This window comes from Salvelinus alpinus, chromosome 4 (genome assembly GCF_045679555.1).
Source record: "Salvelinus alpinus chromosome 4, SLU_Salpinus.1, whole genome shotgun sequence".
Classification (NCBI taxonomy): Eukaryota; Metazoa; Chordata; class Actinopteri; order Salmoniformes; family Salmonidae; genus Salvelinus; species Salvelinus alpinus.
In genome coordinates this window covers 102,294,029-102,434,328 of record NC_092089.1, presented here as the reverse complement: position 1 = coordinate 102,434,328, position 140,300 = coordinate 102,294,029, and the positions used below count along the sequence as shown (strand labels likewise).

Sequence of the window (140,300 nt, the reverse complement as noted above, 5' to 3'; positions counted from 1 at the left end):
TGGATCCCCATTAGTTCCTGTCAAGGCAGCAGCTACTCTTCCTGGGGTTTATTATGGATCCCCATTAGTTCCTGTCAAGGCAGCAGCTACTCTTCCTGGGGTTTATTATGGATCCCCATTAGTTCCTGCCAAGGCAGCAGCTACTCTTCCTGGGGTTTATTATGGATCCCCATTAGTTCCTGCCAAGGCAGCAGCTACTCTTCCTGGGGTTTATTATGGATCCCCATTAGTTCCTGTCAAGGCAGCAGCTACTCTTCCTGGGGTTTATTATGGATCCCCATTAGTTCCTGTCAAGGCAGCAGCTACTCTTCCTGGGGTTTATTATGGATCCCCATTAGTTCCTGTCAAGGCAGCAGCTACTCTTCCTGGGGTTTATTATGGATCCCCAGTAGTTCCTGCCAAGGCAGCAGCTACTCTTCCTGGGGTTTATTATGGATCCCCATTAGTTCCTGCCAAGGCAGCAGCTACTCTTCCTGGGGTTTATTATGGATCCCCATTAGTTCCTGCCAAGGCAGCAGCTACTCTTCCTGGGGTTTATTATGGATCCCCATTAGTTCCTGCCAAGGCAGCAGCTACTCTTCCTGGGGTTTATTATGGATCCCCATTAGTTCCTTCCAAGGCAGCAGCTACTCTTCCTGGGGTTTATTATGGATCCCCATTAGTTCCTGCCAAGGCAGCAGCTACTCTTCCTGGGGTTTATTATGGATCCCCATTAGTTCTTGCCAAGGCAGCAGCTACTCTTCCTGGGGTTTATTATGGATCCCCATTAGTTCTTGCCAAGGCAGCAGCTACTCTTCCTGGGGTTTATTATGGATCCCCATTAGTTCTTGCCAAGGCAGCAGCTACTCTTCCTGGTGTTATTATGGATCCCCATTAGTTCCTGCCAAGGCAGCAGCTACTCTTCCTGGGGTTTATTATGCATCCCCATTAGTTCCTGACAAGGCAGCAGCTACTCTTCCTGGTGTTATTATGGATCCCCATTAGTTCCTGTCAAGGCAGCAGCTACTCTTCCTGGGGTTTATTATGGATCCCTAATAGTTCCTGCCAAGGCAGCAGCTACTCTTCCTGGGGTTTATTATGGATCCCCATTAGTTCCTGACAAGGCAGCAGCTACTCTTCCTGGGGTTTATTATGGATCCCCATTAGTTCTTGCCGTGGTTGCAGCTAAAATGTGGCAAAGAAATTAACTTTTTGTCCTGATTACAAAGCATTATGTTTGAGGCACATCCAACACAGAGTACCACTCTTAATACTTTCAAAGATGGTGGTGGCTGCATCATGTTATGGATATGCTCGTCATCAGCAAGGACGGGAGTTTCTTTTAGGGCAATATTAAGACCGAGGCCTGATGGATGGATGGGCAAGACGAACAGGAAGTTAAGACCAGGGCCTGATGGATGGGCAAGACGAACAGGAAGTTAAGACCAGGGCCTGATGGATGGGCAAGACGAACAGGAAGTTAAGACCAGGGCCTGATGGATGGGCAAGACGAACAGGAAGTTAAGACCGAGGCCTGATGGATGGGCAAGACGAACAGGAAGTTAAGACCGAGGCCTGATGGATGGGCAAGACGAACAGGAAGTTAAGACCAGGGCCTGATGGATGGGCAAGACGAACAGGAAGTTAAGACCAGGGCCTGATGGATGGGCAAGACGAACAGGAAGTTAAGACCAGGGCCTGATGGATGGGCAAGACGAACAGGAAGTTAAGACCAGGGCCTGATGGATGGGCAAGACGAACAGGAAGTTAAGACCGAGGCCTGATGGATGGGCAAGACGAACAGGAAGTTAAGACCAGGGCCTGATGGATGGGCAAGACGAACAGGAAGTTAAGACCAGGGCCTGATGGATGGGCAAGACGAACAGGAAGTTAAGACCAGGGCCTGATGGATGGGCAAGACGAACAGGAAGTTAAGACCAGGGCCTGATGGATGGGCAAGACGAACAGGAAGTTAAGGCCGAGGCCTGATGGATGGATGGGCAGGAAGAACAGGAAGTTAAGACCAGGGCCTGATGGATGGGCAAGACGAACAGGAAGTTAAGACCAGGGCCTGATGGATGGGCAAGACGAACAGGAAGTTAAGACCGAGGCCTGATGGATGGATGGGCAGGAAGAACAGGAAGTTAAGACCAGGGCCTGATGGATGGGCAAGACGAACAGGAAGTTAAGGCCGAGGCCTGATGGATGGATGGGCAGGAAGAACAGGAAGTTAAGACCGAGGCCTGATGGATGGATGGGCAGGAAGAACAGGAAGTTAAGACCAGGGCCTGATGGATGGGCAAGACGAACAGGAAGTTAAGGCCGAGGCCTGATGGATGGATGGGCAGGACGAACAGGAAGTTAAGACCGAGGCCGGATGGATGGGCAAGACGAACAGGAAGTTAAGACCAGGGCCTGATGGATGGGCAAGACGAACAGGAAGTTAAGACCAGGGCCTGATGGATGGGCAAGACGAACAGGAAGTTAAGACCAGGGCCTGATGGATGGGCAAGACGAACAGGAAGTTAAGACCAGGGCCTGATGGATGGGCAAGACGAACAGGAAGTTAAGACCGTGGCCTGATGGATGGATGGGCAGGAAGAACAGGAAGTTAAGGCCGAGGCCTGATGGATGGATGGGCAGGAAGAACAGGAAGTTAAGACCAGGGCCTGATGGATGGGCAAGACGAACAGGAAGTTAAGACCAGGGCCTGATGGATGGGCAAGACGAACAGGAAGTTAAGACCAGGGCCTGATGGATTGGCAAGACGAACAGGAAGTTAAGACCAGGGCCTGATGGATGGGCAAGACGAACAGGAAGTTAAGACCAGGGCCTGATGGATGGGCAAGACGAACAGGAAGTTAAGACCAGGGCCTGATGGATGGGCAAGACGAACAGGAAGTTAAGACCAGGGCCTGATGGATGGGCAAGACGAACAGGAAGTTAAGACCAGGGCCTGATGGATGGGCAAGACGAACAGGAAGTTAAGACCAGGGCCTGATGGATGGGCAAGACGAACAGGAAGTTAAGACCAGGGCCTGATGGATGGGCAAGACGAACAGGAAGTTAAGACCAGGGCCTGATGGATGGGCAAGACGAACAGGAAGTTAAGACCAGGGCCTGATGGATGGGCAAGACGAACAGGAAGTTAAGACCAGGGCCTGATGGATGGGCAAGACGAACAGGAAGTTAAGACCAGGGCCTGATGGATGGGCACTTGGCTGTGGAAACTACCATGGTCAGAACAGCAGAAAATGTTTAGACAACCCATGTTTTATCCAAAGTAGAATAATTAACCTCTCAGTAAAAGTGATCAATAGATAAATCATTGATTATGCAGTCTGTGTTCAGTAGTAGTAGTAGTAGTATAAGGTGAATGCACCAATTTGTAAGTCGCTCTGGATAAGAGCGTCTGCTAAATGACTTAAATGTAAATGTATACTCAGAATGTACCTTAAAGGTGATGACCTCCATGCCCAGGACAGAGGAGTAGAAGGTGCAGGTGGCTGGAACACTCTTCACGGTCAACACCAGGTAGTCCAGGTGACTCACCTGTACAGGAGCTCTTATATCTCCGTACCCCCACCGACACCACAGGTAGCCCCCGTACCCCCAACACAGGCAGCCCACAGGACCTGGGCTGTAGCTGGGACATGGCCAGAGACCATGTAAGTGTGCAAAAAAATCATGCATGTAAAATAAACTACTCACATGAACGTGTAGACAGCGTCCCAACGTGGTCAAATTAAGTAGTACTACGATCAACATCGGCGGTACACTGTATTCGGGTAATTCGGTAACCAGAAACCAATGTAGCGGTGTCATTTTCTCCATTTATAAAATACGATATTAATTAGTGAAGATACAGGTTAATAGTTTATAATTTAATACAGAAGTTATACTGTAGACGACTACACATGCCCCTCGTTAATAAAAGTGTTTTCTGAAGACAAGGAACTTTTCCGTAGCTCCGTTTTAAGGACAGCTGACATTCGTTCTACAGGTCTTTCATGGCGGTAAATCCCTTGACAACGCACCAAATGACAACCTAAAGTCCGGAGCAACATCGTTCCTTTGTAGTTGAAAACTAATGGAGGAAACTTCAGCCTTCACTTCCTTATTCCCACATACTTAACTTGACCATAATACCATAATTGCTGGAGTATTTTGCCTACCACATTATGGGCAGCTTGATGTATCAACACAATATTCGTGTAAAAACATGGGGTGAAATCATATCCGTTTCATCTGAACATAATTCTTACTCTGATATAGATTTTATTGTCCATGTTTGCCACTCTAAATTGATAGTGATCCATGGAGGTTTTGATGCACATATCTTTATTGTAATATATACCGAACAAAAATATAAACGCAACATGCAACAATTTCAATGATTTTACAGTTCATATAAGGAAATCAGTCCATTAAAATAAATGAGACCCTAATCTATGGATTTCAGATGACGACAGGTGTGGGAGGGCATAGGCCCACACACTTGGCAGACAGGCCCAGTCAATCAGAATACGTTTTTCCCAACAAAATGGATTTATTACAGAAATAAATACTCCTCAGCACCCCCTAGCAGTGGCCATTTGCCCATGGCACAAGGTGCACCTTTGTAAGGATCTTGCTGTTTATTAAGCAGCTTCTTGATATGCCACACCTGTCAGGTGGATGGATTATATTGCCAAAGGAGAAATCTTCACTAACAGGGATGTAAACAAATTTGCGTACAACATGAGAGAAATAAGCTTTTTGTGCATATGGAACATTTCTGGAATCTTTTATTTCAGCTCATGAAACCAGCACTTTACATGTTGCGTTTATATTTTTGTTCAGTATATATATAAAACATTCAGGCTCTGTGAGGCCAGGTGGTCAGATACACAGTTCCACATTGGAGCCGAGACTGATGTACAAATCACCTTCTATCATAAATAACTACTCAATATTATTTGCAGATTTGTCAGTCAGTCAGAATTTACCCATGACAGGCTACATCAGTTTTGATGCTCTCAAACACTGTCACTGCTCAGGTGTGGAACTCTTAAGGCAGGGTTTCCCTGGACGATGCAGGAGTTCCCTGGACGATGGATGCAGGATTTCCCTGGATGATGCAGCTTGCTGGCCATTAGCCAATCGGCGTTTCTCAACGAGATCATATCACGCGGCCGCATCCAACTGGTAATTACCACCTTCCCACTTGGTTCTTAACTCTGATCAACCCTATTGATCATGTCTGTAGCGGTGCACCACCTGTGAGTTAAAACAGCTTATGGATTGATTAACTCTGATCAACCCTATTGATCATGTCTGTAGAAGTGCTCCACCTGAGTTAAAACAGCTTACTGATTTGCTATACCTCCGACATCAAGTGGTCACACCTCCCTTGGAGAAGCCTGGTTCACGACGAGGCTAGTTGTAACAACGTGGCCCTCTCAACATCACCCCCTGTGTACTGAAATACCCACATCTTCTGCATGGATCATCAATTATAAAATATATCCTCTGAAAGGCCAAACAACAAGTAGAGACGGCAGAATATATTTCATGATAAAGAGGGGTGCCCTTGATGAACACGGGGATATTAAACCACAGGACTGGTCTGGCTCCCTATTCCCTTTATAGTGCATATAGGGAGCCATTTGGGACCCATGCAACATAGTGCAGTAGGAGGCCATGATGAAGACAGCCAGGCTAGTAGGGAAGCACTGTCAGAAAGACACAATACAGTTCATTTACAACTAGTCATTATCAACAATAACAGAGCTTCAACCACCCAAAACTTTATTTATACAGGGAGGAGGTAACGACGGCAACCGTGAGAACACATGGACCCTATAGAATAATGTGATGTCATCATGGCATGGAACACTCCGTCTGTGTGTACAGCCAACGTACAGCATCCTACAGGCCCACCGCTCGCCAGGGGATAGTGCTATCAGAATGTACAGAAAGAACCCAGCTCTAGAAAATAAAAAGCTTAACACATTTTTAAAAGGGAACAAGTCTTCATTTTAACTGTGAATATTCAGTCTACAATATTTTAGAAATAATATACAAGTTTAGAATATTACGTTTAGTTTTTCCTGTTTTTTCTCAGTTTTCCCACTTTGTAGTTATTGCACTGGTGTTCCAGATATGAAGACATCTCTTGGTGGTAGAAGTTCTTGGCCAAAACACAGGACAGAGACAGCAGCCTGGCCTGGCCCTAACCTGGCCCTGGCCTGGCTCTAACCTGGGTCTAACCTGGCCCTGGCCTGGCTCTAACCAACACATGGAACTCATAATAAACGTGATTCCCAAATGTCACTATTCCCTATATAGAGCAGTACTTCTGACCAGAGTCCTATGGGTAGTGCACTATATAGAGATAGGGTGGTGGAGACGGAGCCATAATGCAGCCCTCTGTTCACTTCCTGGTCATATGGTAGCAGAACCAACAGGTTGTCATGGTGACATCACAAGGTTAGGAACACGAGGAGGTTGTCGTTATCATTCAGGGCCCGTATCCACAAAGTGTCCCAGAGTAGGAGTGGTGATCTAGGATCAGTTGGGCTTCTTAGGTTTAATGAATAAGATAAGGACTGATCCTAGATCACCACTGATCCTAGATCACTACTCCTACTCTGAGATGTCGTGATGAAACACTGTCAGAGGGCAGAAATAGAAAATGCTTCATGGTGATGGGCTAGAGTTAGACTACATACTAGCATCAGTTAACAGATACCTACATCCCATCTCAACACAATTCATAATCAGTACCATTGATTCCGATGTCATGAATATGATGCAATACGATTCCAAATAAACTGATAGCTAAGAATTCCAAACGGAATCCAAGTCCGTCACATCTTGTTCTCCCCATTAAAGCCTGTACAACATTCTACAGTTTTAACTTAAAAACTAAATCAGCAAGCTTTGACACACTGACAGTCTGTGAGCCGTTCCAGAGTACTGATAAATTCAGTTCATCTTTCAGGTGGAGAGCAGGGTGAGGTGGGGACAGTGGAGTCCCTCTTGGGGTAAGACAGGTTAGGGAGAGTGGGGTCTGTTGGTCCTCTCAGGGTAAGTAAGGGAGAGTGGGGTCTGTTGGTCCTCTCAGGGTAGGTAAGGGAGAGTGGGGTCTGTTGGTCCTCTCAGGGTAAGTAAGGGAGAGTGGGGTCTGTTGGTCCTCTCAGGGTAAGTAAGGGAGAGTGGGGTCTGTTGGTCCTCTCAGGGTAAGTAAGGGAGAGTGGGATCTGTTGGTCCTCTCAGGGTAAGTAAGGGAGAGTGGGATCTGTTGGTCCTCTCAGGGTAAGTAAGGGAGAGTGGGATCTGTTGGTCCTCTCAGGGTAAGTAAGGGAGAGTGGGGTCTGTTGGTCCTCTCAGGGTAAGTAAGGGAGAGTGGGGTCTGTTGGTCCTCTCAGGGTAAGTAAGGGAGAGTGGGGTCTGTTGGTCCTCTCAGGGTAGGTAAGGGAGAGTGGGGTCTGTTGGTCCTCTCAGGGTAAGTAAGGGAGAGTGGGGTCTGTTGGTCCTCTCAGGGTAGGTAAGGGAGAGTGGGGTCTGTTGGTCCTCTCAGGGTAGGTAAGGGAGAGTGGGGTCTGTTGGTCCTCTCAGGGTAAGTAAGGGAGAGTGGGGTCTGTTGGTCCTCTCAGGGTAGGTAAGGGAGAGTGGGGTCTGTTGGTCCTCTCAGGGTAAGTAAGGGAGAGTGGGGTCTGTTGGTCCTCTCAGGGTAGGTAAGGGAGAGTGGGGTCTGTTGGTCCTCTCAGGGTAAGTAAGGGAGAGTGGGGTCTGTTGGTCCTCTCAGGGTAAGTAAGGGAGAGTGGGGTCTGTTGGTCCTCTCAGGGTAAGTAAGGGAGAGTGGGGTCTGTTGGTCCTCTCAGGGTAAGTAAGGGAGAGTGGGGTCTGTTGGTCCTCTCAGGGTAAGTAAGGGAGAGTGGGGTCTGTTGGTCCTCTCAGGGTAGGTAAGGGAGAGTGGGGTCTGTTGGTCCTCTCAGGGTAAGTAAGGGAGAGTGGGGTCTGTTGGTCCTCTCAGGGTAAGTAAGGGAGAGTGGGGTCTGTTGGTCCTCTCAGGGTAGGTAAGGGAGAGTGGGGTCTGTTGGTCCTCTCAGGGTAAGTAAGGGAGAGTGGGGTCTGTTGGTCCTCTCAGGGTAAGTAAGGGAGAGTGGGGTCTGTTGGTCCTCTCAGGGTAAGTAAGGGAGAGTGGGGTCTGTTGGTCCTCTCAGGGTAAGTAAGGGAGAGTGGGGTCTGTTGGTCCTCTCAGGGTAAGTAAGGGAGAGTGGGGTCTGTTGGTCCTCTCAGGGTAGGTAAGGGAGAGTGGGGTCTGTTGGTCCTCTCAGGGTAAGTAAGGGAGAGTGGGGTCTGTTGGTCCTCTCAGGGTAAGTAAGGGAGAGTGGGGTCTGTTGGTCCTCTCAGGGTAGGTAAGGGAGAGTGGGGTCTGTTGGCCAATGGGACAGTGGCATCTCTCATGTCTCTTACTACACTATGAAGACACCACCTTCCTGTCTGTCTCTCTCTCTCTGGTCCGTCCGTCTGTCTCTCCAAACACCGGCATGTCAGTTGGATAAAAGTCAGTAATGGCTTAAGAATGAAAACATGAACAATGTATATGGTCTGACTAGGAGAAAGGCCTGCAGAACTGACACGGTGTTATATAGTGGAGCTGTCTGCCTGGAGCACCGCTGACCCCTGACATCCAGCTCTCCAGGTTAGACCACACTCTCCCGGTTAGCAGACACCAGCACGGCCCTGCGGCAGATAGGACAGGTGGAGTTCTCAGACAGCCAGCGGTCGATACAGTGAACATGGTACTCATGAGAACAGGGCAACTTCCTCAACTTGTTCCCCTCAGCATACTCTGTGATACACACACTGCAGGTCTTCAGAGCATCACTCTCCCCAAAGTTCCTGGTGGAGAGGTTGTCGATCTGCTCCTTGGTGAGTCCTCTGGGCTGTTCCTCATCCTCATCATTCAGGAGGAAGAAGTGAGCAAGGCGGAGGAAGGGTAGTGACCCTGGTTCCTCCAAACTGATGGGGGCACGGGGCCGAGCTCGCCCCTCCCTGGGGGTGCCCCCCACCCCTAAACCTATCCCTGGGGCCAGACCTACACCAACCCCTTCTTCCCCCTCCTCTGTCCTTGCCTCCCCGGCTCCTCCCACACTAGGCCCACCCACTGAGACAGGAGGCTCCGCCCCCTCCGCCATACCGGCTACTCCCCCGTCGGGAGTGTTGAGCGCCTCGGCCAGGTCGGCAGCGCCAGTGGGGTTACCACCGCCACGGTTTGAGTCCGAGGAGTCAGAGTCTGAGTCCATGAAGTAGCTGAGCTCTCCGAAGCCGGTCATGATCTGTCGTATCATGGTCTGCAGAGCCATGGAGGTGGCCTCTCCCAACCCTGCGTCACTGATCCTCCTGATGGGGATCCTGATGGTGCTGACGTACGTCCTCACACCCGCACGCTCGGACCGGGAGAAGGTCCTGCGGAATCCCCCCCTCTCACTCTCGTACAGGAAGGTGTTGTTGGAGTTCTGGGAGCGTGAGCGGGTTCTGTTAGCAATGCTGTCCCTCTGGCGGTACTCACCTGGACGAACACGACGCACCTGCAGGTCCAGCATGATGGTGGGGGGACGTCGTCCTGCTGCTCCCTCCGTGCCCGCAGCCTCTCCCTCCTGGGGTGGGGTGGTAACGGGCTCTGGGGCGGTCTCAGACCCTGTTCCGGCTGACTGGACCTCGTACTCTGCAGTGCTCTGCCGGGACAGAACATGCTGTCGAGTCCGTGAGCTTCCCTCTGCGGGGGCCTGGGGGGGCAGGGTGGGGGGGCTGTGTGAAGGGGCGGCGTTGGGCACGTGGCGGGGGAGGCCGTCCAGTCGGTCCAGGGTGAGAGGGGAACGGCTCCGTGTGGTGCGAGCCCTGGTCCGGCGCTGCTCGGGGCTACGGCTGCGGGCTCGTCTCTGGCCACGCCGCGGAGGCTCCTCAGGGGGAGGGCTGGGAGGGGCAGGGGCCGGGGTGGCTGGAGGGGCCTGCACCAGGGGACTGGCTGGTCTGGAGACAGGAGGGGTGGTGGTGACAGGGCTGGGCGGCTGTGGGACTACCTCTACTACTAACTCTGGGACCATCTCTGCTTCTACTTCTGGCTCAGCTTCTACTTCAGCCTCTGGCTCCATCTCCACTTCTGGTTCCACTATGACAGCCAGCTCCTCCACAACTGGTTCCTCCAGCACCTCTCCTGTCTCCATGGGCACCTCAGTCCCTGCCTCAGTCCCTGCCTCAGTCCCTGCCTCAGTCCCTGCCTCAGTCCCTGCCTCAGTCCCTGCCTCAGTCCCTGCCTCAGTCCCTGCCTGGACCTCCACTCCGACCACTGCCTCAGTCCCTGCCTGGACCTCCACTCCGACCACTGCCTCAGTCCCTGCCTGGACCTCCACTCCGACCACTCCCTCAGTCCCTGCCTGGACCTCCACTCCGACCACTGCCTCAGTCCCTGCCTGGACCTCCACTCCGACCACTCCCTCAGTCCCTGCCTGGACCTCCACTCCGACCACTGCCTCAGTCCCTGCCTGGACCTCCACTCCGACCACTGCCTCAGTCCCTGCCTGGACCTCCACTCCGACCACTGCCTCAGTCCCTGCCTGGACCTCCACTCCGACCACTGCCTCAGTCCCTGCCTCAGTCCCTGCCTGGACCTCCACTCCGACCACTGCCTCCACCCCATCGCCAGGTGCTTCTGCTGGGGCTTCCTCCTGAGCCTCCCCCTCCCCCACATCGGCGCGGGCCTGCTGCTCAGCCAGGTTACGGTTAACGTTGATCTCCAGACTGAACCGGAAGTCTCCACTGTTTGGGTTGGTCCGGCTCACCGCCCGCCACGACTGGTTGCCTCGGTGACCACTGCGGGTGGTGTTGCCTGTCCGCCTGACGGTGTTCAGCCAATCCAAGAGGGTGTCGCCATTAGACGGGTCCTCTGGACCTTCCACCGGTTCTGTCGGTTCTAAACGGAACAGAGAGAACGCGTCAACATTCTAAACGGAACAGAGAGAACGCGTCAACATTCTAAACGGAACAGAGAGAACGCGTCAACATTCTAAACGGAACAGAGAGAACGCGGCAACATTCTAAACGGAACAGAGAGAACGCGTCAACATTCTAAACGGAACAGAGAGAACGCGTCAACATTCTAAACGGAACAGAGAGAACGCGTCAACATTCTAAACGGAACAGAGAGAACGCGGCAACATTCTAAACGGAACAGAGAGAACGCGGCAACATTCTAAACGGAACAGAGAGAACGCGGCAACATTCTAAACGGAACAGAGAGAACGCGGCAACATTCTAAACGGAACAGAGAGAACGCGGCAACATTCTAAACGGAACAGAGAGAACGCGGCAACATTCTAATGGAGAAAAAAACCTGTTTGTTGTTTGCAGTGACCGTTGTTCTGGCAATTTCACCATTAAAGAGTTTATTTTTTTTAAGTAGCCAACTTTGAATTTCTGCATGAAAGACATAATGAAAAGTACAGAGGAGCCTTACCTCCTGTAGCTTCTCCTGTCTCACTGGTGTTGATGCTAGGCTGCTGCTGCTCTGGTCCATCCTTAATCTGCTGCAGCCGACTCAACAACTCCTCTGCTGTGATCTCACCTAGGAGGGGTGAAACTACAACTCAGTACACCGACACTGGCTCTAACTGCCTTCATTTACTACCGGCAATTCACCAGTATTTGCCTATAAAGCTGTAGTCTGTCTCCTGGTTACACAGGACAGTACTGAGACAGGACAGTACTGAGACAGGACAGTACTGAGACAGGACAGTACTGAGAGCCACCAGACTTACCAGGACAGGCCCTGTCCTCTCACTGCTCTCCACGGGAAAGACGCTCCACCAAACATACTGCCCACCTCCCACTCCACTGGCCTGACGTGGTATCTTCAGTTGTCCGCAGGCTTTGGTTTTCCAGCACATCATGATAAGAAAAACTCAAACCTGAGACAACCACCTTAGATAGCCAATCTAAAAACCTGACTGAAAAAGGCATTCAACCCACAGTCTGCAATAGAAAAATAAGGATACATGAAACAGAGTGAAGACTAACTTTTCTATGAGATTGAAAATCCATCTCTACACTGCTCTGTTAACCCTCTGAGATATGCATTACAGGTGTGAGAGTCAGTTACCCGGGGTACCCAGCAGGTTGTTGTCTAATGAGGTGTGTTACAGGTTTATAACAGGTGTTACTACAGGTGTATTAAAGGAGAGTCAGTTACCCGGGGTACCCAGCAGGTTGTTGTCTAATGAGGTGTGTTACAGGTTTATAACAGGTGTTACTACAGGTGTATTAAAGGAGAGTCAGTTACCCGGGGTACCCAGCAGGTTGTTGTCTAATGAGGTGTGTTACAGGTTTATAACAGGTGTTACTACAGGTGTATTAAAGGAAAGCCAGTTACCTGGGGTACCCAGCAGGTTGTTGTCTCTCATCAGCCGGTAGTCTGCCTCACTCAGGTTGTTGACAAACTGGTAGAAGGCCTCCTCCCGGTCTAGCCGGTCCCGTTGCCGTCTGCGCTGGGCCTCTGGTTGGTCACTGGCGCCCGGCTCGGAACTGTCGGAGCCCTCCATCAGGTGTCGAAGGGAGAGAAGACGGAGATAAACGCTGTCTGTCGCTGAGTCCCCACGATCCAGCTGCTAGGGATAATCAAATATATTTTTACATTAGCAATTGTCCAAAAAGTTTTTACAGTAGCCCAGCCTAGACACCAAAGCACAATTAAGGCAGAAGCAAGAGCACAAGAGCCAGGAAAACGTCCCTAGAAGGAAGAAACCTCGAGAGGAAGCATCCTCTTCTCGCCCAGCTGCATCTTTAACACACTGACACAGCAAAGGGTCAGCAGAGCAAACACACGTGCTGGGTAGTACTGGGGAAGGCCACAGACAGGAGACTGTCAGCAGAGCTAACAAACTGGCTGGGTAGTGGTGGGGAAGGCCACAGACAGGAGACTGTCAGCAGAGCTAACAAACTGGCTGGGTAGTGGTGGGGAAGGCCACAGACAGGAGACTGTCAGCAGAGCTAACAGACTGGCTGGGTAGTGGTGGGGAAGGCCACAGACAGGAGACTGTCAGCAGAGCTAACAAACTGGCTGGGTAGTGGTGGGGAAGGCCACAGACAGGAGACTGTCAGCAGAGCTAACAGACTGGCTGGGTAGTGGTGGGGAAGGCCACAGACAGGAGACTGTCAGCAGAGCTAACACACTGGCTGGGTAGTGGTGGGGAAGGCCACAGACAGGAGACTGTCAGCAGAGCTAACAAACTGGCTGGGTAGTGGTGGGGAAGGCCACAGACAGGAGACTGTCAGCAGAGCTAACAGACTGGCTGGGTAGTGGTGGGGAAGGCCACAGACAGGAGACTGTCAGCAGAGCTAACACACTGGCTGGGTAGTGGTGGGGAAGGCCACAGACAGGAGACTGTCAGCAGATTCTAACATTGAATATTTTTGATGTTATTGTTGTACAAGGCAAAAAAAACAGCTAGTCACCCCTACATTACATTCATCAACAAATAGAATTAGACCGATTACCTTATTAGCTACCAAGTTAGCTAGCGTTCAGTAAACTGCTGTTAACGTAATGAGGACATTTCAGACATCAAGGAAAATGATTGTTCGCTTGGTGGTCATCCTTTACTCTGACGCACCAACATGTCACATCCTTTATAAGTCTCATCTAAACGGAGTCCCTTGTTTTGATTACAAATCAGCAGCTAGCCAGTCAGACCAAAGTCGACAAAAACAAAATGGAATCATCTGGCGAGTTAACAATTAGCATGCTAACTAGCTTAGCAGAAAATTGCATCGAAAAAGATGGACAAACAACTCCGTTAGCTAGTTACATCTCAACATTTACCGTTTCAAAGCCAAAACTAGGTAACAATATACTAACAATATTATTATTTTATGATTTCAAGTTGTGACCATAGCAAACATTTCAAGTTGGCAAGACTAAATAGCTAGTTAACTCAAGATAAACATTTGGCTAGCTAGCAGAACTGCTAACGTTGGCTAGCAGGCTAACGACAAACTTTTACATTGCAGTCATTTGTGGAATGAGCAAGCTAACGTTAGCTAGCTTTTGTGGTGTATTTTGTGTTACACCAAAAATTATGAATATACTATCCGCTATAGGAAAAACACTTGACGTTTGTGTCGTTTGTAGCTGGCGCAACTGTGACAAACGGGCTAGTTAAGTTAGCTAGTAAGTAAATAAATGAAGACCTCGAAAAAATGCTAACTGCCGTTAGCTACATGACATCAGGAATAAGGAAGACTGACATATTTCACCAACACGAAACTAAGCCAGTAAGGTTCGAATAACGTTGGCTGTCTCGCTAGTTAACATGGTATCTTTCGAAATAGATGTTTTTGACGTCGTTAGCTAACTAACTATAATCAACACCAATTACTTCGTCAGCTAGTTGATTAAGCAATCTAGTCAGCTAGCGAACACCTTCCGAAGCCGCTACGACAGTTACTGTTAGATAGCTGCTAGCTGACCGCTAAAGTTAGCGAACTAACAGGTTAGCACAATTTAACGACCCACTTTATATTTCAAAAGACGAGTTAACAAAATCTAAATATGTCATCCTTTCACAGTACCTGTGTTGTATTTGTGTCGTTATTCCTTATTTTGGACTTTCGTAGTTTTATTCTAACAAATTCGCTCAACTATTTGGGTACGGCCTCAGGAGTCCATTTTCTCAGGGATATTCCCGGAAACTGGGGGAGCATGAGACGGAAAAAGGATGTTTGTTTTAGGTCTGTACTTTGACTGCAGCGCCACGCAGTGGTGAGAGGTGGAATTCACAAAAACAGATACATTATTACATTCAACATGTTTTTTTTATTTCATTTTATTTAACCTTTATTTACCTAGGTCAAGCAAGTTAAGAACGAATTCTTATTTACAATGACGGCCTACCAAAAGGCAAAAGGCCTCCTGCGGGGACGGGGGCCTGAGAGACAACACAACACTACATAAAGAGAGACCTAAGACAACAACATAGCATTGTTCCCTGTATACTACCAAGGTCCTATGGGCCCTGGTCAAATGGTACCCTGTTCCCTGTATACTACCAAGGTCCTATGGGCCCTGGTCAAATGGTACCCTGTTCCCTGTATACTACCAAGGTCCTATGGGCCCTGGTGAAATGGCACCCTGTTCCCTGTATACTACCAAGGTCCTATGGGCCCTGGTCAAATGGTGCCCTGTTCCCTGTTTACTACCAAGGTCCTATGGGCCCTGGTCAAATGGCACCCTGTTCCCTGTTTACTACCAAGGTCCTATGGGCCCTGGTCAAATGGTTCCCTGTTCCCTGTTTACTACCAAGGTCCTATGGGCCCTGGTCAAATGGTTCCCTGTTCCCTGTTTACTACCAAGGTCCTATGGGCCCTGGTCAAATGGTTCCCTGTTCCCTGTTTACTACCAAGGTCCTATGGGCCCTGGTCAAATGGCACCCTGTTCCCTGTATACTACCAAGGTCCTATGGGCCCTGGTCAGAAGTAGTGCACTATAGAGAACAGGCTGAGGGCCATTTGTGCCGTACCCACCCAGAGAGAGAAACTGGACAGAGCTTCCTCTGTCCGTGTTCATAACAGTGTCATTAAATGATCCAACCTGATAATGTGATCACTGTGACAGGAAGTGATCTGATCTCACTACTAACAGACTCAGCAAAGCATAGAGCTCATATGTGAGAAATAAATCCCATCTCTCTCTTGCATAGCGGCAGGTAGCCTAGTGGTTAAAGCGTTGGGCCTGTAACCGAAAGGTTGATCGATCGAACCCCTGAACTGACAAAGTAAAAATCAGTTGTTCTGCCCCTGAACAAGGCAGTTAACCCACTGTTCCCTGGTAGACCGTCATTGTAAATAAGAATTTGTTCTAAACTGACTTGCCTGGTTGAAAATATACACTTTTTTTTTTTAATCGCACATAGCATCGCTGTTCAATGAGTGAAAACCTCTTATCTCCAAAACATAAACTTTTCAGGAAAGGAAAACCCTTCCATATTTGGCCATTAACAAAAACACAATTATGGAACTTCAGAATCTATTTAAATAATAATCTTGGTCCTGCAGTTGTGAAATGTTCAGAGCACATTGAGGGGAGTTACTGCTTTCAATGCCTGTACACAAATAAAATGGAGTGCCAAGGTTTTCATCCGACAACGATGAAAATATGACGTACTACAGAGCCATGGACGTGGAGGGTACTGCTAGATATGTGATTTATACGTCCCAAATTACACCCTATTCCATATATAGTGCAATACTTTTGACCGGGGCACATAGGGTTCACTATATAGTGCACTACTTTTGACCAGGGGACATAGAGTTCACTATATAGGGAATATAGTGTCATTTGGGACTCATGCAGTGTCTGAGATATCATTGTTTTGATAGAGAACGTTAAAGAGTCAAATGCAACGTTGTGTAATACATTGTAGAATGAAGTGGAGCTGACCCCCTTTAAAATCTCACATGGAATGGTAGAATGAAGTGGAGCTGACCCCCTTTAACATCTCACATGGAATGGTAGAATGAAGTGGAGCTGACCCCCTTTAACATCTCACATGGAATGGTAGAATGAGGTGGAGCTGACCCCCTTTAACATCTCACATGGAATGGTAGAATGAAGTGGTGCTGACCCCCTTTAACATCTCACATGGAATGGTAGAATGAAGTGGAGCTGACCCCCTTTAACATCTCACATGGAATGGCAGAATGAGGTGGAGCTGACCCCCTTTAACATCTCACATGGAATGGCAGAATGAGGTGGAGCTGACCCCCTTTAACATCTCACATGGAATGGCAGAATGAAGTGGAGCTGACCCCCTTTAACATCTCACATGGAATGGTAGAATGAAGTGGTGCTGACCCCCTTTAACATCTCACATGGAATGGCAGAATGAAGTGGTGCTGACCTCCTTTAACATCTCACATGGAATGGTAGAATGAAGTGGTGCTGACCCCCTTTAACATCTCACATGGAATGGTAGAATGAAGTGGACCCCCTTTAACATCTCATATGGAATGGTAGAATGAAGTGGTGCTGACCCCCTTTAACATCTCACATGGAATGGTAGAATGAAGTGGAGCTGACCCCCTTTAACATCTCACATGGAATGGTAGAATGAAGTGGTGCTGACCCCCTTTAACATATCATATGGAATGGCAGAATGAAGTGGAGCTGACCCCCTTTAACATCTCACATGGAATGGCAGAATGAAGTGGAGCTGACCCCCTTTAACATCTCACATGGAATGGTAGAATGAAGTGGAGCTGACCCCCTTTAACATCTCACATGGAATGGTAGAATGAGGTGGAGCTGACCCCCTTTAACATCTCACATGGAATGGCAGAATGAAGTGGAGCTGACCCCCTTTAACATCTCACATGGAATGGCAGAATGAAGTGGTGCTGACCCCCTTTAACATCTCACATGGAATGGTAGAATGAAGTGGAGCTGACCCCCTTTAACATCTCACATGGAATGGCAGAATGAAGTGGTGCTGACCCCCTTTAACATCTCACATGGAATGGCAGAATGAAGTGGTGCTGACCCCCTTTAACATCTCACATGGAATGGTAGAATGAAGTGGAGCTGACCCCCTTTAACATCTCATATGGAATGGTAGAATGAAGTGGAGCTGACCCCCTTTAACATCTCACATGGAATGGCAGAATGAAGTGGTGCTGACCCCCTTTAACATCTCACATGGAATGGTAGAATGAAGTGGTGCAGACCCCCTTTAACATCTCACATGGAATGGTAGAATGAAGTGGAGCTGACCCCCTTTAACATCTCATATGGAATGGTAGAATGAAGTGGAGCTGACCCCCTTTAACATCTCACATGGAATGGCAGAATGAAGTGGTGCTGACCCCCTTTAACATCTCACATGGAATGGTAGAATGAAGTGGTGCTGACCCCCTTTAACATCTCACATGGAATGGTAGAATGAAGTGGAGCTGACCCCCTTTAACATCTCATATGGAATGGTAGAATGAAGTGGAGCTGACCCCCTTTAACATCTCACATGGAATGGTAGAATGAAGTGGAGCTGACCCCCTTTAACATCTCACATGGAATGGCAGAATGAAGTGGTGCTGACCCCCTTTAACATCTCACATGGAATGGCAGAATGAAGTGGTGCTGACCCCCTTTAACATCTCACATGGAATGGTAGAATGAAGTGGAGCTGACCCCCTTTAACATCTCATATGGAATGGTAGAATGAAGTGGAGCTGACCCCCTTTAACATCTCACATGGAATGGCAGAATGAAGTGGTGCTGACCCCCTTTAACATCTCACATGGAATGGTAGAATGAAGTGGTGCAGACCCCCTTTAACATCTCACATGGAATGGTAGAATGAAGTGGAGCTGACCCCCTTTAACATCTCATATGGAATGGTAGAATGAAGTGGAGCTGACCCCCTTTAACATCTCACATGGAATGGCAGAATGAAGTGGTGCTGACCCCCTTTAACATCTCACATGGAATGGTAGAATGAAGTGGTGCTGACCCCCTTTAACATCTCACATGGAATGGTAGAATGAAGTGGAGCTGACCCCCTTTAACATCTCATATGGAATGGTAGAATGAAGTGGAGCTGACCCCCTTTAACATCTCACATGGAATGGTAGAATGAAGTGGAGCTGACCCCCTTTAACATCTCACATGGAATGGTAGAATGAAGTGGAGCTGACCCCCTTTAACATCTCACATGGAATGGTAGAATGAAGTGGAGCTGACCCCCTTTAACATCTCACATGGAATGGCAGAATGAAGTGGAGCTGACCCCCTTTAACATCTCACATGGAATGGTAGAATGAAGTGGTGCTGACCCCCTTTAACATCTCACATGGAATGGTAGAATGAAGTGGAGCTGACCCCCTTTAACATCTCACATGGAATGGTAGAATGAGGTGGTGCTGACCCCCTTTAACATCTCACATGGAATGGTAGAATGAAGTGGAGCTGACCCCCTTTAACATCTCACATGGAATGGTAGAATGAAGTGGAGCTGACCCCCTTTAACATCTCACATGGAATGGCAGAATGAGGTGGAGCTGACCCCCTTTAACATCTCATGGAATGGTAGAATGAAGTGGTGCTGACCCCCTTTAACATCTCACATGGAATGGTAGAATGAAGTGGACCCCCTTTAACATCTCATATGGAATGGTAGAATGAAGTGGAGCTGACCCCCTTTAACATCTCACATGGAATGGTAGAATGAAGTGGTGCTGACCCCCTTTAACATCTCACATGGAATGGCAGAATGAGGTGGAGCTGACCCCCTTTAACATCTCACATGGAATGGCAGAATGAGGTGGAGCTGACCCCCTTTAACATCTCACATGGAATGGCAGAATGAAGTGGAGCTGACCCCCTTTAACATCTCACATGGAATGGCAGAATGAGGTGGTGCTGACCCCCTTTAACATCTCACATGGAATGGTAGAATGAAGTGGTGCAGACCCCCTTTAACATCTCACAGGCAGGGGGGGTGTGGTATATGGCCCATCAAGGGCTGTTGTTAGGCACATCGTAACGCGGAGTGCCTGGAATACAGCCCTTAGCCGTGGTATAATGGCAATATACCACAAACCTCCGAGGTGCCTTATTGCTATTATAATTACAAATTACAAATATTATTTGTCATCACCGTGGTATACGGTCTGATATACCTCGGCTGTCAGCCAATCAACATTCAGGGCTCGAACCAACCAGTTTATAACATTAGTTATAGCACGGTATTGTTGAATAGTTGTTTCTGATTGGCAAGAAGGGCATTCTAGAATGGACATTAAAACCAGATAACGGAACAGTTACAAGAGATATCTGGACACCTCATGACGCAATAAAGCTAAACCAACACAAACTAAAATTGGATACATTTGTAAACGCGGGTCCAACGAGGAAAAAAATCGTAGCTAGCTAGCATTGATATTTATTTGCTGAGACTTATTTTTTTGGCAAAGGGTAAAGATTACAAAACGTAGTTTGTTACAGATTCTAGTTTAGGAAACAGAAAACAGTATTGAGATTAAATGTTTCATCAAGGAGAAAATGATCAGAATGTCGGTCAAAATCCATCTCGCTCCATCTTCTCCCACTGCCGGCCACTGGGTTTCCGCTCAGCACCATATTTGGTAGTGAGAGGAAACGCCAACCGGATGCTTCACATTTATACATCTGGTGTGGAACATCTGGCTCATTGTTATATCTGTGGTTATACAGTCTAACGTTAATTATTACATAGTTGTTTTACAGTCTAATATTAATTAACGTTAGTTATTGCATACACTACGTGACCAACAGTATGTGGACACCTGCTCTTCCAACATCTCATTCCCAAATCATGGGCATTAATATGTAGTTGTTTCCCCCTTTGCTGCTACAACAGCCTCCACTCTTCAGGGAAGGCTTTCCACTAGATGTTGGAACATTGCTGCTATAACAGCCTCCACTCTTCTGGGAAGGCTTTCCACTAGATGTTGGAACATTGCTGCAGGGACTTGCTTCCATTCAGCCACAAGAGTATTAGTGAGGTCGGCAATGATGTTGGGCGATTAGGCCTGGTTCACAGTCGGCGTTCCAATTCATCCCAAAGGTGTTAGATGAGGTTGAGGTCAGGGCTCTGTGCAGGCCAGTCAAGTTCTTCCACACCGATCTCGACAAACCAGTTCTGTATGGACCTGCACGGGGGCATTGTCACGCTGAAACAGGAAAGGGCTTTCCCCAAACTGTTGCCACAAAGTTGGAAGCACAGAATTGTCTAGAATGTCATTGTATGCTGTAGCGTTAAGATTTCCCTTCACTGGAACTAAGGGGTCTAGCCCGAACCATGAAAAACAGCCCCAGACCATTATTCCTCCTCCACCAAGCTTTACAGTTGGCACTATGCATTGGGGCAGGTACCGTTCTCCTGGCATCCGCCAAACCCACATTCGTCCGTCAGAGTGCCAGATGGTGAAGCGTGATTCATTTATTTATTTATTTTATTTAACCAGTTAGGCTAGTTGAGAATAAGTTCTCATTTACAACTGCGACCTGGCCAAGATAAAGCAAAGTAGTTTGATGCACACAACAACACAGAGTTACACATGGAATAAACAAACATACAGTCAATAACACAATAGAGAAAAAAGAAAGACAGAGTAGAAAAAGTCTATATACAGTGAGTGCAAATGAGGTAAGATAAGGGAGGTAAGGCAATAAATAGGCCATGGTGGCAAAGTAATTACAATATAGCAATTAAACACTGGAGTGATAGATGTGCAGAAGATGAGTGTGCAAGGGATACTGGGGTGCAAAGGAGCAAAAATAAGATAATAATAACAGTATGGGGATGAGGTAGTTGGATGGGCTATTTACAGATGGGCTATGTACAGGTGCAATGATCTGTGAGCTGCTCTGACAGCTGGTGCTTAAAGCTAGTGAGGGAGATATGACCCTCCAGCTTCAGTGATTTTTGCAGTTTGTTCCAGTCATTGGCAGCAGAGAACTGGAAGGAAAGGCGGCCAAAGGAGGAATTGGCTTTGGGGGTGACCAGTGAGATATACCTGCTGGAGCACATGCTGCGGGTGGGTGCTGCTATGGTGACCAGTGAGCTGAGATAAGGCGGGGCTTTACCTAGCAAAGACTTGTAGCTGACCTGGGGCCAGTGGGTTTGGCGACGAGTATGAAGCGAGGGCCAGCCAACGAGAGCGTACAGCTCGCAGTGGTGGGTAGTATATGGGGCTTTGGTGACAAAACGGATGGCACTGTGATAGACTGCATCCAATTTGTTGAGTAGAGTGTTGGAGGTTATTTTGTAAATGACATCGCCAAAGTCGAGGATCAGTAGGATAGTCAGTTTTACGAGGGTATGTTTGGCAGCATGAGTGAAGGAGGCTTTGTTGCGAAATAGGAAGGTGATTCTAGATTTCATTTTGGATTGGAGATGCTTAATGTGAGTCTGGAAGGAGAGTTTACAGTCTAACCAGACACCCAGGTATTTGTAGTTGTCCACATATTCTAGGTCAGAGCCGTCCAGAGTAGTGATGTTGGACAGGCGGGCAGGTGCAGGCAGCGATCGGTTGAAGAGCATGCATTTAGTTTTACTTGCATTTAAGAGCAGTTGGAGAACACGGAAGGAGAGTTGTATGGCATTGAAGCTTGTCTGGAGGTTAGTTAGCACAGTGTCCAAAGAAGGGCCAGAAGTATACAGAATGGTGTCGTCTGCGTAGAGGTGGATCAGAGAATCACTAACAGCAAGAGCGACATCATTGATGTATACAGAGAAAAGAGTCAGCTCGAGAATTGTACCCTGTGGCACCCCCATAGAGACGGCCAGAGGCCCGGACAACAGGCCCTCCGATTTGACACACTGAACTCTGCCTGAAAAGTATTTGGTGAACCAGGCGAGGCAGTCATTTGAGAAACCAAGGCTGTTGAGTCTGCAGATAAGAATGTGGTGATTGACAGAGTCAAAAGCCTTAGCCAGGTCGATGAATACGGCTGCACAGTACTGTCTCTTATCGATGGCAGTTATGATATCGTTTAGGACCTTGAGCGTGGCTGAGGTGCACCCATGACCAGCTCGGAAACCAGATTGCATAGCGGAGAAGGTACGGTGGGATTCGAAATGGTCGGTGATCTGTTTGTTAACTTGGCTTTCGAAGACCTTAGAAAGGCAGGGTAGGATAGATATAGGTCTGTAGCAGTTTGGGTCTAGAGTATCCCCCCCTTTGAAGAGGAGGATGACCGCGGCAGCTTTCCAATCTTTGGGAATCTCAGACGATACGAAAGAGAGGTTGAACAGGCTAGTAATAGGGGTTGCAACAATTGTGGCGTATAATTCTAGAAAGAGAGGGTCCAGATTGTCTAGCCCGGCTGATTTGTAGGGGTCCAGATTTTGCAGCTCTTTCAGAACATCAGCTATCTGGATTTGAGGAGAAATGGGGAGGCTTGGGCAAGTTGCTGTGGGGGGTGCGGGGCAGTTGACCGGGGTAGGTGTAGCCAGGTGAAAAGCATGGCCAGCAGTAGAAAAATGCTTTTCTCAATTATCGTGGATTTATCGGTGGTGACAGTGTTTCCTAGCCTCAGTGCAGTGGGCAGCTGGGAGGAGGTGCTCTTATTCTCCATGGACTTTAGTGTCCCAGAACCTTTTGGAGTTTGTGCTACAGGATGCAAATTTCTGTTTGAAAAAACTAGCCTTTGCTTTCCTAACTGCTTGTGTATATTGGTTCCTAACTTCCCTGAAAAGTTGCATATCATGTGGGATATATTTGATGCTAATGCAGTACGCCACAGGATGTTTTTGTGCTGGTCAAGGGCAGTCAAGTCTGGGGTCAACCAAGGGCTATATCTATTCTTAGTTATACATTTTTTGAATGGGTCATGCTTATTTAAGATGGAGGAAAGCCCTTTTATATAACAACCAGGCATCCTCTACTGACGGGATGAGGTCAAGCCAGGTTGATTAGAAAGGCCTGCTCGCTGAAGTATTTTAGGGAGCGTTTGACAGTGACGAGGGGTGGTCGTTTGACAGAGGGCCCATTACGGACGCAGGCAATGAGTTACTGATCGCTGAGATCCTGGTTGAAGACTGCAGAGGTGTATTTAGAGGGCAGGTTGGTCAGGATGATATCTATGAGGGTGCCCGTGTTTACGGATTTGGGGTTGTACCTGGTGGGTTCATTGATAATTTGTGTGAGATTGAGGGCATCTAGCTTAGATTGTAGGACAGCCGGGGTGTTAAGCATGTCCCAGTTTAGGTCACCTAACAGTACAATCTCTGAAGATAGATGGGGGGCAATCAATTCACATATGGTGTTCAAGGCACAGCTGGGGGCAGTAGGTGGTCTATAGCAAGCGGCAACGGTGAGAGACTTGTTTCTGGAAAGGTGGATTTTTAAAAGTAGAAGCTCAAATTGTTTGGGCACAGACCTGGATAGTAAGACAGAACTCTGCAGGCCATCTCTGCATTAGATTGCAACTCTGCCCCTTTTGGCAGTTCTATCTTGTCGGAAAATGTTATAATTAGGGATGGACATTTCAGGGTTTTTGGTGGTCTTCCTGAGCCAGGATTCAGACACGGCTAGGACATCCGGGTTGGCAGAGTGTGCTAAGGCAGTGAATAAAACAAACTTAGGGGGAGGATTCTAATGTTAACATGCATGAAACCAAGGCTTTTACGGTTACAGAAGTCAACAAATGAGAGCTCCTGGGGAATGGGAGTGGAGCTAGGCACTGCAGGGCTTGGATTAACCTCTACATCACCAGAGGAACAGAGGAGGAGTAGGATAAGGGTACGGCTAAAGGCTATAAGAACTGGTCGTCTAGTACGTTCAGAACAGAGTAAAAGGAGCAGGTTTCTGGGCACGGTAGAATAGATTCAAGTCATAATGTACAGACAAAGGTATGGTAGGATGTGAATACAGTGGAGGTAAACCTAGGCATTGAGTGATGATGGTAGGATGTGAATACAGTGGAGGTAAACCTAGGCATTGAGTGACGATGAGAGAGATATCGTCTCTAGAAACATCATTTAAAACAGGTTGAGGTCACCGCATCTGTGGGAGGTGGAACTAAAGGGTTAAGCTAACATCTATTATTCAGAGACTATGAACTGGGGAGACTATGAACTATAAACTGAGGAGAATATTGGGACGAACATTTAACATAAACTGAGGGCTATCAAATCAGGAACATTGGACGGAGGAAGGATCTAGCTTCCCCGTGGCATCACCAAGTAAACTAGACTGGTAGAGAGAAAGGATCTAGCTGCCCCGTGGCATCACCAAGTAAACTAGACTGGTAGAGAGGAAGGATCTAGCTTCCCCGTGGCATCACCAAGTAAACTAGACTGGTAGAGAGGAAGGATCTAGCTTCCCCGTGGCATCACCAAGTAAACTAGACTGGTAGAGAGGAAGGATCTAGCTTCCCCGTGGCATCACCAAGTAAACTAGACTGGTAGAGAGGAAGGATCTAGCTTCCCCGTGGCATCACCAAGTAAACTAGACTGGTAGAGAGGAAGGATCTAGCTTCCCCGTGGCATCACCAAGTAAACTAGACTGGTAGAGAGGAAGGATCTAGCTTCCCCGTGGCATCACCAAGTAAACTAGACTGGTAGAGAGGAAGGATCTAGCTTCCCCGTGGCATCACCAAGTAAACTAGACTGGTAGAGAGGAAGGATCTAGCTTCCCCGTGGCATCACCAAGTAAACTAGACTGGTAGAGAGGAAGGATCTAGCTTCCCCGTGGCATCACCAAGTAAACTAGACTGGTAGAGAGAAAGGATCTAGCTTCCCCGTGGCATCACCAAGTAAACTAGACTGGTAGAGAGGAAGGATCTAGCTTCCCCGTGGCATCACCAAGTAAACTAGACTGGTAGAGAGGAAGGATCTAGCTTCCCCGTGGCATCACCAAGTAAACTAGACTGGTAGAGAGGAAGGATCTAGCTTCCCCGTGGCATCACCAAGTAAACTAGACTGGTAGAGAGGAAGGATCTAGCTTCCCCGTGGCATCACCAAGTAAACTAGACTGGTAGAGAGAAGGAACCATACAGAATGGCTGGTGTGTTATCCATAGAAGACCCAATGAATAATGAACTAGTCCCCTCAAACTCAACTCTAGACCTCCAAGCCAGTTCCACTGCGTTTTTCATTGTTCTCCTCTGATCAGGGACTGATTTAGACCTGGGACACCAGGTGTGTGATTCCCCTCTGATCAGGGACTGATTTAGACCTGGGACACCAGGTGTGTGATTCCCCTCTGATCAGGGACTGATTTAGACCTGGGACACCAGGTGGGTGATTCCCCTCTGATCAGGGACTGATTTAGACCTGGGACACCAGGTGTGTGATTCCCCTCTGATCAGGGACCGATTTAGACCTGGGACACCAGGTGTGTGATTCCCCTCTGATCAGGGACTGATTTAGACCTGTGACACCAGGTGGGTGATTCCCCTCTGAACAGGGACTGATTTAGACCTGGGACACCAGGTGGGTGATTCCCCTCTAGTCAGGGACTGATTTAGACCTGGGACACCAGGTGGGTGATTCCCCTCTGAACAGGGACTGATTTAGACCTGGGACACCAGGTGGGTGATTCCCCTCTGATCAGGGACTGATTTAGACCTGGGACACCAGGTGGGTGATTCCCCTCTGATCAGGGACTGATTTAGACCTGGGACACCAGGTGGGTGATTCCCCTCTGATCAGGGACTGATTTAGACCTGGGACACCAGGTGGGTGATTCCCCTCTGATCAGGGACTGATTTAGACCTGGGACACCAGGTGGGTGATTCCTCTCTAATCAGGGGCTGGTTTAGACCTGGGACACCAGGTGTGTGATTCCCCTCTGATCAGGGACTGATTTAGACCTGGGACACCAGGTGGGTGATTCCCCTCTGATCAGGGACCGATTTAGACCTGGGACACCAGGTGGGTGATTCCCCTCTGATCAGGGACCGATTTAGACCTGGGACACCAGGTGTGTGCAAATAATTATCAGGTAGAATAGAAAACCAGCAGCAGGCTCCGGACCTCGTAAGGTCAGAGTTGAATACCCCTGGTCTATATGGTGGTTAGCTAGATCCCCCAATGATCACCCAGCAGGGGACAGGGAGGGTTAGCGTTTGTGGGGGTTACAAACCTCAGCCTGACCTTTCACCTCACAGTTAAGAGTTAATTCAGGGACAGAACATTGGGGGCATGATGTCACCTGATCAAACAGATTAAAATAACAGCCATTTATTTCAAGGGAAAATCCTACATTGACCCAAATTGTCTTGAATGATCAGTCACACAAATAGACAACATTAAGAAAGACGTCCCCTTCATTGACTGACAGATCATAGGAACAATATACTATAGGCACTGCTCTTTATTCAGGTTATCACACAAAAAGTCCAATGTCTTTCTCCAGTGCTTTTATAGAATTATACATATTACATTACTGCTGTACAACAAGCCCAACTAGTATTCTGTTCTAACAAACTGTACATGACGACATCACGCAACATGGGCACTGATCTGACCAAAAAGCTCTCCTCAAATAACAAGGCAATACCTAACCCATGTGAATATCAGACCATTGTCAGACAATTGTTAATCGAGAACATTAGTTGTTAGACAATCCAAAAGATACCATAATAAGTGTGCATTTAAGTAAAAGGTAGAAATTAATTAATTGTGAATAGTATGTCCTCAGCTTCTTCAGACTAGCTTTATTCAAAACTCAAAGGCTGTGATCGATGTAGTATTATACAACGGGTGGGTCTAATCCTAAATTAAAACCAGATTACAGCCGGTGTCTATTCCACAAGTTACCACCGTCTAAATCTATGACGTTGAAATGCCTATTTACTCTGTTCCATCTGACTGCGCAATCCACTGTCTCTTCAGCCCAGCCAGGCAATTTATAAACTTGATCGCCACTATAAAAAGCATCTAGACATATTTCTTTTAGACTAAAATTTTGTTTTCAACAGTGGACATTTCAGATTGGATCTCCATCTGTCCCATAGTAACGAACGTGTCGGGAGTCGGGATGAGACAGGCAGACAGGCAGGCAGCGTTTCTCAGCCAGTCGAAATCATGAATCGGCATCATTTTTATTTATACAAAGAAATGTAAATTGAAAAAAGGTAAAATGAAATGCAGCTGGTTTTCAGTCTTTCCAGCTTCAGTTTGAAGTGATTGTGTTGTTGGCTGTGTTGTTGGCTGTGTTGTTGACTGTGTTGTTGGCTGTGTTGTGCTGTGTTGTTGGCTGTGTTGTTGGCTGTGTTGTTGGCTGTGTTGTTGACTGTGTTGTTGGCTGTGTTGTTGGCTGTGTTGTTGGCTAGCTCCTCTGAACAACAGTGTCCTGATGAGAGAGCACAGGGTGAAATCACGCCTCATTAGCTCATTGTTATGAATGTATCCAAATAAAAGTCTCTAGAAAACAGCTGAAACAAATGCAGCTGTTATTCTGTCTGCACTGTTTGACGTGACAGTGAGTTAGCTGTAGTTGGCTAGCCAGCTGTTATTCTGTCTGCACTGTTTGACGTGACAGTGAGTTAGCTGTAGTTGGCTAGCCAGCTGTTATTCTGTCTGCACTGTTTGACGTGACAGTGAGTTAGCTGTAGTTGGCTAGCCAGCTGTTATTCTGTCTGCACTGTTTGACGTGACAGTGAGTTAGCTGTAGTTGGCTAGCCAGCTGTTATTCTGTCTGCACTGTTTGACGTGACTGTAAGTTAGCTGTAGTTGGCTAGCAAGCTGTTATTCTGTCTGCACTGTTTGACGTGACTGTAAGTTAGCTGTAGTTGGCTAGCAAGCTGTTATTCTGTCTGCACTGTTTGACGTGACTGTAAGTTAGCTGTAGTTGGCTAGCAAGCTGTTATTCTGTCTGCACTGTTTGACGTGACAGTAAGTTAGCTGTAGTTGGCTAGCCAGCTGTTATTCTGTCTGCACTGTTTGACGTGACAGTAAGTTAGCTGTAGTTGGCTAGCAAGCAAGGGATAAGAACCAATGACCAGCCGGCTTGGGTAGCAACCCTAGATTTGTGTCGGGACTATATCTTATGGAAGGATGAAATTGTATGAATGAATTTATCAAAATATTATTTTTTTGAATGAAAATATGTCAATCGTTATTTCAATAGGTTGGTAACCCGTTGTATAAAAGTGATAATGCCCCGGAAGCCGGATTATTGGCTAATGGCCTACCAACACGCGTACCAATATACCCTCCATTAAAACAGATAGGACTCTTCAGTCACTATAGCCAGCCAGTCTTCACCATACTACATGTTCCTGACAAGTCTCTGATAAAGATCAAAGAACAGGGCTGTTAAGGATGAAGCCTAATATTCATTATTTGTAATACATGATCTTTAGGTAGGCGTGTGTTTCCTGTTCTTGGTGAAACCTTCTAAATGATTGAACCCCCCCCCCCCCCAAGTAAAGATTATTTTGAGAAAAGGTCATTTTATAGCGATAGATATACCTGGACAATGTGTGTCTAGTTTTTAGTCATAGAGATATTTACAAATCCTTAATATAAAACACAGACCTACACTTCCCAACAATATGGAAGAACTAGTTAAAAACACACATCAAGGCACCCCTCTTCCTACAGGAGAACGCTGTCAGAAATACCTCATCCAAATACCTCCGGTTTCATCCCAAATGGCACCCTATTCCCTCTATAGTGCACTACATTTGACCAGGGTCCATAGGGTGTAGGTCCCAAATGGCACCCTATTCCCTATATAGTGCACTACATTTGACCAGAGTCCATGGGGTGTAGGTCCCAAATGGCACCCTATTCCCTCTATAGTGCACTACATTTGACCAGGGCCCATGGGGAATAGGGTGGCATTTGGAACAGATCTTCAGAATGAAACAGACTCCTCACGTTGATCAGTAATGTTCTTACATGATGTCATCCTATACGACGTGATGTCATCCTATACGACGTGATGTCATCCTATACAACGTGACGTCATCCTATACAACGTGACGTCATCCTATACAACGTGATGTCATCCTATACAACGTGACGTCATCCTATACAACATGATGTCATCCTGTACATGTCATCCTATACAACATGATGTCATCCTATACAACATGATGTCATCCTGTACAACATGATGTCATCCTGTACAACATGATGTCATCCTGTACAACATGATGTCATCCTGTACAACATGATGTCATCCTGTACAACATGATGTCATCCTGTACAACATGATGTCATCCTGTACAACGTGATGTCATCCTATACAACATGATGTCATCCTGTACAACGTGATGTCATCCTATACAACATGATGTCATCCTATACAAGGTCTTTTATGTGTTGTTTGAGCTGAGGATTGGCAGACGAACGTTGCCTCTCTGTAGACATTAGCCAATGGCAGACAGCCTTGCTCCTCAGTCTCCTCTTCGGGCACCAATCGCCTTCTCAGGAGGAGCAGGGGGAGGGGCTTGGCGTGGCGTGGTGAGCTGGAGAGGTGTAAATTAAAGTACTGAGCGCAGGCTGGCAGTGGATGAAGGAGGAAGGACAGGTATTGAGGGAGGTATTGAGGGAGGACCTCCTGTCCCGGTCTCTCCTCAACAGGAGCAGTTCCCACAGCCCTTGACACTGTTCATGATCTCCTCCTGTAGTTTCTTCCTCTCCTCCTCCTTCTGGCTGAGTCTCTCTGGCTGCAGCTCCACTGGGCTGTTCTTACGGTTCAGTATCTTGCTGTTCTGAGTGTTCCACAGGTCAGCGTACAGAGAGCCTGGAGTAGCCAGGAGAGAGTGGTGGTCCCCTCGCTCTGCTATCTTACCCTGGAGACAGAGGGGGACAGAGGATTCAACTATTATAAAATCTAGGTCAGACTAAAGTCCCATGTAAAAAGGACTTTGACACAGAATTAAGTATTGAATGGGAGACATCCAGAATGTTAATATCAAGTCTACAGTGAAGAACAGAGTCTACTCTCCCTACCAAACGCCTCGCGCTACGGTTACTGTTCCCTACTGACAAGCACGCGCTCACACACACACCAACAGCACACCCCCTTCCCTCCCTCCCCCCAGTAGTAAAAGCATCCCCCCCTCCCAGTAGTAAAAGCATCCCACCCCCCCCCCTCCTCCCTTTCCAGTCCCCAGTCCTCTCCCCTTTCCAGTCCCCAGTCTTCTCCCCTTTCCAGTCCCCAGTCTTCTCCCCTTTCCAGTCCCCAGTCTTCTCCCCTTTCCAGTCCCCAGTCTTCTCCCCTTTCCAGTCCCCAGTCTTCTCCCCTTTCCAGTCCCCAGTCCTCGCCCCTTTCCAGTCCCCAGTCTTCTCCCCTTTCCAGTCCCCAGTCTTCTCCCCTTTCCAGTCCCCAGTCTTCTCCCCTTTCCAGTCCCCAGTCCTCTCCCCTTTCCAGTCCCCAGTCCTCTCCCCTTTCCAGTCCCCAGTCTTCTCCCCTTTCCAGTCCCCAGTCTTCTCCCCTTTCCAGTCCCCAGTCTTCTCCCCTTTCCAGTCCCCAGTCTTCTCCCCTTTCCAGTCCCCAGTCTTCTCCCCTTTCCAGTCCCCAGTCTTCTCCCCTTTCCAGTCCCCAGTCTTCTCCCCTTTCCAGTCCCCAGTCCTCGCCCCTTTCCAGTCCCCAGTCTTCTCCCCTTTCCAGTCCCCAGTCTTCTCCCCTTTCCAGTCCCCAGTCTTCTCCCCTTTCCAGTCCCCAGTCCTCTCCCCTTTCCAGTCCCCAGTCCTCTCCCCTTTCCAGTCCCCAGTCTTCTCCCCTTTCCAGTCCCCAGTCTTCTCCCCTTTCCAGTCCCCAGTCTTCTCCCCTTTCCAGTCCCCAGTCTTCTCCCCTTTCCAGTCCCCAGTCTTCTCCCCTTTCCAGTCCCCAGTCTTCTCCCCTTTCCAGTCCCCAGTCTTCTCCCCTTTCCAGTCCCCAGTCCTCGCCCCTTTCCAGTCCCCAGTCTCTCCCCTTTCCAGTCCCCAGTCTCTCCCCTTTCCAGTCCCCAGTCTCTCCCCTTTCCAGTCCCCAGTCCTCTCCCCTTTCCAGTCCCCAGTCCTCTCCCCTTTCCAGTCCCCAGTCCTCTCCCCTTTCCAGTCCCCAGTCTCTCCCCTTTCCAGTCCCCAGTCTCTCCCCTTTCCAGTCCCCAGTCCTCTCCCCTTTCCAGTCCCCAGTCCTCTCCCCTTTCCAGTCCCCAGTCCTCTCCCCTTTCCAGTCCCCAGTCCTCGCCCCTTTCCAGTCCCCAGTCCTCGCCCCTTTCCAGTCCCCAGTCTCTCCCCTTTCCAGTCCCCAGTCCTCTCCCCTTTCCAGTCCCCAGTCCTCTCCCCTTTCCAGTCCCCAGTCCTCTCCCCTTTCCAGTCCCCAGTCTCTCCCCACTTTCCAGTCCCCAGTCTCTCCCCTTTCCAGTCCCCAGTCCTCTCCCCTTTCCAGTCCCCAGTCTCTCCCCTTTCCAGTCCCCAGTCCTCTCCCCTTTCCAGTCCCCAGTCCTCTCCCCTTTCCAGTCCCCAGTCCTCTCCCCTTTCCAGTCCCCAGTCTCTCCCCACTTTCCAGTCCCCAGTCTCTCCCCTTTCCAGTCCCCAGTCCTCTCCCCTTTCCAGTCCCCAGTCTCTCCCCTTTCCAGTCCCCAGTCCTCTCCCCTTTCCAGTCCCCAGTCTCTCCCCTTTCCAGTCCCCAGTCTCTCGAGTCCCCAGTCTCTCCAGTCCCCAGTCTCTCCTCTAAATAATATTGAAGCAGCGTATTCTAATGCTTGGCCTATCCTATAAATAATATTGAGGCAGCTTATTGTAATGTTTGGCCTATCCTATAAGTACGCACTAAATCATTGTGCACATGTTACACATCATGAAATATATTGAGGCAAAAATTACAGAAACTAGTCTACAATTAGCAAAATAGACTTGTTGAATATAAAATGTATTTCAATATGATTTAAATGTAGCCTATATTTCAGTCATCCTGCAGTCATCTTTCCAATTGAAGCAGATTTTATTCCTTCGCTTGTTTGTAACTACCGCAAAGACATTGGACTTTGTATGTAGGTCTATTTTGTAGTCAACTTTGTTCTGAAGATTTCAGTGGTCACATTGAGACAGATAAACATCTTGATTATGTGTGTAACAGATGTTCTGTGTGTAAAGCGAATCGAAAGGGCAAAAAAATAAAATAATCTAATGACACACTTAGCTATTCTAGTGGTCTGAGGCAATCGGTAAATAACGAGTGTTTTCAAGTGTAACTTTCCTAACGAAGGTTTTAACGATGGTCCTGCGAAGGTTCTAAAGATGAACATAGGGTTAAGATGCTTTTGGGAAAACACTATGTGGTGTTCCTTCCTGTGAAACACTATGTGGTGTTCCTTCCTGTGAAACACTATGTGGTGTTCCTTCCTGTGAAACACTATGTGGTGTTCCTTCCTGTGAAACACTATGTGGTGTTCCTTCCTGTGAAACACTATGTGGTGTTCCTTCCTGTGAAACACTATGTGGTGTTCCTTCCTGTGAAACACTATGTGGTGTTCCTTCCTGTGAAACACTATGTGGTGTTCCTTCCTGTGAAACACTATGTGGTGTTCCTTCCTGTGAAACACTATGTGGTGTTCCTTCCTGTGAAACACTATGTGGTGTTCCTTCCTGTGAAACACTATGTGGTGTTCCTTCCTGTGAAACACTATGTGGTGTTCCTTCCTGTGAAACACTATGTGGTGTTCCTTCCTGTGAAACACTATGTGGTGTTCCTTCCTGTGAAACACTATGTGGTGTTCCTTCCTGTGAAACACTATGTGGTGTTCCTTCCTGTGAAACACTATGTGGTGTTCCTTCCTGTGAAACACTATGTGGTGTTCCTTCCTGTGAAACACTATGTGGTGTTCCTTCCTGTGAAACACTATGTGGTGTTCCTTCCTGTGAAACACTATGTGGTGTTCCTTCCTGTGAAACACTATGTGGTGTTCCTTCCTGTGAAACACTATGTGGTGTTCCTTCCTGTGAAACACTATGTGGTGTTCCTTCCTGTGTCTCAGGCTCTGTTCTGGTGTGTGTGTGTGTTGCAGGTTGTTCTGGTGAATGGAAATTTAGCTAGCGCGCTAACCAAATGCACCAAGACAGGGAAATGTTGGCAAAGGCCCAGATTTGGGACCTGAATGATATTCGAGGTAGAAGAAATCGTGGTCTACTAGCCAAAATCCTTAAAACACATCCTCCAGTGATTTCTGAACTTTTCCTGTTGAAAAATGATATCCCAAGTATGGAATTACAGGAAAGTACTACTCCTTGAAGTTCGCAGTTTATCTAAAAAATAAATAATACACCCAATTTCGACACCATTTTTTTTTTACCCTTTAGCATGTGTACTTTACTGTATTTATACTTGGGATATTGCTTTTCAACAGGAAAAGTATTTATAATTTTTTTAAGTAGAAGAACGCTGGAGGATGTCTTTAAGCTCCCTCTCTGGACGTATCACTATGAGAAGGTCTTCTTACCTTGTTGAGTACGATGATCTCGTCTGCGTCTACGATGGTGGACAGTCTGTGAGCGATGAACACCGACGTCCGGTCCTGGACCAGACCCTTCATGGAATTAAGAATGTTCTAGAAGAAGTACACAGAAACACCATGAAGTATTAGAAATGGTTCTAGAAGGTTCCAGAACAGAGGAACATCAAATATTAGAAATGGTTCTAGAAGGTTCCAGAACAGAGGAACATCAAATATTAGAAATGGTTCTAGAAGGTTCCAGAACAGAGGAAGATCAAATATTAGAAATAATTCTAGAAGGTTCCAGAACAGAGGAACATCAAATATTAGAAATGGTTCTAGAAGGTTCCAGAACAGAGGAAGATCAAATATTAGAAATAATTCTAGAATGCTTAAGAGAAACACAGGAAAATCAAGTATAGATGCTGTTAAGGAGTTAAATGGAACACAGATATTCCATTGACCAGATTGGCGCACAGTCAACAAATCTGACCAAACAAAGTGGATATTTGTCAAATCCTTAATGATTTATGTACAGTACCAGTCAAAAGTTGACACCTACTCATTCAAGGGGTTTTCTTTATTTGTACTATTTTCTACATTGTAGAATAATAGAAGACATCAAAACTATGAAATAACACATATGGAATCATGTAGTAACCCAAAAAAAGTGTTAAACAAATCAAAATATATTTTATATTTGAGATTATTCTAAAGTAGCCACCCTTTGCCTTGATGACAGCTTTGGACACTCTTGGCATCTGGTTTGCGCTTAGTGGGACTACTTTTGGTTACTACATGATTCCATATGTGTTATTTCATAGTTTTGATGTCTGCACTATCATTTTACAGTGTATAAAATAGTAAAAATAAAGAAAAATCCTTGATATATTTGGCTGTTTCCACTGCATAACATGTAGAAGTTGTCACTTTTCAGGTTTTGAAGAAGTGACTGCTAAATGCTAACTCCCATTCGTATAAGGTGGTTAGCATAGCTAGCATACAGAAATCGTTCGGTGGTAGTCAGATTGGTAACGACGGCTGAACATGTGTTGGGGTTGACATCCATACAAGCATTATACTCCGATTTGGACTTCAACATAGTGTGAAACACACACATAAATAGCCTAATTTTGCTGGGGGGGCAATGAGGAGATTCAGGACCTTTTCCCCCCCACACGTTTCCATGGAAATTCCATTGTTTTGGTCGAGTTCCATTGACCTCCTTACTGCATCTATTATAAATAGTTCTAGAATGTTGTAGAGAAACAGGAAGTATAAAAACGTACACGTAATTCAGTATGAAACTATAATACGACATGTGGCCAATTCTCTCCAACTTCAGTGGACTCTTTCAATCCCCTAACATCTACGGAGCTGATTGGTACACTGAGTTGAGCTGCAGAAGAGACAACAGGTGAAGTGTGTGGGTTACCTCCTCAGTGATAGAGTCCAGTGAGGACGTAGCTTCATCATACAGCAGGATAGGAGGGTTCTTCAGAATGGCCCTGGCTATGGCCACACGTTGCTTCTCCCCACCTGAAACACACAGCAAGTCAATAATGCTGTCTTCACACACACGGGAACAGAGACAGGACAGGAAGTCAATAATGCTGTCTTCACACACGGGAACAGAGACAGGACAGGAAGTTAATAATGCTGTCTTCACACACACGGGAACAGAGACAGGACAGGAAGTTAATAATGCTGTCTTCACACACACGGGAACAGAGACAGGACAGCAAGTCAATAATGCTGTCTTCACACACACGGGAACAGAGACAGGACAGGAAGTTAATAATGCTGTCTTCACACACAGGGGAACAGAGACAGGACAGGAAGTCAATAATGCTGTCTTCACACACAGGGGAACAGAGACAGGACAGCAAGTCAATAATGCTGTCTTCACACACAGGGGAACAGAGACAGGACAGGAAGTCAATAATGCTGTCTTCACACACAGGGGAACAGAGACAGGACAGGAAGTCAATAATGCAGTCTTCACACACGGCAACAGACAGGACAGGAAGTCAATAATGCTGTCTTGACACACACGGCAACAGACAGGACAGGAAGTCAATAATGCTGTCTTGACACACACGGCAACAGACAGGACAGGAAGTCAATAATGCTGTCTTGACACACACGGCAACAGACAGGACAGGAAGTCAATAATGCTGTCTTGACACACACGGGAACAGTCAAAGCAGTAGGAGCTACACCAGTCAGACTGGTAGATATAGAAAGCCCCAGTAGTAACAGTAGGAGCTACACCAGTCAGACTGGTAGATATAGAAAGCCCCAGTAGTAACAGTAGGAGTTACACCAGTCAGACTGGTAGATATAGAAAGCCCCAGTAGTAACAGTAGGAGTTACACCAGTCAGACTGGTAGATATAGAAAGCCCCAGTAGTAACAGTAGGAGTTACACCAGTCAGACTGGTAGATATAGAAAGCCCCAGTAGTAACAGTAGGAGATACACCAGTCAGACTGGTAGATATAGAAAGCCCCAGTAGTAACAGTAGGAGATACACCAGTCAGACTGGTAGATATAGAAAGCCCCAGTAGTAACAGTAGGAGATACACCAGTCAGACTGGTAGATATAGAAAGCCCCAGTAGTAACAGTAGGAGATACACCAGTCAGACTGGTAGATATAGAAAGCCCCAGTAGTAACAGTAGGAGATACACCAGTCAGACTGGTAGATATAGAAAGCCCCAGTAGTAACAGTAGGAGCTACACCAGTCAGACTGGTAGATATAGAAAGCCCCAGTAGTAACAGTAGGAGATACACCAGTCAGACTGGTAGATATAGAAAGCCCCAGTACTAACACAACTAGCTTCACAACACTAGATACCAGGCTGGAGCCCTCTCCTGGTCCCTCTCCACTAGACAACTAGCTTCACAACACTAGATACCAGGCTGGAGCCCTCTCCTGGTCCCTCTCCACTAGACAACTAGCTTCACAACACTAGATACCAGGCTGGAGCCCTCTCCTGGTCCCTCTCCACTAGACAACTAGCTTCACAACACTAGATACCAGGCTGGAGCCCTCTCCACTAGACAACTAGCTTCACAACACTAGATACCAGGCTGGAGCCCTCTCCTGGTCCCTCTCCACTAGACAACTAGCTTCACAACACTAGATACCAGGCTGGAGCCCTCTCCTGGTCCCTCTCCACTAGACAACTAGCTTCACAACACTAGATACCAGGCTGGAGCCCTCTCCTGGTCCCTCTCCACTAGACAACTAGCTACACAACACTAGATACCAGGCTGGAGCCCTCTCCTGGTCCCTCTCCACTAGACAACTAGCTACACAACACTAGATACCAGACTGGAGCCCTCTCCTGGTCCCTCTCCACTAGACAACTAGCTTCACAACACTAGATACCAGGCTGGAGCCCTCTCCTGGTCCCTCTCCACTAGACAACTAGCTACACAACACTAGATACCAGGCTGGAGCCCTCTCCTGGTCCCTCTCCACTAGACAACTAGCTTCACAACACTAGATACCAGGCTGGAGCCCTCTCCTGGTCCCTCTCCACTAGACAACTAGCTTCACAACACTAGATACCAGGCTGGAGCCCTCTCCTGGTCCCTCTCCACTAGACAACTAGCTTCACAACACTAGATACCAGGCTGGAGCCCTCTCCTGGTCCCTCTCCACTAGACAACTAGCTTCACAACACTAGATACCAGGCTGGAGCCCTCTCCACTAGACAACTAGCTTCACAACACTAGATACCAGGCTGGAGCCCTCTCCTGGTCCCTCTCCACTAGACAACTAGCTTCACAACACTAGATACCAGGCTGGAGCCCTCTCCTGGTCCCTCTCCACTAGACAACTAGCTTCACAACACTAGATACCAGGCTGGAGCCCTCTCCTGGTCCCTCTCCACTAGACAACTAGCTTCACAACACTAGATACCAGGCTGGAGCCCTCTCCACTAGACAACTAGCTACACAACACTAGATACCAGGCTGGAGCCCTCTCCTGGTCCCTCTCCACTAGACAACTAGCTTCACAACACTAGATACCAGACTGGAGCCCTCTCCTGGTCCCTCTCCACTAGACAACTAGCTACACAACACTAGATACCAGGCTGGAACCCTCTCCTGGTCCCTCTCCACTAGACAACTAGCTACACAACACTAGATACCAGGCTGGAACCCTCTCCTGGTCCCTCTCCACTAGACAACTAGCTTCACAACACTAGATACCAGGCTGGAGCCCTCTCCTGGTCCCTCTCCACTAGACAACTAGCTACACAACACTAGATACCAGGCTGGAGCCCTCTCCTGGTCCCTCTCCACTAGACAACTAGCTTCACAACACTAGATACCAGACTGGAGCCCTCTCCTGGTCCCTCTCCACTAGACAACTAGCTACACAACACTAGATACCAGGCTGGAGCCCTCTCCTGGTCCCTCTCCACTAGACAACTAGCTACACAACACTAGATACCAGGCTGGAGCCCTCTCCTGGTCCCTCTCCACTAGACAACTAGCTTCACAACACTAGATACCAGGCTGGAGCCCTCTCCTGGTCCCTCTCCACTAGACAACTAGCTTCACAACACTAGATACCAGGCTGGAGCCCTCTCCTGGTCCCTCTCCACTAGACAACTAGCTACACAACACTAGATACCAGGCTGGAGCCCTCTCCTGGTCCCTCTCCACTAGACAACTAGCTTCACAACACTAGATACCAGGCTGGAGCCCTCTCCTGGTCCCTCTCCACTAGACAACTAGCTTCACAACACTAGATACCAGGCTGGAGCCCTCTCCTGGTCCCTCTCCACTAGACAACTAGCTACACAACACTAGATACCAGGCTGGAGCCCTCTCCTGGTCCCTCTCCACTAGACAACTAGCTTCACAACACTAGATACCAGACTGGAGCCCTCTCCTGGTCCCTCTCCACTAGACAACTAGCTACACAACACTAGATACCAGGCTGGAGCCCTCTCCTGGTCCCTCTCCACTAGACAACTAGCTACACAACACTAGATACCAGGCTGGAGCCCTCTCCTGGTCCCTCTCCACTAGACAACTAGCTTCACAACACTAGATACCAGGCTGGAGCCCTCTCCTGGTCCCTCTCCACTAGACAACTAGCTTCACAACACTAGATACCAGGCTGGAGCCCTCTCCTGGTCCCTCTCCACTAGACAACTAGCTTCACAACACTAGATACCAGGCTGGAGCCCTCTCCTGGTCCCTTTCCACTAGACAACTAGCTTCACAACACTAGATACCAGGCTGGAGCCCTCTCCTGGTCCCTCTCCACTAGACAACTAGCTTCACAACACTAGATACCAGGCTGGAGCCCTCTCCTGGTCCCTCTCCACTAGACAACTAGCTTCACAACACTAGATACCAGGCTGGAGCCCTCTCCTGGTCCCTCTCCACTAGACAACTAGCTTCACAACACTAGATACCAGGCTGGAGCCCTCTCCTGGTCCCTCTCCACTAGACAAACAGTCAGTTAGTTTTCTCTAAAGCACTGGCTGTAATTCGTTGTCTTTGAATGGTGTTTGGAACATTATCAAGGTTAAAGTTGAATCATTTTAAAGATTATTACGGCTTTACAAGCAGTCTATTACCATGTTACCAGTCCAAACACAGCAGTGCCAAGCATCTCTCCCGTCCCTACCTGACAGTTTGAGTCCCCTCTCCCCGACCTGAGTCTCGTATCCGTGGGGCATCCTGAGGATGGCGTCGTGGATCCCTGCCAGCCGTGCCACCTGGTACACCTCCTCTGGCGTGGCGTTGATGTTCCCGTACTGAAGGTTGTAGAAGATGGTGTTGTGGAAGAGCACTGCATCCTGGGAAGGAAGGGGTAAAGAGAGCGACAGAGCGAGAAGAGGAAACAGTACAGTCAATACCTTCAGCTCCACTTGAGAGGAAACATCAGGAGGACAAAATTAACTGATGAAACACACTGAACAAAGAAAAACTGTTCAACATCTGCTCCCTTGTTGTGGGAGATTATTGTTGTCCAATTCAACTTAATACAGGACCAATAAGTTCACCAAATGAAGGCAGTTTTACCTGTGGTACCACCCCTACGGCCCGGCGCAAACTGTCCAGTCCAACGTCTCTGATGTTCTGTCCAGCGATGTAGATGTTTCCCTTCTGGGGCTCGTAAAACCGGAACAACATACGCATGATGGTGCTCTTCCTGAAACACAGGACCATTATTACTGTGGTGCTCTTCCTGAAACAACACAGAACCATTATTACTGTGGTGCTCTTCCTGAAACAACACAGAACCATTACTACTGTGGTGCTCTTCCTGAAACACAGAACCATTATTACTGTGGTGCTCTTCCTGAAACACAGAACCATTATTACTGTGGTGCTCTTCCTGAAACAACACAGAACCATTATTACTGTGGTGCTCTTCCTGAAACAACACAGAACCATTACTACTGTGGTGCTCTTCCTGAAACACAGAACCATTATTACTGTGGTGCTCTTCCTGAAACAACACAGAACCATTATTACTGTGGTGCTCTTCCTGAAACACAGAACCATTATTACTGTGGTGCTCTTCCTGAAACACAGAACCATTATTACTGTGGTGCTCTTCCTGAAACACAGAACCATTACTACTGTGGTGCTCTTCCTGAAACACAGAACCATTATTACTGTGGTGCTCTTCCTGAAACACAGAACCATTATTACTGTGGTGCTCTTCCTGAAACAACACAGAACCATTACTACTGTGGTGCTCTTCCTGAAACACAGAACCATTACTACTGTGGTGCTCTTCCTGAAACAACACAGAACCATTATTACTGTGGTGCTCTTCCTGAAACAACACAGAACCATTACTACTGTGGTGCTCTTCCTGAAACAACACAGAACCATTATTACTGTGGTACTCTTCCTGAAACAACACAGAACCATTATTACTGTGGTGCTCTTCCTGAAACAACACGGAACCATTATTACTGTGGTGCTCTTCCTGAAACAACACAGAACCATTACTACTGTGGTGCTCTTCCCGAAACAACACATAACCATTATTACTGTGGTGCTCTTCCCGAAACAACACAGAACCATTATTACTGTGGTGCTCTTCCCGAAACAACACAGAACCATTACTACTGTGGTGCTCTTCCCGAAACAACACATAACCATTATTACTGTGGTGCTCTTCCCGAAACAACACAGAACCATTATTACTGTGGTGCTCTTCCCGAAACAACACAGAACCATTATTACTGTGGTGCTCTTCCCGAAACAACACAGAACCATTATTACTGTGGTGCTCTTCCCGAAACAACACAGAACCATTATTACTGTGGTGCTCTTCCTGAAACAACACAGAACCATTATTACTGTGGTGCTCTTCCTGAAACAACACAGAACCATTATTACTGTGGTGCTCTTCCTGAAACAACACAGAACCATTATTACTGTGGTGCTCTTCCTGAAACAACACAGAACCATTACTACTGTGGTGCTCTTCCTGAAACAACACAGAACCATTATTACTGTGGTGCTCTTCCTGAAACAACACAGAACCATTATTACTGTGGTGCTCTTCCTGAAACACAGAACCATTATTACTGTGGTACTCTTCCTGAAACAACACAGAACCATTACTACTGTGGTGCTCTTCCTGAAACAACACAGAACCATTATTACTGTGGTGCTCTTCCTGAAACAACACAGAACCATTATTACTGTGGTGCTCTTCCTGAAACAACACAGAACCATTATTACTGTGGTGCTCTTCCTGAAACAACACAGAACCATTATTACTGTGGTGCTCTTCCTGAAACAACACAGAACCATTACTACTGTGGTGCTCTTCCTGAAACAACACAGAACCATTATTACTGTGGTGCTCTTCCTGAAACAACACAGAACCATTATTACTGTGGTGCTCTTCCTGAAACACAGAACCATTATTACTGTGGTGCTCTTCCTGAAACAACACAGAACCATTATTACTGTGGTGCTCTTCCTGAAACAACACAGAACCATTATTACTGTGGTGCTCTTCCTGAAACAACACAGAACCATTATTACTGTGGTGCTCTTCCTGAAACAACACAGAACCATTACTACTGTGGTGCTCTTCCTGAAACAACACAGAACCATTATTACTGTGGTACTCTTCCTGAAACAACACAGAACCATTATTACTGTGGTGCTCTTCCTGAAACAACACGGAACCATTATTACTGTGGTGCTCTTCCTGAAACAACACAGAACCATTACTACTGTGGTGCTCTTCCTGAAACAACACAGAACCATTATTACTGTGGTGCTCTTCCCGAAACAACACAGAACCATTATTACTGTGGTGCTCTTCCTGAAACAACACAGAACCATTATTACTGTGGTGCTCTTCCTGAAACAACACAGAACCATTATTACTGTGGTGCTCTTCCTGAAACAACACAGAACCATTATTACTGTGGTGCTCTTCCTGAAACAACACAGAACCATTATTACTGTGGTGCTCTTCCTGAAACAACACAGAACCATTACTACTGTGGTGCTCTTCCTGAAACAACACAGCACCATTATTACTGTGGTGCTCTTCCTGAAACAACACAGAACCATTATTACTGTGGTGCTCTTCCTGAAACAACACAGAACCATTACTACTGTGGTGCTCTTCCTGAAACAACACAGAACCATTATTACTGTGGTGCTCTTCCTGAAACACAGAACCATTATTACTGTGGTACTCTTCCTGAAACAACACAGAACCATTACTACTGTGGTGCTCTTCCTGAAACAACACAGAACCATTATTACTGTGGTGCTCTTCCTGAAACAACACAGAACCATTATTACTGTGGTGCTCTTCCTGAAACAACACAGAACCATTATTACTGTGGTGCTCTTCCTGAAACAACACGGAACCATTATTACTGTGGTGCTCTTCCTGAAACAACACAGAACCATTATTACTGTGGTGCTCTTCCTGAAACAACACAGAACCATTATTACTGTGGTGCTCTTCCTGAAACAACACAGAACCATTATTACTGTGGTGCTCTTCCTGAAACAACACAGAACCATTATTACTGTGGTGCTCTTCCTGAAACAACACAGAACCATTATTACTGTGGTGCTCTTCCTGAAACAACACAGAACCATTACTACTGTGGTGCTCTTCCTGAAACAACACAGAACCATTATTACTGTGGTGCTCTTCCTGAAACAACACAGAAACATTATTACTGTGGTACTCTTCCTGAAACAACACAGAACCATTATTACTGTGGTGCTCTTCCTGAAACAACACGGAACCATTATTACTGTGGTGCTCTTCCTGAAACAACACAGAACCATTACTACTGTGGTGCTCTTCCCGAAACAACACAGAACCATTATTACTGTGGTGCTCTTCCCGAAACAACACAGAACCATTATTACTGTGGTGCTCTTCCCGAAACAACACAGAACCATTATTACTGTGGTGCTCTTCCTGAAACAACACAGAACCATTATTACTGTGGTGCTCTTCCTGAAACAACACAGAACCATTATTACTGTGGTGCTCTTCCTGAAACAACACAGAACCATTATTACTGTGGTGCTCTGCCTGAAACAACACAGAACCATTACTACTGTGGTGCTCTTCCTGAAACAACACAGAACCATTATTACTGTGGTGCTCTTCCTGAAACAACACAGAACCATTATTACTGTGGTGCTCTTCCTGAAACACAGAACCATTATTACTGTGGTACTCTTCCTGAAACAACACAGAACCATTATTACTGTGGTGCTCTTCCTGAAACAACACAGAACCATTATTACTGTGGTGCTCTTCCTGAAACAACACAGAACCATTATTACTGTGGTGCTCTTCCTGAAACAACACAGAACCATTATTACTGTGGTGCTCTTCCTGAAACAACACAGGACCATTATTACTGTGGTGCTCTTCCTGAAACACAGAACCATTATTACTGTGGTGCTCTTCCTGAAACAACACAGAACCATTACTACTGTGGTGCTCTTCCTGAAACAACACAGAACCATTATTACTGTGGTGCTCTTCCTGAAACACAGAACCATTATTACTGTGGTGCTCTTCCTGAAACAACACAGAACCATTATTACTGTGGTGCTCTTCCTGAAACACAGAACCATTATTACTGTGGTACTCTTCCTGAAACAACACAGAACCATTATTACTGTGGTGCTCTTCCTGAAACAACACAGAACCATTATTACTGTGGTGCTCTTCCTGAAACAACACAGAACCATTATTACTGTGGTGCTCTTCCTGAAACAACACAGGACCATTATTACTGTGGTGCTCTTCCTGAAACAACACAGGACCATTATTACTGTGGTGCTCTTCCTGAAACACAGAACCATTATTACTGTGGTGCTCTTCCTGAAACAACACAGAACCATTACTACTGTGGTGCTCTTCCTGAAACAACACAGAACCATTATTACTGTGGTGCTCTTCCTGAAACACAGAACCATTATTACTGTGGTGCTCTTCCTGAAACAACACAGAACCATTACTACTGTGGTGCTCTTCCTGAAACAACACAGAACCATTATTACTGTGGTGCTCTTCCTGAAACACAGAACCATGATTACTGTGGTGCTCTTCCTGAATGTAGAACCAATGACTTTTGGGAAATAGGACTGACATTATAAATGTAGTAGAGAGACTAAACTTGCAGAGCGAAGTTAAATAAGGGTTTAAAGGTTAAAACCACAATCCGGAGCGGATGAGTTAAATACAGGTTAGAACAATAAGAGGCACATTTCCACTTCAACACTAGAACAGACTAGTGAACCAGCCGTCCAATTACTGACCAAGTAGAGCTGGTTAAATAAGGGGTTCTACAGAGAGATTTACTGACATGTGGTAGTCCCTATTATAATGGTTAAATAAGGGGTTCTACAGAGAGATTTACTGACATGTGGTAGTCCCTATTATAATGGTTAAATAAGGGGTTCTACAGAGAGATTTACTGACATGTGGTAGTCCCTATTATAATGGTTAAATAAGGGGTTCTACAGAGAGATTTCACACCCATTGACCACATTTGCACGCACACCAATATCCCGTTATTACTGACATGTGGTAGTCCCTATTATAATTACTGACATGTGGTAGTCCCTATTATAATTACTGACATTTGGTAGTCCCTATTATAATTACAGACATGTGGTAGTCCATGTTATAATTACTGACATTTGGTAGTCCATGTTATAATTACTGACATTTGGTAGTCCATGTTATAATTACTGACATTTGGTAGTCCATATTATAATTACAGACATGTGGTAGTCCCTATTATAATTACAGACATGTGGTAGTCCCTATTATAATTACAGACATGTGGTAGTCCCTATTATAATTACAGACATGTGGTAGTCCCTATTATAATTACTGACATGTGGTAGTCCCTATTATAATTACAGACATGTGGTAGTCCCTATTATAATTACTGACATGTGGTAGTCCCTATTATAATTACTGACATGTGGTAGTCCCTATTATAATTACTGACATGTGGTAGTCCCTATTATAATTACTGACATGTGGTAGTCCCTATTATAATTACAGACATTTGGTAGTCCATGGTAGTCCCTATTATAATTACTGACATGTGGTAGTCCCTATTATAATTACTGACATGTGGTAGTCCCTATTATAATTACAGACATTTGGTAGTCCATGGTAGTCCATATTATAATTACTGACATGTGGTAGTCCCTATTATAATTACAGACATTTGGTAGTCCATATTATAATTACAGACATTTGGTAGTCCATGGTAGTCCATATTATAATTACTGACATGTGGTAGTCCCTATTATAATTACTGACATTTGGAAAAGCATATTATAATTGTATTTTTTTATTTAACTAGGCAAGTCAGTTTAAGAACAAAGGGGTAGAACGACAGATTTTTACCTTGTCAGCTCGGGGATTCGATCCAGCAACCGTTTGGTTACTGGCCCAACGCTCTAACCACTAGACTACCTGCCGCCCCAAAATAATGTCTGACGTTTGATAGACCACGTCACAATTTCAGACGTTTGGTAGACCACGTCACAATTTCTGACGTTTGGTAGACCACGTCACAATGTCTGACGTTTGGTAGACCACGTCACAATGTCTGACGTTTGGTAGACCACGTCACAATGTCTGACGTTTGGTAGGCCATTTGTTTATCAAATATAGTTAGATACATGCAGCCTCTCTCTGGTCATGCCCTATGACCCCAGATGAAGTAGTGCTCACCAGAATAACGTCTTCATTGTATCAGTGTAACACCGGTAAAGTTGTCTGTTTCATTTAGAGGCCGGGGTAGAATACGCAATAACTCCAAAACAGTGGAAATATTGGTCCTGAGAAACATGTCCAATATCATCAGATTGACCGGTTTTAAGGAAATGAAAAGCCGAGAAAACTATGAAATGTTTTCTGACCAGAGCACTTCAATATGACCATTTCAGACAGGTCTAGGCCTTTCTAAACGAGTACCTACCCTGATCCGCTCCCTCCTACGATGGCCACCTTCTTCCCAGCCGGCACCTGGAAGGAGACGCCCTCTAGAATCTTCTGGCATTCCAGGTACTCAAAGTAGACATCCTCAAACCTGATGGTGGCTTCTTGAGGGGTGATGGAGAGAGGAGGGGCCAGATCTGTCTCCTAGAGTAGAGAGAGTTAGGAAAGACTAGTTACTATAGACTAAGCCTGACCTTTAACCCTCATGGGGGGGGGGGGGGGGGTCACAAGGAGGACAGGGGCCAACTCATTTGCCTCTAGACACGAGAGGAACTAGCACTGGACTATAAGTATAGAACCTAACCCTTAGGAATACTGTGTGTAGCTGGTGAGTAATTCCAGTGTTCTAGATAGATCTTAGCTCTAGCCCAGCACAAGGTGGGCTATGAGTCAAAAGAAGTGCACTACATAGGGAATAGGGTGCAATTGGTGTGTGTTACCTTGATCTTGGTGTCAACACTGAGCAGTGTGAAGAGTGTATTCATGTCGATCAGGGCCTGGCGTGTCTCTCTGTACACGGTGCCCAGGAAGTTAAGAGGCATAGAGAGCTGGAACAGCAGACCATTCACCATCACTAGGTCTCCTACTGTCATAGAGCCTGTCAACAACAACAGGAAGTTAAGAGACGGAGAGAGCTGGAACAGCAGACCCTTCACCATCACTAGGTCTCCTACTGTCATATAGCCTGTCAACAACAACAGGAAGTTAAGAGACGGAGAGAGCTGGAACAGCAGACCCTTCACCATCACCAGGTCTCCTCCTGTCAACATCAACACACGGTCAAACTTCCACAGCTACTTAAAGGAGGAATCTGCAGGAATGGTATGTTGATTTTGTAATGTCAATTGATTTGGACCAATCACAGCACTGATTAAAGGGTTGTCTATCATTCTATTAGGGTTAGACTAACCTGTCATGATGCCCTTGGTAGCCATCACCGTTAGTTACGGTTAGTTACAGTCGGAGGTTACCGTACACTTAGGTTGGAGTCATTAAAACTCGTTTTTCAACCACTCCACTCATTTCTTGTTAACAAACTATAGTCGGTTAGGACATCTACTTTGTGTATGACACAAGTCATTTTTGCAACAATTGTTTACAGACAGATTATTTCACTTATAATTCACTGCATCACAATTCCAGTGGGTCAGAAGTTTACATACAGTAAGTTGAATGTGCCTTTAAACAGCTTGGAAAATTCCAGAAAATTATGTCAATTAGCCTATCAGAAGCTTCTAAAGACATGACATAATTTTAGTCAATTAAAGGTGTATTTGTGGATGTATTTCATGGCCTACCTTCAAACTCAGTGCCTCTTTGCTTGACATTATAGGAAAATCAAAAGAAATTAGCCAAGACCTCAGAAAAAAATTGTGGACCTCCACAAGTCTGGTTCATCCTCGGGAGCAATTTCCAAACGCCTGAAGGTACCACGTTATTCTGTACAAACAATAGTACGCAAGTATAAACAACATGGGACCACGCAGCAGTCATACCGCTCAGGAAGGAGACGCGTTCTGTCTCCTAGAGATGAACGTACTTTGGTGCGAAAAGTTCAAATCAATCCCAGAACAACAGCAAAGACCTTGTGAAGATGCTGGAGGAAACAGGTACAAAAGTATCTATATCCACAGTAAAACAAGTCCTATATCGACATAACCTGAAAGGCTGCTCAGTAAGGAAGAAGCCACTGCTCCAAAACCGCCATGGGGACGCCATGCACATGGGGACAAAGATGGTACTTTTTGGAGAAATGTCCTCTGGTCTGATGAAACAAAAATAGAACTGTTTGGCCATAATGACCATCGTTATGTTTGGAGGAAAAAGGGGGAGGCTTGCAAGCCAAAGAACACCATCCCAACCGTGAAGCACGGGGGTGGCAGCATCATGTTGTGGGGGTGCTTTGCTGCAGGAGGGCCTGGTGCACTTCACAAAATAGATGGCATCATGAGGGAGGAAAATTATGTGGATATATTGAAGTAACATCTCAAGACATCAGTCAGGAAGTTAAAGCTTGGTCGCAAATGGGTCTTCCAAATAGACAATGACCCCAAGCATTCTTCCAAAGTTGTGGAAAAATGGCTTACGGACAACAAAGTTAAGGTATTGGAGTGGCCATCACAAAGCCCTGACCTCAATCCCATAGAAAATGTGTGGGCAGAACTGAAAAAGCGTGAGCGAGCCAGGAGGTCTACAAACCTGACTCAGTTACACCAGCTCTGTCAGGAGGAATGGGCCAAAATTCACCCAACTTATTGTGGGAAGCTTATGGAAGGCTACCTGAAACGTTTGACCCAAGTTAAACAATTTAAAGGCAATGGTACCAAATACTAATTGAGTGTATGTAAACTTCTGACCCACTGGGAATGTGAATAAATAAATAAAAGCTGAAATAAATCACTCTACTATTATTCTGACATTTCACATTCTTAAAATAAAGTGGTGATCCTAACTGACCTAAGACAGGGAATTTTTTCTAGGATTAAATGTCAGGAATTGTGAAGAACTGAGTTTAAATGTATTTGGCTGAGGTGTATGTAAACTTCCGACTTCAACTGTAGGTTGTAGGGTGTAGGGTGTCCAAAAATACCGATTTCCAATTGTTATGAAAACTTGAAATTGGCCCTAATTAAATCGGCCATTCCGATTAAATCGGTCGACCTCTAGTAGGTAGCAACACATCTGCCACGCTGATCCTCAACACTGGAGCCCCTCAGGGGTGCGTGCTCAGTCCCCTCCTATACTCCGTGTTCACCCACGACTGCATGGCCAGGCACAACTCCAACACCATCATTAAGTTTGTTAGTGGCGGCAGGTATTCTAGTGGTTAGAGCGTTGGGCCAGTAACCGAAAGGTTGCAAGATCGAATCGCAGAGCTGACAAGGTAAATATCTGTCCTTCTGCCCTGAACAAGGCAGTTAACCCACTGTTCCTAGACTGTCATTGAAAATAAGAATTTGTTCTTAACTGACTTGCCTAGTTAAATAAAGTAAAAATAAAATGTTTGCAGATGACACAACAGTGATAGGCCTGATCACCAACAACGACGAGACAGCCTATAGGGAGGAGGTCAGAGACCTGACAACGATGAGACAGCCTATAGGGAGGAGGTCAGAGACCTGGCCGGGTGGTGCCAGAATAACAACCTATCCCTCAACGTAACCAAGACTAAGGAGATGATTGTGGCCTACAGGAAAAGGAGGACCGAGCACACCCCCATTCTCATCGACGGGGCTGTAGTGGAGCAGGTTGAGAGCTTCAAGTTCCTTGGTGTCCACATCAACAACAAACTAGAATGGTCCAAACACACCAAGACAGTCGTGAAGAGGGAACAACAAAGCCTATTCCCCCTTAGGAAACTAAAAAGATTTGTCATGGGTCCTCAGATCCTCAAAAGGTTCTACAGCTGCAACATCGAGAGCATCCTGACTGGTTGCATCACTGCCTGGTACGGCAACTGCTCAGCCTCCGACCGCGAGGCACTACAGAGGGTAGTGCGAACGGCCCTGTACATCACTGGGGCTAAGCTGCCTAGGGTATAGGGGGTAGTTGGGGTATAGGGGGTAGTTAGGGTATAGGGGGTAGTTAGGGTATAGGGGGTAGTTAGGGTATAGGGGGTAGTTGGGTATAGGGGGTAGTTGGGTATAGGGGGTAGTTAGGGTATAGGGGGTAGTTGGGTATAGGGGGTAGTTAGGGTATAGGGGGTAGTTGGGGTATAGGGGGTAGTTGGGGTATAGGGGGTAGTTGGGGTATAGGGGGTAGTTGGGGTATAGGGGGTAGTTAGGGTATAGGGGGTAGTTAGGGTATAGGGGGTAGTTGGGGTATAGGGGGTAGTTGGGGTATAGGGGGTAGTTAGGGTATAGGGGGTAGTTAGGGTATAGGGGGTAGTTAGGGTATAGGGGGTAGTTAGGGTATAGGGGGTAGTTAGGGTATAGGGGGTAGTTGGGGTATAGGGGGTAGTTAGGGTATAGGGGGTAGTTGGGGTATAGGGGGTAGTTAGGCTATAGGGGGTAGTTAGGCTATAGGGGGTAGTTAGGCTATAGGGGGTAGTTAGGCTATAGGGGGTAGTTGGGGTATAGGGGGTAGTTGGGGTATAGGGGGTAGTTGGGGAATAGGGGGTAGTTGGGGTATAGGGGGTAGTTGGGGTATAGGGGGTAGTTAGGGTATAGGGGGTAGTTAGGGTATAGGGGGTAGTTAGGGTATAGGGGGTAGTTAGGGTGTAGGGGGTAGTTGGGGTATAGGGGGTAGTTAGGGTATAGGGGGTAGTTGGGGTATAGGGGGTAGTTAGGGTGTAGGGGGTAGTTGGGGTATAGGGGGTAGTTAGGGTATAGGGGGTAGGGGTAGACTGACCTGCCATGATCCCCTTGCTAGCTAGCACCATGATACCAGTGAGGCCCACACTAAAGATGACACTCTGTCCGAAGTTGAGCATGGCCAGGGTGTAGGTCGTCTTCAGGGACGAGGACTCGTAGCTCTTCAGATAACCATCATACTTCTCTGCTTCGTACTTCTCATTGTTGAAATACTGGAACAGAGAGAGAGAAGGAATTCTGATGTGCACTTTGAACATGTCAGAATAATTGTCCACATTTACTTTCCCTCAGCCAACAAGACGAGTAACGAACAGCTAATCACTAGCCTATGTCAATATACTATAGTAGAAGAGTTTAGGCTACCTATTGTATTGGTCAGCTTGTGGAGAAAGAAATGGCCTGTTCCAAACAGACTCTGGGACAGTGGTGGGACGGTAGATCCCACATTCAAACCAGTAGGCCTAGGCTACATACAGTATTTATTTAAAGCAATTTGTTTGATGCTTTGATGTTTGAGCTAGAGAAAGACAGAAAAGGTAGAGGGAGACGGAGAAGGAGAGGTAGAGAAAGACGGAGAAGGAGAGGTAGAGAAAGACGGAGGAGAGGGAGAGAAAGACGGAGGAGAGGGAGAGAAAGACGGAGAAGGAGAGGTAGAGAAAGACAGAGGAGAGGGAGAGAAAGACGGAGAAGGAGAGGTAGAGAAAGACGGAGAAGGAGAGGTAGAGAAAGACGGAGAAGGAGAGGTAGAGAAGGAGAGGTAGAGAAAGACGGAGAAGGAGAGGTAGAGAAAGACAGAGAAGGAAGAGGTAGAGAAAGACGGAGAAGGAGAGGAAGAGAAAGACGGAGGAGAGGGAGAGAAAGACGGAGGAGAGGGAGAGAAAGACGGAGAAGGAAGAGGTAGAGAAAGACGGAGAAGGAAGAGGTAGAGAAAGACGGAGAAGGAAGAGGTAGAGAAAGACGGAGAAGGAAGAGGTAGAGAAAGACAGAGAAGGAAGAGGTAGCGAAAGACGGAGAAGGAGAGGTAGAGAAAGACGGAGAAGGAGAGGAAGAGAAAGACGGAGGAGAGGGAGAGAAAGACGGAGGAGAGGGAGAGAAAGACGGAGGAGAGGGAGAGAAAGACGGAGAAGGAAGAGGTAGAGAAAGACGGAGAAGGAGAGGTAGAGAAAGACAGAGAAGGAAGAGGTAGAGAAAGACGGAGAAGGAGAGGTAGAGAAAGACGGAGAAGGAGAGGAAGAGAAAGACGGAGGAGAGGGAGAGAAAGACGGAGGAGAGGGAGAGAAAGACGGAGGAGAGGGAGAGAAAGACGGAGGAGAGGGAGAGAAAGACGGAGAAGGAAGAGGTAGAGAAAGACGGAGAAGGAGAGGTAGAGAAAGACGGAGAAGGAGAGGTAGAGAAAGACGAGGAGAGGGAGAGAAAGACGGAGAAGGAGAAGTAGAGAAAGACGGAGGAGAGGGAGAGAAAGACGGAGGAGAGGGAGAGAAAGACGGAGAAGGAGAGGTAGAGAAAGACAGAGAAGGAGAGGTAGAGAAAGACAGAGAAGGAGAGGTAGAGAAAGACAGAGAAGGAGAGGTAGAGAAAGACAGAGAAGGAGAGGTAGAGAAAGACAGAGAAGGAGAGGTAGAGAAAGACGGAGAAGGAGAGGTAGAGAAAGACGGAGGAGAGGGAGAGAAAGACGGAGGAGAGGGAGAGAAAGACGGAGAAGGAAGAGGTAGAGAAAGACGGAGGAGAGGTAGAGAAAGACGGAGGAGAGGTAGAGAAAGACGGAGGAGAGGGAGAGAAAGACAGAGAAGGAGAGGTAGAGAAAGACGGAGAAGGAAGAGGTAGAGAAAGACGGAGAAGGAGAGGTAGAGAAAGACAGAGAAGGAGAGGTAGAGAAAGACAGAGAAGGAGAGGTAGAGAAAGACAGAGAAGGAGAGGTAGAGAAAGACAGAGAAGGAGAGGTAGAGAAAGACGGAGAAGGAAGAGGTAGAGAAAGACGGAGAAGGAGAGGTAGAGAAAGACAGAGAAGGAGAGGTAGAGAAAGACAGAGAAGGAGAGGTAGAGAAAGACAGAGAAGGAGAGGTAGAGAAAGACAGAGAAGGAGAGGTAGAGAAAGACGGAGAAGGAGAGGTAGAGAAAGACGGAGGAGAGGGAGAGAAAGACGGAGGAGAGGGAGAGAAAGACGGAGAAGGAAGAGGTAGAGAAAGACGGAGGAGAGGTAGAGAAAGACGGAGGAGAGGTAGAGAAAGACGGAGGAGAGGGAGAGAAAGACGGAGGAGAGGGAGAGAAAGACGGAGGAGAAGGAGAGAAAGACGGAGAAGGAGAAGTAGAGAAAGACGGAGAATGAAGAGGAAGAGAAACGGTCTCACCTTAACGGTCTCATAGTTCAGTAAAGAGTCAATAGCAGCGTTTCCTGCCTCGTTGTCTGCCTTGTTCATCTCTATCCTGAACCGAGTCCTGGAGAACAAGATGGACGACAAGGGTTACACAGCTGGGAAGAATTCACAGGAAAAGGTAGCTTCAGCTTTTCTATCCTGCTAGCTATAGCTAAGCCAACCACATATATGCCTAGTACAATGTAAACCAACAGGTAGCTAAGGTCATCTGTCAACAACCTAGAGGACTGTACCTCCACTGTGTGACAGCAATGGTGAAGGCCGTATACGCTCCCAGAGTACCCAGAGTCACCGCAGCAAATTCCACCCCGCATTTATAATACTAGAGAGACAGGGAGACATTTTTAATATTGTACAAAGGAGGGAAACATAATGCTGAGTAACGAGGGAGAAAGCCATCAAACTGGAGGTGGACAAAGACATTATGAAGGTATCACTTCAACGGACCACCGGAGCTGGAACATCAGAAGTCAACCAACCACGTCTGAATTATAAGACTCTATTAGACTCACCAGGTAGGTAACACTACTATAATATATATTACATTTCTGCCCATTTCAACATCATGTTGGAGAGGAAACTATTACTGTAGGACTGGTCCCGACTGCTAATGCTGCTGTAAGGGCAACGGCGCCAGTCCGGCCTGGTTCAATGGTACTGGACCGGCCGGGTTCAAAGGCGCCGGTCCGGCCCGGTTCAATGGTACTGGACCGGCCTGGTTCAAAGGCGCCAGTCCGGCCTGGTTCAATGGTACTGGACCGGCCGGGTTCAAAGGCGCCGGTCCGTCCTGGTTCAACGGCGTCTGAACTAGTTATGACATTATTACTGTGAAGAGGATAATAGCATCAACTCCAGCTTCCTTTCCATATGCTAACATGGAGAACAGTCTCCATGGCTGTGGAGTCCACACGCTCTAACAAGGGTTGGTACAGGGTTGGTACAGGGACAGGGTTGGTACAGGGACAGGGTTGGTACAGGGTTGGTACAGGGACAGGGTTGGTACAGGGACAGGGTTGGTACAGGGACAGGGTTGGTACAGGGTTGGTACAGGGTTGGTACAGGGACAGGGTTGGTACAGGGTTGGTACAGGGGCAGGGTTGGTACAGGGTTGGTACAGGGTTGGTACAGGGTTGGTACAGGGGAAGGGTTGGTACAGGGTTGGTACAGGGACAGGGTTGGTACAGGGTTGGTACAGGGACGGGGTTGGTACAGGGGCGGGGTTGGTACAGGGACGGGGTTGGTACAGGGGCAGGGTTGGTACAGGGACAGGGTTGGTACAGGGACAGGGTTGGTACAGGGGCAGGGTTGGTACAGGGGCAGGGTTGGTACAGGTGCAGGGTTGGTACAGGGGAAGGGTTGGTACAGGGGAAGGGTTGGTACGGGGTTGGTACAGGGGCAGGGTTGGTACGGGGTTGGTATAGGGGCAGGGTTGGTACAGGGGCAGGGTTGGTACAGGGTTGGTACAGGGGCAGGGTTGGTACAGGGGCAGGGTTGGTACAGGGGCAGGGTTGGTACAGGGGCAGGGTTGGTACAGGGTTGGTACAGGGGCAGGGTTGGTACAGGGTTGGTACAGGGGAAGGGTTGGTACAGGGTTGGTACAGGGGCAGGGTTGGTACAGGGGCAGGGTTGGTACAGGGTTGGTACAGGGGCAGGGTTGGTACAGGGGCAGGGTTGGTACAGGGTTGGTACAGGGGCAGGGTTGGTACAGGGTTGGTACAGGGGAAGGGTTGGTACAGGGGCAGGGTTGGTACAGGGGCAGGGTTGGTACAGGGTTGGTACAGGGGCAGGGTTGGTACAGGGGCAGGGTTGGTACAGGGTTGGTACAGGGGCAGGGTTGGTACAGTGTTGGTACAGGGGCAGGGTTGGTACAGTGTTGGTACAGGGGCAGGGTTGGTACAGGGGCGGGGTTGGTACAGGGTTGGTACAGGGACAGGGTTGGTACAGGGACGGGGTTGGTACAAGGGCGGGGTTGGTACAGGGGCGGAGTTGGTACAGGGGCGGAGTTGGTACAGGGGCGGGGTTGGTACAGGGGCGGAGTTGGTACAGGGGCGGGGTTGGTACAGGGTTGGTACAGGGGCGGGGTTGGTACAGGGGCGGGGTTGGTACAGGGGCGGAGTTGGTACAGGGGCGGGGTTGGTACAGGGTTGGTACAGGGTTGGTACAGGGGCAGGGTTGGTACAGGGTTGGTACAGGGACAGGGTTGGTACAGGGACGGGGTTGGTACAGGGGCGGGGTTGGTACAGGGGCGGGGTTGGTACAGGGGCGGGGTTGGTACAGGGGCGGGTTGGTACAGGGTTGGTACAGGGACAGGGTTGGTACAGGGGCAGGGTTGGTACAGGGTTGGTACAGGGTCAGGGTTGGTACAGGGTTGGTACAGGGGCAGGGTTGGTACAGGGGCAGGGTTGGTACAGGGGCAGGGTTGGTACAGGGTTGGTACAGGGGCAGGGTTGGTACAGGGGCAGGGTTGGTACAGGGTTGGTACAGGGGCAGGGTTGGTACAGGGTTGGTACAGTACAGTGATATATCCTTCTACTCTACTGTCAAACTGACAGACTAATGTTCACCAGACATGATCATATATCCATACTGAAGCAGGGGGACTCTACCCACCAGGACAGCAGAGACCAGCCCCATCTCCAGCACAGTGGGTCCCAGGTTGAAGACAATAGCAGAGAGGACGAAGGACCCCTCACCCCCTACTCCCCCAGCCTCACCCCTATTCTATAGTTAGGGGTTACCCACCAGGATAGCAGAGACCAGCCCCATCTCCAGCGCAGTGGGTCCCAGGTTGAAGACGATAGCAGAAAGGACGAAGGAGATGCCCCTGGTGCCCCTGTCAATGGCCTTTGACAGCGCCCCCGTCTGGCGGGACAGGTGAAAGCCCAGGTCCAGGCTGTGGAGGTGCAGGAACACGTTCTTGGCGATGCGCCGGATGGAACTCTGGGCAACTTTCCCGAACACGGCGTTACGCAGCTCGTTGAAGAGGGCCGAACCAGCACGGGACACACCGTCTGGGAGAAGAAGGAAAGAGGATTTCATCAGAGAGAACGACAAGCCAGCCTTTATAGCAAACAGAGACATAGAGATCAATTGATTGGATTGTTTATTTTGTGACTTGTCTGGTACAAATACTATTAGGACCAATTCCTGGTTCAAATGTTCATGGCTGACAAATAAATATAGTTTGAGTTTATCGGAGAGGAGACCGTCCCAGGCCAGGCCAGACTGTGTAGTAACAGAGACTGTCCCAGGCCAGGCCAGGCTGTGTCGTAACAGAGACCGTCCCAGACCAGGCCAGGCTGTGTCGTAACAGAGACTGTCCCAGACCAGACCAGGCCAGGCTGTGTAGTAACAGAGACCGTCCCAGACCAGGCCAGGCTGTAGTAACAGAGACTGTCCCAGACCAGGCCAGGCTGTGTAGTAACAGAGACCGTCCCAGACCAGGCCAGGCTGTGTAGTAACAGACCGTCCCAGACCAGGCCAGGCTGTGAAGTAACAGAGACCGTCCCAGACCAGGCCAGGCTGTGTAGTAACAGACCGTCCCAGACCAGGCCAGGCTGTGAAGTAACAGAGACCGTCCCAGACCAGGCCAGGCTGTGTAGTAACAGAGACCGTCCCAGACCAGGCCAGGCTGTGTAGTAACAGAGACCGTCCCAGACCAGGCCAGGCTGTGTAGTAACAGAGACCGTCCCAGACCAGGCCAAGCTGTGTAGTAACAGAGACCGTCCCAGACCAGGCCAGGCTGTGTAGTAACAGACTGTCCCAGACCAGGCCAGGCTGTGTAGTAACAGAGACCGTCCCAGACCAGGCCAGGCTGTGTAGTAACAGACCGTCCCAGACCAGGCCAGGCTGTGAAGTAACAGAGACCGTCCCAGACCAGGCCAGGCTGTGTAGTAACAGACCGTCCCAGACCAGGCCAGGCTGTGAAGTAACAGAGACCGTCCCAGACCAGGCCAGGCTGTGAAGTAACAGAGACCGTCCCAGACCAGGCCAGGCTGTGTAGTAACAGAGACCGTCCCAGACCAGGCCAGGCTGTGTAGTAACAGAGACCGTCCCAGACCAGGCCAGGCTGTGTAGTAACAGAGACCGTCCCAGACCAGGCCAGGCTGTGTAGTAACAGAGACCGTCCCAGACCAGGCCAGGCTGTGTAGTAACAGAGACCGTCCCAGACCAGGCCAGGCTGTGTAGTAACAGAGACCGTCCCAGACCAGGCCAAGCTGTGTAGTAACAGAGACCGTCCCAGACCAGGCCAGGCTGTGTAGTAACAGACTGTCCCAGACCAGGCCAGGCTGTGTAGTAACAGACCGTCCCAGACCAGGCCAGGCTGTGTAGTAACAGAGACCGTCCCAGACCAGGCCAGGCTGTGTAGTAACAGAGACCGTCCCAGACCAGGCCAGGCTGTGTAGTAACAGAGACCGTCCCAGACCAGGCCAAGCTGTGTAGTAACAGAGACCGTCCCAGACCAGGCCAGGCTGTGTAGTAACAGACTGTCCCAGACCAGGCCAGGCTGTGTAGTAACAGACCGTCCCAGACCAGGCCAGGCTGTGTCGTAACAGAGACCGTCCCAGACCAGGCCAGGCTGTGTAGTAACAGACTGTCCCAGACCAGGCCTGGCTGTGTAGTAACAGACTGTCCCAGACCAGGCCTGGCTGTGTAGTAACAGACTGTCCCAGACCAGGCCAGGCTGTGTCGTAACAGAGACTGTCCCAGACCAGAACAGGCTGTGAAGTAACAGAGACCGTCCAAGACCAGGCCAGGCTGTGTAGTAACAGAGACCGTCCCAGACCAGGCCAGGCTGTGTAGTAACAGACTGTCCCAGACCAGGCCAGGCCAGGCTGTGTCGTAACAGAGACCGTCCCAGACCAGGCCTGACTGTGTAGTAACAGAGACCGTCCCAGACCAGGCCAGGCTGTGTAGTAACAGAGACCGTCCCAGACCAGGCCAGGCTGTGTCGTAACAGAGACCGTCCCAGACCAGGCCTGGCTGTGTAGTAACAGAGACTGTCCCAGACCAGGCCAGGCTGTGTAGTAACAGAGACCGTCCCAGACCAGGCCTGGCTGTGTAGTAACAGAGACTGTCCCAGACCAGGCCAGGCTGTGTAGTAACAGAGACCGTCCCAGACCAGGCCAGGCTGTGTCGTAACAGAGACCGTCCCAGACCAGGCCAGGCTGTGTAGTAACAGAGACCGTCCCAGACCAGGCCAGGCTGTGTAGTAACAGAGACCGTCCCAGACCCAGACTGTGTAGTAACAGAGACCGTCCCAGACCAGGCCAGGCTGTGTAGTAACAGAGACCGTCCCAGACCAGGCTGTGTCGTAACAGAGACCGTCCCAGACCAGGCCAGGCTGTGTAGTAACAGAGACCGTCCCAGACCAGGCCAGGCTGTGTAGTAACAGAGACCGTCCCAGACCCAGACTGTGTAGTAACAGAGACCGTCCCAGACCAGGCCAGGCTGTGTAGTAACAGAGACCGTCCCAGACCAGGCCAGGCTGTGTAGTAACAGAGACCGTCCCAGACCAGGCCAGGCTGTGTAGTAACAGAGACCGTCCCAGACCAGGCCTGGCTGTGTAGTAACAGAGACCGTCCCAGACCAGGCCAGGCTGTGTAGTAACAGACTGTCCCAGACCAGGCCAGGCTGTGTCGTAACAGAGACCGTCCCAGACCAGGCCAGGCTGTGTCGTAACAGAGACCGTCCCAGACCAGGCCTGGCTGTGTCGTAACAGAGACCGTCCCAGACCAGGCCAGGCTGTGTAGTAACAGACTGTCCCAGACCAGGCCAGGCTGTGTCGTAACAGAGACCGTCCCAGACCAGGCCAGGCTGTGTCGTAACAGAGACCGTCCCAGACCAGGCCAGGCTGTGTAGTAACAGAGACCGTCCCAGACCAGGCCAGGCTGTTTAGTAACAGAGACCGTCCCAGACCCAGACTGTGTAGTAACAGAGACCGTCCCAGACCAGGCCAGGCTGTGTAGTAACAGAGACCGTCCCAGACCAGGCCAGGCTGTGTAGTAACAGAGACCGTCCCAGACCAGGCCAGGCTGTGTAGTAACAGAGACCGTCCCAGACCAGGCCTGGCTGTGTAGTAACAGAGACCGTCCCAGACCAGGCCAGGCTGTGTAGTAACAGACCGTCCCAGACCAGGCCTGACTGTGTAATAACAGAGACCGTCCCAGACCAGGCCAGGCTGTGTAGTAACAGAGACCGTCCCAGACCAGGCCAGGCTGTGTAGTAACAGACCGTCCCAGACCAGGCCTGACTGTGTAGTAACAGAGACTGTCCCAGACCAGGCCAGGCTGTGTAATAACAGAGACCGTCCCAGACCAGGCCAGGCTGTGTAGTAACAGAGACCGTCCCAGACCAGGCCAGGCTGTGTAGTAACAGACTGTCCCAGACCAGGCCAGGCTGTGTAGTAACAGAGACCGTCCCAGACCAGGCCTGACTGTGTAGGAACAGACTGTCCCAGACCGGGCCAGGCTGTAATAAACATTTTAATCCAAGACTACACACAGCGATGGACACGGCTGCTTTCCACAAAGCATCACAACTACTGCTCCTGAATAAAATGTACCAGAATGGTAGCTGGACTGCTCCTGAATAAAATGTACCAGAATGGTAGCTGGACTGCTCCTGAATAAAATGTACCAGAACGGTAGCTGGACTGCTCCTGAATAAAATGTACCAGAACGGTAGCTGGACTGCTCCTGAATAAAATGTACCAGAACGGTAGCTGGACTGCTCCTGAATAAAATGTACCAGAATGGTAGCTGGACTGTTGTTGAATCCGACATCCAGCGATCTGCAGTTGTATAGTTGCATTCTACAGGCCAATGATACCAGCAGCAACATCAGAGAACGGGGGGGGGGGGGGGCTTTCATCTCAAGGCCAGAGACAGCAGAGGCTAGTGTCAGGCTAGCTGTGTGTGTGTGTGTGAGACTAGCTGGCTGCCAGCAGGACTGCCAGCCAACTAACATGGTTCATTAGAGCTGCCTTCAGCAGCAGTCAGAGTTCGGGTTGACTCAGTTCATTAGAGCGGATTTCATCGAGGCCATCTCTACCTTACCGGTCACCCTAGACCCACTTCAATTTGCATACCGCCCCAATAGATCCACAGACGATGCAATCACACTGCCCTATCCCATCTGGACAATAGGAATACCTAGTAGAGGTCGACTGATTAATTGGCATGGCAGATTAATTAGGGCCGATTTCATGTTTTCATAACAATCAGTAATCGGCCTTTTTGGACACCGATTACATTGCAATCCACGAGGAGACTGCGTGGCAGACTGACCACCTGTTACTCGAGTGCAGCGTCAAAAGGACCTTATGGCTGCAAGGAGCCAAGTTAAGTTGCCAGCATTAAACTTATCTTATAAAAAATCTAATCAATCAATCTTAACATAATCACTAGTTAACTACACATGGTTGATGATATTACTAGTTTATCTAGCTTGTCCTGCGTTGAATATAATCAATACGGTGCCTGTTAATTTATCATCGAATCACAGCCTACTTCAACTTTGCCAAAAGCGCATTCGTTGCACAAATGTACGTAACCATAAACAATGACTTTCTTAAAATCAATACACAGAAGTATATATTTTTAAACCTGCATATTTAGTTAAAAGAAATGCATGTTAGCAGGCAATATTAACCAGGTGAAATTGTGTCACTTCTCTTGCGTTCAGTGCGAGCAGAGTCAGTGTATATGCAACAGTTTGGGCAGCCTGGCTCGTTGCAAATCTTCCTAACAAAGACCGCAAATTAATTTGCCAGAATTTTACATAATTATGACATAACATTGAAGGTTGTACAATGTAACAGTAATATTTAGACTTATGGATGCCACCCGTTAGATAAAATATGGAACGGTTCCGTATTTCACTGAAAGAATAAAGGTTTTGTTTTAGACATGATAGTTTCCAGATTCGACCATATCAATGACCTAAGGCTTGTATTTCTGTGTGTTATTATGTTATAACTAAGTCTATGATTTGATAGAGCAGTCTGACTGAGCGGTGGTAGGCAGCAGCAGGCTCGTAAGCATTCATTCAAACAGCCCTTTCCTGCGTTTGCCAGCAGCTCTTAGCAATGCTTGATGTACAGCGCTGTTTATGACTTCAAGCCTATCAACTCCCGAGATTAGGCTGGCAATACCATAGTGCCTATAAGAACATCCAATAGTCAAAGGTATGAAATACAAATGGTAGAGAGAGAAATAGTCAGTCACCCCTGTCATAATTCCTATAATAACTACAACCTAAAACTTATTAACTGGGAATATTGGACCACCAGCTTTCATATGTTCTCATGTTCTGAGCAAGGAACTTAAACGTTAGCTTTTTTACATGGCACATATTGCACTTTTACTTTCTTCTCCAACACTTTGTTTTTACATTATTTAAACCAAATTGAACATGTTTCATTATTTATTTGAGACTAGATTTTATTTATGTATTATATTAAGTCAAAATAAAAAACGGTTCATTGTTCATTCAGTATTGTTGTAATTGTCATTATTACAAAAATATATATATATACATATATATAAAAAATTTAAATTAAAAAACGGTATCGGCTTTTTTTGGTCCTCCAATAATCGGTTTCGGCGTTAAAAAACAGTAATCGGTCGACCTCTAGTACTCATGTAAGAAGATGAAGAAGCTGTTCATTGAAGTTAGAAAGCTTCAGGTTCCTCGGCCAGAGTTAGAGGATGGAAAGCTTCAGGTTCCCCGGCCAGAGTTAGAGGATGGAAAGCTTCAGGTTCCCCGGCCAGAGTTAGAGGATGGAAAGCTTCAGGTTCCCCGGCCAGAGTTAGAGGATGGAAAGCTTCAGGTTCCTCGGCCAGAGTTAGAGGATGGAAAGCTTCAGGTTCCTCGGCCAGAGTTAGAGGATGGAAAGCTTCAGGTTCCTCGGCCAGAGTTAGAGGATGGAAAGCTTCAGGTTCCCCGGCCAGAGTTAGAGGATGGAAAGCTTCAGGTTCCTCGGCCAGAGTTAGAGGATGGAAAGCTTCAGGTTCCTCGGCCAGAGTTAGAGGATGGAAAGCTTCAGGTTCCTCGGCCAGAGTTAGAGGATGGAAAGCTTCAGGTTCCTCGGCCAGAGTTAGAGGATGGAAAGCTTCAGGTTCCTCGGCCAGAGTTAGAGGATGGAAAGCTTCAGGTTCCTCGGCCAGAGTTAGAGGATGGAAAGCTTCAGGTTCCTCGGCCAGAGTTAGAGGATGGAAAGCTTCAGGTTCCTCGGCCAGAGTTAGAGGATGGAAAGCTTCAGGTTCCTCGGCCAGAGTTAGAGGATGGAAAGCTTCAGGTTCCTCGGCCAGAGTTAGAGGATGGAAAGCTTCAGGTTCCTCGGCCAGAGTTAGAGGATGGAAAGCTTCAGGTTCCTCGGCCAGAGTTAGAGGCAGTCATGGGCTGACAGGAAGGACTGGTCACCCAAACCCTGACCTCTATTCAAACAGAGGTTGACATCAACATCTATTCACAAGCCACAGAGTGACAGAGCAGAGGCGAGAGAGAGAGACAGAGAGACAGAGAGACAGAGAGAGAGAGAGAGAGAGAGAGAGAGAGAGAGACAGAGAGACAGAGAGACAGAGAGACAGAGAGAGAGAGAGAGAGAGAGAGAGAGAGAGAGAGAGAGAGAGAGAGAGAGAGAGAGAGAGAGAGAGAGAGAGAGAGAGAGCGCTCGGGACACAGAGCCAACACTAGGTTTGATATACTTGTAGTTTAATGGATCCCTATCCCAGATAATATAGAATCTAACTCCTGGACAGTGACAACAATATTCTGTTCAAGATATAAAAACATTTGCCTCTCTGGTTTGTGTAGAAAAGTAGTTGGGACTTACAACCAATAAGAACAGCAGTTGCCATGGTAGCCACGGTGTTGGGGGCGTCGCTCAGATTCAACATGTGACCCGACAGTCCATTCAGCTCGTCCACAGCATACTTAAACATGAAGGGTACCATCACGTTGGTCATCTAGAGAGCGAGAGACAGGAGAGAAAGTGGTGAAAACATTCATTTCCACTCTTCTGATGGTAGAAGCTAGGTGCAATGAGGCTGGCTGTGTTACTATCCTGGTGGGGACTGGAGAACCCTAAAATCCCAGATAGTAAAACAAGGAGAAGTCAACACGACACGGTTCCAGAAATCAGGACTGGGAATTCAGGGAATTCCACATAATGACAAAGTGAAAACACGTTTAAACATTTTTTGCTAATTTATTTACATAAGTATTCAGACCTTTTGCTATGAGACTCAAATTAGCTCAGGTGCATCCTGTTTCCATCCATTATCCTTGAAATGTTTCTACAATTGTTTAAAAATATATATAATTTAAGGGGGTAGATTAGCTTTAATATTGCAGATAGAGTGTAGTATTTCCATATATTTTTTGTAAATATAAACTCGGTCCCTTTTTCAGAACCGTCTTTCAAAGATAATTCGTAAAAATCCAAATAACTTCACAAATCTTCATTGTAAAGGGTTTAAACACCTTAAACACCGTTCATGCTTGAACCATGAACCATAAACAATTAATGAACATGCACCTGTGGAACGGTCGCTAAGACACTAACAGCTTACAGACGGTAGGCAATTATGGTCACAGTTATGAAAACTTAGGACACTAAAGAGGCCTTTCTACTGACTCTGAAAAACACAAAAATAAATATGCCCAGGGTCCCTGCACATCTGCGTGAACGTGCCTTAGGCATGCTGCAAGGAGGCATGAGGACTGCAGATGTGGCCAGGGCAATAAATTGCAATGTCCGTACTGCGAGACGCCTAAGACAGCGCTACAGGGAGACAGGACGGACAGCTGATCGTCCTCGCAGTGGCAGACCACGTGTAACACACCTGCACAGGATCGGTACATCCGAACATCACACCTGCGGGACAGGTACAGGATGGCAACAACAACTGCCTGAGTTACACCAGGAACGCACAATCCCTCCATCAGTGCTCAGACTGTCCGCAATAGGCTGAGAGATGCTGGACTGAGGGCTTGTAGGCCTGTTATAAGGCAGGTCCTCACCAGACATCACCGGCAACAACGTCGCCTATGGGCACAAACCCACCGTCACTGGACCAGACAGGACTGTCAAAAAGTGCTCTTCACTGACGAGTCGCGGTTTTGTCTCACCAGGGGCGATGGTCAGATTTGTGTTATCGTCGAAGGAATGAGCATTACACCGAGGCCTGTACTCTGGAGCGGATCGATTTGGAGGTGGAGGGTCCATTATGGTCTGGGGCGGTGTGTCACAGCATCATCGGACTGAGCTTGTTGTCATTGCAGGCAATCTCAACGCTGTGCGTTACAGGGAATACATCTTCCTCCCTCATGTGGAACCACTTCCTGCAGGCTCCTGACATGACCCTCCAGCATGACAATGCCACCAGCCATACTGCTCGTTCTGTGCATTGGATCGGAGGGTGAGGGCTAGCGCCATTCCCCCCAGAAATGTCCGGGAACTTGCAGGTGCCTTGGTGGAAGTGTGGGGTAACATCTCAAAGCAAGAACTGGCAAATCTGGTGCAGTCCATGAGGAGGAGATGCACTGCAGTACTTAATGCAGCTGGTGGCCACACCAGATACTGACTGTTACTTTTGATTTTGACCCCCCCTTTGTTCAGGGACACATTATTCCATTTCTGTTGGTCACATGTCTGTGGAACTTTTTCAGTTTATGTCTCTATTGTTGAATCTTATGTTCATATAAATATTGACACGTTAAGTTTGCTAAAAAATAAACGCAGTTGACAGTGAGAGGACGTTTCTTTATTTGCTGAGTTTATATCAAATCAAATGTTATTTGTTACATGTGCTGAATACAACAGGTGTAGTAGACCTTACAGTGAAATGCTGAATACAACAGATGTAGTAGACCTTACAGTGAAATGCTGAATACAACAGGTGTAGACCTCACAGTGAAATGCTGAATACAACAGGTGTAGACCTTAGTGAAATGCTTACTTACAAGCTCTTAACCAACAATGCAGTTAAGAAAAAATAAGTGTTAAAGAAATAATAATTGATGAGTAAATAATTAAAGAGCAGCAGTAAAATAACAATGGCGAGACTTTATACAGGGGGTACCGGTACAGAGTCAATGTGCGGGGGCACTGGTTAGTTGAGATAATATGTGCATGTAGGTAGAGTTAAAGTGACTATGCATATATAAACAGAGTAGCCGCAGTTTAGGGGGGTGGGGGGGCAATGCAAATAGTCTGGGTAGCCATTTGATTAGCTGTTCAGGAGTCTTATGGCTTCAGGGTACAAGCTGATTAGAAGCCTCTTGGACCTAGACTTGGCACTCCGGTCCTGTTTCCTGTGCGGTAGCAGAGAGAACAGTCTATGACTTGGAAGGCTGGAGTCTGACAATTTTTGGGGCTTTCCTCTGACACCGCCTGGTATAGAGGTCCTGGATGGCAGGAAGCTTGGCCCCAGTGATGTACTGGGACGTATGCACTACCCTCTGAAGTGCCTTGTGGTCGATTAGTTGCCGTACCAGGCAGTGATGCAACCAGTCAGGTTCTATTCGATGGTACAGCTGCAGAACTTTTTGAGGATCTGAGGAACCATGACAAATCTTTGTCGTGCCCTCTTCACAACTGTCTTGGTGTGTTTGGACCATGTCAGTTTGTTGTTGATGTGGACACCAAGGAACTTGAAGCTCTCAACCTGCTCCACTAAAGCCCCGTCGATGAGAATGGGGTCGTGCTCGGCCCTTCTCTCCCTGTAGTCCACAATCATCTCCTTTGTCTTGATCACGTTGAGGGAGAGGTTGTTATCCTGGCACCACACTGCCAGGTCTCGCACCTCCTCCCTATAGGCTGTCTCATCGTTATAGGTGATCAGGCCTACCACTGTTGTGTCATCTCATCGTTGTTGTTGATTAGACACGGTTTCATCAGCAAACTTGGTGTCGGAGTCGTGCGTGGATAAACAGGGAGTACAGGAGGGGACTGAGCACACACCCCTGAGGGGCCCCCGTGTTGAAGATCAGCGTGGCAGATATGTTGCTGCCTACCCTTACCACCTGGGGGCAGCCCGTCAGGAAGTCCAGGATCCAGTTGCAGAGGGAGGTGTTAAGTCCCAGTGTCCTTAGCTTATTGATGAGCTTTGAGGGCACTATGGTGCTGAATGCTGAGCTGTAGTCAATGAATAGCATTCTCACATAGGTGTTCCTTTTGTCCAGGTGGGAAAGGGCAGTGTGGAGTGCAATTGAGATTGCATCATCTGTGGATCTGTTGGGGTGGTATGCGAATTAGATTAGGTCTAGGGTTTCTGGCATGATGGTGTTGATGTGAGCCATGACCAGCCTTTCAAAGCACTTCATGGCTACAGACGTGAGCGCTACGGGGCAGTAATCATTTAGCCAGGTTACCTTCACTATCTTGGGCTCAGGGACCATTGTGGTCTGTTTGAAACATGTACAGTGGGCTCAGATTACTGGCACCCCTGACTGGCAATGCACAAACAATACTTTAAAAAATATTAACAATATAATTATAGAGAAACTCAACACCAACATGTGAGGAATACTGTACTTTATTCATGTTTCAATGGAACCCACCAAAATGATACAATTATTTAATACAAAATAAATTTCACCAAAATCAAGGTTCATCATTTTTGGCACTCCTCATTTAGTGCAACCACCGCTGGCAATTATAACAGCATGGTGTCTTTTCCTGTAATGTTTGACAAGGTTAAGGAACACATTTGGAGGGATTTTGGACCATTCCTCTATGCAGATCCTTTCCAGATCCTTCACATTCTTGGGTTTGCGCTTATCAACTGCCCTCTTCAACTCAGCCCACAGGTTTTCGATTGGATGGAGGTCCGGCGACTGAGATGGCCATGGCAGAACATTGATTTTGATGTCACAGAACAATTTCTGTGTGGATCTTGACGTGTGTTTTGGGTCATTGTCTTGTTGGAAAGTCCACATACGGCCAAGTCTCAGCCTTCTGGCAGAGGAAACCAGATCGTCAGCCAAAATTGCCTGATACTTGTTGGAATTCATTATGCCTTCAATCTTAACCAGTGCCCCTGGACCTCTGGAATTAAAACAGCCCCAAAACATCACTGACCCACCACCATATTTCACCGTGGGTATGAGGTGCCTCTCCTTGTATGCATCTAAGTTTCGACGCCAAACATGCCGATGATGTATCTGACAAACATTCCATTTTGTTCTCATCTGACCAGAGCACCTTCTCCCAGTCGTACTTTAAATGTTTGACTCCAAGCGATTGAGTCTGTGTCTAGGGGTCAGAAAGGGCTTTCTTCTGGCAACCCTTCCTGTGGTTTTGGAGGTGGTGTCTGGTGGTGCTTTTTTAAAAACCTGGTGACCCCAAGACTCCACCAAGGCCTGCAATTCTTTCACAGTTCTTGGGGATTTTGTTGCTTCTCTCACCATCCTCCTCCCTATCCTTCTACCTGTGATGTTTTCAACTGTTCCATATCTTCTAAAACATTTTAATAGTTGCCCTGACAGTGCTCAGTGGTATATTCAATCGTTTGTGGATCTTCTTGTAGCCATTACCAGATTTATGAAGGTCTACAACCATCTGTCTTTTTTGAACTGCCAGGTCTTCGGTTTTCTTCATGGTGTTGGATGGCAAAGGGATATTGCATGCCTGTTACCTCATTTTGATACCCTAGTGAAACAGGAAGTGATGTAATGGCTCAATATAGTTCCTTAAGACTTTGATCAAATTAAATAAGTGGAATTTAATTAATGGTTTAATTTGGGAAGATGTTATTTACAGTCATCTGTAAGGGTGCCATTAATTGTGAAACCTTGATTTGGAGCGCATAGATTTTTTATTAAATCAATAAATTATTTTGGTGGGTTCCATTGAAACATTAAGTACAGTATTTCTTATGTTGGTATTTTGAGTTTCTCTATAATTGTGCAGTCAGGGGTGCCAGTAATTTTGTATTCAATGCCATTGGATGAATCCCGGAACATATTCCAGTCTGTGCTAGCAAAACAGTCCTGTAGCGTAGCATCCGTATCATCTGACCACTTCAATATTGAGCGAGTCACTGGAACTTCCTGTTTTAGTTTTTGCTTGTAAGCAGGAATCAGGATATAATTATGGTCAGATCTGCCAAATGTAGGGTGAGGGAGACTTTTGTATGAGTGCGTGTGTGGTGGTCTAGATTTTTTCCCCCTCTGGTTGCACATGTGACATGCTGGTAGAAATGAGGTAAAACTGATTTAAGTTTCCCTGCATTCAATTCCCCAGCTTTCACTTTTTATTTTACTAGGCAAGACAGTTAAGAACAAATTCTCATTTTCAATGACGGCCTAGTGGGTTAACTGCCTTGTTCAGGGGTAGAACGACAGATTTTTACCTAGTCAGCACGGGGATTCGATCTGGTAACCTTTCGGTTACTAGTCCAATGCTCTAACTAGGCTACCCTGCCGCCCCAACTAGGATCACCTCTTCTGGATGAGCATTTTCCTGTTTGCTTACGGCCTCTTATACAGCTGGTTGAGTGCGGTCTTAGTGCCAGCATCAGTTTGTGGTGGTAAATAGCCAGCTACGAATAATAGAGATGTGAAGTCTCTCCGTAGATAGTGCGGTCTACAACTTATCATGAGGTATTCTACATCAGGCGAGCAATACCTCGAGACTTCTTTAATATTAGACATCGTGCACCAGCAGTTAGACAAATAGACACCCCCCCTAGTCTTACCAGATGTAGCTGCTCTGTCCTGCCGAAAAACAGAGAAGCCAGCCAGCTCTATATAATCTGTGTCGTCGTTCAGCCAAGTCTCGGTGAAACATAAGATATACGTTTTTAATTTCCCGTTGGTAGGATATTCTTAATCGTAGATCGTCCAGTTTGTTTTCCAATGATTGCATGTTGGCCAATAATACCGAGGGTAGCGGTGGTTTACTCACTCGCCGACGAATTCTCACAAAGCACTCAGACCACTGCCCCCTGTATTTCAGTCTTTTCACGTGAATGACAGGGATTTGGGTCTACGGGAAGCAGTATATCCTTCGCATCGAAAAAAAATCTTCCTCCAGTTCGAGGGGATCGCTGTTCTGATGTCCAGAAGCCGGTCAAAGTAAACGGTAGCAGCAACATTATGTACAAAATGAGTTACAACATTTCTGGAAAAATAAAAAAATAAATAGCAAAGTTGGTTAAGAGCCAGTAAAACGGCAGCCATGCCCTCTGGCGCCATCTCTCAGTGTCGCTCTACTATGAGTGGGAAGACTTGGGAACAGATGTCAAAAAAATGTATCACTTGGAGCGAATTTCCTGGTGCATTTACAGTCTCATGTTCAACAATGAACATTCACTAATATGTGAAGGGTTCACCAGTTGGTCAGTTAGTCAACGCCCCCCCTCCTTCACATGTTACAAAGTGGGATTAAAATGAATCTGTTCTTTTTTTTGTCAACGAAATACAAAAAAATACTAATGTCAAAGTGGAAGAAAAAAAAACATTAAACAAATGTTAGAAACACCTTTGGCGGCAATTACAGCTGTGAGTCTTCTTAGGTGAGTCTCTAAGAGCTTTGCACACCTGTATTGTGCAATATTTGCCCAATATTCTTTTCAAAATACAAGCTCAGTCAAGGTGTTGGAGATCACGGCTAGACAGCAATGCTCAAGTCTTGCCATCGATTTTCAATCAGATTTAAGTCAAAACTGTGATTTGGCCACTCAGGAACATTCACAGTCTTCTTGGTAAGCACTTCAGTGTAGATTTTGCTTTTCGTTATAAGTTATTGTCCTGCTGAAACGTGAATTCCTCTCACAGTGTCTGGTGTAAAGCAGACTGAAGCAGGTTTTCTAGGAGTTTGCCTGTGCGTAGCTCCATCCCATTTCATCCTGAAAAACTCCCCAGTCTTTGTGAATGTCAAGCACACCCATACCATGATGCAGCCACCACCATGGCTGAAAATAAAGAGGCAGTCAGTGATGATAAAGAGGCAGTCAGTGATGTTTTGTTGGATTTGCCCCAAACATAAGGCCTTGCATTTAGGACAAAAAAGTGTATTAAATTTGCTGTGTTTTGTTGCAGTATTACTTTAGTGCCTTGTTGCATACAGGATGTATGTTTTGGAATATGTTTTATTCATTTAGGTCATTATTGTGAAATCCCTACAACACTGTTGATCCATCCTCAGTTTACTCCCATTATAGCCATTTTAAACTCTGTAGAATTATTATTTTTTAAATCACCAATGGTGACATCCTTAAGCAGTTTCCTTCCTCTCCTGCAGCTCAGTTCAGAAGGTTGAGTGCATCTGATGTGTCTGGGTGGTTTACAGGGTTTTCCCAGTCGGCTATACTTATTTCAGCTGGGTACTAGCGTCACTAGTCAGAAACAAAAGTCTGCCAAGCCCTCTCCTACTAGAATTAACGTAACATAGCAGGCGTAAAAGAAACGCCTGAGCAGAGTTCCAACATCCGTGTGTCAGCGGAAAAGGAAGCTAGGTTGAGAGCTGTATCCACCCAGAAAACTGGAAGCATCCGGTTGTTGGCAACTCCGATAAGGGTGCACTAGAATGAATGATAAGCATTGATAGGACAGGAGCCTGTCAGTCACTAAGGTGACACAGAAACACTGCTGGTTTGACAGGCTGCCGTCTGTCCTGCCTCTCTGTGTGTGTTGTGGTTGAATTTGCATGTCCCATAGCCTATAATGTGTTAACGATGAGTCGATATCCCACTTAGCCTACCGTTTCCTGGCACAGTCATGTATTTTCCTTCTCGCGCAGGGTCCGACATTAACGCTGGCCCGAGGCCAGTAAAAACACGTGTCGGGCCAGTGGAGCTGGTCAGGCCATTAGCTTTTCAGCTCATTTTTCCTTTCCAGTTCAACATTTACCTGCTCTGTCGCAGTCTACCGTTGAAAACCACACGCGTAAACATCAAGCTATTTTGTATTTGAGCACAGTGCAGTAAAAACGAACTATTTCATTTGTTTTCTATCATAGTTTCATCAGCTGTTTAAAATGAACACTGTAAAAAGTGTGAATTTTCTGATAGTTGCTGGTTGAAAATACACCAAAAGAGAGCTTGTTCCCAGGGGAGCCTGGCTGGCTACTTTTTCCATTTGGCTACTCTGTGGAAAACACTTTAATACATCCCCCACAGCGTCATTATTAACTTGACCATGATGCCTAAAGAGATATATAAATGTCTGATTTGTTATTGTTACCCATTGACCAATCATTGCCCTCCTTTATATATGGGGGACAGAGGAAGGGTTAGTCATTCAAAAATCATGTCAACCCCGATTATTTCACACAGAGTGAGTCCATGTAACTTATGTGATTTGTTAAGCCACATTCTAGTTATTAACTTGTAAAAATGTGTATAATTTTTTCCCTTTGACATTATGGAGTATTATGTAAATCATAAACAAAAAATGACAAATATATTTAAATCCCACATTGTAACAAAATGTGGAAAAGTTTGAGATGTAAACTTTCTATAAGCACTGTACCTCCAGCCAGCAGACGTGTCCCATCCGGCTACCTTACCCGGCTACCTTACCCGGCTACCTTACCCGGCTACCTTAGCTCCAGCCAGCAGACGTGTGTGTGTGTCCCATCAGACTACCTTAGCTCCAGCCAGCAGACGTGTGTGTGTGTGTGTGTGTGTGTGTCCCATCAGACTACCTTAGCTCCAGCCAGCAGCCCCAGGGCGATGGCTACTCTAGCCCGTAGATCAGGCCGGTCCTTGGGCCACACGTAGGACAACATGTTAGACAGGATGGTCCTGGAATTCACCTCCTTCAACTGCCACCAGGACACAACAGGAAAAACACTGTTAGATGACATCACATTGCTTATTCACATGGCTCAGTTGGTAGAGCATGGAGGTTGCAAAGACAAGGATTGTGGGTTCGATTCCCGCTGGGGTCTCCCAGACACATGACTAAGTCCCTTGGAATGAAAGCGTCTGTTAAATGTCATCCGTTATCATTTAAATGTGTTCCTCCTCACTGTGATCACAGAACAGGAAGTAAACGCATCTAACGTCACAGTACTTAGGAAAAAGCTTCACTTGTCCAACACAATGACTAATAATAATACTCAGAGGGAAAATGTGGATCATTAATGACCATTTTAATGACCAATTTTATAACAATACGGTAAGACGTTGTCCAATAGGATCCTGTAGTTCTCTTTCCCAATTGGTTTGACAGACAGGGAAAACTTGAGGCCCCTGTAGCTGCTCTCCAGAACCCAGGCAACACACTGACACCTGATGTTTGGTGTGGGGGTGTGTACACCCAGAGAAACAGGGAGCAGACTGGCCATCTGTCTCCAGGTGGACACGGAGAGCCTGCCTGACACTACATCTCCCAGAGGGCCGTAGGGCTGGGCAGCAGCTCAGCGATAGAAAGAGGTCTCTAGAGGGACATCATCATCAAGGGCTTCCACCATTTTAAAGTAGTCATCTGAGTGGGGATTCGAATGGGTTGGGAGCGATCAGCCAATGATCAGAGCATTGTCGTCATGTTGTGGTGCCTATGATTTGTAAATAGCTTTAAGCAATATCTCTGCCATCTAGTGGCCACAAATTAATGACAACATTTGGTTCAGGACTCCAGCTCTGCAGGTAAATAACCAATATTACCATTGCACTTTTTTCCCCAAATACAAAATAGAGTGCTTTAAAATAGAGATAGACCCGATGGTGCTGCCCATGTTGCAGACGCCATAACGGCACAGATACAAAGATGAGTCCTCCATCTATCTCTATGCTACAGACCTGTCTCCAGGAAGACCCAGAGAGCCTGTCTGACATATCCACCAGGGGGCGCCAGCCAAGCTGAGGGGGCAGCACAACATGGCTGGCATCCCATCTGAGAGCCAAGATGGTTGTTGACCTGCTTCGTCAGCCAGCTGCCACAGGGGCTAAAGCCACAGAGCTGCTGAGGAGCAGCAACACCAAGCGGATTATAGTACTGTGTGGGTTGCACGCTATACTGAAACGTTGGTATTTTTTCTACACAAAAAAATTATGGTTTGATACCAGCATTTCGGTTACGTTCAGTACTTCTGTCAAATGCATCTTACGTGATTGAGCGGGTCAAGTAGGTCTATCAGAACAGCCCCTTTAAAGCACGAAGAGCAGGGCCTGGTCCACTTCCTCATTCGTTACTAGAGCTCTCTGGGATGCATTGTTAGCTCCCCACTCATGCTGCACACAAGTGTAATGTGACATGGAATGTAGAATTGTTGAAACTGTTCATTACTGTTCGCAAAACAATGTCCTACAGGCTAGAACCCTTTAGAATGCAAGAAGATACCGGTATCTTCCATCTTTGTAGGATAACTTTCCTAGCTAGCTGACAGCTGAAGCTAACGTTAATTCACCACCCTGGTACTTTGTTTATGATAATATGCAAACTAAAGGTATCATTAATCATTTGAGACTAGAGATTTTATTTATGTATTATATTAAGTCAAAATAAAGTGTTAATTGTTCATTCAGTATTGTTGTAATTGTCATTATTACCAGTCTATATAAAAATAAATAAAAAATCGGCATCATCTTTTTTTGGTCCTCCAATAAATCGGTATCGGCTTTTTTTGGTCCTCCAATAAATCGGTATCGGCTTTTTTTGGTCCTCCAATAAATAGGTACCGGCGTTGAAAAATATCATAATCGGTCGACCTCTAATGCAAACCATGAAGCAAAACATGCAGATTTTCAAAGCTGATTGCCACCAAAACTTGATCAATTCACTTAATCTCCCTTGCCACCAAAAACAAATTAACTTTGCCTCCCGTCGGGTTTCCACTAGATTGCATAGCAACAAAGACTCCACAGCCACATTCTACCTCCAAACGACATCATTATTTTCTTAAAGAGACAGCGCAGACTTTTATAAAAGGGATCGCTTCTTCCATGCAAATGTTGTTGATCAGTACAATAAATATAATATGATCTCCTAGCAGTTGCCAATAAAATAAGTCCTAAATGGAAGAGAAACAGACTCATCTGTAGCCCCGTGAAATCAGCCAAAACCAGCTCAACGCATGACAGTCCTACTGAATAATATATTACACCTGTATTGTAACTAGACCTATTGAATAATATGTATTACCTGTATTGTAACTAGACCTATTGAATAATATATATTACCTGTATTGTAACTAGACCTATTGAATAATATATATTACACCTGTATTGTAACTAGACCTATTGAATAATATATATTCACCTGTATTGTAACTAGACCTATTGAATAATATGTATTACCTGTATTGTGACTAGACCTATTGAATAATATATATTACCTGTATTGTGACTAGACCTATTGAATAATATATATTCACCTGTATTGTAACTACACCTATTGAATATTATTATATATTCACCTATATTGTGACTAGACCTATTGAATATTATATATTCACCTGTATTGTAACTAGACCTATTGAATAATATATATTACCTGTATTGTAACTAGACCTATTGAATAATATATATTACCTGTATTGTGACTAGACCTATTGAATAATATATATTACACCTGTATTGTGACTAGACCTATTGAATAATATATATTACCTGTATTGTAACTAGACCTATTGAATAATATATATTACACCTGTATTGTGACTAGACCTATTGAATAATATATATTACCTGTATTGTAACTAGACCTATTGAATAATATATATTACACCTGTATTGTGACTAGACCTATTGAATAATATATATTCACCTGTATTGTGACTACACCTAGACTCCATCTTGATTTACCCAGTTTATCAATAGAGATTTACCTTTCAAATAAATTAATACCATGATGTTATGTAGTTATGTTGGTAATTAGTATTTTGGTAAAAACAAAGTCAAATTGATAGCATGATTGAATAATTGATTCATTAATGAATACATGGCTGAATAAAAAATAAAACATTAAAATGTAATGATATTGACCTCAAAAGATGGCCAGAGCAGTAGCTGAGTTTCAGGATCAAGGGCCATTCTGGGACTTTAATACTTTTGTTGTGGAAGTGAGTAGTGTAATGGTATAAAGTCATGTGATCGTTTTGGAAGGGAGTAGTGTAATGGTATAAAGTCATGTGATCGTTTTGGAAGGGAGTAGTGTAATGGTATAAAGTCATGTGATCGTTTTGGAAGGGAGTAGTGTAATGGTATAAAGTCATGTGATCGTTTTGGAAGGGAGTAGTGTAATGGTATAAAGTCATGTGATCGTTTTGGAAGGGAGTAGTGTAATGGTATAAAGTCATGTGATCGTTTTGGAAGGGAGTAGTGTAATGGTATAAAGTCATGTGATCGTTTTGGAAGGGAGTAGTGTAATGGTATAAAGTCATGTGATCGTTTTGGAAGGGAGTAGTGTAATGGTATAAAGTCATGTGATCGTTTTGGAAGGGAGTAGTGTAATGGTATAAAGTCATGTGATCGTTTTGGAAGGGAGTAGTGTAATGGTATAAAGTCATGTGATACTAATCCTGGAATTGAAGTCAAAATTCTGGTATGGTGACAACACTAGTGTGTTATGACAAAATCTGACTTTAATCCAGTGGTGTAAATAACTTAAATAGTACTTCAAAGTATTTTTACTTAAGTAGTTTTTTGGGGTATCTGTACATTACTATATGTTTGACAACTTTTACCCACTACATTCCTAAAGAAAATAAGGTACTTTTCCCCCTGACACCCAAAAGTACATTTTGAATGATTAGCAGGACAGGAAAATGGTCAGATTCACGCACTGAGCAAGAGAACGTCCCTGGTCATTCATAAATACTTCATTTGTAAATGATGCTTGAGTGTTGGAGTGAGCCCCTGGCTATCACCTAAATGTTTTTAAAAAATCTAATAAATCCTCCCGTCTGGTTTGCTGTGAAATTATTTGTTTTTCTACATTTGATACTTACGTATATTTAAAATCAAAAACTTTTAGACTTTTACTCAAGTAGTATTTTACTGGGTGACTTTCACTTTTGAGTCATTTTCTATTAAGGTATCTTTACTTTTACTAAAGTATGACAAGTATGATATTTTGGGTACTTTTTCCACCGTGGCTTTATAACAGGAGATATAACAGGACAGACAATATAACAATCGGTTGTTGCTGGTCTAGTAGTGGAATTAAAGCTGCAATATGTCACTTTCTGGGCGAAACAAATTCACATAGAAATGTGAGTTATAGATCTGTCATTCTAATTGAAAGCCAGTCTAAGAAGCAGATCTATTCTGTGCGCTATTTACTATGCTTCCCATACTTAAATTTAGTTTTTGCGTCTTACTTTTGTACACCAGATTCAAACAGCTGAAAACACAAAGATTGTCACAGTGGTTTAGATGGTTCAATGATTCTCTACACAACTGCTTGTTTTGTCACAAACTATAAATTAGACGAACTCGTCGAATTTTAGCAGCCAGGAAATGGTAGAGCAATTGCAATAGGTCTTTTAACATTTTTTGTTGGTCTACTATGAAAGTAAAGGTGACTCTTTCCCTGCAGAATTGAGTTAGGAACAAATGAATGATCACCTATTTTCTCTCTGTTTACATGCTGATCACGGAGCTAATAAAACAACATGCTTCTGGTACAGAACATTTGGAAGTACTATTTTTCTTACCACATTTTTGGGGTCTGTGTTTAATCTTCCACCCGCATTTCCGTGCCAACATGTCCGTTCTGTCACCTGCAAATGCTGTGAACAAGCACGCATACACACAATATTACAACTAGATTCTTCAGAGTTCATATTTAAACGGAATTGTTTCTGATACCGTAAATGGCATAGGCTCCAATAACAATCTAATCTACCTTTGCAGCCTCCAGTAAACGTCTGCTGTCGTCGCTCCTGTTGACTGTCCATGTGGCTGTCCTCAGGTTGGGGCTCAGCTACAGAACAGGAGAGGAGAGACCAGAGGAGAACAGAGGAGAGGAGAGACCAGAGGAGAGGAGAGACCAGAGGAGAGGAGAGACCAGACCAGAGGAGAGACCAGACCAGAGGAGAGACCAGACCAAAGGAGAGGAGAGACCAGACCAGAGGAGAGACCAGAGGAGAGGAGAGACCAGACGAGAGACCAGACCAGAGGAGAGGAGAGACCAGACCAGAGGAGAGGAGAGACCAGACCAGAGGAGAGACCAGACCAGAGGAGAGACCAGACCAGAGGAGAGACCAGACCAGAGGAGAGACCAGACCAGAGGAGAGACCAGACCAGAGGGGAGGAGAGACCAGAGGGGAGGAGAGACCAGAGGGGAGGAGAGACCAGAGGGGAGGAGAGACCAGAGGGGAGGAGAGACCAGAGGAGAGACCAGAGGGGAGGAGAGACCAGAGGGGAGGAGAGACCAGAGGAGAGACCAGAGGGGAGGAACCTGTTTCAGTAAAAATGTAGAGACTCAGAGGGAACAGAAACATTCGTTCTTGTTGAAAGATCCCCCTGAGGGCTATGGGATAAAACAGGTTCAAACACAGCCGGTGTCAGTTGAGGTCACAATGTTCAGATAATATTTAACAGATTGTATTTAGGAGACAGAGGTTGTGAACAGAACTAAGACTACAGAGTGGAGGTGGTAACCAGTATTGATGACCTGTGGGTCGATCCATTTAGTTTCAGCCATGACACCCACCATTTCAGAGAGTTCTTAAATATTTTCTGTAGTTAGAAATAGATCCGCATTCCTACATTATTTTGTTGAGATATAATTTGATTTCTGAGAAAGTATACTAATTGATTGCACCCATATCGGCCATTTTAATTTATAGGATCCAAATAATATTCAATACATTTCGTACCCGACATCCGATTTGGACCAAACTGTTTTCAAACAATGAGTAAGACATGAGGAATCCAAAGACATGGTCAAAAGCTCCTCACGGACCCGCCACACCATCCCACTCCAATGACCGGTACACAGTATCAGATCTGACAGACACGGACCCGCCACACCATCCCACTCCAACGACCGGTACCTGAGCTCGATTTCAAGTCTCAAAGCAAAGGGTCTGAACACTTACGTAAATAATCTATTTTGTATTTATTTGCAAATATTTCTAAACACCCGTTTACACTTTGTCATTATGGGGTATTGTGTGTAGAATAAGGCTGTGTAGAATAAGGCTGTGTAGTGTGTAGAATAAGGATGTGTCCCTTTGAGCTTCACCATGCTCAAAGGGTTAGTCAATGTCTGCTTTTTAATGTATTCTTTATACCCCATCTACCAATAGGTGCCCGTCTTTGCAAGGCATTGGAAAACCTCCCTGGTCTTTGTGGTGAATCTGTGTTTGACTGCTCGACTGAGGGACCTTACAGATAATTGTATGTGTGGGGTACAGAGATGAGGTTGTCATTCAAAAATCCTGTTAAACACCATTACTGCACACAGAGTCCATGCTGCTCATCATGTGACTTGTTGAGCACATTTTTACTCCTGAAGTTACTTATGCCATAACAAAGAGGTTGAATACTTGACAAGACATTTACGCTTTTCAAGGCCGCCTCAGCATCGCGGCTACGTTCCATACTCGGCATCCCGAGTTGGCTCACATTGTGACAGTGTTGTCCAACAACTATGAGTAAATTCTGTCATCATACCAGTAGTATTAGCTCGCTTACAACCTGGGGTGTAATCATTAGTCCAAACAGTTGCAAAATATTACATTTCTAGAGTTTCTATTGGACAAATTCAGGTAGGTCCCTCCCAGTTTCGTTCGCTTCCGTTTACGAAACGTTTTGCAACACAATTGGCCTAATGAATACGCCAATGGTGTCTGCCAAGTTCAGCCAATATCAGTCGGTTCCAGGTTGGGGTCTTATCTCACGGGACATTTTTAACATTTAACATTTAAGTCATTTAGCAGACGCTCTTATCCAGAGCGACTTACAAATTACACATACTGTGCACTGACACGTTTTACTCTGTCAGTTCCAAAGTAGGCAGACAGCCTAGCGGTTAAGAGCGTTGGGTCAAATCCCTGAACCGACTAGGTGAAAAATCTGCCGATGTGCCCTTCAGCAAGACACTTAACCCCAATGACTCCTGTAAGTCGTGAAGGTATAAGAGCTTCTACTAAATGACAACTGTAAATGGTCAACACGTAACCCACTCACTGGGGCCCACAAACTATATACCTCGGTGACAAATTTACCCAGCAAGTTACGTATGAGGTATAACTTTAGTTAGTTATCAAAGTATATTTAGCTAACGTTAGTTAGTAATGTGTCGAAATCACTTTCACCTCAACTTGCCGGCTACGAGTAGCAGGCAAGGCTACCTACCTAGCAAAACATCGACAGCCATGGCAATCTTGTGAAAACATGCACCACAAGCTTGGTTAGCTTAACTTTCTGGTAGCTGCCACATATGACTAAAATATAACTTATCAACACACGGTCATCCCAAACTGGATAACGTTATAACATGTTGATGTGCCCTTGTCAGCTTGTGTCGAAAGAGAGACTCTCAGAACAGTGTCCTTCTCCCCCTCACCAAATAAGTAGTCTGTTGTTTCCGTTGCTTCCCATTCGGTTTGTTACCTCCTCTCCAAACATGATAAAAACTTGTCTTTTGCAGTAAAATAGCCAATTTTCGTCTTTGCAGTTGTAAAATGCATTCCAGCGGTACCAACAGCGGAGCCATCTTGCCAAAGGAAGGCGGGTTCGATAACGAACAAACTTACGTAATTTCCTATTAGAACGAACTTTGCCCCCGTCGTCATTCATTACTTTTTTAAAGGAATAAAATCACAATAGCTATCTATGTGGCTATTTCGAAACATGTGGTCATTATATACTTAATCAAATAACATTTCGACGTGTTGCTTGTAATGTAGGTTTTACTCTTCTGATTGATACGATTTCTAAACAATCACGTACTTGTGACCTTCCTAAGTGTTGTGGGAATTGTCGTCATTTCCTGAAACCAGGCGGGTGTGTTGACGTCACCAACGTTGTGACACGTACGGCTCGTTGTCAGCAAATAGCTAACTTTATTCGTTTTTTAACAATATACAGTGAGTACAGCAACATGCCCTGCCACAACCAGTCGTTAAATAACGTTACTACCGGCCAAGAACATAACTTAACCAAGCATGTTCGGTTCGCCGCGAGCAGTAACAACAGCAGCAGCGTTCCGGTGGCGCCAATCTCTGAAGCGGTGGATGACGTCAATAAACAGCGTTTGAACGGGAACTGTCCGAATGGTGGTGGACTCGGGCCAGATGTTTTAAACCTTGGACCTCAACTCAAACTGCTTCCTCTTAACAGTCAGATACTAGAATTACAGACCATCATCAGAGACAAGTGAGTGTTTGTCTTGGTGATCATGTTTTTATTTGGCTACATAGTGTTTCAAATAAAATGTTATTTGTCACATGTGCCGAATACAACAGGTGTAGTAGACCTCACAGTGAAATGCTGAATACAACAGGTGTAGTAGACCTTACAGTGAAATGCTGAATACAACAGGTGTAGTAGACCTTACAGTGAAATGCTGAATACAACAGGTGTAGTAGACCTCACAGTGAAATGCTGAATACAACAGGTGTAGTAGACCTTACAGTGAAATGCTGAATACAACAGGTGTAGTAGACCTCACAGTGAAATGCTGAATACAACAGGTGTAGACCTTACAGTGAAATGCTGAATACAACAGGTGTAGTAGACCTCACAGTGAAATGCTGAATACAACAGGTGTAGTAGACCTCACAGTGAAATGCTGAATACAACAGGTGTAGTAGACCTTACAGTGAAATGCTGAATACAACAGGTGTAGTAGACCTCACAGTGAAATGCTGAATACAACAGGTGTAGTAGACCTTACAGTGAAATGCTGAATACAACAGGTGTAGTAGACCTTACAGTGAAATGCTGAATACAACAGGTGTAGTAGACCTCACAGTGAAATGCTGAATACAACAGGTGTAGTAGACCTCACAGTGAAATGCTGAATACAACAGGTGTAGTAGACCTCACAGTGAAATGCTGAATACAACAGGTGTAGTAGACCTTACAGTGAAATGCTGAATACAACAGGTGTAGTAGACCTCACAGTGAAATGCTGAATACAACAGGTGTAGTAGACCTTACAGTGAAATGCTGAATACAACAGGTGTAGTAGACCTTACAGTGAAATGCTGAATACAACAGGTGTAGACCTTACAGTGAAATGCTGAATACAACAGGTGTAGTAGACCTTACAGTGAAATGCTGAATACAACAGGTGTAGTAGACCTCACAGTGAAATGCTGAATACAACAGGTGTAGACCTTACAGTGAAATGCTGAATACAACAGGTGTAGTAGACCTCACAGTGAAATGCTGAATACAACAGGTGTAGACCTTACAGTGAAATGCTGAATACAACAGGTGTAGTAGACCTCACAGTGAAATGCTGAATACAACAGGTGTAGTAGACCTTACAGTGAAATGCTGAATACAACAGGTGTAGTAGACCTTACAGTGAAATGCTGAATACAACAGGTGTAGTAGACCTCACAGTGAAATGCTGAATACAACAGGTGTAGTAGACCTTACAGTGAAATGCTGAATACAACAGGTGTAGTAGACCTCACAGTGAAATGCTGAATACAACAGGTGTAGTAGACCTCACAGTGAAATGCTGAATACAACAGGTGTAGTAGACCTTACAGTGAAATGCTGAATACAACAGGTGTAGTAGACCTCACAGTGAAATGCTTGGTTACGAGCCCCTAACCAACAATGCAGTTTAAAAAATAAGAATAAGAAATAAAAGTAATAAAAGTAACAAGTAATACAGGGGGATAACGAGTCAATGTGCGGGGCACCGATTAATTGAGGTAATATGTACATGTAGGTAGAGTTATTAAAGTGACTATGCATAGATAATAGCAGAGTAGCAGTGGAGTAAAAAGGGGCGGGGGCAATGCAAATAGTCTGGGTAGCCATTTAATTAGCTGTTCAGGAGTCTTATGGCTTCAGGGTACAAGCTGATTAGAAGCCTCTTGGACCTAGACTTGGCGCTCCGGTACCGCTTGCAGTGCGGTAGTGTTATAGAATTTGTAATCAATGTTCATAAATTTCAATGATCTTAATCGGTCTGCAACCCAGAGGTTGTAAAGTTCTGGTTTTAAATGAAACAGACAGAATTCCCAGCTCACTATTGATCAAATCCAAGTTTATTTGCGAGAGCTCTCCTGTGCATATACAAAGACGTTCCCTTTATAACCTTCTCTTAACATACGCACATACATACACACTAACATTAGAAGAGCTTTCTTGGTCTCTACAATTCTCACCACAGTTGATCACTACCCAGCTGACAGTTCCAGTCCCCCCCGGATAAGGGAAACCTGGAGGGGTTCTCCCTGTCCCATCTTATCTCCCCAGAGTTATAGCCGGGTCGGTTCAAACATAGGTTAAGGCTCCTCTTTGTTTTCTTTCGGCACACACATACATTCCTCTATTCCCAGGTCCAACCTAGTTGGACTTATGTTTATCAGCTTTAATTACTCCTTGTCCATAACCTCTAATCCCTAATGGTTAAGTTTCCGGGTAGAATTATTTAATCATTTATCTTAAATCTTGATCAAATATTTTAACAGGTAACAAAGAGAACAGTCTATGACTAGGGTGGCTGGAGTCTTCGACAATTTTTAGGGCCTTCCTCTGACACCACTTGGTATAGAGGTCCTGGATGGCACATCCGACGAGTGTCGGAGCCGGTGTAGTACGATTCGTTCTTAGTCTTGTATTGACACTTTGCCTGTTTGATGGTTCGTCGGAGGGCATAGCGGGATTTCTTGTAAGCTTCTGGGATATTTTATTTTATTTATTTATTTTATTTCACCTTTATTTAACCAGGTAGGCTAGTTGAGAACAAGTTCTCATTTGCAACTGCGACCTGGCCAAGATAAAGCATAGCAGTGTGAACAGACAACACAGAGTTACACATGGAGTAAACAATAAACAAGTCAATAACATGGTAGAAAGAAAGAGAATCTATATACAATGTGTGCAAAAGGCATGAGGTAGGCAATAAATCGAATAATTACAATTTAGCAGATTAACACTGGAGTGATAAATCATCAGATGATCATGTGCAAGAAGAGATACTGGTGTGCAAAAGAGCAGAAAAGTAAATAAATAAAAGCAGTATGGGGGGTGAGGTAGGTAAATTGGGTGGGTAGTTTACAGATGGACTATGTACAGCTGCAGCGATCGGTTAGCTGCTCGGATAGCAGATTTTTAAAGTTGTTGAGGGAGATAAAAGTCTCCAACTTCAGAGATTTTTGCAATTCGTTCCAGTCGCAGGCAGCAGAGAACTGGAAGGAAAGGCGTCCAAATGAGGTTTTAGCTTTAGGGATGATCAGTGAGATACACCTGCTGGAGCGCGTGCTGCGGGTGGGTGTAGCCATCGTGACCAGTGAACTGAGATAAGGCGGCACTTTACCTAGCATAGCCTTGTAGATGACCTGGAGCCAGTGGGTCTGACGACGAACATGTAGCGAGGGCCAGCCGACTAGGGCATACAGGTCGCAGTGGTGGGTCGTATAAGGTGCTTTAGTAACAAAACGAATGGCACTGTGATAAACTGCATCCAGTTTGCTGAGTAGAGTGTTGGAAGCTATTTTGTAGATGACATCGCCGAAGTCGAGGATCGGTAGGATAGTCAGTTTTACTAGGGTAAGTTTGGCGGCGTGAGTGAAGGAGGCTTTGTTGCGGAATAGAAAGCCGATTCTTGATTTGATTTTGGATTGGAGATGTTTGATATGAGTCTGGAAGGAGAGTTTGCAGTCTAGCCAGACACCTAGGTACTTATAGATGTCCACATATTCTAGGTCGGAACCGTCCAGGGTGGTGATGCTAGTCGGGCGTGCGGGTGCAGGCAGCGAACGGTTGAAAAGCATGCATTTGGTTTTACTAGCGTTTAAGAGCAGTTGGAGGCCACGGAAGGAGTGTTGTATGGCATTGAAGCTCGTTTGGAGGTTAGATAGCACAGTGTCCAAGGAAGGGCCGGAAGTATATAGAATGGTGTCGTCTGCGTAGAGGTGGATCAGGGAATCGCCCGCAGCAAGAGCAACATCATTGATGTATACAGAGAAAAGAGTCTGCCCGAGAATTGAACCCTGTGGTACCCCCATAGAGACTGCCAGAGGACCGGACAACATGCCCTCCGATTTGACACACTGAACTCTGTCTGCAAAGTAGTTGGTGAACCAGGCAAGGCAGTCATTAGAAAAACCGAGGCTACTGAGTCTGCCGATAAGAATATGGTGATTGACAGAGTCGAAAGCCTTGGCCAGGTCGATGAAGATGGCTGCACAGTAATGTCTTTTATCGATGGCGGTTATGATATCGTTTAGTACCTTGAGCGTGGCTGAGGTGCACCCGTGACCGGCTCGGAAACCGGATTGCACAGCGGAGAAGGTACGGTGGGATTCGAGATGGTCAGTGATCTGTTTGTTGACTTGGCTTTCGAAGACCTTAGATAGGCAGGGCAGGATGGATATAGGTCTGTAACAGTTTGGGTCCAGGGTGTCTCCCCCTTTGAAGAGGGGGATGACCGCGGCAGCTTTCCAATCCTTGGGGATCTCAGATGATACGAAGGAGAGGTTGAACAGGCTGGTAATAGGGGGTGCGACAATGGCGGCGGACAGTTTCAGAAATAGGGGGTCCAGATTGTCAAGCCCAGCTGATTTGTATGGGTCCAGGTTTTCCAGCTCTTTCAGAACATCTGCTATCTGGATTTGGGTAAAGGAGAAGCTGGGGAGGCTTGGGCGAGTAGCAGCGGGGGGGGCGGGGCTGTTGGCCAAGGTTGGAGTCGCCAGGAGGAAGGCATGGCCAGCCATTGAGAAATGCTTGTTGAAGTCTTCGATTATCACGGATTTATCGGTGGTGACCGTGTTACCTAGCTTCAGTGCAGTGGGCAGCTGGGAGGAGGTGCTCTTGTTCTCCATGGACTTTACAGTATCCCAGAACTTTTTGGAGTTAGAGCTACAGGATGCGAATTTCTGCTTGAAAAAGCTGGCCTTTGCTTTCCTGACTGACTGCGTGTATTGGTTCCTGACTTCCCTGAACAGTTGCATATCGCGGGGGCTCTTCGATGCTATTGCAGTTCGCCACAGGATGTTTTTGTGCTGGTCGAGGGCAGTCAGGTCTGGAGTGAACCAAGGGCTATATCTGTTCTTGGTTCTGCATTTTTTGAACGGAGCATGCTTGTCTAATATGGTGAGGAAGTAACATTTAAAGAATGACCAGGCATCCTCAACTGACGGGATGAGGTCAATATCCTTCCAGGGTACCCGGGCCAGGTCGATTAGAAAGGCCTGCTCGCAGAAGTGTTTTAGGGAGCGTTTGACAGTGATGAGGGGTGGTCGTTTGACCGCGGACCCGTGGCGGATACAGGCAATGAGGCAGTGATCGCTGAGATCTTGATTGAAGACAGCAGAGGTGTATTTGGAGGGCAGGTTGGTCAGGATAATGTCTATTAGGGTGCCCATGTTTACGGATTTGGGGTTGTACCTGGTGGGTTCCTTGATGATTTGTGTGAGATTGAGGGCATCAAGCTTGGATTGTAGGACTGCCGGGGTGTTAAGCATATCCCAGTTTAGGTCACCTAACAGAACAAACTCTGAAGCTAGATAGGGAGCGATCAATTCACAGATGGTGTCCAGGGCACAGCTGGGAGCTGAGGGGGGTCGGTAGCAGGCGGCAACAGTGAGAGACTTATTTCTGGAGAGATTAATTTTTAAAATTAGAAGTTCGAACTGTTTGGGCATAGACCTGGAAAGTATGACAGAACTTTGCAGGCTATCTCTGCAGTAGATTGCAACTCCTCCCCCTTTGGCAGTTCTATCTTGACGGAAAGTGTTATAGTTGGGTATGGAAATCTCAGAATTTTTGGTGGCCTTCCTAAGCCAGGATTCGGACACGGCAAGGACATCAGGATTGGCAGAGTGTGCTAAAGCGGTGAGTAAGGCAAACTTAGGGAGGAGGCTTCTGATGTTGACATGCATGAGGCCAAGGCTTTTTCGATCACAGAAGTCAACAAATGAGGGTGACTGGGGACATGCAGGGCCTGGGTTTACCTCCACATCACCCGAGGAACAGAGGAGTAGTAGGATGAGGGTGCGGCTAAAGGCTATCAAAACTGGTCGCCTAGAGCGTTGGGGACAAAGAATAAAAGGAGCAGATTTATGGGCGTGGTAGAATAGATTCTGGGCATAATGTGCAGACAGGGGTATGGAGGGGCGCGGGTACAGCGGAGGCAGGCCCAGGCACTGGGTGATGATAAGAGAGGTTGTATCTCTGGACATGCTGGTCTCAATGGGTGAGGTCACCGCATGTGTGGGGGGTGGGACAAAAGGGGTATCAGAGGTACGGAGAGTGGAACTACAGGGTCCATTGCAAACCAAAACAATGATAATGATAGCTAGCCTGAACAACAGTATGCAAGGCATATTGATATTTGAGAGAGACATACAATAAGGCATAAAGTGATTGCAGGTCTTGATTGGGAGAGCTAGCTAAAACAACAGGTAAGATAACAGCAGCAATAACAGGGTGCTAGTCTAACACAGCAACAACAGGTAAAAATGATGACGACTAGGCAGAGAGGGTCGGATTAACTACACACAGATCCTGAGTTAAAGCACAGAGCCGACAGATAAAACACAAATAAACAGAATGGAGTACCGTGAATTAATGGACAGTCAAGCATGCATCAGCTATGTAGCCAAGTGATCATAGTGTCCAGGGGGCAGCCGTAGATGGAGCAGAGAGGCCTCCACTAAGCTAGCACGCGGCGTTTAAAGTTAGTAGCCCGGGGGGTGGTCTGCTCAGACGGAGGGGGTCTGCTCAGACGTGGTCGTGTCGACAGAGAATCCAGAGAATCCAAGCCGAATGGCGAAAGAGAGGTTGTGAATTGTAGAATTGTGTTTGCTAACTGGTGCTAGCTTCGTGGCAGTGGCGCTAACTGCGCTAGCTGGTAGACCTCTTCGGCTAGCCGGCAGATGGGCCTAGCTCGAGGCTAGCTCAAGGCTAACTGGTGCTTGCTTCGGGACAGAGGTGTTAGCCAGTAGTAGCCACTCGGTTGCAGCTAGCTAGCTGTGATAATACGGTGTAATTGTCCAGAGCTTGCGTCAGGAATCCGGTGATGTGGTAGAGAAAAAGCAGTCCTATATGCTCTGGGTTGATATCGCGCTTGCAGACTGGCAGGTATTGGCCCGGTATTGAAGCTGGCTGTGTCCGAGTTAAGGGCGAAGACCGCAGCAGTGGCTAACTGACTACTAGCTAGTAGCTAGTTATCTGGCTAGCTTCTGATTGGGGTTACGGTTCTAAAGTATATAAAAAAAATTGCAGGTCCGTACCACATTGGGTGAGGCGGAATGTAGGAATGTATATTCAGTTCCTAGATGGAAAGTGAAATTAAAATAAATACGAAATGTATACGAAAAATACGAATACTATTTACACGGGACAAGAGAGGACAAAGACACATCCGACTGCTACGCCATCTTGGATTAGAATGTGATTGGCTCCTTGAAAGCGGCAGCTCTAGCCTTTAGCTCAGTGCGGATGTTGCCTGTAATCCATGGCTTCTGGTAAGGGTATGTACGTACAGTCACTGTGGGGACGACGTCATCGATGCACTTTTTGATGGAGCCAATGAATGATGTGGTGTACTCCACAATGCCATAGGAAGAATCCCGGAACATATTCCAGTCTGTGCTAGCGAAACAGTCCTGTAGCTTAGCATCTGCTTCATCTGACCACTTTCTTATTGACCGAGTCACTGGTGCTTCGTGCTTTAGTTTTTGCTTGTAAGCAGGAATCAGGAGGATAGTATTATGGTCAGATTTTCCAAATGGAGGGCAATTGAGAGCTTTGTACGCGTCTCTGTGTGTGGAGTAAAGGTGGTCTAGAGTACGTTTTTCCCCCCCTCTGGTTGCACATTTAACATGCAGATAGAAATTTGCATTAATGTCCCCGGCCACTAGGAGCGCCGCCTCTGGGTGAGCGTTTTCATGTTTGCTTATGGTGGAATACAGCTCATTGAGTGCGGTCTTAGTGCCAGCCTCTGACTGTGGAGGTATGTAGACAGCTACGTAAAATACAGATAAACTCTCTAGGTAGATAGTGTGGTCTACAGCTTATCATGAGATACTCTACCTCAGGTGAGCAAAACCTTAAGACTTCCTTAGATATCGTGCACCAGCTGTTGTTTACATATAAGCATAGACCGCCACCCCTTGTCTTACCAGACGCTGCTGTTCTATCCTGCCGATACATTGTATAACCAGCCAGCTGTATGTTGATAATGTCGTCGTTCAGCCACGACTCCGTGAAGCATAAGATATTACAGTTTTTAAATGTCCCGTTGGTAGTTAAATTTTCCTCGTAGGTCGTTGATTTTATTTTCCAATGATTGCACGCTAACTAGTAGGACAGAAGGCAAGGGGGGTTTATTCAATCGCCTACGAATTCTCAGAAGGCAGCCCGACCTCCATCCTCTTTTCTTCACGCAAATGACAGGGATTTGGGTTTTGTTCCCGGGAAAGCAGTATGTCGGGCTCGTTAAAGGAAAAAGAAAAGCTTCTGCCATTCCGTGGTGAGTAATCGCTGTTCTGAAGTCCAGAAGTTATTTTCGGTCATAAGAGACGGTAGCGGCAACATTATGTACAAAATAAGTTACAAACAACGCAAAAAAACAAACATAAAAACACAATCGGTTGGGGACACGTAAAAACATCAGCCATCTTCTCCGACGCCGTGTGTGTGTACTCAACTCAGAGGTGGGAGCAAGGTAACAAGATGCTGTGGCCTCAACAGGACAAATTATGTTTGTTCATGTTTTGCAGGACAACCAGCAGAGGGGATTTTGTGTTCTGTGCAGACCGACTGGTAAGATTCCTTTTACAAGTCACCAGCTAGCTAGTAGCTACAGTTGTTCATTTCCTGGGAAAATAGCATGAAGAGTTAGAACTGTTGATCTTCATCCTCAGATCAGACTGGTGGTGGAGGAAGGACTGAACCAGCTGCCCTACTCAGAGTGTACTGTGACCACTCCTACAGGTACTGACTCTTACTCCCTAACCCCTACTCAGAGTGCACTGTGACCACTCCTACAGGTACTGACTCTTACTCCCTAACCCCTACTCAGAGTGCACTGTGACCACTCCTACAGGTACTGACTCTTACTCCCTAACCCCTACTCAGAGTGCACTGTGACCACTCCTACAGGTACTGACTCTTACTCCCTAACCCCTACTCAGAGGGCACTGTGACCACTCCTACAGGTACTGACTCTTACTCCCTAACCCCTACTCAGAGTGCACTGTGACCACTCCTACAGGTACTGACTCTTACTCCCTAACCCCTACTCAGAGTGCACTGTGACCACTCCTACAGGTACTGACTCATACTCCCTAACCCCTACTCAGAGTGCACTGTGACCACTCCTACAGGTACTGACTCTTACTCCCTAACCCCTACTCAGAGTGCACTGTGACCACTCCTACAGGTACTGCCTCTTACTCCCTAACCCCTACTCAGAGTGCACTGTGACCACTCCTACAGGTACTGCCTCTTACTCCCTAACCCCTACTCAGAGGGCACTGTGACCACTCCTACAGGTACTGACTCTTACTCCCTAACCCCTACTCAGAGTGCACTGTGACCACTCCTACAGGTACTGCCTCTTACTCCCTAACCCCTACTCAGAGTGCACTGTGACCACTCCTACAGGTACTGCCTCTTACTCCCTAACCCCTACTCAGAGGGCACTGTGACCACTCCTACAGGTACTGACTCTTACTCCCTAACCCCTACCCAGAGTGCACTGTGACCACTCCTACAGCAGGGTTTCCGTTAGCTGTTTTTATATGAATAAAATTGGCGCAGGCCAATTGTCTGGGAGAAGAAGAAAAATATCCCATTGTGAAATAATGTTTTATAGCTTCTTCATTGATGGAAATACATTAATCTGGACATGCTTATCAGTCTATAGGGGCATTTGCATAATTTAGTGGAATTAAATTGGCGCGTGTACAGTATATTCGTTACGTGTTTTCGTTATGTATGCGTCTTGTTCGTCACACCGTACAGCTACAGAGCCTTTGAGTGGAAAATCTGTCAGACAGTGGTGCATTGTGGGAACTTGGAAAAATACGATGTCAAATCATGACGTAGGTGATCTTCAGGTCGAAAAGTCGGAGCTCTAGAAAGAGTCCAGAGTTCCCGCGTTGGAATTCTGAGTTAGACGGGAAAAAGAATCCCAGTTGTTTTGAACGTGGAATGTTCAACGGAAGGCTTCAACAGGGCTTCTCACACTACTTCCCAATGAGCTGGAGGCATTTTGAAAACATCATTTAATTGAAATGTGAACGTTTTGATACATATGAGGCATGGGCATGTCTTACCTTGCTTCAAAGTAGCCTATTAGATCTATTTACTAAATATCTAATGGCTGTTTTTTTTAAAATCTCTGTTAATAATAATGGCTGCTGTTTTACAGTCCCTTAAACCAATTGTGCTATTGTGTGTTTTTTAGCGTAACATTTTGTACATAATGTTTCTGCCACCGTCTCTTGTAACCGAAATTAGCTTCTAGATATCAGGACAGCGATTACTCACCCCGTACTGGAATACGTTTTTTTTCTATAACGCGTCGGACGCAAAGGATTTAGTCCAGACACCCGACAAGGCCCTCGTCCCCGTCATTCGCAGGAGAAAGACACGGAACTGATGGCGAGAGGGTAATCTGCCTTTACCATCGGTCCTATTAGCCAACGTACAATCATTGGATAATAAAATAGTTGAACTACGGGCACGTATATCCTACCTACGGGACATTAACTGTAACATCTTATGTTTCACTGAGTCGTGGCTGAACAACAACATGACTAACATACAGCTGGCAGGTTTTACGCTTTTTCGGCAGGATAGAACAGCTGCCTCTGGTAAGACAAGGGGTGACGGTAGATTTGTAAACAACAGCTGGTGCACTAAATCTAAGGAAGTCTTAAAGTTTTGCTCGCCTGAGGTAGAGTATCTCATGATAAGCTATAGACCACACTATTTACCAAGAGAGTTCTCATCTATATTCATTGTAGCTGTCTACCACTACAAACCAATGCTGGCACTAAGACTGCACTCAATGAGCAAATGGGAAAATGCTCATTGAGGCGGTGCTCCTAGTGGCCGGGGACTTTAATGCAGGGAAACTTAAATCCATTTTACCTCGTTTTTACCAGCATGTTTAATGTGCAACCAGAGGGAAAATATCTCTAGACCACCTTTACTCCCTCACCCTCCATTCGGCAAATCTGACCATATATATATACATACATATATATATAATATATACCACTATCCTCCTGATTCCTGCTTACCTCACATCGTTGCATCCTCGACTTGCATGTTCTGTTTATATGAATTACCCTATTCTAAATGTGATTTCTGTCATTCTGAGCACCGTGTGGATGGATGCCCTAATTGCACGCTGACCCCTACACACTATCCATATTCTGCTTCATGTCTCTCCAGGACACATGTATGAAGGTGTAAAGTTTGAGAGAGGTAACTGTGGAGTCAGCATCATGAGAAGTGGTGAGTTCAAGACAAACAACCTTTCTGGTATCCCCCGCTACTGAAAAATATGTCCTTTTCTTTTCACATACCTGACCTGTTTAGGGACCTGTGTCTGTCCATCCCCCAGGTGAGGCCATGGAGCAGGGTCTGAGGGACTGTTGTAGGTCCATCCGCATCGGGAAGATCCTGATCCAGAGTGATGAAGAGACCCAGGAGGCTAAGGTCTACTATGCTAAGTTCCCCCCAGACATAAACAGGAGGAAGGTGCTGCTCATGTACCCAATACTGAGTAAGTAAAAAGATCCTGTCAAAGGGGAAAATATTACAGATGTCTTGAATGTTGGGTTATTTTTCCTAATCCTGGAGTTTTTTTCAGCAAATAGTGAAAATGGTGAAAAAGTATAATTTCCTGTTGTTAACATGTCGTCATTAACTTTAGACAAATACATTAGAACCAGCAGTTGATCAAATTCAGTCAAACCCCACATCAGGTTATGACAGCTTCTGGTCCCACAACAGACAAAAATGACATTTGTGATGGTTTTAATAACCATTTTCCCTCAGCTGGCCACCTATTGGAAAGAATGGTTTCTGAAAATAAGATCTGGAGGGCAGTGCATGTCCTCCCCCTTTACAAAGGTGGAGATCCTTCTGACCTAGATAACTACAACCCAATTTATAAACTCTCAGCTAATAACTTCAAATTATATTCTTAATGTGCACCAGTCTAGTTATACACCTGGACATACAATGCATTTTTTTTAAACCTTTTAATTAACTAGGCAAGTCAGTTAAAAACAAATTCTTATTTACAATGACAGCCTAGGAACAGTGGGTTAACTGGTCTAGGAACAGTGGGTTAACTGGTCTAGGAACAGTGGGTTAACTGGTCTAGGAACAGTGGGTTAACTGGTCTAGGAACAGTGGGTTAACTGCCTTGTTCAGGGGCAGAACGATTTGCACCTTGTCAGCTCGGGGATTCGATCTTGCAACCTTTCGGTTACATTACAGCCTTATTCTAAATTGGATTAAATCGTTTTTTTCCCTCATCAAACTACATACAATACCCCAGAATGACATCACAATACCCCACAATGATATCACAATTAGAGGTCGACCGATTATGATTTTTCAACGCCGATACCGATTATTGGAGGACCAAAAAGCCGATACCGATTAAATAGGCCGATTTAAAAAAAAAAATTTAAAAAATTAAAAAATGTTGTAATAATGACAATTACAACAATACTGAATGAACACTTATTTTAACTTTAATATAATACATAAATAAAATCAATTTAGTCTCAAATAAATTATGAAACATGTTCAATTTGGTTTAAATAATGCAAAAACAAAGTGTTGGAGAAGAAAGTAAAAGTGCAATATGTGTAAAAAAGCTAACGTTTAAGTTCCTTGCTCAGAACATATGAAATACAGTTGAAGTCGGAAGTTTACGTATACTTAGGTTGGAGTCATTAAAACTTGTTTTTCAACCACTCCACACATTTCTTGTTAACAAACTATAGTTTTGGCAAGTCGGTTAGGACATCTACTTTGTGTATGACACAAGTCATTTTTCCAACAATTGTTTACAGACAGATTATTTCACTTATAATTCACTGTGTTACAATTCTAGTGGGTCAGAAGTTTACATACACTAAGTTGACTGTGCCTTTAAACAGCTTGGAAAATTCCAGAAAATGATGTCATGGCTTTAGAAGCTTCTGATAGGCTAATTGACATAATTTGAGTCAATTGGAGGTGTACCCGTGGATGTATTTCAAGGCCTACGTTCAAACTCAGTGCCTCTTTGCTTGACATCATGGGAAAATCAAAAGAAATCAGCCAAGACCTCAGAAAACATATTGTAGACCTCCACAAGTCTGGTTCATCCTTGGGAGCAATTTCCAAACATCTGAAGGTACCACATTCATCTGTACAAACAATAGTACGCAAGTATAAACACCATGGGACCACGCAGCCGTCATACCGCTCAGGAAGGAGACGCGTTCTGTCTCCTAGAGATGAACGTTCTTTGGTGCAAAAAGTGTAAATCAATCCCAGAACACAGCAAAGGACCTTGTGAAGATGCTGGAGGAAACCGGTACAAAAGTATCTATATCCACAGTAAAACGAGTCCTATATCGACATAACCTGAAAGGCTGCTCAGTAAGGAAGAAGCCACTGTTCCAAAACCGCCATAAAAAAGCCAGACTACGTTTTGCAACTACACATGGGGACAAAGATCGTACTTTTTGGAGAAATGTCCTCTGGTCTGAAGAAACAAAAATAAAACTGTTTGGCCATAATGACCATCATTATGTTTGGAGGAAAAGGGGGGAGGCTTGCAAGCCGAAGAACACCATCCCAACCGTGAAGCACGGGGGTGGCAGCATCATGTTGTGGGGGTGCTTTGCTGCATGAGGGACTGGTGCACTTCACAAAATAGATGGCATCATGAGGGAGGAAATTGATGTGGATGTATTGAAGCAACATCTCAGACATCAGTCAGGAAGTTAAAGCTTGGTCGCAAATGGGTCTTCCAAATGGACAATGACCCCAAGCATACTTCCAAAGTTGTGGCAAAATTGACTATTGGATGTTCTTATAGGCACTATGGTATTGCCAGGCTAATCTCGGGAGTTGATAGGTTTTAAGTCACAAACAGCGCTGTGCTTCAAGCATGCGAAGAGCTGCTGGCAAACGCAGGAAAGTGCTGTATGAATGAATGCTTACGAGCCTGCTGGTGCCTACCACTGCTCAGACTGCTCTATCAAATATCAAATCATAGACTTAATTATAACATAATAACACACAGAAATACGAGCCTTTGGTCATTGATATGGTCGAATCCGGAACTATTATTTTGAAACCAAAACTTTTATTCTTTCAGTGAAATAAGGAACCGTAATGACCGGTACCGCTGCTAGATCCAGACATAATGTTACCAGACTGACCGGTACCGCTACTAGATCCAGACATAATGTTACCAGACTGACCGGTACCGCTACTAGATCCAGACATAATGTTACCAGACTGACCGGTACCGCTACTAGATCCAGACATAATGTTACCAGACTGATCGGTACCGCTGCTAGATCCAGACATAATGTTACCAGACTGACCGGTACCGCTGCTAGATCCAGACATAATGTTACCAGACTGATCGGTACCGCTGCTAGATCCAGACATAATGTTACCAGACTGACCGGTACCGCTGCTAGATCCAGACGTAATGTTACCAGACTGACTGGTACCGCTACTAGATCCAGACATAATGTTACCAGACTGACCGGTACCGCTACTAGATCCAGACGTAATGTTACCAGACTGCTGAGTAACATAATGACCGGTACCGCTGCTAGATCCAGACATAATGTTACCAGACTGACCGGTACCGCTGCTAGATCCAGACATAATGTTACCAGACTGACCGGTACCGCTACTAGATCCAGACATAATGTTACCAGACTGACCGGTACCGCTGCTAGATCCAGACATAATGTTACCAGACTGACCGGTACCGCTGCTAGATCCAGACGTAATGTTACCAGACTGCTGAGTAACATAATGACCGGTACCGCTGCTAGATCCAGACATAATGTTACCAGACTGACTGGTACCGCTGCTAGATCCAGACATAATGTTACCAGACTGACCGGTACCGCTGCTAGATCCAGACGTAATGTTACCAGACTGCTGAGTAACATAATGACCGGTACCGCTGCTAGATCCAGACGTAATGTTACCAGACTGCTGAGTAACATAATGACCGGTACCGCTGCTAGATCCAGACATAATGTTACCAGACTGATCGGTACCGCTACTAGATCCAGACGTAATGTTACCAGACTGATCGGTACCGCTGCTAGATCCAGACATAATGTTACCAGACTGACCGGTACCGCTACTAGATCCAGACGTAATGTTACCAGACTGACCGGTACCACTACTAGATCCAGACATAATGTTACCATTACAATACTGTGTGTGTGTGTGTCCAGGTAATACTGTGTGTGTGTGTGTCCAGGTACAGGTAATACTGTGTGTGTGTGTGTGTCCAGGTAATACTGTGTGTGTGTGTGTCCAGGTACAGGTAATACTGTGTGTGTGTGTGTCCAGGTACAGGTAATACTGTGTGTGTGTGTGTGTGTCCAGGTAATACTGTGTGTGTGTGTGTCCAGGTAATACTGTGTGTGTCCAGGTACAGGTAACACTGTGTGTGTGTGTGTCCAGGTACAGGTAATACTGTGTGTGTGTGTGTGTCCAGGTAATACTGTGTGTGTGTGTGTCCAGGTACAGGTAATACTGTGTGTGTGTGTGTCCAGGTAATACTGTGTGTGTGTGTCCAGGTAATACTGTGTGTGTGTGTGTCCAGGTAATACTGTGTGTGTGTGTGTCCAGGTAATACTGTGTGTGTCCAGGTACAGGTAACACTGTGTGTGTGTGTGTCCAGGTACAGGTAATACTGTGTGTGTGTGTGTGTGTGTCCAGGTAATACTGTGTGTGTGTGTGTCCAGGTACAGGTAATACTGTGTGTGTGTGTGTCCAGGTAATACTGTGTGTGTGTGTACAGGTAATACTGTGTGTGTGTGTGTGTGTGTGTGTGTGTGTGTGTGTGTGTGTGTGTGTGTGTGTGTGTGTGTGTGTGTGTGTGTGTGTGTGTACAGGTAATACTGTGTGTGTGTGTGTACAGGTAATACTGTGTGTGTGTCCAGGTACAGGTAACACTGTGATCGAGGCGGTGCAGGTGTTGATTGAGCATGGACTCCAACCCAAACACATTATCCTCCTCTCTCTCTTCTCCACCCCACACGGTAAGGAACACTCCTCTCTCTCATCCTCCCTTTATTTGCCTCTCTACATCCGTCCTCCACTGTCTCTCACTATCTCCTCCTGTCTCTACATCTCTCTAGGAGCCAAGGCCATTCTCCAAGAGTTCCCAGAGATCACCCTGCTCACCACAGAGCTGCACCCGGTCGCCCCCACACACTTTGGACAGAAGTACTTTGGGACAGAATGACAAACACACACACCAGACCGAACCACACCAGACTAGACCACACCAGACTAGACCACACCACACCAGACCGAACCACACCAGACCGAACCACACCAGACCGAACCACACCAGACTAGACCACACCACACCAGACCGAACCACACCAGACCGAACCACACCAGACCGAACCACACCAGACTAGACCACACCAGACCGAACCACACCAGACTAGACCACACCAGACTAGACCACACCAGACCGAACCACACCAGACTAGACCACACCAGACTAGACCACACCAGACCGAACCACACCAGACTAGACCACACCAGACTAGACCAGACCAGACTAGACCAGACCAGACTAGACCACACCAGACTAGACCAGACCAGACCGAACCACACCAGACCAGACCAGACTAGACCACACCAGACTAGACCACACCAGACTAGACCACACCAGACTAGACCACACCAGACTAGACCAGACCAGACTAGACCACACCAGACTAGACCAGACCAGACCGAACCACACCAGACTAGACCAGACCAGACTAGACCACACCAGACTAGACCACACCAGACTAGACCACACCAGACTAGACCACACCAGACTAGACCAGACCAGACCAGACCAGACTAGACCACACCAGACTAGACCAGACCAGACCGAACCACACCAGACTAGACCACACCAGACTAGACCAGACCAGACTAGACCAGACCAGACTAGACCAGACCAGACCGAACCACACCAGACTAGACCAGACCAGACCAGACCAGACTAGACTAGACCAGACCAGACCAGACTAGACCAGACCAGACTAGACTAGACTAGACCAGACTAGACCAGACCAGACTAGACCACACCAGACTAGACCAGACCAGACTAGACCAGACCAGACTAGACTAGACCAGACCAGACTAGACCAGACCAGACTAGACCACACCAGACTAGACCAGACCAGACCAGACTAGACCAGACCAGACTAGACCAGACCAGACTAGACCAGACCAGACTAGACCAGACCAGACTAGACCAGACCAGACTAGACCAGACCAGACCGAACCACACCAGACTAGACCAGACCAGACCAGACCAGACCAGACTAGACCAGACCAGACCAGACCAGACTAGACCCTAAGATCAGTGTGAATAAATAAAAAAAATCAATGCTGAACTTTTTAGATGTGATGTTACTGAGAGTCATAACTTCATTATCTACGATACGTGTTATTATCTGATGTTACTGAGAGTCGTATAACTTCATTATCTACGGTACGTGTTATTATCTGATGTTACTGAGAGTCGTATAACTTCATTATCTACGGTACGTGTTATTATCTGATGTTTCTGAGAGTCATATAACTTCATTATCTACGATACGTGTTATTATCTGATGTTACTGAGAGTCATATAACTTCATTATCTACGATACGTGTTATTATCTGATGTTACTGAGAGTCGTATAACTTCATTATCTACGGTACGTGTTATTATCTGATGTTTCTGAGAGTCATATAACTTCATTATCTACGATACGTGTTATTATCTGATGTTACTGAGAGTCATATAACTTCATTATCTACGATACGTGTTATTATCTGATGTTACTGAGAGTCGTATAACTTCATTATCTACGGTACGTGTTATTATCTGATGTTACTGAGAGTCGTATAACTTCATTATCTACGATACGTGTTATTATCTGATGTTACTGAGAGTCGTATAACTTCATTATCTACGGTACGTGTTATTATCTGATGTTACTGAGAGTCGTATAACTTCATTATCTACGGTACGTGTTATTATCTGATGTTACTGAGAGTCGTATAACTTCATTATCTACGGTACGTGTTATTATCTGATGTTACTGAGAGTCGTATAACTTCATTATCTACGGTACGTGTTATTATCTGATGTTTCTGAGAGTCATAAAACTTCATTATCTACGGTACGTGTTATTATCTGATGTTACTGAGAGTCGTATAACTTCATTATCTACGATACGTGTTATTATCTGATGTTACTGAGAGTCGTATAACTTCATTATCTACGATACGTGTTATTATCTGATGTTACTGAGAGTCGTATAACTTCATTATCTACGGTACGTGTTATTATCTGATGTTACTGAGAGTCGTAAAACTTCATTATCTACGGTACGTGTTATTATCTGATGTTTCTGAGAGTCATATAACTTCATTATCTACGATACGTGTTATTATCTGATGTTACTGAGAGTCATATAACTTCATTATCTACGATACGTGTTATTATCTGATGTTACTGAGAGTCGTATAACTTCATTATCTACGGTACGTGTTATTATCTGATGTTACTGAGAGTCATATAACTTCATTATCTACGATACGTGTTATTATCTAATGTTACTGAGAGTCGTATAACTTCATTATCTACGATACGTGTTATTATCTGATGTTACTGAGAGTCGTATAACTTCATTATCTACGGTACGTGTTATTATCTGATGTTACTGAGAGTCGTATAACTTCATTATCTACGGTACGTGTTATTATCTGATGTTACTGAGAGTCGTATAACTTCATTATCTACGGTACGTGTTATTATCTGATGTTACTGAGAGTCGTATAACTTCATTATCTACGGTACGTGTTATTATCTGATGTTTCTGAGAGTCATAAAACTTCATTATCTACGGTACGTGTTATTATCTGATGTTTCTGAGAGTCATATAACTTCATTATCTACGGTACGTGTTATTATCTGATGTTTCTGAGAGTCATATAACTTCATTATCTACGGTACGTGTTATTATCTGATGTTACTGAGAGTCGTATAACTTCATTATCTACGGTACGTGTTATTATCTGATGTTTCTGAGAGTCATAAAACTTCATTATCTACGGTACGTGTTATTATCTGATGTTTCTGAGAGTCATATAACTTCATTATCTACGGTACGTGTTATTATCTGATGTTTCTGAGAGTCATATAACTTCATTATCTACGGTACGTGTTATTATCTTATGTTACTGAGAGTCATATAACTTCATTATCTACGGTACGTGTTATTATCTGATGTTTCTGAGAGTCATATAACTTCATTATCTACGATACGTGTTATTATCTGATGTTACTGAGAGTCGTATAACTTCATTATCTACGATACGTGTTATTATCTGATGTTACTGAGAGTCGTATAACTTCATTATCTACGGTACGTGTTATTATCTGATGTTACTGAGAGTCGTATAACTTCATTATCTACGGTACGTGTTATTATCTGATGTTACTGAGAGTCGTATAACTTCATTATCTACGGTACGTGTTATTATCTGATGTTACTGAGAGTCGTATAACTTCATTATCTACGGTACGTGTTATTATCTGATGTTTCTGAGAGTCATAAAACTTCATTATCTACGGTACGTGTTATTATCTGATGTTTCTGAGAGTCATATAACTTCATTATCTACGGTACGTGTTATTATCTGATGTTTCTGAGAGTCATATAACTTCATTATCTACGGTACGTGTTATTATCTTATGTTACTGAGAGTCATATAACTTCATTATCTACGGTACGTGTTATTATCTGATGTTTCTGAGAGTCATATAACTTCATTATCTACGGTACGTGTTATTATCTGATGTTTCTGAGAGTCATATAACTTCATTATCTACGATACGTGTTATTATCTGATGTTACTGAGAGTCGTATAACTTCATTATCTACGATACGTGTTATTATCTGATGTTACTGAGAGTCGTATAACTTCATTATCTACGGTACGTGTTATTATCTGATGTTACTGAGAGTCGTATAACTTCATTATCTACGGTACGTGTTATTATCTGATGTTTCTGAGAGTCATAAAACTTCATTATCTACGGTACGTGTTATTATCTGATGTTTCTGAGAGTCATATAACTTCATTATCTACGGTACGTGTTATTATCTGATGTTTCTGAGAGTCATATAACTTCATTATCTACGGTACGTGTTATTATCTTATGTTACTGAGAGTCATATAACTTCATTATCTACGGTACGTGTTATTATCTGATGTTTCTGAGAGTCATATAACTTCATTATCTACGATACGTGTTATTATCTGATGTTACTGAGAGTCATATAACTTCATTATCTACGATACGTGTTATTATCTGATGTTTCTGAGAGTCATATAACTTCATTATCTACGGTACGTGTTATTATCTGATGTTACTGAGAGTCATATAACTTCATTATCTACGGTACGTGTTATTATCTGATGTTACTGAGAGTCATATAACTTCATTATCTACGGTACGTGTTATTATCTGATGTTACTGAGAGTCGTATAACTTCATTATCTACGATACGTGTTATTATCTGGTGTTACTGAGAGTCATAAAACTTCATTATCTACGGTATGTGTTATTATCTGATGTTACTGAGAGTCATATAACTTCATTATCTACGGTACGTGTTATTATCTGATGTTTCTGAGAGTCATATAACTTCATTATCTACGATACGTGTTATTATCTGATGTTTCTGAGAGTCGTATAACTTCATTATCTACGATACGTGTTATTATCTGATGTTACTGAGAGTCGTATAACTTCATTATCTACGGTACGTGTTATTATCTGATGTTACTGAGAGTCGTATAACTTCATTATCTACGGTACGTGTTATTATCTGATGTTTCTGAGAGTCATAAAACTTCATTATCTACGGTACGTGTTATTATCTGATGTTACTGAGAGTCATATAACTTCATTATCTACGGTACGTGTTATTATCTGATGTTTCTGAGAGTCATATAACTTCATTATCTACGGTACGTGTTATTATCTTATGTTACTGAGAGTCATATAACTTCATTATCTACGGTACGTGTTATTATCTGATGTTTCTGAGAGTCATATAACTTCATTATCTACGATACGTGTTATTATCTGATGTTACTGAGAGTCGTATAACTTCATTATCTACGATACGTGTTATTATCTGATGTTACTGAGAGTCGTATAACTTCATTATCTACGGTACGTGTTATTATCTGATGTTACTGGGAGTCGTATAACTTCATTATCTACGGTACGTGTTATTATCTGATGTTTCTGAGAGTCATAAAACTTCATTATCTACGGTACGTGTTATTATCTGATGTTTCTGAGAGTCATATAACTTCATTATCTACGGTACGTGTTATTATCTGATGTTTCTGAGAGTCATATAACTTCATTATCTACGGTACGTGTTATTATCTTATGTTACTGAGAGTCATATAACTTCATTATCTACGGTACGTGTTATTATCTGATGTTTCTGAGAGTCATATAACTTCATTATCTACGATACGTGTTATTATCTGATGTTACTGAGAGTCATATAACTTCATTATCTACGATACGTGTTATTATCTGATGTTTCTGAGAGTCATATAACTTCATTATCTACGGTACGTGTTATTATCTGATGTTACTGAGAGTCATATAACTTCATTATCTACGGTACGTGTTATTATCTGATGTTACTGAGAGTCATATAACTTCATTATCTACGGTACGTGTTATTATCTGATGTTTCTGAGAGTCATATAACTTCATTATCTACGATACGTGTTATTATCTGATGTTTCTGAGAGTCATATAACTTCATTATCTACGATACGTGTTATTATCTGATGTTACTGAGAGTCGTATAACTTCATTATCTACGGTACGTGTTATTATCTGATGTTACTGAGAGTCGTATAACTTCATTATCTACGGTACGTGTTATTATCTGATGTTTCTGAGAGTCATAAAACTTCATTATCTACGGTACGTGTTATTATCTGATGTTTCTGAGAGTCATATAACTTCATTATCTACGGTACGTGTTATTATCTGATGTTTCTGAGAGTCATATAACTTCATTATCTACGGTACGTGTTATTATCTTATGTTACTGAGAGTCATATAACTTCATTATCTACGGTACGTGTTATTATCTGATGTTTCTGAGAGTCATATAACTTCATTATCTACGATACGTGTTATTATCTGATGTTACTGAGAGTCATATAACTTCATTATCTACGGTACGTGTTATTATCTGATGTTACTGAGAGTCATATAACTTCATTATCTACGATACGTGTTATTATCTGATGTTTCTGAGAGTCATATAACTTCATTATCTACGGTACGTGTTATTATCTGATGTTACTGAGAGTCATATAACTTCATTATCTACGGTACGTGTTATTGTCTGATGTTACTGAGAGTCATATAACTTCATTATCTACGGTACGTGTTATTATCTGATGTTTCTGAGAGTCATATAACTTCATTATCTACGATACGTGTTATTATCTGATGTTTCTGAGAGTCATATAACTTCATTATCTACGATACGTGTTATTATCTGATGTTACTGAGAGTCATATAACTTCATTATCTACGGTACCTGTTATTATCTGATGTTTCTGAGAGTCATATAACTTCATTATCTACGATACGTTTTATTATCTGATGTTACTGAGAGTCATATAACTTCATTATCTACGGTACGTGTTATTATCTGATGTTTCTGAGAGTCATATAACTGACATTATCTACGGTACGTGTTATTATCTGATGTTACTGAGAGTCGTATAACTTCATTATCTACGGTACGTGTTATTATCTGATGTTACTGAGAGTCGTATAACTTCATTATCTACGGTACGTGTTATTATCTGATGTTACTGAGAGTCATATAACTTCATTATCTACGGTACGTGTTATTATCTGATGTTACTGAGAGTCGTATAACTTCATTATCTACGATACGTGTTATTATCTGGTGTTACTGAGAGTCATAAAACTTCATTATCTACGGTATGTGTTATTATCTGATGTTACTGAGAGTCATATAACTTCATTATCTACGGTACGTGTTATTATCTGATGTTTCTGAGAGTCGAATAACTTCATTATCTACGATACGTGTTATTATCTGATGTTACTGAGAGTCGTATAACTTCATTATCTACGGTACGTGTTATTATCTGATGTTACTGAGAGTCGTATAACTTCATTATCTACGGTACGTGTTATTATCTGATGTTTCTGAGAGTCATAAAACTTCATTATCTACGGTACGTGTTATTATCTGATGTTTCTGAGAGTCATATAACTTCATTATCTACGGTACGTGTTATTATCTGATGTTTCTGAGAGTCATATAACTTCATTATCTACGGTACGTGTTATTATCTTATGTTACTGAGAGTCATATAACTTCATTATCTACGGTATGTGTTATTATCTGATGTTACTGAGAGTCATATAACTTCATTATCTACGGTACGTGTTATTATCTGATGTTACTGAGAGTCATATAACTTCATTATCTACGGTACGTGTTATTATCTGATGTTACTGAGAGTCATATAACTTCATTATCTACGATACGTGTTATTATCTGATGTTACTGAGAGTCGTATAACTTCATTATCTACGATACGTGTTATTATCTGATGTTACTGAGAGTCGTATAACTTCATTATCTACGGTACGTGTTATTATCTGATGTTACTGAGAGTCGTATAACTTCATTATCTACGGTACGTGTTATTATCTGATGTTTCTGAGAGTCATAAAACTTCATTATCTACGGTACGTGTTATTATCTGATGTTACTGAGAGTCATATAACTTCATTATCTACGGTACGTGTTATTATCTGATGTTTCTGAGAGTCATATAACTTCATTATCTACGGTACGTGTTATTATCTTATGTTACTGAGAGTCATATAACTTCATTATCTACGGTACGTGTTATTATCTGATGTTTCTGAGAGTCATATAACTTCATTATCTACGATACGTGTTATTATCTGATGTTACTGAGAGTCGTATAACTTCATTATCTACGATACGTGTTATTATCTGATGTTACTGAGAGTCGTATAACTTCATTATCTACGGTACGTGTTATTATCTGATGTTACTGAGAGTCGTATAACTTCATTATCTACGGTACGTGTTATTATCTGATGTTTCTGAGAGTCATATAACTTCATTATCTACGGTACGTGTTATTATCTGATGTTACTGAGAGTCATATAACTTCATTATCTACGGTACGTGTTATTATCTGATGTTACTGAGAGTCATATAACTTCATTATCTACGGTACGTGTTATTATCTGATGTTTCTGAGAGTCATATAACTTCATTATCTACGATACGTGTTATTATCTGATGTTTCTGAGAGTCATATAACTTCATTATCTACGATACGTGTTATTATCTGATGTTACTGAGAGTCATATAACTTCATTATCTACGGTACGTGTTATTATCTGATGTTTCTGAGAGTCATATAACTTCATTATCTACGGTACGTGTTATTATCTGATGTTACTGAGAGTCGTATAACTTCATTATCTACGGTACGTGTTATTATCTGATGTTACTGAGAGTCGTATAACTTCATTATCTACGATACGTGTTATTATCTGGTGTTACTGAGAGTCATAAAACTTCATTATCTACGGTATGTGTTATTATCTGATGTTACTGAGAGTCATATAACTTCATTATCTACGGTACGTGTTATTATCTGATGTTTCTGAGAGTCATATAACTTCATTATCTACGATACGTGTTATTATCTGATGTTTCTGAGAGTCGTATAACTTCATTATCTACGATACGTGTTATTATCTGATGTTACTGAGAGTCGTATAACTTCATTATCTACGGTACGTGTTATTATCTGATGTTACTGAGAGTCGTATAACTTCATTATCTACGGTACGTGTTATTATCTGATGTTTCTGAGAGTCATAAAACTTCATTATCTACGGTACGTGTTATTATCTGATGTTACTGAGAGTCATATAACTTCATTATCTACGGTACGTGTTATTATCTGATGTTTCTGAGAGTCATATAACTTCAGTATCTACGGTACGTGTTATTATCTTATGTTACTGAGAGTCATATAACTTCATTATCTACGGTACGTGTTATTATCTGATGTTTCTGAGAGTCATATAACTTCATTATCTACGATACGTGTTATTATCTGATGTTACTGAGAGTCGTATAACTTCATTATCTACGATACGTGTTATTATCTGATGTTACTGAGAGTCGTATAACTTCATTATCTACGGTACGTGTTATTATCGGATGTTACTGAGAGTCGTATAACTTCATTATCTACGGTACGTGTTATTATCTGATGTTTCTGAGAGTCATAAAACTTCATTATCTACGGTACGTGTTATTATCTGATGTTTCTGAGAGTCATATAACTTCATTATCTACGGTACGTGTTATTATCTGATGTTTCTGAGAGTCATATAACTTCATTATCTACGGTACGTGTTATTATCTTATGTTACTGAGAGTCATATAACTTCATTATCTACGGTACGTGTTATTATCTGATGTTTCTGAGAGTCATATAACTTCATTATCTACGATACGTGTTATTATCTGATGTTACTGAGAGTCATATAACTTCATTATCTACGATACGTGTTATTATCTGATGTTACTGAGAGTCATATAACTTCATTATCTACGATACGTGTTATTATCTGATGTTTCTGAGAGTCATATAACTTCATTATCTACGGTACGTGTTATTATCTGATGTTACTGAGAGTCATATAACTTCATTATCTACGGTACGTGTTATTATCTGATGTTACTGAGAGTCATATAACTTAATTATCTACGGTACGTGTTATTATCTGATGTTTCTGAGAGTCATATAACTTCATTATCTACGATACGTGTTATTATCTGATGTTTCTGAGAGTCATATAACTTCATTATCTACGATACGTGTTATTATCTGATGTTACTGAGAGTCATATAACTTCATTATCTACGGTACGTGTTATTATCTGATGTTTCTGAGAGTCATATAACTTCATTATCTACGATACGTGTTATTATCTGATGTTACTGAGAGTCATATAACTTCATTATCTACGGTACGTGTTATTATCTGATGTTTCTGAGAGTCATATAACTTCATTATCTACGGTACGTGTTATTATCTGATGTTACTGAGAGTCGTATAACTTCATTTTCTACGGTACGTGTTATTATCTGATGTTACTGAGAGTCGTATAACTTCATTATCTACGGTACGTGTTATTATCTGATGTTACTGAGAGTCATATAACTTCATTATCTACGGTACGTGTTATTATCTGATGTTACTGAGAGTCGTATAACTTCATTATCTACGATACGTGTTATTATCTGGTGTTACTGTGAGTCATAAAACTTCATTATCTACGGTATGTGTTATTATCTGATGTTACTGAGAGTCATATAACTTCATTATCTACGGTACGTGTTATTATCTGATGTTTCTGAGAGTCGTATAACTTCATTATCTACGATACGTGTTATTATCTGATGTTACTGAGAGTCGTATAACTTCATTATCTACGATACGTGTTATTATCTGATGTTACTGAGAGTCGTATAACTTCATTATCTACGGTACGTGTTATTATCTGATGTTACTGAGAGTCGTATAACTTCATTATCTACGGTACGTGTTATTATCTGATGTTTCTGAGAGTCATAAAACTTCATTATCTACGGTACGTGTTATTATCTGATGTTTCTGAGAGTCATATAACTTCATTATCTACGGTACGTGTTATTATCTGATGTTTCTGAGAGTCATATAACTTCATTATCTACGGTACGTGTTATTATCTTATGTTACTGAGAGTCATATAACTTCATTATCTACGGTACGTGTTATTATCTGATGTTTCTGAGAGTCATATAACTTCATTATCTACGGTACGTGTTATTATCTGATGTTTCTGAGAGTCATATAACTTCATTATCTACGATACGTGTTATTATCTGATGTTTCTGAGAGTCATATAACTTCATTATCTACGGTACGTGTTATTATCTGATGTTACTGAGAGTCATATAACTTCATTATCTACGGTACGTGTTATTATCTGATGTTACTGAGAGTCATATAACTTCATTATCTACGGTACGTGTTATTATCTGATGTTTCTCAGAGTCATATAACTTCATTATCTACGATACGTGTTATTATCTGATGTTTCTGAGAGTCATATAACTTCATTATCTACGATACGTGTTATTATCTGATGTTACTGAGAGTCATATAACTTCATTATCTACGGTACGTGTTATTATCTGATGTTTCTGAGAGTCATATAACTTCATTATCTACGGTACGTGTTATTATCTGATGTTACTGAGAGTCGTATAACTTCATTATCTACGGTACGTGTTATTATCTGATGTTACTGAGAGTCGTATAACTTCATTATCTACGGTACGTGTTATTATCTGATGTTACTGAGAGTCGTATAACTTCATTATCTACGGTACGTGTTATTATCTGATGTTACTGAGAGTCGTATAACTTCATTATCTACGATACGTGTTATTATCTGGTGTTACTGAGAGTCATAAAACTTCATTATCTACGGTATGTGTTATTATCTGATGTTACTGAGAGTCATATAACTTCATTATCTACGGTACGTGTTATTATCTGATGTTACTGAGAGTCATATAACTTCATTATCTACGGTACGTGTTATTATCTGATGTTTCTGAGAGTCGTATAACTTCATTATCTACGGTACGTGTTATTATCTGATGTTTCTGAGAGTCATAATAGTCCTACCGCTCCTCCCCCCTCCTACCGCTGTTCCTCCCTCCTCCCCCTCCTACCGCTGTTCCTCCCCTTTCTACCACTGTCCCCCCCCCCCCTTTCTACCACTGTCCCCCCCCCTACCTCTGTTCCTCCCCCCCTCTTTCTACTGCTGTTCCTCCCCTCCTCCCCCTGCTACCGCTGTTCCTCCCCCTTCTACCACTGTTCCTCCCCTCCTCCCCCTTTCTACCTCTGTTCCTCCCCCCCTCTTTCTACTGCTGTTCCTCCCCTCCTCCCCCTTTCTACCTTTGTTCCTCCCCTCCACCTTCTACCGCTGGTCCCAGCCCACCTTTCCGCGGTTCCTACCCTCCTCGCCTCCCTCTCGTCCACTGTTCCTAATGCCCCCCTCTACAAAATGTCCTTCAGATGGTCAGGAACTATTCTGACAGAATGTCAAAATACTGCCCACCATGTTGCTGCGGAACAAACTTGAATGTATTGACCCACTACTAATGGGTCCCACTACTAATGGGGATAATGAAGGATTCAGGGCTCTATTCAGCCTGGATCCTGAAGTGTTACACACTAAGCAATAGAAATGTAAAGGTCATTTCCCATCTCCGCCAACGTGGGAACATTGCCCTTTAAATTTCAATTGGGCATCAGTGCTGAACTTGTGCGATACATATTGAATAGAGGAGTTCAGACATGAAACCACATTCATCAGTTTGACAGATTGATCCAAAGTCATGTGTGTCAGACTCAGGTAAACGGAGGGATTGAGTTGGTCTTATTTTACTCCTGTTGGAATGATGAATAAAATAGGAACCAGAAGTGATCAGGAGTAAAAGTTAATTTCAGTGTCGGTCAGTATGATGATCAGTAACATAGTACTACTGTACATGGAGTCAGAAGACCAGTAAACTGCTGACCCAAACACCACCTCCTCTCAGTGATGGGAAGAAGACTAGTAAACTGCTGACCCAAACACCTCCTCTCAGTGATGGGAAGAAGACTAGTAAACTGCTGACCCAAACACCTCCTCTCAGTGATGGGAAGAAGACTAGTAAACTGCTGACCCAAACACCACCTCCTCTCAGTGATGGGAAGAAGACTAGTAAACTGCTGACCCAAACACCTCCTCTCAGTGATGGGAAGAAGACTAGTAAACTGCTGACCCAAACACCACCTCCTCTCAGTGATGGGAAGAAGACTAGTAAACTGCTGACCCAAACACCTCCTCCTCTCAGTGATGGGAAGAAGACTAGTAAACTGCTGACCCAAACACCACCTCCTCTCAGTGATGGGAAGAAGACTAGTAAACTGCTGACCCAAACACCTCCTCCTCTCAGTGATGGGAAGAAGACCAGTAAACTGCTGACCCAAACACCACCTCCTCTCAGTGATGGGAAGAAGACTAGTAAACTGCTGACCCAAACACCTCCTCCTCTCAGTGATGGGAAGAAGACTAGTAAACTGCCGACCCAAACACCACCTCCTCTCAGTGATGGGAAGAAGACTAGTAAACTGCTGACCCAAACACCACCTCCTCTCAGTGATGGGAAGAAGACTAGTAAACTGCTGACCCAAACACCTCCTCCTCTCAGTGATGGGAAGAAGACTAGTAAACTGCTGACCCAAACACCTCCTCTCAGTGATGGGAAGAAGACTAGTAAACTGCTGACCCAAACACCTCCTCCTCTCAGTGATGGGAAGAAGACTAGTAAACTGCTGACCCAAACACCTCCTCCTCTCAGTGATGGGAAGAAGACTAGTAAACTGCTGACCCAAACACCTCCTCTCAGTGATGGGAAGAAGACTAGTAAACTGCTGACCCAAACACCTCCTCCTCTCAGTGATGGGAAGAAGACTAGTAAACTGCTGACCCAAACACCACCTCCTCTCAGTGATGAGAAGAAGACTAGTAAACTGCTGACCCAAACACCACCTCCTCTCAGTGATGGGAAGAAGACATATCACTCAACATCCATGAAGGTCCATTCTCTCTTCACTCTCTCCCACACAGTCACATACACAGACAATCATTAAACACTGAATCATTCAGTCACATACACAGCTATGGTTGTAAATGAACATTGACAGCATAAGGAACATTTTGCTGAATAGAAGAGATGAAATAATCCTTATGAATAACTTGTTTTGTCTGTACAGAGTAGATGGCTCGTCTTAGTTGTAACAACAGCCGTATTGAATAAATTCATCATGATGTTAAACCAATGTAAATACACATATAGGGGCGCATGTGTCAAGCATCTGAGTAGGAGTGCTGACCTAGGGTCAGTTCTGCCTTCTACAACACATCACAGGAGCCTGATCCTCGATCAGACCAGACCAGTCAGTTCTGCCTTCTACAACACATCACATTCACAGGAGCCTGATCCTCGATCAGACCAGTCAGTTCTGCCTTCTACAACACATCACAGGAGCCTGATCCTCGATCAGACCAGACCAGTCAGTTCTGCCTTCTACAACACATTACATTCACAGGAGCCTGAACCTCGATCAGATCAGACCAGTCAGTTCTGCCTTCTAGAACACATTACATGCACAGGAGCCTGATCCTCGATCAGACCAGTCAGTTCTGCCTTCTACAACACATCACATTCACAGGAGCCTGATCCTCGATCAGATCAGACCAGTCAGTTCTGCCTTCTAGAACACATTACATGCACAGGAGCCTGATCCTCGATCAGATCAGACCAGTCAGTTCTGCCTTCTAGAACACATTACATTCACAGGAGCCTGATCCTCGATCAGATCAGACCAGTCAGTTCTGCCTTCTAGAACACATCACATTCACAGGAGCCTGATCCTCGATCAGACCAGTCAGTTCTGCCTTCTAGAACACATTACATTCACAGGAGCCTGATCCTCGATCAGATCAGACCAGTCAGTTCTGCCTTCTACAACACATCACATTCACAGGAGCCTGAACCTCGATCAGACCAGTCAGTTCTGCCTTCTAGAACACATTACATGCACAGGAGCCTGATCCTCGATCAGCACTCTGAAACGCTTGAGACAGACAGCACTAGACCTACCTTTATAACAGCTTTGGCCCGGTCCATACAAGGCCCTTAACCCGGTCCAGACAAGGCCCTTGGCCCGGTCCATACAAGGCCCTTAGCCCGGTCCAGACAAGGCCCTTAGCCCGGTCCAGACAAGGCCCTTAGCCCGGTCCATACAAGGCCCTTAGCCCGGTCCATACAAGGCCCTTAGCCCGGTCCATACAAGGCCCTTAGCCCGGTCCATACAAGGCCCTTAGCCCGGTCCATACAAGGCCCTTAGCCCGGTCCATACAAGGCCCTTAGCCCGGTCCATACAAGGCCCTTAGCCCGGTCCATACAAGGCCCTTAGCCCGGTCCAGACAAGGCCCTTAGCCCGGTCCATACAAGGCCCTTAGCCCGGTCCAGACAAGGCCCTTGGCTCGATCCATACAAGGCCCTTAGCCCGGTCCAGACAAGGCCCTTAGCCCGGTCCATACAAGGCCCTTAGCCCGGTCCAGACAAGGCCCTTAGCCCGGTCCAGACAAGGCCCTTGGCCCGGTCAATACAAGGCCCTTAGCCCGGTCCAGACAAGGCCCTTAGCCCGGTCCATACAAGGCCCTTAGCCCGGTCCATACAAGGCCCTTAGCCCGGTCCATACAAGGCCCTTAGCCCGGTCCATACAAGGCCCTTAGCCCGGTCTAGACAAGGCCCTTAGCCCGGTCCAGACAAGGCCCTTAGCCCGGTCCATACAAGGCCCTTAGCCCGGTCCAGACAAGGCCCTTAGCCCGGTCCATACAAGGCCCTTAGCCCGGTCCATACAAGGCCCTTAGCCCGGTCCATACAAGGCCCTTAGCCCGGTCCAGACAAGGCCCTTAGCCCGGTCCAGACAAGGCCCTTGGCCCGGTCCAGACAAGGCCCTTAGCCCGGTCCAGACAAGGCCCTTAGCCCGGTCCAGACAAGGCCCTTGGCCCGGTCCATACAAGGCCCTTAGCCCGGTCCAGACAAGGCCCTTGGCCCGGTCCATACAAGGCCCTTAGCCCCTCCCCAAGTCTGAATTCCAAATGGCACACTATTCCCTATACAGTGCACTCGTTTTGACCAGAGCATTATGGGTAATAGGATGCCATTTGGGATGCAAACCAAGGACTGACTACCTAAGCTAAGGAGTAGGAACTAGGGTCTGCTTCTGGAGAGGAGGCGGGTTGAGAGCTTCAAGTTCCTTGGTGTCCACACCACCAATGAACGATCATGGTCCAAGCACACCAAGACAGTCGTGAAGAGGGCATGACAAAACCTATTCCCCCTCAGGAGACTGAAAATATTTGGCATGAGTCCTGAGATCCTCAAAAGGTTCTACAGCTGCACCATCCGGAGCATCCTGACTGGTTGCATCACTGCCTGGTACGGCAACTAATCGACCGCCAGGCGCTACAGAGGGTAGTGCATAGCTGCCTGCCATCCAGGACCTCAAAACCACGCGGTGTCAGAGGAAGGCCCTAAAAATTGCCAGACTCCAGCCACCCTAGTCATAGACTGGTCTCTCTGCTACCGCACGGCAAGCGGTACCACAGCGCCAAGTCTAGGTCCAAAAGGCTTCTTAACAGCTTCTACCCCCAAGCTCTAATACTGCTGAACAATTAATTAAATGGCTACCTGGACTATTTGCATTGCCCCCACTCTGTTTATCTATGCATAGTCACTTTAATAACTCTACCTACATGTACATATTACCTTGACTAACTGGTGCCTCCACATTGACTCTGTACCGGTACCCCCTGTATATAGCCTCCACATTGACTCTGTACCGGTATCCCCTGTATATAGCCTCCACATTGACTCTGTACCGTAATACCCTGTATATAGCCTCCACATTGACTCTGTACCGTAATACCCTGTATATAGCTTCCACATTGACTCTGTACCGGTAACCCCCTGTATATAGCCTCCACATTGACTCTGTACTGGTACCCCCTGTATATAGCCTCCACATTGACTCTGTACCGGTACCCCCTGTATATAGCCTCCACATTGACTGTACCGGTACCCCCTGTATATAGCCTCCACATTTACTCTGTACTGGTACCCCCTGTATATAGCCTCCACATTGACTCTGTACCGGTACCCCCTGTATATAGCCTCCACATTGACTCTGTACCGGTACCACCTGTATATAGCCTCCACATTGACTCTGTACCGTAATACCCTGTATATAGCCTCCACATTGACTCTGTACCGGTATCCCCTGTATATAGCCTCCACATTGACTCTGTACCGGTATCCCCTGTATATAGCCTCCACATTGACTATGTACCGTAATACCCTGTATATAGCCTCCACATTGACTCTGTACCGTAATACCCTGTATATAGCCTCCACATTGACTCTGTACCGGTAACCCCCTGTATATAGCCTCCACATTGACTCTGTACCGGTAACCCCCTGTATATAGCCTCCACATTGACTCTGTACCGGTACCCCCTGTATATAGCCTCCACATTGACTCTGTACCGGTACCCCCTGTATATAGCCTCCACATTTACTCTGTACTGGTACCCCCTGTATATAGCCTCCACATTGACTCTGTACCGGTACCCCCTGTATGTAGCCTCCACATTGACTCTGTACCGGTATCCCCTGTATATAGCCTCCACATTGACTCTGTACCGTAATACCCTGTATATAGCCTCCACATTGACTCTGTACCGTAATACCCTGTATATAGCCTCCACATTGACTCTGTACCGGTAACCCCCTGTATATAGCCTCCACATTGACTCTGTACTGGTACCCCCTGTATATAGCCTCCACATTGACTCTGTACCGGTACCCCCTGTATATAGCCTCCACATTGACTCTGTACCGGTACCCCCTGTATATAGCCTCCACATTGACTCTGTACCGGTACCCCCTGTATATAGCCTCCACATTGACTCTGTACCGGTACCACCTGTATATAGCCTCCACATTGACTCTGTACCGTAATACCCTGTATATAGCCTCCACATTGACTCTGTACCGGTATCCCTTGTATATAGCCTCCACATTGACTCTGTACCGTAATACCCTGTATATAGCCTCCACATTGACTCTGTACCGTAATACCCTGTATATAGCTTCCACATTGACTCTGTACCGGTAACCCCCTGTATATAGCCTCCACATTGACTCTGTACCGGTAACCCCCTGTATATAGCCTCCACATTGACTCTGTACTGGTACCCCCTGTATATAGCCTCCACATTGACTCTGTACCGGTACCCCCTGTATATAGCCTCCACATTGACTCTGTACCGGTACCCCCTGTATATAGCCTCCACATTGACTCTGTACTGGTACCCCCTGTATATAGCCTCCACATTGACTCTGTACCGGTACCCCCTGTATATAGCCTCCACATTGACTCTGTACCGGTATCCCCTGTATATAGCCTCCACATTGACTCTGTACCGTAATACCCTGTATATAGCCTCCACATTGACTCTGTACCGTAATACCCTGTATATAGCTTCCACATTGACTCTGTACCGGTAACCCCCTGTATATAGCCTCCACATTGACTCTGTACTGGTACCCCCTGTATATAGCCTCCACATTGACTCTGTACCGGTACCCCCTGTATATAGCCTCCACATTGACTCTGTACCGGTACCCCCTGTATATAGCCTCCACATTTACTCTGTACTGGTACCCCCTGTATATAGCCTCCACATTGACTCTGTACCGGTACCCCCTGTATATAGCCTCCACATTGACTCTGTACCGGTACCACCTGTATATAGCCTCCACATTGACTCTGTACCGTAATACCCTGTATATAGCCTCCACATTGACTCTGTACCGGTATCCCCTGTATATAGCCTCCACATTGACTCTGTACCGTAATACCCTGTATATAGCCTCCACATTGACTCTGTACCGTAATACCCTGTATATAGCCTCCACATTGATTCTGTACCGGTAACCCCCTGTATATAGCCTCCACATTGACTCTGTACTGGTACCCCCTGTATATAGCCTCCACATTGACTCTGTACCGGTACCCCCTGTATATAGCCTCCACATTGACTCTGTACCGGTACCCCCTGTATATAGCCTCCACATTTACTCTGTACTGGTACCCCCTGTATATAGCCTCCACATTGACTCTCTACCGGTACCCCCTGTATATAGCCTCCACATTGACTCTGTACCGGTATCCCCTGTATATAGCCTCCACATTGACTCTGTACCGTAATACCCTGTATATAGCCTCCACATTGACTCTGTACCGTAATACCCTGTATATAGCCTCCACATTGACTCTGTACCGGTAACCCCCTGTATATAGCCTCCACATTGACTCTGTACTGGTACCCCTTGTATATAGCCTCCACATTGACTCTGTACCGGTACCCCCTGTATATAGCCTCCACATTGACTCTGTACCGGTACCCCCTGTATATAGCCTCCACATTGACTCTGTACCGTAATACCCTGTATATAGCCTCCACATTGACTCTGTACCGTAATACCCTGTATATAGCCTCCACATTGACTCTGTACCGGTAACCCCCTGTATATAGCCTCCACATTGACTCGGTACCGGTACCCCCTGTATATAGCCTCCACATTGACTCTGTACCAGTACCTCCTGTATATAGCCTCCACATTGACTCTGTACCGGTACTCCCTGTATATAGCCTCCACATTGACTCTGTACCGGTACTCCCTGTATATAGCCTCCACATTGACTCTGTACCAGTACCCCCTGTATATAGCCTCCACATTGACTCTATACCGGTACCCCCTGTATATAGCCTCCACATTGACTCTGTACCGGTACCCCCTGTATATAGCCTCCACATTGACTCTGTACCGGTATCCCCTGTATATAGCCTCCACATTGACTCTGTACCGGTACCCCCTGTATATAGTCTCCACATTGACTCTGTACCGGTATCCCCTGTATATAGCCTCCACATTGACTCTGTACCGTAATACCCTGTATATAGCCTCCACATTGACTCTGTACCGTAATACCCTGTATATAGCCTCCACATTGACTCTGTACCGGTAACCCCCTGTATATAGCCTCCACATTGACTCTGTACTGGTACCCCCTGTATATAGCCTCCACATTGACTCTGTACCGGTACCCCCTGTATATAGCCTCCACATTGACTCTGTACCGGTACCCCCTGTATATAGCCTCCACATTTACTCTGTACTGGTACCCCCTGTATATAGCCTCCACATTGACTCTGTACCGTAATACCCTGTATATAGCCTCCACATTGACTCTGTACCGGTATCCCCTGTATATAGCCTCCACATTGACTCTGTACCGTAATACCCTGTATATAGCCTCCACATTGACTCTGTACCGTAATACCCTGTATATAGCCTCCACATTGACTCTGTACCGGTAACCCCCTGTATATAGCCTCCACATTGACTCTGTACTGGTACCCCCTGTATATAGCCTCCACATTGACTCTGTACCGGTACCCCCTGTATATAGCCTCCACATTGACTCTGTACCGGTACCCCCTGTATATAGCCTCCACATTTACTCTGTACTGGTACCCCCTGTATATAGCCTCCACATTGACTCTCTACCGGTACCCCCTGTATATAGCCTCCACATTGACTCTGTACCGGTATCCCCTGTATATAGCCTCCACATTGACTCTGTACCGTAATACCCTGTATATAGCCTCCACATTGACTCTGTACCGTAATACCCTGTATATAGCCTCCACATTGACTCTGTACCGGTAACCCCCTGTATATAGCCTCCACATTGACTCTGTACTGGTACCCCTTGTATATAGCCTCCACATTGACTCTGTACCGGTACCCCCTGTATATAGCCTCCACATTGACTCTGTACCGGTACCCCCTGTATATAGCCTCCACATTTACTCTGTACTGGTACCCCCTGTATATAGCCTCCACATTGACTCTATACCGGTACCCCCTGTATATAGCCTCCACATTGACTCTGTACCGGTACCCCCTGTATATAGCCTCCACATTGACTCTGTACCGGTACCCCCTGTATATAGCCTCCACATTGACTCTGTACCGGTACCCCCTGTATATAGTCTCCACATTGACTCTGTACCGGTATCCCCTGTATATAGCCTCCACATTGACTCTGTACCGTAATACCCTGTATATAGCCTCCACATTGACTCTGTACCGTAATACCCTGTATATAGCCTCCACATTGACTCTGTACCGGTAACCCCCTGTATATAGCCTCCACATTGACTCTGTACTGGTACCCCCTGTATATAGCCTCCACATTGACTCTGTACCGGTACCCCCTGTATATAGCCTCCACATTGACTCTGTACCGGTACCCCCTGTATATAGCCTCCACATTTACTCTGTACTGGTACCCCCTGTATATAGCCTCCACATTGACTCTGTACCGGTACCCCCTGTATATAGCCTCCACATTGACTCTGTACCGGTACCCCCTGTATATAGCCTCCACATTGACTCTGTACCGGTACCCCCTGTATATAGCCTCCACATTGACTCTGTACCGGTACCACCTGTATATAACCTCCACATTGACTCTGTACCGGTACCCCTGTATATAGCCTCCACATTGACTCTGTACCGGTACCCCCTGTATATAGCCTCCACATTGACTCTGTACCGTAATACCCTGTATATAGCCTCCACATTGACTCTGTACCGTAATACCCTGTATATAGCCTCCACATTGACTCTGTACCGGTAACCCCCTGTATATAGCCTCCACATTGACTCTGTACCGGTACCCCCTGTATATAGCCTCCACATTGACTCTGTACCAGTACCTCCTGTATATAGCCTCCACATTGACTCTGTACCGGTACTCCCTGTATATAGCCTCCACATTGACTCTGTACCGGTACTCCCTGTATATAGCCTCCACATTGACTCTGTACCAGTACCCCCTGTATATAGCCTCCACATTGACTCTATACCGGTACCCCCTGTATATAGCCTCCACATTGACTCTGTACCGGTACCCCCTGTATATAGCCTCCACATTGACTCTGTACCGGTACCCCCTGTATATATCCTCCACATTGACTCTGTACCGTAATACCCTGTATATAGCCTCCACATTGACTCTGTACCGGTACCCCCTGTATATAGCCTCCACATTGACTCTGTACCGGTACCCCCTGTATATAGCCTCCACATTGACTCTGTACTGGTACCCCCTGTATATAGCCTCCACATTGACTCTGTACCGGTACCCCCTGTATATAGCCTCCACATTGACTCTGTACCGGTACCCCCTGTATATAGCCTCCACATTGACTCTGTACTGGTACCCCCTGTATATAGCCTCCACATTGACTCTGTACCGGTACCCCCTGTATATAGCCTCCACATTGACTCTGTACCGGTATCCCCTGTATATAGCCTCCACATTGACTCTGTACCGTAATACCCTGTATATAGCCTCCACATTGACTCTGTACCGTAATACCCTGTATATAGCCTCCACATTGACTCTGTACCGGTAACCCCCTGTATATAGCCTCCACATTGACTCTGTACTGGTACCCCCTGTATATAGCCTCCACATTGACTCTGTACCGGTACCCCCTGTATATAGCCTCCACATTGACTCTGTACCGGTACCCCCTGTATATAGCCTCCACATTTACTCTGTACTGGTACCCCCTGTATATAGCCTCCACATTGACTCTGTACCGGTACCCCCTGTATATAGCCTCCACATTGACTCTGTACCGGTACCACCTGTATATAGCCTCCACATTGACTCTGTACCGTAATACCCTGTATATAGCCTCCACATTGACTCTGTACCGGTATCCCCTGTATATAGCCTCCACATTGACTCTGTACCGTAATACCCTGTATATAGCCTCCACATTGACTCTGTACCGTAATACCCTGTATATAGCCTCCACATTGACTCTGTACCGGTAACCCCCTGTATATAGCCTCCACATTGACTCTGTACTGGTACCCCCTGTATATAGCCTCCACATTGACTCTGTACCGGTACCCCCTGTATATAGCCTCCACATTGACTCTGTACCGGTACCCCCTGTATATAGCCTCCACATTTACTCTGTACTGGTACCCCCTGTATATAGCCTCCACATTGACTCTCTACCGGTACCCCCTGTATATAGCCTCCACATTGACTCTGTACCGGTATCCCCTGTATATAGCCTCCACATTGACTCTGTACCGTAATACCCTGTATATAGCCTCCACATTGACTCTGTACCGTAATTCCCTGTATATAGCCTCCACATTGACTCTGTACCGGTAACCCCCTGTATATAGCCTCCACATTGACTCTGTACTGGTACCCCTTGTATATAGCCTCCACATTGACTCTGTACCGGTACCCCCTGTATATAGCCTCCACATTGACTCTGTACCGGTACCCCCTGTATATAGCCTCCACATTTACTCTGTACTGGTACCCCCTGTATATAGCCTCCACATTGACTCTGTACCGGTACCCCCTGTATATAGCCTCCACATTGACTCTGTACCGTAATACCCTGTATATAGCCTCCACATTGACTCTGTACCGTAATACCCTGTATATAGCCTCCACATTGACTCTGTACCGGTAACCCCCTGTATATAGCCTCCACATTGACTCGGTACCGGTACCCCCTGTATATAGCCTCCACATTGACTCTGTACCAGTACCCCCTGTATATAGCCTCCACATTGACTCGGTACCGGTACCTCCTGTATATAGCCTCCACATTGACTCTGTACCGGTACTCCCTGTATATAGCCTCCACATTGACTCTGTACCGGTACTCCCTGTATATAGCCTCCACATTGACTCTGTACCAGTACCCCCTGTATATAGCCTCCACATTGACTCTATACCGGTACCCCCTGTATATAGCCTCCACATTGACTCTGTACCGGTACCCCCTGTATATAGCCTCCACATTGACTCTGTACCGGTATCCCCTGTATATAGCCTCCACATTGACTCTGTACCGGTACCCCCTGTATATAGTCTCCACATTGACTCTGTACCGGTATCCCCTGTATATAGCCTCCACATTGACTCTGTACCGTAATACCCTGTATATAGCCTCCACATTGACTCTGTACCGTAATACCCTGTATATAGCCTCCACATTGACTCTGTACCGGTAACCCCCTGTATATAGCCTCCACATTGACTCTGTACTGGTACCCCCTGTATATAGCCTCCACATTGACTCTGTACCGGTACCCCCTGTATATAGCCTCCACATTGACTCTGTACCGGTACCCCCTGTATATAGCCTCCACATTTACTCTGTACTGGTACCCCCTGTATATAGCCTCCACATTGACTCTGTACCGTAATACCCTGTATATAGCCTCCACATTGACTCTGTACCGGTATCCCCTGTATATAGCCTCCACATTGACTCTGTACCGTAATACCCTGTATATAGCCTCCACATTGACTCTGTACCGTAATACCCTGTATATAGCCTCCACATTGACTCTGTACCGGTAACCCCCTGTATATAGCCTCCACATTGACTCTGTACTGGTACCCCCTGTATATAGCCTCCACATTGACTCTGTACCGGTACCCCCTGTATATAGCCTCCACATTGACTCTGTACCGGTACCCCCTGTATATAGCCTCCACATTTACTCTGTACTGGTACCCCCTGTATATAGCCTCCACATTGACTCTCTACCGGTACCCCCTGTATATAGCCTCCACATTGACTCTGTACCGGTATCCCCTGTATATAGCCTCCACATTGACTCTGTACCGTAATACCCTGTATATAGCCTCCACATTGACTCTGTACCGTAATACCCTGTATATAGCCTCCACATTGACTCTGTACCGGTAACCCCCTGTATATAGCCTCCACATTGACTCTGTACTGGTACCCCTTGTATATAGCCTCCACATTGACTCTGTACCGGTACCCCCTGTATATAGCCTCCACATTTACTCTGTACTGGTACCCCCTGTATATAGCCTCCACATTGACTCTATACCGGTACCCCCTGTATATAGCCTCCACATTGACTCTGTACCGGTACCCCCTGTATATAGCCTCCACATTGACTCTGTACCGGTATCCCCTGTATATAGCCTCCACATTGACTCTGTACCGGTACCCCCTGTATATAGTCTCCACATTGACTCTGTACCGGTATCCCCTGTATATAGCCTCCACATTGACTCTGTACCGTAATACCCTGTATATAGCCTCCACATTGACTCTGTACCGTAATACCCTGTATATAGCCTCCACATTGACTCTGTACCGGTAACCCCCTGTATATAGCCTCCACATTGACTCTGTACTGGTACCCCCTGTATATAGCCTCCACATTGACTCTGTACCGGTACCCCCTGTATATAGCCTCCACATTGACTCTGTACCGGTACCCCCTGTATATAGCCTCCACATTTACTCTGTACTGGTACCCCCTGTATATAGCCTCCACATTGACTCTGTACCGGTACCCCCTGTATATAGCCTCCACATTGACTCTGTACCGGTACCCCCTGTATATAGCCTCCACATTGACTCTGTACCGGTACCCCCTGTATATAGCCTCCACATTGACTCTGTACCGGTACCACCTGTATATAACCTCCACATTGACTCTGTACCGGTACCCCTGTATATAGCCTCCACATTGACTCTGTACCGGTACCCCCTGTATATAGCCTCCACATTGACTCTGTACCGTAATACCCTGTATATAGCCTCCACATTGACTCTGTACCGTAATACCCTGTATATAGCCTCCACATTGACTCTGTACCGGTAACCCCCTGTATATAGCCTCCACATTGACTCTGTACCGGTACCCCCTGTATATAGCCTCCACATTGACTCTGTACCAGTACCTCCTGTATATAGCCTCCACATTGACTCTGTACCGGTACTCCCTGTATATAGCCTCCACATTGACTCTATACCGGTACCCCCTGTATATAGCCTCCACATTGACTCTATACCGGTACCCCCTGTATATAGCTTCCACATTGACTCTGTACCGGTACCCCCTGTATATATCCTCCACATTGACTCTGTACCGTAATACCCTGTATATAGCCTCCACATTGACTCTGTACCGGTACCCCCTGTATATAGCCTCCACATTTACTCTGTACTGGTACCCCCTGTATATAGCCTCCACATTGACTCTCTACCGGTACCCCCTGTATATAGCCTCCACATTGACTCTGTACCGGTATCCCCTGTATATAGCCTCCACATTGACTCTGTACCGTAATACCCTGTATATAGCCTCCACATTGACTCTGTACCGTAATACCCTGTATATAGCCTCCACATTGACTCTGTACCGGTAACCCCCTGTATATAGCCTCCACATTGACTCTGTACTGGTACCCCTTGTATATAGCCTCCACATTGACTCTGTACCGGTACCCCCTGTATATAGCCTCCACATTGACTCTGTACCGGTACCCCCTGTATATAGCCTCCACATTGACTCTGTACTGGTACCCCCTGTATATAGCCTCCACATTGACTCTGTACCGGTACCCCCTGTATATAGCCTCCACATTGACTCTGTACCGTAATACCCTGTATATAGCCTCCACATTGACTCTGTACCGTAATACCCTGTATATAGCCTCCACATTGACTCTGTACCGGTAACCCCCTGTATATAGCCTCCACATTGACTCGGTACCGGTACCCCCTGTATATAGCCTCCACATTGACTCTGTACCAGTACCTCCTGTATATAGCCTCCACATTGACTCTGTACCGGTACTCCCTGTATATAGCCTCCACATTGACTCTGTACCGGTACTCCCTGTATATAGCCTCCACATTGACTCTGTACCAGTACCCCCTGTATATAGCCTCCACATTGACTCTATACCGGTACCCCCTGTATATAGCCTCCACATTGACTCTGTACCGGTACCCCCTGTATATAGCCTCCACATTGACTCTGTACCGGTATCCCCTGTATATAGCCTCCACATTGACTCTGTACCGGTACCCCCTGTATATAGTCTCCACATTGACTCTGTACCGGTATCCCCTGTATATAGCCTCCACATTGACTCTGTACCGTAATACCCTGTATATAGCCTCCACATTGACTCTGTACCGTAATACCCTGTATATAGCCTCCACATTGACTCTGTACCGGTAACCCCCTGTATATAGCCTCCACATTGACTCTGTACTTGTACCCCCTGTATATAGCCTCCACATTGACTCTGTACCGGTACCCCCTGTATATAGCCTCCACATTGACTCTGTACCGGTACCCCCTGTATATAGCCTCCACATTTACTCTGTACTGGTACCCCCTGTATATAGCCTCCACATTGACTCTGTACCGTAATACCCTGTATATAGCCTCCACATTGACTCTGTACCGGTATCCCCTGTATATAGCCTCCACATTGACTCTGTACCGTAATACCCTGTATATAGCCTCCACATTGACTCTGTACCGGTAACCCCCTGTATATAGCCTCCACATTGACTCTGTACTGGTACCCCCTGTATATAGCCTCCACATTGACTCTGTACCGGTACCCCCTGTATATAGCCTCCACATTGACTCTGTACCGGTACCCCCTGTATATAGCCTCCACATTTACTCTGTACTGGTACCCCCTGTATATAGCCTCCACATTGACTCTCTACCGGTACCCCCTGTATATAGCCTCCACATTGACTCTGTACCGGTATCCCCTGTATATAGCCTCCACATTGACTCTGTACCGTAATACCCTGTATATAGCCTCCACATTGACTCTGTACCGTAATACCCTGTATATAGCCTCCACATTGACTCTGTACCGGTAACCCCCTGTATATAGCCTCCACATTGACTCTGTACTGGTACCCCTTGTATATAGCCTCCACATTGACTCTGTACCGGTACCCCCTGTATATAGCCTCCACATTGACTCTGTACCGGTACCCCCTGTATATAGCCTCCACATTGACTCTGTACTGGTACCCCCTGTATATAGCCTCCACATTGACTCTGTACCGGTACCCCCTGTATATAGCCTCCACATTGACTCTGTACCGTAATACCCTGTATATAGCCTCCACATTGACTCTGTACCGTAATACCCTGTATATAGCCTCCACATTGACTCTGTACCGGTAACCCCCTGTATATAGCCTCCACATTGACTCGGTACCGGTACCCCCTGTATATAGCCTCCACATTGACTCTGTACCAGTACCTCCTGTATATAGCCTCCACATTGACTCTGTACCGGTACTCCCTGTATATAGCCTCCACATTGACTCTGTACCGGTACTCCCTGTATATAGCCTCCACATTGACTCTGTACCGGTACCCCCTGTATATAGCCTCCACATTGACTCTATACCGGTACCCCCTGTATATAGCCTCCACATTGACTCTGTACCGGTACCCCCTGTATATAGCCTCCACATTGACTCTGTACCGGTACCCCCTGTATATAGCCTCCACATTGACTCTGTACCGGTACCCCCTGTATATAGTCTCCACATTGACTCTGTACCGGTACCCCCTGTATATAGCCTCCACATTGACTCTGTACCGTAATACCCTGTATATAGCCTCCACATTGACTCTGTACCGTAATACCCTGTATATAGCCTCCACATTGACTCTGTACCGGTAACCCCCTGTATATAGCCTCCACATTGACTCTGTACTGGTACCCCCTGTATATAGCCTCCACATTGACTCTGTACCGGTACCCCCTGTATATAGCCTCCACATTGACTCTGTACCGGTACCCCCTGTATATAGCCTCCACATTTACTCTGTACCGGTACCCCCTGTATATAGCCTCCACATTGACTCTGTACCGGTACCCCCTGTATATAGCCTCCACATTGACTCTGTACCGGTACCCCCTGTATATAGCCTCCACATTGACTCTGTACCGGTACCCCCTGTATATAGCCTCCACATTGACTCTGTACCGGTACCACCTGTATATAACCTCCACATTGACTCTGTACCGGTACCCCTGTATATAGCCTCCACATTGACTCTGTACCGGTACCCCCTGTATATAGCCTCCACATTGACTCTGTACCGTAATACCCTGTATATAGCCTCCACATTGACTCTGTACCGTAATACCCTGTATATAGCCTCCACATTGACTCTGTACCGGTAACCCCCTGTATATAGCCTCCACATTGACTCTGTACCGGTACCCCCTGTATATAGCCTCCACATTGACTCTGTACCAGTACCTCCTGTATATAGCCTCCACATTGACTCTGTACCGGTACTCCCTGTATATAGCCTCCACATTGACTCTGTACCGGTACCCCCTGTATATAGCCTCCACATTGACTCTGTACCGGTACCCCCTGTATATAGCCTCCACATTGACTCTATACCGGTACCCCCTGTATATAGCCTCCACATTGACTCTATACCGGTACCCCCTGTATATAGCTTCCACATTGACTCTGTACCGGTACCCCCTGTATATATCCTCCACATTGACTCTGTACCGTAATACCCTGTATATAGCCTCCACATTGACTCTGTACCGGTACCCCCTGTATATAGCCTCCACATTGACTCTGTACCGGTACCCCCTGTATATAGCCTCCACATTGACTCTGTACCGGTACCACCTGTATATAGCCTCCACATTGACTCTGTACCGGTACCCCCTGTATATAGCCTCCACATTGACTCTGTACCGGTACCCCCTGTATATAGCCTCCACATTGACTCTGTACCGGTACCACCTGTATATAACCTCCACATTGATTCTGTACCGGTACCCCTGTATATAGCCTCCACATTGACTCTGTACCGGTACCCCCTGTATATAGCCTCCACATTGACTCTGTACCGTAATACCCTGTATATAGCCTCCACATTGACTCTGTACCGTAATACCTTGTATATAGCCTCCACATTGACTCGGTACCGGTACCCCCTGTATATAGCCTCCACATTGACTCTGTACCAGTACCTCCTGTATATAGCCTCCACATTGACTCTGTACCGGTACTCCCTGTATATAGCCTCCACATTGACTCTGTACCGGTACTCCCTGTATATAGCCTCCACATTGACTCTGTACCAGTACCCCCTGTATATAGCCTCCACATTGACTCTATACCGGTACCCCCTGTATATAGCCTCCACATTGACTCTGTACCGGTACCCCCTGTATATAGCCTCCACATTGACTCTGTACCGGTATCCCCTGTATATAGCCTCCACATTGACTCTGTACCGGTACCCCCTGTATATAGCCTCCACATTGACTCTGTACCGGTATCCCCTGTATATAGCCTCCACATTGACTCTGTACCGTAATACCCTGTATATAGCCTCCACATTGACTCTGTACCGTAATACCCTGTATATAGCCTCCACATTGACTCTGTACCGGTAACCCCCTGTATATAGCCTCCACATTGACTCTGTACTGGTACCCCCTGTATATAGCCTTCACATTGACTCTGTACCGGTACCCCCTGTATATAGCCTCCACATTGACTCTGTACCGGTACCCCCTGTATATAGCCTCCACATTTACTCTGTACTGGTACCCCCTGTATATAGCCTCCACATTGACTCTGTACCGGTACCCCCTGTATATAGCCTCCACATTTACTCTGTACCGGTACCCCCAGTATATAGCCTCCACATTGACTCTGTACCGGTACCCCCTGTATATAGCCTCCACATTGACTCTGTACCGGTACCACCTGTATATAACCTCCACATTGACTCTGTACCGGTACCCCTGTATATAGCCTCCACATTGACTCTGTACCGGTACCCCCTGTATATAGCCTCCACATTGACTCTGTACCGTAATACCCTGTATATAGCCTCCACATTGACTCTGTACCGTAATACCCTGTATATAGCCTCCACATTGACTCTGTACCGGTAACCCCCTGTATATAGCCTCCACATTGACTCTGTACCGGTACCCCCTGTATATAGCCTCCACATTGACTCTGTACCAGTACCTCCTGTATATAGCCTCCACATTGACTCTGTACCGGTACTCCCTGTATATAGCCTCCACATTGACTCTGTACCGGTACTCCCTGTATATAGCCTCCACATTGACTCTATACCGGTACCCCCTGTATATAGCCTCCACATTGACTCTATACCGGTACCCCCTGTATATAGCCTCCACATTGACTCTGTACCGGTACCCCCTGTATATATCCTCCACATTGACTCTGTACCGTAATACCCTGTATATAGCCTCCACATTGACTCTGTACCGGTACCCCCTGTATATAGCCTCCACATTGACTCTGTACCGGTACCCCCTGTATATAGCCTCCACATTGACTCTGTACCGGTACCCCCTGTATATAGCCTCCACATTGACTCTGTACCGGTACCCCCAGTATATAGCCTCCACATTGACTCTGTACCGGTACCCCCTGTATATAGCCTCCACATTGACTCTGTACCGGTACCACCTGTATATAACCTCCACATTGACTCTGTACCGGTACCCCTGTATATAGCCTCCACATTGACTCTGTACCGGTACCCCCTGTATATAGCCTCCACATTGACTCTGTACCGTAATACCCTGTATATAGCCTCCACATTGACTCTGTACCGTAATACCCTGTATATAGCCTCCACATTGACTCTGTACCGGTAACCCCCTGTATATAGCCTCCACATTGACTCTGTACCGGTACCCCCTGTATATAGCCTCCACATTGACTCTGTACCAGTACCTCCTGTATATAGCCTCCACATTGACTCTGTACCGGTACTCCCTGTATATAGCCTCCACATTGACTCTGTACCGGTACCCCCTGTATATAGCCTCCACATTGACTCTATACCGGTACCCCCTGTATATAGCCTCCACATTGACTCTGTACCGGTACCCCCTGTATATATCCTCCACATTGACTCTGTACCGTAATACCCTGTATATAGCCTCCACATTGACTCTGTACCGGTACCCCCTGTATATAGCCTCCACATTGACTCTGTACCGGTACCCCCTGTATATAGCCTCCACATTGACTCTGTACCGGTACCCCCTGTATATAGCCTCCACGTTGACTCTGTACCGGTACCCCCTGTATATAGCCTCCACATTGACTCTGTACCGTTACCCCCTGTATATATCCTCCACATTGACTCTGTACCGTAATACCCTGTATATAGCCTCCACATTGACTCTGTACCGGTACCCCCTGTATATAGCCTCCACATTGACTCTGTACCGGTACCCCCTGTATATAGCCTCCACATTGACTCTGTACCGGTACCCCCTGTATATAGCCTCCACATTGACTCTGTACCGGTACCCCCTGTATATAGCCTCCACATTGACTCTGTACCATAATACCCTGTATATAGCCTCCACATTGACTCTGTACCGTAATATACTGTATATAGCCTCGTTATTGTTGCTTTTAATTTTCTATTTTGTTTATTTTAGTAAATACTTTAACATTTATTTTCATTAAAAACTGCACTGTTGGTTAAGGGCTTGTAAGTAAGCATTTCACTGTAAGGTCTACACCTGTTGTATTCGGCGCACGTGACAAATAACATTTGACTTGGGCAAGGCAGCATCAGTACAAGACAAAGGAACGACAGGTGCATGGCCCTAGGATGGCAACAAATACATTTGTGGTTTTAATGGGCTTTCTCCATTCTGATTGGGCCTTAAGGACCCTGCATACGGAATAATGATAATACATTACATTTGTAGAACTCTTTTCATTTAAAGATGTAAATCACAAAGCTATTTACATTTACAAAATACAGGCAAAAAAACAGGCGAGAAATGAAAAGCTAGCTAGCAGCCTAGTACTATATAAGATACACAAAAATACAGAGAGGTAGGGAGACAACAGAAGTAAGGAGACAGTGCTAGACATGGTATTTCTCTTAAAACAACCGTGTAATGTGATATACTGGATAGTACTGGTTGACTTCCCCTAACATTGTCCTTCCTCCATGGTGAACTGAAAACTATACATGATATTGAGATGGTGATGTCTAAAAACGTTTTGGCTGCACGTCGAGTTCTTCCGTGTGTCTGATGGTCCCACAGTTTGTCTTCCTCCACAGGGTAGGTTCGTCTTCCTCCTCAGGGTACGACTCCCACTGCACCGTTTATAAAGTCCATAACGTGATCCTGCTCCTCTTCGTCCATCTCTACGGTAACAGAGGGATCCCTGTCACCACCTGGAAAATACAGATTCATACAGGAACACTGTTTCGGTTGGATATACTGCCAAATTCTCTAAAATGACATGAGGCGGCTTATGGTAGAGAACTTAACATTAAATTCTTCGGCAACAGCTTCGGTAGACATTCCTGCAGTCAGCATGCCAATTGCACACTCCTTCAAAACTTGAGACATCTGTGGCATTGTGTTGTCTGACAAAACTGCACATTTGAGTGGCCTTTTACTGTCCCCAGCCCACGGTTGAACCACCATGCAACTTAGCAGTAAATTAGGGACACCACCACCACATCATATATTCTTCCCTGATAGATATTCATCTAAGAATCAGTCCTATTGGCCTCCTTACCTATGTTGTCGTCCTCTGACTCCTCTTCCTCATCCCATTTCTCCTCATTGGCTAATAGAGAGGTTGAGGACTCACTCAGGCTCTTCAGGGGGAAGAAGTGGCCGTCTCCTTGGCTGGGAAACACAGACAGAATGGGGTTAAATATCCATAGTCGGGAAAGTAGCAGTCGTCTCCTTGGCTGGGAAACACACATTAAATAAAATTGTATTGCTCCATACACATATTTAGCAGATGTTATTGGTCCATATTTAACAGATGTTATTGGTCCATACACATATTTAACAGATGTTATTGGTCCATATTTAACAGATGTTATTGGTCCATACACATATTCAACAGATGTTATTGGTCCATATTTAACAGATGTTATTGGTCCATACACATATTTAACAGATGTTATTGGTCCATATTTAACAGATGTTATTGGTCCATATTTAACAGATGTTATTGGTCCATACACATTTATCAGATGTTATTGGTCCATACACATATTTAGCAGATGTTATTGGTCCATATTTAACAGATGTTATTGGTCCATACACATATTTATCAGATGTTATTGGTCCATACACATATTTAACAGATGTTATTGGTCCATACACATTTAACAGATGTTATTGGTCCATATTTAACAGATGTTATTGGTCCATACACATATTTAGCAGATGTTATTGGTCCATACACATATTCCTGAAGAGATACTGAGTTAAAACCTACAGGAGGGTGTCTCTCCAGGAATAGGGTTGGAGTTAAAACCTCCTGGAAGGTTTCTCTCCAGGAACAGGGTTGGAGTTAAAACCTCCAGGAGGGTATCTCTCCAGGAACAGGAGGGTATCTCTCCAGGAACAGGGTTGGAGTTAAAACCTACAGGAGGGTATCTCTCCAGGAACAGGGTTGGAGTTAAACCTACAGGAGGGTATCTCTCCAGGAACAGGGTTGGAGTTAAACCTACAGGAGGGTCTCTCTCCAGGAACAGGGTTGGAGTTAAACCTACAGGAGGGTCTCTCTCCAGGAACAGGGTTGGAGTTAAAACCTACAGGAGGGTATCTCTCCAGGAACAGGGTTGGAGTTAAAACCTCCAGGAGGGTCTCTCTCCAGGAACAGGGTTGGAGTTAAAACCTCCAGGAGGGTATCTCTCCAGGAACAGGGTTGGAGTTAAACCTACAGGAGGGTCTCTCTCCAGGAACAGGAGGGTAGACCTGGGACACCAGGTGTGTGATTCCCCTCTGATCAGGGACTGATTTAGACCTGGGACACCAGGTGGGGGATTCCCCTCTGATCAGGGACTGATTTAGACCTGGGACACCAGGTGTGTGATTCCCCTCTGATCAGGGACTGATTTAGACCTGGGACACCAGGTGTGTGATTCCCCTCTGATCAGGGACTGATTTAGACCTGGGACACCAGGTGGGGGATTCCCCTCTGAACAGGGACTGATTTAGACCTGGGATACCAGGTGGGTGCAATTAATTATCAGGTAGAATAGAAAACCAGCAGCAGGCTCCGGACCTCGTTAGGTCAGAGTTAAATTACCCCTGCTCTATATGGTGGTTAGCTAGATCCCTCAATTATCACCCAGCAGGGGACAGGGAGGGTTAGCGTTTGTGGGTTAAGGGTCTAGAGGATAGGATGTAAGGGCTAAGGGTCTAGAGGATAGGATGTAAGGGTTAAGGGTCTAGAGGATAGGATGTAAGGGTTAAGGGTCTAGAGGATAGGATGTAAGGGTTAAGGGTCTAGAGGATAGGATGTAAGGGTTAAGGGTCTAGAGGATATGATGTAAGGGTTAAGGGTCTAGGGGTTAAGGGTCTAGGGGTTAAATGTTAGATGAGGTAGGGGTTAATGGGTAGAGGATGGAGGTTAGGGGTTAGAGGGGGGTTAGGGGTTAGAGGGTAGGGGTTAGAGGATAGAAGTTAGAGGGTAGGGGTTAGAGGGTAGAGGATGGAGGTTAGGGGGTAGGGGTTAGAGGGGGGTTAGGGGTTAGAGGGTAGAGGATGGAGGTTAGGGGGTAGGGGTTAGAGGGGGGTTAGGGGTTAGAGGGTAGAGGATGGAGGTTAGGGGGTAGGGGTTAGAGGGGGGTTAGAGGATGGAGGTTAGGGGGTAGGGGTTAGAGGGGGGTTAGGGGTTAGAGGTTAGAGGTTAGGGGGTTAGAGGTTAGAGGGGGGTTAGGGGTTAGAGGGGGGTTAGGGGTTAGAGGTTAGGGGTTAGAGGTTAGAGGGTAGGGGTTAGAGGGTAGGGGTTAGAGGGTAGAGGTTAGAGGGTAGGGGTTAGAGGGTAGAGGTTAGGGGTTAGAGGGTAGGGGTTATGGGGTAGAGGGTAGGGGTTAGAGGGTAGGGGGTAGAGGTTAGAGGGGTAGGGGTTAGAGGGTAGGGGTTAGAGGGTAGGGGGTAGAGGTTAGGGGTTAGAGGGTTAGAGGGTAGGGGTTAGGGGGTAGGGGTTAGAGGGTAGGGGTTAGAGGGTTAGGGGTTAGGGGGTAGAGGTTAGAGGGTAGGGGTTAGGGGGTAGAGGTTAGAGGGTAGGGGTTAGAGGGTTAGGGGTTAGAGGGTTAGGGGTTAGAGGGTTAGGGGGTAGGGGTTAGAGGGTTAGGGGTTAGAGGGTAGGGGTTAGGGGGTAGAGGTTAGGGGGTAGGGGTTAGGGGTTAGAGGGTAGGGGTTATGGGGTAGAGGGTAGGGGGTAGGGGTTAGAGGGTAGGGGTTAGAGGGTAGGGGGTAGAGGTTAGAGGGTTAGGGGTTAGAGGGTTAGGGGTTAGAGGGTAGGGTTTAGAGGGTTAGGGGGTAGGGGTTAGAGGGTAGGGGTTAGAGGGTTTAGAGGGTTAGGGGGTAGGGGTTAGAGGGTAGGGGTTAGAGGGTTAGAGGGTTAGGGGGTAGAGGTTAGGGGGTAGAGGTTAGAGGGTAGGGGTTAGAGGGTTAGGGGTTAGAGGGTTAGGGGGTAGGGGTTAGAGGGTTAGGGGTTAGAGGGTAGGGGTTAGGGGGTAGAGGTTAGGGGGTAGGGGTTAGAGGGTTAGGGGTTAGAGGGTAGGGGTTAGGGGGTAGAGGTTAGGGGGTAGAGGTTAGAGGGTAGGGGTTAGAGGGTTAGGGGTTAGGGGTTAGGGTTAGAGGGTTAGGGGTTAGAGGGTAGGGGTTAGAGGGTTAGGGGGTAGGGGGTAGGGGTTAGAGGGTTAGGGGTTAGAGGGTTAGGGGTTAGAGGGTAGAGGTTAGAGGGTAGGGGTTAGAGGGTAGGGGGTAGAGGTTAGAGGTTAGGGGTTAGGGGTTAGAGGGTTAGGGGTTAGAGGGTTAGAGGGTAGGGGTTAGAGGGTTAGGGGGTAGAGGTTAGAGGGTAGGGGTTAGAGGGTAGGGGTTAGAGGTTAGAGGGTAGAGGTTAGGGGGTAGTGGTTAGGTGGTAGGGGTTAGGGGGTAGAGGTTAGGGGGTAGGGGTTAGAGGGTTAGGGGTTAGGGGGTTAGGGGTTAGAGGGTTAGGGGGTAGGGGTTAGGGGGTAGAGGTTAGAGGGTAGGGGTTAGAGGGTTAGAGGGTAGGGGTTAGAGGTTAGAGGGTAGAGGTTAGGGGGTAGTGGTTAGGTGGTAGGGGTTAGGGGGTAGAGGTTAGGGGGTAGGGGTTAGAGGGTTAGGGGGTATGGGGTAGGGGTTAAAGGGTAGGGGTTAGAGGGTAGGGGTTAGAGGGTTAGGGGTTAGAGGGTAGGGGTTAGAGGGTTAGGGGTTAAAGGGTTAGAGGGTTAGAGGGTAGGGGTTAGAGGGTTAGGGGTTAGAGGGTTAGGGGTTAGAGGGTAAGGGTTAGAGGGTAGGGGTTAGAGGGTTAGGGGGTAGAGGTTAGGGGGTAGAGGGTAGAGGGTAGTGGTTAGGTGGTAGGGGTTAGGGGGTAGAGGTTAGGGGTTAGGGGGTAGGGGTTAGAGGGTTAGGGGGTAGGGGTTAGGGGGTAGAGGTTAGAGGGTAGGGGTTAGAGGGTTAGGGGTTAGAGGGTAGGGGTTAGGGGGTAGAGGTTAGAGGGTAGAGGTTAGGGGGTAGTGGTTAGGTGGTAGGGGTTAGGGGGTAGAGGTTAGGGGGTAGGGGTTAGGGGGTAGGGGTTAGAGGGTTAGGGGGTAGGGGGTAGAGGTTAGGGGGTAGGGGTTAGAGGGTAGAGGTTAGAGGGTAGAGGTTAGGGGGTAGTGGTTAGGTGGTAGGGGTTAGAGGTTAGGGGGTAGGGGTTAGGGGGTAGAGGTTAGAGGGTAGGGGTTAGAGGTTAGAGGGTAGGGGTTAGGGGGTAGAGGTTAGGGGTTAGAGGGTAGGGGTTAAGGGTTAGGGGTTAGAGGGTAGGGGTTAGGGTCTCACCTGGTGCAGATAGGCAGGAACCAGAGTCTCTTGTTGTTTCCAAACACCTGCTGCAGGTTCTTCCTGAACCCCACATTGAAACCATTACGGTCTGGTCCTGTAGTGAAGACTGGAGCAGAGAACGCCTCTGGAAGAGAGGAGAGAGGGAGGGGGGAGAGGGAGGGAGGGAGGGATGGAGGGAGAGGGGGGTGGAGGGGGGAGAGGGAGGGAGGGAGGGATGGAGGAGGGAGAGGGAGAGTCAGAGAAGGAAAGAGGAATAGACTTCAGTAGCTATCTCTCCATGAAAGTGAAGACCTACATTGCTCTTATTGCCCTCAAAATGGCAGCTGTGTGTATTACCTAGTGTGGACCGGTTCTGGACCACCAGCCAGCTGTGTGTATTACCTAGTGTGGACCGGTTCTGGACCACCAGCCAGCTGTGTGTATTACCTAGTGTGGACCGGTTCTGGACCACCAGCCAGCTGTGTGTATTACCTAGTGTGGACCGGTTCTGGACCACCAGCCAGCTGTGTGTATTACCTAGTGTGGACCGGTTCTGGACCACCAGCCAGCTGTGTGTATTACCTAGTGTGGACCGGTTCTGGACCACCAGCCAGCTGTGTGTATTACCTAGTGTGGACCGGTTCTGGACCACCAGCCAGCTGTGTGTATTACCTAGTGTGGACCGGTTCTGGACCACCAGCCAGCTGTGTGTATTACCTAGTGTGGACCGGTTCTGGACCACCAGCCAGCTGTGTGTATTACCTAGTGTGGACCGGTTCTGGACCACCAGCCAGCTGTGTGTATTACCTAGTGTGGACCGGTTCTGGACCACCAGCCAGCAGTGGTAACCCAACAGGAACATGAGACTGACAAAGAACATCAACGCCACGAACATCAGGAAGAGAACGTGGAACTTAGCGGGTCCGTTTGGCAGGTCCCCCTGTAGGAGAACACACACAGGAGAACTACAACCCTGTAGGAGAACACACACAGGAGAACTACAACCCTGTAGGAGAACACACACAGGAGAACTACAACCCTGTAGATGAACTACAACCCTGTAGGAGAACACAGACCGGAGAACTACAACCCTGCAGGAGAACACACAGACCGGAGAACTACAACCCTGCAGGAGAACTACAACCCTGCAGGAGAACTACAACCCTGCAGGAGAACTACAACCCTGCAGGAGAACTACAACCCTGTAGGAGAACTACAACCCTGTAGAAGAACTACAACCCTGTAGTAAAACACACACAGACCGGAGAACTACAACCCTGTAGGAGAACTACAACCCTGCAGAAGAACTACAACCCCGCAGAAGAACTACAACCCCGCAGAAGAACTACAACCCCGCAGAAGAACTACAACCCCGCAGAAGAACTACAACCCCGCAGAAGAACTACAACCCTGCAGAAGAACTACAACCCTGCAGAAGAACTACAACCCTGCAGGAGAACACACACAGACCGGAGAACTACAACCCTGCAGGAGAACTACAACCCTGTAGAGGAACTACAACCCTGTAGGAGAACACACACAGACCGGAGAACTACAACCCTGCAGGAGAACTACAACCCTGTAGAGGAACTACAACCCTGTAGGAGAACACACACAGACCGGAGAACTACAACCCTGCAGGAGAACACACAGACCGGAGAACTACAACCCTGCAGGAGAACTACAACCCTGCAGGAGAACTACAACCCTGCAGGAGAACTACAACCCTGCAGGAGAACTACAACCCTGTAGAAGAACTACAACCCTGTAGTAAAACACACACAGACCGGAGAACTACAACCCTGTAGGAGAACACACACAGACCGGAGAACTACAACCCTGTAGGAGAACTACAACCCTGCAGAAGAACTACAACCCTGCAGAAGAACTACAACCCTGCAGGAGAACACACACAGACCGGAGAACTACAACCCTGTAGGAGAACACACACAGACCGGAGAACTACAACCCTGTAGGAGAACTACAACCCTGCAGAAGAACTACAACCCTGCAGGAGAACACACACAGACCGGAGAACTACAACCCTGCAGGAGAACTACAACCCCGCAGGAGAACTACAACCCCGCAGGAGAACTACAACCCCGCAGGAGAACTACAACCCTGCAGGAGAACTACAACCCTGTAGGAGAACAGGAGAAGCGCTGCCGTTCCACAACAAACAATATGCCTTGTGCTGAGTCAGCTTACATCAATGTTACTATGGTTACACCAGCAGGAGGTCATGTGATCTGACTGTTGACACAGCTTACATCAACATGTTACTATGGTTACACCAGCAGGAGGTCATGTGATCTGACTGTTGACACAGCTTACATCAACATGTTACTATGGTTACACCAGCAGGAGGTCATGTGATCTGACTGTTGACACAGCTTACGTCAACATGTTACTATGGTTACACCAGCAGGAGGTCATGTGATCTGACTGTTGACACAGCTTACGTCAACATGTTACTATGGTTACACCAGCAGGAGGTCATGTGATCTGACTGTTGACACAGCTTACGTCAACATGTTACTATGGTTACACCAGCAGGAGGTCGTGTGATCTGACTGTTGACACAGCTTACATCAACATGTTACTATGGTTACACCAGCAGGAGTCATGTGATCTGACTGTTGACACAGCTTACGTCAACATGTTACTATGGTTACACCAGCAGGAGGTCATGTGATCTGACTGTTGACACAGCTTACATCAACATGTTACTATGGTTACACCAGCAGGAGGTCATGTGATCTAACTGACACAGCTTACATCAACATGTTACTATGGTTACACCAGCAGGAGGTCATGTGATCTAACTGTTGACACAGCTTACATCAATATGTTACTATGGTTACACCAGCAGGAGGTCATGTGATCTGACTGACACAGCTTACATCAATATGTTACTATGGTTACACCAGCAGGAGGTCATGTGATCTGACTGTTGACACAGCTTACATCAATATGTTACTATGGTTACACCAGCAGGAGGTCATGTGATCTGACTGACACAGCTTACATCAATATGTTACTATGGTTACACCAGCAGGAGGTCATGTGATCTGACTAGCTCTGGAATGCAGTGGATAGGAGTGTCTGCTAAATGACTAAGGCTGTGGGAAATGGCGCCCTATTCTCTGTGCTTCACTGTTGACCAGAGCTCTACGGGCCCTGGACAGAAGTAGGGTACTACATAGGGAATAGGGGGGGTTTTGAGACGCAGCCTCAGCTGTGATGTAAAAGGTCCATCACCACTCACCACCCAGAAGTTGATGAAGTATCTGAAGACTGAGGCAGAGATGAACACACAGTAGACCATGGAGTAGGACAGGAAGAGGAGGAAGAACTTGTAGTTGGAGAACCCCACACAGTTATTCACCCTGGAGAGAGAGAGAGACACAGTTATTCCCCCTGGAAAGACACACAGTTATTCCCCCTGGAGAGAGACACAGTTATTCCCCCTGGAGAGAGACACAGTTATTCCCCCTGGAGAGAGACACAGTTATTCCCCCTGGAGAGAGACACAGTTATTCCCCCTGGAGAGAGACACAGTTATTCCCCCTGGAGAGAGAGAGACACAGTTATTCCCCCTGGAGAGAGAGAGACACAGTTATTCCCCCTGGAGAGAGAGAGACACAGTTATTCCCCCTGGAGAGAGAGAGACACAGTTATTCCCCCTGGAGAGAGAGAGACACAGTTATTCCCCCTGGAGAGAGAGAGACACAGTTATTCCCCCTGGAGAGAGAGAGAGAGACACAGTTATTCCCCCTGGAGAGAGAGAGAGAGACACAGTTATTCCCCCTGGAGAGAGAGAGAGAGACACAGTTATTCCCCCTGGAGAGAGAGAGAGAGACACAGTTATTCCCCCTGGAGAGAGACACAGTTATTCCCCCTGGAGAGAGACACAGTTATTCCCCCTGGAGAGAGAGAGACACAGTTATTCCCCCTGGAGAGAGAGAGACACAGTTATTCCCCCTGGAGAGAGAGAGACACAGTTATTCCCCCTGGAGAGAGAGAGACACAGTTATTCCCCCTGGAGAGAGAGAGACACAGTTATTCCCCCTGGAGAGAGAGAGACACAGTTATTCCCCCTGGAGAGAGAGAGACACAGTTATTCCCCCTGGAGAGAGAGAGACACAGTTATTCCCCCTGGAGAGAGAGAGACACAGTTATTCCCCCTGGAGAGAGAGAGACACAGTTATTCCCCCTGGAGAGAGAGAGACACAGTTATTCCCCCTGGAGAGAGAGAGACACAGTTATTCCCCCTGGAGAGAGAGAGACACAGTTATTCCCCCTGGAGAGAGAGAGACACAGTTATTCCCCCTGGAGAGAGAGAGACACAGTTATTCCCCCTGGAGAGAGAGAGACACAGTTATTCCCCCTGGAGAGAGAGAGACACAGTTATTCCCCCTGGAGAGAGAGAGACACAGTTATTCCCCCTGGAGAGAGAGAGAGACACAGTTATTCCCCCTGGAGAGAGAGAGAGACACAGTTATTCCCCCTGGAGAGAGAGAGAGACACAGTTATTCCCCCTGGAGAGAGAGAGAGACACAGTTATTCCCCCTGGAGAGAGAGAGAGACACAGTTATTCCCCCTGGAGAGAGAGAGAGAGACACAGTTATTCCCCCTGGAGAGAGAGAGAGAGACACAGTTATTCCCCCTGGAGAGAGAGAGAGAGACACAGTTATTCCCCCTGGAGAGAGAGAGAGAGACACAGTTATTCCCCCTGGAGAGAGAGAGAGAGACACAGTTATTCCCCCTGGAGAGAGAGAGAGAGACACACAGTTATTCCCCCTGGAGAGAGACACAGTTATTCCCCCTGGAGAGAGAGAGAGACACAGTTATTCCCCCTGGAGAGAGAGAGACACACAGTTATTCCCCCTGGAGAGAGACACAGTTATTCCCCCTGGAGAGAGACACAGTTATTCCCCCTGGAGAGAGACACAGTTATTCCCCCTGGAGAGAGACACAGTTATTCCCCCTGGAGAGAGACACAGTTATTCCCCCTGGAGAGAGACACAGTTATTCCCCCTGGAGAGAGACACAGTTATTCCCCCTGGAGAGAGAGAGAGAGACACAGTTATTCCCCCTGGAGAGAGAGAGAGAGACACAGGTATTCCTCCTGGAGAGAGAGAGAGACACACAGTTATTCCCCCTGGAGAGAGAGAGAGAGACACACAGTTATTCCCCCTGGAGAGAGACACAGTTATTCCCCCTGGAGAGAGACACAGTTATTCCCCCTGGAGAGAGAGAGAGAGACACAGTTATTCCCCCTGGAGAGAGAGAGAGAGACACAGTTATTCCCCCTGGAGAGAGAGAGAGAGACACAGTTATTCCCCCTGGAGAGAGAGAGAGAGAGAGACACAGTTATTCCCCCTGGAGAGAGAGAGAGAGACACAGTTATTCCCCCTGGAGAGAGAGAGAGAGACACACAGTTATTCCCCCTGGAGAGAGAGAGAGAGACACAGTTATTCCCCCTGGAGAGAGACACAGTTATTCCCCCTGGAGAGAGAGAGACACACAGTTATTCCCCCTGGAGAGAGACACAGTTATTCCCCCTGGAGAGAGACACAGTTATTCCCCCTGGAGAGAGACACAGTTATTCCCCCTGGAGAGAGACACAGTTATTCCCCCTGGAGAGAGACACAGTTATTCCCCCTGGAGAGAGACACAGTTATTCCCCCTGGAGAGAGACACAGTTATTCCCCCTGGAGAGAGAGAGGGAGACACAGTTATTCCCCCTGGAGAGAGAGAGAGAGACACAGGTATTCCTCCTGGAGAGAGAGAGAGAGACACAGTTATTCCCCCTGGAGAGAGAGAGAGAGAGAGACGCAGTTATTCCCCCTGGAGAGAGAGAGAGAGAGAGAGACACAGTTATTCCCCCTGGAGAGAGAGAGACACACACATTTATTCCCCCTGGAGAGAGACACATTTATTCCCCCTGGAGAGAGAGAGAGAGAGAGACAGTTATTCCCCCTGGAGAGAGAGAGAGACACAGTTAAACAGACTGTATTAATCACCCACAATAAACAGACTGTATTGATCACCCACAATAAACAGACTGTATTGATCACCCACAATAAACAGAC

General features: G+C 46.1%; 4 protein-coding genes across 5 annotated transcripts in view; 1 reads left to right on the top strand and 3 right to left on the bottom strand.

Annotated features, from left to right (window-relative positions):
* Positions 1-4,748: 4,748 nt before the first annotated feature.
* On the bottom strand, positions 4,749-14,706 carry LOC139574863 (E3 ubiquitin-protein ligase RLIM-like). 2 transcript variants are annotated; one of them, XM_071399831.1, is made up of 4 exons: positions 14,596-14,706; positions 12,398-12,632; positions 11,486-11,593; positions 4,749-10,942 (listed from the first exon to the last, which is right to left on the bottom strand). In XM_071399831.1, exons 2-4 carry the CDS (start codon positions 12,564-12,566, stop codon positions 8,673-8,675), a joined length of 2,547 nt encoding a protein of 848 aa, XP_071255932.1. In that variant the 5' UTR covers positions 12,567-12,632; positions 14,596-14,706; the 3' UTR covers positions 4,749-8,672. The 2 variants fall into 2 exon arrangements, with proteins under 2 accessions (XP_071255932.1, XP_071255933.1); XM_071399832.1 differs by having other exon boundaries at positions 12,398-12,629.
* A 12,156-nt stretch (positions 14,707-26,862) lies between these two features.
* On the bottom strand, positions 26,863-79,939 carry LOC139574861 (iron-sulfur clusters transporter ABCB7, mitochondrial-like). Its single transcript, XM_071399829.1, has 16 exons — positions 79,631-79,939; positions 76,961-77,038; positions 76,770-76,844; positions 71,814-71,933; positions 62,994-63,126; positions 55,898-56,166; positions 53,389-53,477; positions 53,129-53,216; positions 50,818-50,992; positions 46,908-47,065; positions 46,448-46,611; positions 39,999-40,128; positions 39,601-39,772; positions 35,376-35,479; positions 33,947-34,054; positions 26,863-30,313 (listed from the first exon to the last, which is right to left on the bottom strand). Exons 1-16 carry the CDS (start codon positions 79,778-79,780, stop codon positions 30,095-30,097), a joined length of 2,232 nt encoding a protein of 743 aa, XP_071255930.1. The 5' UTR covers positions 79,781-79,939; the 3' UTR covers positions 26,863-30,094.
* A 112-nt stretch (positions 79,940-80,051) lies between these two features.
* Positions 80,052-97,895, top strand: LOC139574862 (uracil phosphoribosyltransferase homolog). Its single transcript, XM_071399830.1, has 7 exons — positions 80,052-80,442; positions 88,983-89,025; positions 89,127-89,196; positions 91,669-91,731; positions 91,841-92,002; positions 96,432-96,530; positions 96,630-97,895. The coding sequence occupies exons 1-7, from the start codon at positions 80,168-80,170 to the stop codon at positions 96,734-96,736; spliced, it is 819 nt and encodes a 272-aa protein (XP_071255931.1). The 5' UTR covers positions 80,052-80,167; the 3' UTR covers positions 96,737-97,895.
* Positions 97,896-128,789: 30,894 nt separating this feature from the next.
* zdhhc15b (zinc finger DHHC-type palmitoyltransferase 15b) overlaps positions 128,790-140,300 on the bottom strand; it is a 17,120-nt gene continuing 5,609 nt past the window's right edge. Inside the window, exons 7-11 of the mRNA XM_071399828.1 lie at positions 137,471-137,591; positions 135,010-135,142; positions 134,221-134,347; positions 129,923-130,035; positions 128,790-129,572 (exon numbers count right to left, since the gene is read on the bottom strand). Coding sequence (XP_071255929.1) covers positions 129,475-129,572; positions 129,923-130,035; positions 134,221-134,347; positions 135,010-135,142; positions 137,471-137,591 — 592 coding nt within the window. The 3' untranslated portion in view covers positions 128,790-129,474. The remainder of the gene's footprint in view (positions 129,573-129,922; positions 130,036-134,220; positions 134,348-135,009; positions 135,143-137,470; positions 137,592-140,300) is intronic.

Coding starts and splice junctions, on each gene's coding strand:
- LOC139574861 (XM_071399829.1), bottom strand. CDS start 79,780: ATGGCTCCGCTGTTGGTACCGCTGGAATGCATTTTACAACTGCAAAGA. Junction 50,993..53,128: donor TGAACTATGAGACCGTTAAG/GTGAGACCGTTT, acceptor TCTCTGTTCCAG/TATTTCAACAATGAGAAGTA. Junction 30,314..33,946: donor AGATCATCGTACTCAACAAG/GTAAGAAGACCT, acceptor CTCTGTCTCCAG/GGTAAGATAGCAGAGCGAGG.
- LOC139574863 (XM_071399831.1), bottom strand. CDS start 12,566: ATGGAGGGCTCCGACAGTTCCGAGCCGGGCGCCAGTGACCAACCAGAG. Junction 11,594..12,397: donor CAACCTGCTGGGTACCCCAG/GTAACTGGCTTT, acceptor CACCCCTCCTAG/GTGAGATCACAGCAGAGGAG. Junction 10,943..11,485: donor GACAGGAGAAGCTACAGGAG/GTAAGGCTCCTC, acceptor TGTTCCGTTTAG/AACCGACAGAACCGGTGGAA.
- LOC139574862 (XM_071399830.1), top strand. CDS start 80,168: ATGCCCTGCCACAACCAGTCGTTAAATAACGTTACTACCGGCCAAGAA. Junction 89,026..89,126: donor TGTTCTGTGCAGACCGACTG/GTAAGATTCCTT, acceptor CTTCATCCTCAG/ATCAGACTGGTGGTGGAGGA. Junction 91,732..91,840: donor AGTCAGCATCATGAGAAGTG/GTGAGTTCAAGA, acceptor TCCATCCCCCAG/GTGAGGCCATGGAGCAGGGT.